The sequence below is a fragment of the Lissotriton helveticus genome, chromosome 3_1 (genome assembly GCF_964261635.1).
Source record: "Lissotriton helveticus chromosome 3_1, aLisHel1.1, whole genome shotgun sequence".
Lineage (NCBI taxonomy): Eukaryota > Metazoa > Chordata > Amphibia > Caudata > Salamandridae > Lissotriton > Lissotriton helveticus.
The window spans coordinates 1,937,082,950-1,937,227,128 of NC_136061.1; the positions used below are offsets into that span (position 1 = coordinate 1,937,082,950).

General features: G+C 46.6%; 1 protein-coding gene across 2 annotated transcripts; it reads right to left on the reverse strand.

The window, feature by feature from the left end:
• Nucleotides 1-16,016: 16,016 nt before the first annotated feature.
• Nucleotides 16,017-69,946, reverse strand: PAQR5 (progestin and adipoQ receptor family member 5). 2 transcript variants are annotated; one of them, XM_078683002.1, is made up of 9 exons: nt 69,836-69,946; nt 69,115-69,516; nt 64,666-64,793; nt 63,393-63,598; nt 58,065-58,191; nt 29,067-29,163; nt 27,366-27,510; nt 18,050-18,313; nt 16,017-17,363 (listed from the first exon to the last, which is right to left on the reverse strand). In XM_078683002.1, the coding sequence occupies exons 2-8, from the start codon at nt 69,163-69,165 to the stop codon at nt 18,072-18,074; spliced, it is 996 nt and encodes a 331-aa protein (XP_078539128.1). In that variant the 5' UTR covers nt 69,166-69,516; nt 69,836-69,946; the 3' UTR covers nt 16,017-17,363; nt 18,050-18,071. The 2 variants fall into 2 exon arrangements, with proteins under 2 accessions (XP_078539128.1, XP_078539127.1); XM_078683001.1 differs by lacking the exon at nt 69,836-69,946 and adding an exon at nt 41,978-42,022 and having other exon boundaries at nt 69,115-69,456.
• Between the last annotated feature and the right edge of the window lie 74,233 nt (nt 69,947-144,179).

Genomic DNA, 144,179 nt, shown 5'->3' on the forward strand with positions numbered 1-144,179 from the left:
CTGCATTTGATTTAGTTCCCCGCCCCAAGCTGTGGAAAGCTCTACAAGAACAGGGCATTCCAAATGAAATTCTGTCCTTGCTTATTAGAATGCATGAGAATAATTTTGAGCAAGTTCGCTGGAATCAGCAGGGCAGTGTTACTGATAAATTTCCCATTGCAAAGGGAGTACGCCAAGGATGCGTCCTAGCACCAACGCTCTTCTCGCTATACATCGACAGGGTGATCAGGTACTTCGACCAACAACCCACAGATGCCCCTAAGTTGGCAGAAAGACTGATTCCCCCTGTTGATGTTTGCGGACGACACCCTGTTGATATCTAAGACTCAACAGGGCCTACAGAGGGCTATTGGAGTTTTTGAATCGTTCTGTGCAGACCATGGTCTTGTTATCAATACTAGTAAAACTAAATTCATGGTCTTGCACAACCCGAAACATATTAGAGGGAAGGCTGTAATGGATGGAGTTCAACTTGAACAAACCCAGGTTTTTAAGTACCTTGGTATTACCTTGTCGTATAACTTAGATTGGAAACAACACACCAATGAGCTAGCCTCTAGGCATGCTCAACTGACAGGAGTTCTTACTAAGGAATTATTTTCCTCACACTCCAAACCCATAAGTCCGGTTTTAAAAATTTACAACGCAAAGGTAGGAGCGGCGGTTTTATACGGGGCAGAACTCTGGGGACCTAGTAACCTTACAAAGTTGACGGTAGCACAAAATAAATTCCTTCGCAACATTACTGGCCTACCAATGTCAACCCCTTTGCTACCCCTAAATTATGATCTGGGATTCCATAGTTTTGAGGATATGGCCAAGTACAGATCAGTTGCCTACTGGAGGAGGTTGTGGATAACCCCAGAACTCTCTCAGTATGCTCAAGGTTTCCTTGAGGTTAGAACTCAGGACACTAGACACAAAATAGCATGTATGAGAGAGGTAAAAACATTTATAGGGCTATGGGATTATCTCAATTGTGGGATGACCCTGTAAATAATGTTTTCCCACCCCAAAAAATATTTCGAGATTTGTATTGGAGCATGATTGAGTCTAAGAGCTTTGGAAAATGTATTGATCGATCCTTTGCCGGAGAATTCTTAGAACTCAAGCACGCACCGGCCCTTGAACCTTATTGGGATTGGATTACCATCCCAGGTGATAGGAGGAGATATCATCAACTGAGGGTGGGGACACTACCGCTAAATGCCCTAACTGAAAAGTGGTATAAGAACCAATCTCCACGGTGCCCCTTCTGTCCTGATCACAAGGAAAACATTGGACATGTGTTGTTTGCTTGTCCCGAATATAATGCTCCTAGGCGATCATGGCTAAAACCGATCTGTGCCCAGTTGGGCTTAAAATCTGCAAACGAGGCTGCTAGGATTCTAAGAACTGATACGTCCCAGCCTGTTGTTATAGCCATGTCGAAATTTCTCCACTGGATGTGGATAATTCGGGCACGCAAAATGAGCTTGGAGTAATCCAAAGGATAGTTATCAAACCCTGCCACTTAGATTTGCAGATTGCATTTAGCAAGTGACATGTTTTGAATACTGCATAAGTAACTGATATACTTTGTATTGATGACATTAGCTTTTATAATGTTGTATAACTGTTTTAATACTATATATTTAAAAGTATGTAAATATGTAAATAGGATGAGTTAGGATTTGTTTTATATTTGACTCATTGTGGATATTGCTTCTTGTGGGGCGTGGGGGGTAACAAAAACAACTTTTAATTGTAAAATGTCTTTTTATGATTGAAAAATTATCGAATAAAGACTAATTTGAATTGAATTGGAAGCCAGAACCATCTATGGAGAGGCGCTGCGAGACCTGCGCAAATATAACTTTAGGGCCTATGCAGCCTGGACACACAGAGAGGGCAATAGGGCAGGCGCGTTGTTGGCATGGCTTGGCGCTGGCCCGGGGTAAACTCCCAGAATCACTCCGAGAGTCTGTCATTGTAACATTCATCAAACCGCATCGAGACCACACCCTCCCGGCCTCATATAGGCCAATAACACTTCTTAATGCAGACTGTAAACTACTCGGGAAGGTCTTGTCAAACAGGTACGCCGAGGTCCTCCCGCCCCTAGTGCACTCAGTTCAAAATTGATTTGTCCCAGGACGGAACACTTCACAGAACATACGCCGTTTATTCCACATCCAAGACAGTGCGAGAAGAACGCAATTCCCTAATGCAGCCTGCCTGATCTTAGATCTCGAAAAGGCATTCAACACTTTACTCTGGCCATACTTATTCGCGATACTGCACTGGGCCCGAGTTGGGCCTGTTCTATTGAAATAAACCAAACACCTCTACCAGGGCCTCACATCTCGGGTACGGATAGGCAAATACATATCGACACCATTCCAGGTCAACAGGGGGACCAGACAAGGATGTCCCTTGTCCCCCCTCCTGTTCGCCCTAGCAGTCGAACCACTCACAATTAACCTACGTCAGGAGGGGCAGACCTGGGGCATACCAATAGCGGACGTCACACACTGCGTGTCACTATACGCAGAGGATCTCTTGATATACGTCAGAGACATCACTAGTGACTTATCTACGATTTGTTCGACACTACAGAATTTCGGGGAGGCTTCCGGTCTTAAAGTTAACTGGTCGAAATCCACAATCTTCCCTTTAAGCCCACACCTAGCGTCACACAACCTACTGATGGGTCCCCACACATTTACATGGTGTACAGCAGCACCCCGGTACCTAGGAGTGCAGCTCTTTCACACCCCCACGGACCTGTATGATGGGAACCAACGTAAGGTCTTAGCGGGACTACGAACATCAGTACGCTTCTGGAAAACATTGCCACTAGCCCCCATAGGTCGCATCGCGCTTGCTAAGATGATTATGGTCCCATGACTCCTATACCATTTTGCCAATCTCCCGGTGATGCCACCACGGTCCTTCTTTACAGAACTTAATACGCTCCTCACAACACTGATCTGGGGAGGAGGTAGACACAGGGTAGCCCTATCCACACTTTACCTTCCTACTACCCAAGAAGGACTCGGAGCCCCATCCTTTGAGGCATACTTTCTGGCGGCACAACTCCAGTGGCTGTCGTACTGGACAGCAGAACGCCATGTCGGGGAAACACTTACGGAACACGGCCGGATCTCCCTTCCGGCGATACACAGACTATTGCTCCCAGGCACAAAGCCCCTGCGCACATACCCCTTACAGGTGATGATAGCACGCAAGTGTATGCTCAGGATTCACCGCATGTCTACGGGGAAACCACCGTACTCCCCATTGCTCCCACTGATAGGCCTCCCCCGTAAGGAAGGCTATTATACCTCCCGCGCTCTCCAGGTATGGACGGACCATTCCTTCACAGACATGGCGTCCCACTTTGACGACGGCCAATTGCTGTCCTATGCCCAACTGACGGATCTCTATGATCTCCCACTTGGCCAATTCTTCCTGCACCGACAGCTCATAGACAGTTGCCGCCCGTTCTGGGACGTAAGGGAGGGTGAACCTCCGACACACCCGGTAATACACACTATCATACATATGGGAGTGGGCAGACACCTGGTCACGTGGCTATACTAGGCAATCCGAGAGCTTCTACTACGACCCTTGGACTCGTTGCGACAGGTATGGGAGGAAGAAGTCGGTCGGGTATTTAACAATAAGGAATGGGAAAAAGTATTGGAATATCCCAAAAAAGTCTCTAGAAATGCCCGCTTTTGTAACATCGAATTTAATATACTTCATAGGGCGTATCTCACCCCACAGCGACTTCACCTGTTCTATCCTGACACACATTTTGCCTGCCCCCGATGCTAGACCCCCGAAGCTGACTTCAAACACATGTTCTGGGATTGCCCAGTCATTGCATCATACTGGAACCAGGTGCACCGCATTCTCCTAGAGGTAACTGGGAATACAACACAGCCCACATGGGAAGCTAGCGTCCTGGGATTGTTCCGCAAACGGAAAAATGAGAAGGTGCTTTACCGATTCGCCTCCCTCGCCTTTCTTCTAGCAAAAAGGGGGATAGCCATGCATTGGCGAGCCCCTGAGGGACCCCCGGAGGCAGCATGGACAGGAGCAGTAAAGAAATGGGGAGCGGCCTAAGAGGGCGTATTAAGAGATGAGGAGGTGAAAGGCATACGCAAACACCCCATCTCTCTTGAATGGGCACAGCTACTACACCTCTTCACCCATACTACGACGCAACCATCTTCCTTGCCTACCTCTCAGTCACACATCACACCGCACTCCCCACCAGAGCAGACAGTGGAAGCCTCACAAAGGAATGCCGATCCCTAGACTGCAGAGTTGCTGGGTACTAGCCCCACCCCTCCCACAAGAGTCACGAATACCTCCGTCGACCGTGGCCACCTATTCCACACCAGCCTCTGTCCACGCCACCCGCCCTTTCTCCCACCAATGAGATATCCGCAGCATCGCCCCCCCCCCCAGTTCATTTCCCCCCCAACAGTTAATTGCTCCCCCTCAATATTCGGAAGTTCCGATTCCGATACGCAATTCATGAACATGCACACACCAGCTGCTTAGGCAGAGTCACTACAACCATACCTGTATATGACATAGGGTTACCGGACACTCCATGCAACACCGCCATGTGGTTCGTACCATACATAACGATGCATGGACAAAGGGACGAGGAATTGTTCCCCCCAAAGTGATAGTTACAGGTACACACAGGAAATATGCTCGAGTTGTTGACTTTAATGATCGACGTGATATGTTACTATTGTTCAATGTATAGCCACCAGCCATGCATTACTGTTTTGTTTTTCTCCCTACTTCACCATATATTGCAAAATGTATACACATGTCGAAATACTGGTTGTACTGCGATATGAACCTTCAATAAAAACATTTAAACAAAAAAAAATGTAGAAAAACTATGAATGTCAAAAATAAAAAAAATCAACATTTATTATTCTCTCCAGAATTTCCAAGGGCCGTTAAGGACTGTTCTCCGGCACCAACTACAACTGCACAATCCATGCAGTATGATGCCATCGGGGAAAACTGTGGAGCCAAATCTTGAAGTCGAGATTGGACTTTTAAATGTACTCTCTGCTTCAGTGTTGTTGTGCTTCTATTGAAGTCGAGGGCCCTTCAGCTTTGCATTGCCTTCTTGCTGCTCACTTGAACTCCTCTTATGAAATGTGCAAAAAAGATATAAGGGGGAAAAATACCATGTATGATTTTTGGCAGCATTGTGAATACCTGTAACACACTGCTCAACAGCACTTATAACACTACAGTCCATGTAGTGCGTGACCGTTCTTTACAACTCTGGAGTCATATCTGTTGCAGTAATCTGCACCTCAGAAGGAGGTTTCTGACCAGGAATTGTTGCTGCTACCACTGAAGTAGATGATCCTCCAGCTACACTCTGCTTTAGATAGTATAACATGGACATGGTCCCACATGAATATTTTTTGTTTGTCCTTCTAGAAAGGGTCTTCTCAGACATGGTGCATTGCAATAGTTTTGCAGCAGTTCTTGATTCCCCATAGGTTTGGGTAAGAATGGATAGTTTAAGGTGTGTTTGGAAGTTATGTTGTGTTTGTGTTTTTAGATTTTGAAAGTTGTTTTTTTAGGCTGCTGTTATTATAAATATGTATAAAGTTAAACCAATATGTTACTTAAAAGCTAGACTCAAACTTTATGTAAAATATGTCTAACTATTTCTTTTACACTTTTTTCTACATTTGTATTTGTCACTACTAATGTCATTGCGACCTCCGATGTTGCTGTGAAGAAAGAAAATGCATTTTTGAAGTAGATATTTCAACAAATGAATACAAAGGGGAAAGTTAAATTAGTATCCTACTAAAAAGCTACACTGAAACTTTATGTCAAATATGTCTATAAATGTGTTTCATACTTTGTCAAAAACACCCAGTATTTGCAGTCTGTCCTTGGCAATGGCTCTCGTAAAATCATACAGGCACTACCTGTGCAATCAACAAGGACGTCCATTCTGCATCACTCTGCACACATCCCTCCTGGTATTGTACTAATTGGGAGATGAAGTTCCCTTGGATATTGATGGTATTAGGGGGCCAAGTACCCCTCTAGTTACCTCCAGCAAGTTGTACACAGTCAGTTTGCTAATAGGTGTTCTGAGGCCACACTCCCTTTCTGCACCTCTCTGCATAAATGTCTCCTGGCACACTACTGGTTGGGGAATAAAATTGTATTGGATGCTAAGGTACCTTGGGAACCAAGAAACCCTCCTGGTACTTTCTATAAGCCCTACTCAGTGGGAATTCTGAGAGCTGGTTAGAGTCCATGCCCCCGTTCCACAGCACTCTGCAAAGACCATTGCTACTTAAAAAAACATCATAAATCACTGAAGAAAACAAACGTTACAGGTAAGTTATAATCATTAAAAAACCTTAGATATTCACTGAAAAAACCAAAGGTTACAGTGAGTTATAGTTAGGCTACATTTCACTCATACAAAACTAGAGAAATTCAGCAGTTATAGTTAGTTGGGCTAACTATAACTTAAGGCCCGCGATGCACTGCTTATGACCTCACATATACATCACTCATGACATAGTCAGTGACATCACTGATGACATCTCATATTACATCACTTATGACATCTACCACAGAATCTCGGACACCGCCTCTCACACCCCCATACAACCTTTCATACACCCACTGCAACTTCCACACTACCATTCTCGAAACCATTAACACACCCTTACCAGTGCTTACATACCTACTCACTGATCCATAAGTCTACACACACATCCACTCAATCACACATACAGCCACTTGTACACCAACCCACTCACTAAAACAGCCACTGATAAATCCACTCATACAGTCATACAGCCACTCACACACTGTCAGTCACTCTTAAAGCTAATGCCAAACCCACTCACTCACCTATAGAGTCAATCAGACAACCTTTACTCACTTATAAAGTTATACACACACCCACTCACTTATTCATACAGATAATAACATTAAATCACTCACCCATACATACCCTCACATATACACTCACTAACCCATACAGCCACTGTCACAATTCCTCCATCACACATACAGTCACTGATATATTCCAACAGTCACCTATACTGCCTTTCATATATCCACTTACTCACCCATATACAACTGACACATCCATTCAAACACTGACACAGCCATAGGCACACTTAGTCACTTATACAACTCTTCTCATACACGCACTAACCCATACACCCACTAACCGACACACTCACTCATCCATGCAGGCAGTCACACACCCTCATACCCACCCACACAGACACTCATACACCCATGCACCCATGCAGGTACAAAGACAACTGATCAATCACCCATCCACCCACACATGTACCAACCCATACAGCCACTTCATCACCAACTGGCATACTGATACAGACATTCAGACAACCTAGTCAGTGACCCATACATACATTGAGACACCTAATCACTAACTTATACAGTCAGTCACACACCCACTAAATCATCCATACATGTCCTCATACACCCACCGATTCATCAATACACCGTGGTGTGTATATATATTTAACACTCATAAACTTTTTAGAAACAGTCACCTGATCATGTCATCAGAGATGTTATCCATGATGTCATCAGTGATGTCATCAGTAATGTCAGTGACCAGGTCATGAGTGATTTAACATGTGAGGTCATAAGCAGTGCATTGCGAGAGTTATTGTTAGCTCAGATAACTATATCTGCTGAATTTCTCTGGTTTTGTACAAGTGAAATGTCAGCCTAACTATAATGTCCCTGTAACCTTTGTTTTTTTCAGTGAATATATATATACGTGAAACGCGTCTGTGTGAGCCCCTTCCGCAAAAAATAAAAACTAGCGTGATTGGCATAACTCCCTTTCGAGTGCTGTTTTGTCTTCTTCGTTATCTGAGGAGGAGTTGGAGCGTTATATATATATATATATCTATACATACATACATACATACATACATACAGCACCCACCTGTCCAGTACGGTTGCCCTCCACATGTTATGCCTTCTGAGGCACACATACATTCAACACACATATCCACTCGGCGCACACTGTTCAGTACTATATCCTTTCTGTATTATGCTACATGCAAACAAATCCAATGTTCGTACACACATTTCCATGTACACACAGCATAACACAACACTCCACAATAATGAATTGCACTTCTCACAATCACACACAACCCGGCACATACTTTCATTGCGCACACACTGCACAGTACTGCACAACATATCTCATGCAATGTCCTCTCTGGTCTACATAGACCCAGTGCATGCACTTACCATGCATGCAGCGCAGAACAATGCTCGTTCCGAGTGCTGTACCCTTCCCAGGCACACATACATCCAACGCAGTCACAACTCCTGCAATCTACATCTAACTGATGTAGGCCAAGGGTGAGTTAAGCACACAGCATCAGAACGTTCCAAAGGTGAGTGAGCCTATAGTCCTTAGTCCAGTGACACACTCTAAACAAGCATTTACAATGCAACGGTTTCGCCTTTGGAAAAGTTAGAGCTATTGGCATTGTAAATGACAAAATTTGTATTTATGTGTTGGTTTTGAAAACAGATAAATAAATGGCATTGTCATTTACATTGCCAATAGCTTAATCTCTGGCAAATGTGAGACCTATTGTACCCTATGGACGAGCTCAGCAGACAGCAATTACTAACACACACCCAGAGCCAGCCACACACACCCAGACACACACACACACAGAGCCAGCCACACACACCCAGACACACACACACACAGAGCCACACACACCCCCAGAGCCACACACACACACCCACACACCCAGAGCGCCACACACACACCCAGAGCGCCACACACACACCCAGAGCCACACACACACACACACACACACACACACACACACACACACACACACACACACACACACACACACACACACACACACACACACACACACACACACACCCCCCACCCCCCCCCCCCCCCCCCCCCAGGGCCACACACACCCCCAGGGCCACACACACACACAGAGCCACACACACACACACACACACACATCCACTCTCCCGTGCCTAACAAAACAAGCCCCCACCGCTTTGTGGCACTCTACACTCTCTCTTGTATCAACCGGTGGTGCACTTTGGCCATAGAGCCTACTGTTCGGTGAAACAAATAACTACCTTCTGTGGGCACAGGCCCAGTAACACATTGTCCACTGAGGCAAACACGTCTCTAACCCCTGTATGGTGGTGGTGGCACGTTTGTCACTGTCCTGTACCGATGACCATCCCTCACCCCATGAGACAGTGCCCACTGTCCTGGCGAGGGAGGGACTGCGAGAAGACTTCGCGGCGAGAGTGTGAATAACAATTCCTTACAAATGCACAAGGGGAAGACATGCGTCTGCTAGAACACATGTACTGCACTGCTGAAGTGTAACTTCCAGCCGTCGCTATTTCACTGACGAATGGCTTGTGATAGGAGGAAACATATGGGTACCAGATGCTACCACGATACCGTTACCAGGGCAAAGGTACCAACGCCCTGGTCCATCGTTCAGTAAAACTGCCCCTTGTGTCGTTTGTAATCAACATCTCTGATCACTGTTCCACATTCCTATAATGCTTAAGCAGCACCCCTTCATCGGCTGTCCGCTTTCTAAATATAAACCGCTGCTGATTAACATATCTTTAATTTGATTCCGATATCAACTCTACAGCCAGATTTATTTTCTTTTTATAGCCCAGCATACTTCTGCCACTGCCCCCATTGTTGATACATTCCTCGACAGTCGCCACACGTCAGGCGACTTGCCCCTAATTTTATAAACATGCCAAGCATCTCTATGCTGTATTGTTCCATTGACTTGTAGGTATTGCTATTCGCCTTCTTAGCATACACAGCTCTTATTTAAAAGCTAGTACCGCGAACATGAGAGCAAACTACCACTATATCTGGTGTGGGGTATGCTACCACCAGACACACCAGGTGCAAAAGCTAAAATACTCAAGCTATATGCCTTTTCAGCTCTTGAATCATTTTCACTTAGGTGCCCGTTTAGAGTGCAATTCCTCTAAGAGAGGTGCACTCCCCACCAGTCACGCACTCTCACCTGGTGCAGGGAGGTCAGCCCTTCCACATTGGCAGTGTTGATGTCCGCCCCACGAGCCTCCTCGGTATCCCCACTGGAACAGGCAGTTAGAAATATGGCGCCGTCCTCAAAACGCACCTGGGGCCGCCGCTCCCCGCTCTCCTCCGGGGCAGCCGACGCTGCCTCAGAGCCCCGCCAGCGCCGCAGCTGCTCGGCACGGCGTGCCCGTGCAGACTCGGCCCGCCGTACCCCCAGCTCCGGCTCCGACATCCTGGGAGCCGCGACTCACGAACCGTTCGACTGACACTCAGAGCTCCCCAGCCGCCATCTTACTGTTCCCGAAGCATCTCGGGAAGCCGACTGACGCCATCTTACTATTCCTGATGTACCTCGGAAATCTGAGACGGCTACTTTACTGTTGCCAATATCATCGGACTTCAACAAACACCATTGTACAGCTTACAGGGTACACCGGAAGACATAACAATATTGCTCCTATTTTGGAAAAAGTTTATTTTGTAATATATTTTCTATTGACGAATAGCATCCCGGCTTTCTAAAACGCATTGAAGCATAAGGATGAAAGTAGCATTTTTCCCAAATTGCTACTTCTACTTCTAATCCACATTTTAAAATGCCTAAAATAGGAACAGCGATGATCTGATGACACAGCTGTCAAAACGAGATGGGCATAATATGTTTCATAACTGGTCACCATTAAACTACTCGTCATCACATTAAAATCCATTGAACATATAATTACACATTGCAATATAAAACAAGCGAAAGCACAGCGTGCCCTGTAGGGATTCGGGGGCGTGTTTTTCGTGCTCTCCCCTTCCCATTGGCTGGAAGGTAAAATTCCAGCCAATGGGAAGAGGAGAGAGCGGGACTTTAAAAAAGACACGGAAATGCCCCCGAATCGCGTTGTGACGTGGAAAAGAGTAATTGACAACCATCTCTTCCAATGGCTAGCCTCCATTTATGGAGCTAGCCAATGGAAGAGAAGGCCGGACAAAGCCCCACACTGTAGGATCATAAGATTTCGCCTGCGCGAGCACTGCTGCGCAGTGCTACGGCCAGGCGAAACCTAAAAAGGACCTATCCACTCCTACTGTTCACTGCACGGCATGCCGCCACCAAGGCACACATGCTTCTTAACTCCAAGTGAAGGCCTGAATGTGTGAATATTATATATATTATTATTTTTCTTTCCTTTCATTTTAGAACTTGTCCACAGCTTTTTCTCTCTGTGCTTATTTGACCTAATGTCTACAATGCAAAGAAATATGGAGTGAGCTGTGGGTCAGCCGTTGCTAATGATTGGATGGCTTTATTATCTATCTCAGTTCAATGCTCACGATTCGATGGCTTCCCCTCATTCTTATTTCAGTGCAGACCCTGCTATAGCAGAGCATAGCTTATTTTCCATAATTTTGATTGAATGGCTTGTATCCTTTCACTATTGACATCAAGGAATTTGTATCTGTCTTTAACATTCTGTGGGAGTGCATGGCTTTCCTCGTCACACCCCAACTGCTCACCAGCCCTCCGCTCCTCAGCTTGTCCATTATTTCTCTTAGCAATTGCTTTTGCAAGGCCCGGCAGCTGGAAACTGCTATCGAGTTGCTAGCTTTCTTGCACGTCCTTTGCTCCCCTCCGCAGTAAAAAAAAAAAAAAAGTGTTTTCATTATTACTTTTATGGTCAAGCAGAAGCGGCACACTCCTGCAGGGCCACGCTTCTTTTGTAATTTACCATTCGAAAGTGACTGTCAGCCATATTGGAATGGTAAAATATACTTTTAAATAAAAATATCATTATGGCCTCTGGTGGATTTTTAGGCAAAACTCGTTCAAAGATGGTCAAGATGGTCAAGATGGTCACATATGGGTGCATATACGTGGTGCTACACCAGTAGGCTCCTCACCAAGGGAAGAAGCACTGGCAAAGCCAATAGCTCTTCACTCAAATTTTAACTGTGAGAACTTTTCGCTTTGCCTACTGTTCGTTTTAAATTATTTTGCAATTGTATTTTTATTTCCGTTTGAGCATGACATTTTAGTTCTGTTTATCAACTTTATTTTAGCCATGTTTGTAGAGCTTCACTGCTCTTTGCTTTGGGTGTACCTAATAAGTGGTTATCATGCAGCACATAATTAGGTTTGGTGACAATGTCTGTGAAACAGCAGAATTCTTCTATAAGCTCACTAGAAAGTTCAAATTATACATTTGGCACTACCTTTGTGAACTCAGTTAAATATATGCATCTTACCCAACCGCAACTTTACTCCTTGTATTCATGGTCTGACTTGCACTGGGGAGGGGAGCATTGGGATGTGAAAGCCCAAAGGGAGTGTAATAGTGAAAACAACTAATAACACATACAGGGGATATTTCGTAATAAAAGGTTTGCAAGAAAATAGGGTCTAGGTTTTGAGGAATTTCTCACACTAAGGTGTTCACTAGATGCGTGGAGATTTCTATTATTGACTAACATGTAATAAAAAGGTTGAAAAATAGTTCTACAATGACAATTAATATACATTGGGATGGATGCGTATTGGGGACTGCAGAGACTTCTGTTTGGCCAATTTGAGTACCTCTTTCATCGACCTGATCACAAATATTTTTTTTGTATGAACGAGGTGAGTATCTTAAGATGTATGCCACACATCTTAAAAATAGATTTAAAATGCATTATTTGACGGTCTTAAGAGGATCTCTGTCAATTGGTATCATTGCTTCATGTGTTTAACGCTCCACTTTATTGTATGGCCAGGCAGAAACACATTTTTAAACCACTGCACAAAATGTAAATATCCATTTTCTAAATACAGCGCTTACTCGTAGCACATTCTAAAGTGCACCCAAAATAGTAGATAAGACAACTGAGCATGATAAAGAGATTTAGCCAGGATCATACAATGAGGTCAAGGTGGGAGCCAGGATTGAATCCCAGAGCAGATCGCAGTCTTCAATTTAGTTATTAAACCTCAACCCCCTCAAATTGGAGGTTTGCTTTCTTCATGCCTCTGACTTGTAAATATGAAGCTGTGAGGTGCATTTCGTATCGCCGAAGTGCATTCCTAGCGCCAGGATAAGGGAATTATATGGCAGAAATTGGCTCGAATGAAGCCCACCTTTTGTAATGAGATCATCCATTGAGAGGAGAGTGCCGTTGTGATATATATCACCTGCAGAATAAAAAGACTTGCCTCACGCCAATGGCCCACCTTTGCAAAGGAAGTGATCCCTACCACGCCCCCCCCCCCCTCCAAAGGTGTAACCAACATTGCTCTCTGCGGATGACCGCACTTGTATCTAAAATTCCAGCAGTGCCCAGTCAACTTGATAGACCTCACGGTCAAGCTGGTGGCACTACACAGGCAATGCCTTCTTTAAAGGAATTCCATTCAATCAAATGAGAGGTGGCCGTGTTCGCATTCATGTTAGAATATTCTGTTATGTTCTTACTGAGGGAAGCACAAAAGATCGGATCCTTCAACACCGCCGGTTGCAACTGCCACGTTGGGATAGGTGGAGGACCATGGTCCTAGCATAAGCACAAGTGTTGGGGGTTATGATTTGAGTGGGTTCTGCCGAGGTAATCAATGCGTGTGACATGGGGATATAGATCGGGTGCTAACCAGGCGGTCTATACGAACATGGAGGTCATGCGTGTGTGAGTATAAGTACATGCACGTAAGGGGAATACGCAGGTGCCATATATCAAATAGATACCAGTGACTCATCCAGACAGGGTGTGTGTACGGTTGAGGTGGCGACGGTGTGAGGAAAAGGGGGAAGGAGTGATCTAAATCTATATTTAGGGCATTGTTAAAATCTCCTCCCAGCAACCAGGGAAGACCACTCCAGCATGACTGAACCCCAGACAGGGCATCCAGGAACACACTTTGCTAAGAGTTAGGAGCATATATGGCTGCAGGTAGTATAGGCGAGCCTCTGGTCAGCCCTCGATAAATATGTATCATTGTGTCTGCAACAAAAGAAACCCCGGCATTTTGCATTGTCCACTACCAGATTGCCAAGATTTGAAGCCTCCTTCAGGATGAGATCTCGATCCTTGTAGTGTTGTAGGTGAACCACAAGCGGATCGGGCATGGCTCCAGGGGGGGTTCCTCGCTGGAACTCGGTGCGCTCGTTCAATAGAAAAGATGGGCAAAAATGCAGTGGAAGGGACAATGCTGCGAAACCATGTCTCCAGGTAAGTTACTGCACCCTGACCTCCTATGTTCTCTGGTATGCCCACGAAGCGAAGATTATTTCTGTTGGAGCAGCCCTCAGCTCTCTCTTCCAGTAAGCGGAGCTAATCACACACTGAGTGCAACTGAGTCTGTGCATCTTTAGTTTGCTGTCAGGGGGTGGCCAGTGATTATTGCGCAGTGTGTACCCGCTCTGCTAGTTTACAGGGATCGTTGCGCAGTAAGGTGAAGCCTGTCATCACTGTGTCAATTTAATACTCCAGTTATACTCCGGATTCCTCTATGGGCGCCAGGACAATGTACAGAGGGGAGGACAATAAAGAACTGTTTGAGCAGTTTCACAAAACATATGCACACTCTTTAGGATTTATTTCAGCACCCCTGACGAAGAACTTTTCATGTTCGAAATGCATTGGGTCTTTTATTGCACTGGGTCAAAAGGACAGTTGGCATCACGTGTCTATGTCTAAGTTTGGATAAACAGCATATGGCATTTGAAAATGAGGAATAAAGCATTCCATTTCAACTCATCTGTCTCCGGAGTGATTGCACAAGAATGGAAAATATGGATAACTTTACACGTTTACTAAATGGGAATACAATTGGATTACTTTGGTTAAATGCTAATGATGGTCTAAATGTGAAGGACTGTTGTCCTATTCTTAGCAGTGCAGCAGTTGGTGTTGCTACGTTCGCACCTTTGAATTTTATCTTTTGAGACGCTGTGTTTGGGCGAACACAGCACTGTTATGCACGCACTCATCTGGCAGTCAAAGCTAAATTGAAGGACTTAAAAAGGGAAGGAGTGCATTCGCCATCACTTTCATGTTCTCAGGGAGAGGCATTTTCTGACCAAACAGCATCCTTCTAGTCAGCATACCCACCATCCCAGTGTGATGAAAAATACTCCTTCATTTTAGTCATTTTGTACCTATATTGTTCTCAGGTTTATTTTATTGGCAGGGTTTACCCAACACATCATTGCAGATCTTGCTATGTGGCTACAAAATGTGCAGATGGACACAAACAAAGCTGCATTTGTTTATATGGTAATATTACTAACGGGGGTGAAAACACATACCTCTAAAGGGGTCTAGGTGCAGTAATATCTGGTGTGAACTGATGAAGCAGGATTCTTCAGTTCAGTACTTTCAGCCACTTCTCTGCGGGTGCACTGTTTTTACAGTACATTACATTCAGCAACATGTGGTGTAAATGATCCACAATCATCCATGTGCACACAGTTCTGGGGTTAAAACACTAACAGACAGTCATCTCCCAGTCAGAGCCACCCTGGCAAGGATGAACAAGCTTTGATACTGCAGTTCCCAATGTACAGTCACCCAGCGGAAACAGTTCGGAAATATGGCGTTGACGCGCCTGTGCGGTATGGATGCCTTTTAATGGGGGAAGAGGACACATGTATCACATTTTCCTTTGGGATTCTGGGGTGTGGAAAGTCAACTGCAGTTTAGGGCAATGACTGTGGTTTAGTGGTACATGATCCAGTACACATATCCCAGATCCCAGCACCAAATACCACACGCCTGGTTGCAAATTGTTCGAGCAAGCCTCACCCTCTTACACCTCACCCTCCTACATTTAAAATGTTCTCTGCTGCTGTGATAGAAAACGCCTGGAAGTGCAACATGCCAGAACACCACCAAAGAGACAACTCTACACGCAAAATATATTAATCAATGTATTTTATCATGTTAACGGACATTTTATCAATAGCACGTGATTTATACGGACGGATTACCTGAGATCAATCAAATGTCTTCACTTTCCATGAAGACCATAAGTCTTATGTTCATCAACTTTGGAGAGAGCAGGTGTGCTGTGCACCCCCTCTCTCAAGGCACATGTGATTGCAAGTCTAAAAGTCTGTATAGGAAATCGGAAGATGTCTTAAGAAGACAGTGCACATGAAACACCTGCTGACCATCCATAAAGACAGAGAGGAGAGATGGCAGACAGCAAGGGGCATCGGATGGGAGGCAGCAGGGGGCATCGGTGTAGACTAGCAGCTGACGTTTGACTAATCTGCCTCTGCCTTGCATGCTTTTCTGGGGATCTGGTCTCTTGGTTAATCTCCTTATGGACCTGTCCATGGCCTTCAGCTGTCTACAAGGTGTTTAAAATGTAAGTGGTGAAGCAGAGGTAGGTTTGACATTGCAGCGGCATGAAGGTATGGATTTGGAAGGGAGGGGCTATCAACAGACAAGCAGGGAATCACACAAAAAGCTATTTTTGCATCCATGACAATCAAACCTGATGATCCCTGTGAGGAGGCCAAAGCAGCCCATTAGAATACATAAGTGCTGAAAGGGCTTTCACAGATAGGAAAGGGGTCCTCGGATTTTATAAAGTGACATTGCTGTTCATACGGCCTATAAAGTCGTTTTTGTTCATGGCTCATAAAATAATCTGAGATTTACATTATTTGGTCAATAAGAAGAACGCGTGGTTTTTGCTTCGTTGTCCATAAGGCACAAATAGCAGTTTACATTCTTTGGTGCAGGTGTGAGAATCTTTGGTTTCCATTCTTTGGTCAATAAGGAAATATCTTTAGTTTTTTCGTAAAACAGAATATGTGCTTTTCATTCTTTAAACCATAAGAAACAGTCTGTGGTTTTAGGGCTTTGTTCCATCGGTATTGTTCACAAGGCACAAACTGGACCAGTGTAGAGGAGGTACCGGCAGTGGTCTTCTTTACCTTTGAGAAGTTCAATCTTGGACACTGTTGCTGGCTGAAATGTCGCTTACAGCAGGCACAACACCTTCCCATCTCGAGATGGGCGCACAAACTTCCTCTTTAGGGTTGGCACACAAACTTGAACCCAAACTAGGAGCATTTCCTCCACAAAGATCCAAAAACAAAGCCAAGGTAGACTTCTCTGGGTGTAGTGCTGTTAGATGGACCTTGAGACGAGAACTTCAATGAGGAGTGCAACGAGGTCGTTGAGACTCAGACAAGAAACAATGATTCCAAGCTGGAAGGGCCACGCCACGGTCATAAGACTCCTTTCTGAGCTGCAACATCAAATAGAGATAGTGAGGAAACACGAACAGGGGAAGTGTGAGACATTTCAAATCCCGGTTATCCCACAGCCTCAAATTAGACGCATGGCTCTACATCTACCTTTACTCCTTCTTGTGTCCTCTCATGACCAGGGACCCCCTTGCTCTCCCTCATGTCACTCATCACTCTTCTTACAACTACATTAGGCCTTGTGTGCCCTGTGTACCGATCCTTACTTGTACACGAAGCTTCACACAGTGACCGTCGCCAAGCGGAAGGACTTGTGAATGAAGCCCCTTTACAGCTAGAGGCGCTAGTGCTTTCCCAACTGTGGAGGTTAGCACAGTTGAGGGCACACAATACATATCCAATAGTCCTTGAATTCCTGTACTATCCTCAGGTCGAGCACGTAAAATCTAAATGGGTGCCATGGTTGCCTACGAAGAAGGAAAGAAGCATGATGGTGTCCCCACCCCCAACTGACTTCTTTACACAGCCTCCTAAGTCATCTTACAGAAGTGCCTTTCTTGTCTAGGTCTCACCTTCTCCTGTAGAAGGCTGAACTACCTCATGCTTTAGACCTCATTCACATCTACACCAGATTTCACTTCTTGCTGGACTAGGCCTCCATTAGACTGCCTAAACGCACCATCCACCCGCCACCCCAGTATTGCTTGCCCCTTGTGTGTCACCATACCTGACGTCTGGAACCGTAGGAGCTAGGACTGCTTGCTCTTGCTGCAAGTTTTTGGTTTCCAGTGGAGGGCCAAAGAGAATGCAGTGATGAGGGCCAGGCTCACTACTATGGACATCCAGATGGCCCCCACGGTGTGGATGAAAGAAGGCAAGGGTGCTGCAGCAGTTAGCAGCGACTGTCGCTGGCTCATGTCGGTGATCAGTGCCTCCATCTGGAAGTGAGTGCCAATGATAGCACACACGTGGAAGAGCTGATGGCTGTGCCCTGCAATGAGAGAGCGAGAAGCAGGCTGTTTAACCAGGGGCATGTGTGAGAAAAGAGAGGGAGTGTCAAGGGAACATGGAGCATGTGATAAAACGAGTGAGATACAGACTAGGTGAGGTCATATGAAGAGAAGACTGCATAGGATTATCCATTTGAAGAAACTCTGCACAAGTCCGAGCAAACATCGATTGTGTATGAGATGAGTGGGCACGTGAAAAGGGCGATCAAGTTACTGGCAGAGTAATCATGTAGGTAAAGGGGGGGGATTGGGCTACCGGCCAAGTAACACGGCAGGTTTGTGAGTGGTCAAGCAGGGTCATGAGTGAGGAAGGAATACAATTGATAGTATATTGATGTATGAGCATTATAGCAAGTGAGAGACTATAAGTGAGCAAGACAACCGAGGGATGAAGGCATTTGTGACATATTTATTGTAAAGTGCTAGTTGAAGCAACATGTGGCCTCTAGGCAATTTGCTGACGGTAGAAAAGAAATTGCATGCCCATGGAATAGTCCTAGAATTGGCAGCAGCTGGCTCAAAGAGACATCATGAGAGACCAATGTCCCTTGGCTCTATACATCCCTATTGGGTAGGGTCAGATTATTGAAAAACAATGAATGTGGGACAACGGGGGTTATGGGCCAGTCTTGTTTTATAACACTAGCAGCCCGTTCCAACGTTGTCCGGGTATGAATTGCTGCTGGCCAGTAGTATATTGTTTTGTAGGATTTCGTTTTGATAGCATTTCTTATCTGTGACAGGCCTGTGAAACGCTCCAATTCACAGTGCACTGCTGATGCACTTAAGAGTGCGCGTTCAGTAGTGTGTGAACTCGAGTTTCCCTACTTTATTTTTCCTTGCAATATTATATAGCGCGAACTCGACAACATGGCATGAGCACAATTTGCATTACAGAAGAACGCATTCATTTGTGGTAGGCACGGGGAGACAAAGCGATTTGCCTGGAATCACAAGGTGTTGAGCTGATGCCACGATTCGAACGTAGCTCCCCAGCTCTAAAGTTCGCAATTCTAGAACTTGTGGCGGGAGGTGTGTCTAAAAGTGTATGTCGGTGCTGGCTATCAATGAGACAGACCTGTGGATTTTTCAAATGGGTGGTGAAAAAATCTGAGTATGTTGCTGGAGATGTGTGCCGCCGTGCCACCAATGTACTTACCGGGGGAGGGTAAACACCCATTATTCCGCAACTTTCTTTCCGCATACCATCACTCCGCATACTTTCATTACGAAAGTAACAGGACTCCGCAATGCCATTTTAACGCATGGCATTACATTTTATATGCTTTTACCACGCATACATTTAAAACGAAATTAGTTGTAAATGCATGAATGGTAAAAGCATGTTTTTTTTATGTTTGGATAAGGTAAGTATGGGTATAGGGGTATATGTTTTGGGGTACTGAGGTATATGTTTTGGGGTGTTTGTGTATTTTAAGGGTTCAGATATAGTTTTGGGTAATGGGGTACAGGGATAGTTTTAGGGTTTAGAGATAGGTATGGGTTTTGGGATACGTGTTTTTTTTGGGTTCAGGGCTAGGTTTGGGTTATAGGGGTATTTTTAGGATTATGGGGTAGGTTTGGGTTTTGGGGTACAGGGGTATTTTTAGGGTTCAGGGCTAGGTTTGGGTTTTGGGGTACAGGGGTATTTTAGGGTTCAGGGGTTGGTTTGGGATTTGGGGTACAGGATTATTTTTAAGGTTCAGGGCTAGGTTTGGGTTTTGGGGTACAGTGGTATTTTCAGGGTTCAGGGCTAGGTTTGGATTTTGGGGTACAGTGGTATTTTTAGGGTTCAGGGCTAGGTTTGGGTTTTGAGGTACAGGGGTATTTATAGGGTTTAGGGCTAGGTTTGGGTTTTGGGGTACAGGGGTATTTTTAGGGTTTAGAAATAGGTTTGGGTTTTGGGGTACAGGGTATATTTATAGGGTTAGGATGGGTTAGTGTTTAAGGGTGTTGGGGTATTTTAAGGAGTAAGGGTGGGTTATGATTATCGGGTGCAGGGGTATTTAAAGGGAGCAGGGTGAGATTAGCACACGATATGAGGAATGGCATGAAGAGCGGAACGTACCACACGCCCCCAGCGCTTGTCACGCCCCCCAGCACACGCCCACAGCACAACGCAGACACGCCCACAAGGGACTACTTTGCTGGCACGGTTCTTTTACCTTTTAAATGTATATGGTGGGCATCTGCATAGCCTATGTCCTTCAGCTGCAACTGCCCTTTCCAACGCTGTATTGGGTGTTGTGATTGGTGCTGTGGTTTCTGAGATTACCCGCCTCAAAGGTTTGGGCTCTCTCTTTATTATATTAGTACTAGCAGCCCGTCCCGACGTTGTCCGGGTATGAAATAGAATGTGTGTAATGTGTGTATTTGGCAAGGACAATTTATTTTAAAATCTCGCGGTAGACAACATTTTTTGTTTCATAAGAATAGGGACGGAGAAGGGCCAGCTGCAGCCTTGGTTGATGTTAGCAGGCGCGTGTAATGTCTTTGAATGAGAAAGTTATCAGCCGCGGGTAAATCCGTTTAATGAGAGAGTTCAGTGACAGCGAGTAGGAGAGGCTGCAGTAATTGTCCCCGCAGACACGCTCATTTGCGTGTTCCCCCGCTTGAGGCCCAGCTGCAGCCCTGGTTGATGTTATCAGGCGCGTGTAATTAGTGTACTGATCCGCCGCCTGAGCCCGGCTAGGGCCCTGGTTGATGGTAGCAGGCGCGTCTAATTTCATTGAATGAGAGAGTTCAGTAACAGCGCGCAGGAGAGGCTGCAGTAATGTTACTTACCAGGCCTCCAGCTGAACGTGTTTGTCATGCCCCCAGCACACAGCCACAGCAGACGATCTGCTGATTAATGTACGACCCACATGGCATAAAGGGCGGAACATAGCACACGCCCCCAGCGTTTCTCACGCCCCCAGCGTGCCCCTTGATGCGGCGCAATTGCGTTCACATGGCATGAAGGTCGGAAACACGCCCCCAGCATTTCTCACGCCCCCAGCGTGCCCCTTGATGCTGCGCAGCAACGTAATTGGAGCTTGTATGTACGACTCACATGGCATGAAGGGTGGATACACGCCTCCAGCGTTTGTCACGCCCCCAGCAACCGCCCAAGCCCACGATGTGATGGCCGTACCACACGCCCCCAGCGTTAGTCATGCCCCCAGCCCACGCCCACAGCACAACGCAGACACGCCCACAAGGGACTACTTTGCTGGCACGGTTCTTTTACCTTTTAAATGTATATGGTGTCCTACGGTACAATTGTATGTCTTGCACTGTATGATTGTGATAAACACCACTGTTTCTTGAAAAGTTACTAAAAACAATAAAAAAAAATGTATATGGTGGCCGTCTGCATAGCCTATGTCGTTCTGCTGGAACTGCCCTTTCCAACGCTGTACTGGGTGTTGTGATTGGTGCTGTGGTTACTGAGATTACCCACCTCAAAGGTTTGGGCTCTCTCTTTATAATATTAGTATGGATATGGATGGATTTGTATTGTTATTGGTCACTAGCGAAGCCCCACTTTCTTTTGGCTGCCTAGGTTAAAGGCAACTCTTTGTGTTGTGCAAGAGTACTAGAATGTAGGCCTTTGAGGTGGTCTATGTGGCCAGAACCTGGGTGTCATGTGTGAGGTTTGGATGTGTGCTCGAATTTTTTGTGGCAAACGTGTTGTGTTTAAGCATGTAATAAGGCATATAGATGTTGAATGGCTGGAGCTGTGTTTGCTCATATTTATCATACCATATCAGCTTTGGGGATGGCAATCGCCATGATGTATTCTAGGCTTTGGACCAGTGTTAATGCTAAATAGGGCCACCGAAAAGTCTGTTGAAGGCAATCTAATGTAACATTCAATTTGGTGAGGCTAGTCTGGGCTGTGGAAGAGTCTGGTGAAGCCAGTCGATGCCGAGGATCAGTGTGATGAAGCTACTCTATGAAGAGACTGGTAGTGGTGAAGCATCTCCAGGTTGTCTCTCGCCCTTTTCTTTTGTTTATTACTGTCACAAGGGTGCACTTGGGCTATTTTGTCACAGTGACACTGTAGGAAGTCTTAGCTAAGCTGCTTCTTTCTAGTTCTCCAAAACTTCATGTAAGTATTTGTATTACTGTACATGTTCTAAAAAGTGCACGCCTCCCTACTGTTTCATGTTTCAGGCCGTTGCTCTCTGGTAGTGGGTTTACCACAGCCCTGTCCTAGCCCTGCCAAACATATCGTGGGTTGTGTACGTGGGGCTCTTGGGACTTGTGTTTCACACCTACCTTGAGTAAGCTGTACTTGTACTGTCTGCGGGTTCAGCTCTGGGCAGACCCCATTCTGAAGAAAGTCACTATTGCCCTGTTCTAGAATAATAGTGGGTGTTTGCTAGACTGGTAGTAATGCAGTGTGTGTGACTCGACTAGAATAGAGATTTTGCAAGCAACCTGCCATCAGTGGTCGATGAGGTTCTGGATACGTGTGCTATTCTTTGAATAAGTGGAGTGTTTTATCTAGCTCATTTGGTGGCTCTAATTGTTGATCATGTTCTTTCGTGTTGGTCTTTCTGGCTTCAGTTGCTCCCAACTCTGGATACGGACATTCTTGTAGTTCTAATGTCTTTGTTACTGTGGACTCTCCGCCCTTGTTTCCAAGGTTACTGCAGTTTTTAGGATCAACCTCCTGATAATTGGCACGGTTGTGCCCAGCCACTTAAATCGAAGGTATCCATGTCCATAATTTTGACCAATCTCACGGCCCATGTATAAGGAACTTGTGTACCAGCCAGGCAGCAAGATTTCAGAGTCCAATCGGCAGGTCAACCGAATAGCTTTCTCACTTCTAACTTGCCGGTAAGTACCAGAAGGAGTCACTCTTCCATTGCCGTATGCGGAGGAGCGGCGGAAAGCAGAGTTGGCAGTGGTGTTTTTCCCTCTGTGGGCTACCACCTGTTCACAAATTCAAATAATAGTAATTTTAGCACCATGAGTATTCATTGTTCATACTTCCTTGTTTGCATTGCTGATTATGGATGGACAGTGGGATTGCATAGACTTAAAGTAGTTAAGTGTGGAAAGTAGTGTAGCTGGAGAGGCCTGGCAGGAGTGAAGTGGTATGGGTTTGGTTCCCTCTGTTGGGGTGTTCTGTGGCTGGGGCCACCTGAGTGGCTTTGTAAAGCGTTGTAGCCAAGCGCTGTCAATTATGTTCTGACTTGCTTTAATTGTTCCACCCATTTAACTCAGCAATGTGCAAGCCTGCTCGAAGTGCACGATCTTTCAACAAACGATGGATGACCGCAGAACACAGCTTTGCTTAAAGGAGGAGTAGCCAAAATGTACTCTCAAAATAGAAATGGTTGTTACAGCCTACTCCTTAGAGGCTGTCGCTATAGTTGTGGCAGCGGGTTATAGAGGAGGGTGTTGCCCTTTATACTTGTCCACCTGGTGTGAAGACATTCTGTCTATTCTCCCAATAATAAACAACTATTCACCCATAACCTGGAATCTATCCTTTCCTCATTGATGGGAAGTGTGTGCGTGTCCTAGTATGGTCTATGCTCGGCCTATCAATAGTTGGGGATTGCCTCTATGCCTCATAAGCAGTCAGCGTCTAACCAAAATGGAGCTTTCACTGCAGGCTTTGTCCACGTCGTAAATTGCTGTCCATCTGGAGCCAAATTACAATAACTGCCCCAGGGGGCGCAATGGGCATTTGCGCCATCTTTGTGTGCCGACTGGGGCACTTTGGTATTATAGAAGGGGGCGCAGACGCTTGAGCGTCCCCTTCTATAATACCAATAGCCCTGGCGCACTTAAAGCGCCAGCACTACCTTCAGAGGGTGGTCCCTCACTTGCATTGGGGCATGCCCTATGCAAATTAGGGAATTCCTTTGACTCTGCACCCGTGCCATATTACAGACGCGGTCGCAGAGTCAAAGCAGCCCTTAGGAGGCACACTGACAGTGTGCCATTTAAAAGGTGGCGCACTGTCAGTGCGCGTCCTGAGAGCAGCCCTCTACAGGGAGCAAAGCGGACCCATGGACCTTCCAGACATCCCCTTGCAGGCAGGGGCAGTCACTGACTGCACCCTGGGGGCATCGCGAGTTTGTGGCTGCCCTGGGTGCAGCGCATACATCATAATAGGGTGCATTGTGATTGTTTTACAGCCCATGTTCATTTCCGTGCCCACTGGCTGGTGGACAGGGGTCGGAATGCTCAGCCATTCTATTCAGTGCTTAATTTGTAATAGAATAAGTGCCGGTGCCCAAAGCTCTGCTCAGAAGCCCGCTGCCGGTGCTATTAAATGTCACACACCGAATACCAACGCGGTTTAACCTTGAATTCACCCCATGCATCTTTACCCACTGCAAGACACTCCCTGCCCCTTTATCTCACACTTACAGGCTCCTTCAGCCTTACAAGGGCCCTTGCACTTATTTATTTATTTATTTTTTACAAATTAAGCACTGCAACTTTGCAGTCTTCCGCCTTTTCGCTTTGTGAATTTTTTCCCGCTCTTGTTCTCTGGAAATGTTTGAAGAGGGAAAATAAGTGCTGGTGGCCCCCACCGGTAACCACCGCTCAAATTAAGCACTGATTCTGTTGGAGGAACAAATCTGCACTGAGTTCAATAGAAGTCCCCCTTTCCCTTTTGATCTGTTGCCGGCCATCACCAGACAACTGGGCTCTGTGACCTCACCAGTCTAGCTTGAATCAAGAAACTGTCCTTGACCAGTTTTGACTAGGATGGAATCAAGAAACTGTCCTTGACCAGTTTTGACTAGGATGGAATCAAGAAACTGTCCTTGACCAGTTTTGACTAGGATGGAATCAAGAAACTGTCCTTGACCAGTTTTGACTAGGATACCTTGCGACTCCCACCTTGAAAAATCCTCCCAAGACAAGGGCAAAGACTAAATACATTTACTCAAAACTAGAAAATCAATTTGAACTTTGAATAAAGCACACTGGCTTAAGGGAGTATGTATTCTTCTAGTGTATAGCGCACAACCACTATAAAACATTAGAACAGATAAGTGTTTGAGAGGGTTAAGTTCCTGGAAAGTATGAGTTACCTTTGACATTATAGCACTGTAATGTTAGTAAGTTGTGTGGCGAATGAGGCAAAGCACTGTCTAGTAATGTGTGTGACTGCTATGCCATTATACTTATGGCTCTGTACCCAGGGCCAGCTTTAGGGCGGAGCGACCGGCGCCGCCACACCAGGCTCTGACTTTGGTGGTGGGGGGGGGAGGGGGGAGGTGCTGTGTTTAACAATAACTTTTGGTTTAAAAGCACATGGATTTCCTTGTGTGTCCCAGTAGTTTTCAGGCAACAATAAAAGTGCCAAGATAACTCAGGTAATTAATGTTAAGCAGAGGTTGGCCCAGCACTCAAATAAGTGACATGTGAATGATAATTTATAATAAACCTTATTGACAATATAACGAAAATCGCAGTCTAACAAGGTCTTCCCAATCAAAGAAAAGTTCTGGCAGAATTTAATTGTAGATGCAAAAATTATTTTATTCTCTATTGAGATACAAATTCATAAAATTCATGATCGCAGACGCATTTCGTCCTTATGTGGACTTTTCAGGGCTTGCTGTCATAAAATTCTTGAGAGGCAATGTTTAAAATGCAATCAGGTCAAAGTAGCAGAGTAAGTCATTGTCATTCGGTTCAATCAATTGTGTAAACCATCTGATGTTCCAAAATTTAAAAGGACCTGATTGACACGTTCACGCACGCCCTGAAGAAGTCCGCACTTTTCTTTGATTGGGAAAACCTTGTTGGACTGCGCTTTTTGTTATATGTCAGTAAGGTTTATTATAGATTATCATTTACATGTCACTTATGTGCTGGGCCTACCTCTGCTTATCTTGTTCAAGTGACTTGTATGTCATTTATCTAGGGCACATGGAGGCCATGCCCTAGGCCCTATACACCAATCTCAAAATAAAAAACAGAGCCCAGATAAGGTACTTTGACTGGTGCAGGATATTTTGCCCTGTCCTCCCTTTGTGTGTTGAGATGGTAATTAATGTTGCTAATGGTGAGAGAATGGAATTTTGTCGAGTAGCAGTTTTGACTAATCATAAAGCAGCGTGAAGGGTTAATGTGCCTGCTGCAAACAAGGTGTCCTTTGCCGATCACTGAAAAGTGTGAGTGAACTATGAGTAGCACCAGGGCTTTAAGTGGGCCGGGTCTCACTGGGTCTGAGCACCTGCAGTTTTTTTAAGGAGGCCAAGAAATAGGTCTCTATCGAGCACTGTTTTGTGCCCAGGCGGTCCTTTTTTTCCTCAGACTGCAGTGACAGCAGGCACATCGATGTGCGCATGCTCACACTGCTCACTTCTCACTAGTGGGGAAGTTACGACATGACTTCATGCCAGGTGAGGGTTGTAGGGGAAGGGAAATCCTTTAAAGAGAGTGTTTTTCTCTCTTGATTTCCCTTCTCTTTTTGAAACGCAGGAGCAGCAACATCATCGTGGTGTCACCAGGGCTTTAAGTGGAAGCTTTTTCAATATTATATACACAAGCCATAGTTGCTGCTTATTTATCTTCTGCAACTAACAACCATTGACAAAGTCAATAGTCCTGACTTGTTGTAGGTATGATGTTACTTGTTGTATCATATGTCCGGATGCAATGATAGAAACAGCAAAATACAAGTAGGGCGGCACACTATGCTAAGCACAGATTTTTATCCTATGTGTTTATAAGCCACGCCCTTAATTACATAGGTCACACCCCTTTGAGAGACCCCCCCACCCCCAGTATTTTCATCCCACTTAAAGCCCTGAGTAGTGCTATACAAAAATAAAGTTTATGGTACAGAGAAGCTAGGAGAGATGAGAGACACTGCTGGAGGGTGGTAGTAAGGGAATCCATGGAGAAGGAAGTCATGGGGGGGGGGCGCCAAAATAGATTGTTACACCGGTCCTCACCAGAGCTAAAGCTGGCCCCATCTGTACCACTGTGCATATTGTATCCCTGCACCCAGATACCTTTGCTCTCCTACGTCCCCAAATGACTCTACCTATTTTCACTCACCGATGTAGTCAAAGCAGCCCGGTGCCAGCCGCTCAGGCAAGTGCGTGGCGAAAAGGAAGCCGGTGAGGAAAGCCAGGCCGATGTGCCAACGGTGGGTTGCGCATGCGTCATTGTCGGTGCAGCCTTCCCCGGTGCATAGGTAGAGCTGTGAATAGAACGGTTGACAGTAATGCCTGCTCTCTACCAGAAGAAATCAATACAGGAGAGGACGAATGCAATGACTACTGTCTTCAAAGGGAAACAACCTTTACAACGCAACTTTTACAAAGCACTACCATTACAACAAAACTTTTACAACGCAACATCCATTACATAGCATGCCATTACAACGCAACCATTACAACGCATGACACTACAACGCATACCATTACAACGTGTCATTACAACGCAGTAATTACAATGCATACCATTACAACGCATACCATTACCATCCAACACTTACCCTACTGTTGCACCCCCTGGAGTTAGAATAGTAATTATTACCCCTACACTATCCAACACTTACCCTACTGTTGCACCCCCTGGAGTTAGAATAGTAATTTTTACCCCTACACTATCCAACACTTACCCTACTGTTGCACCCCCTGGAGTTAGAATAGTAATTTTTACCCCTACACTATCCAATACTTATCATACATGCAATGTAATGTTATGCATTGCAATGGTATGCGTTGTACAGGTAGTATGCGTTGTAATGGAATGCGTTGTAAAGGTAGTTTTTAAAAATTCGATGTAATGGCATGCGTTGTAATGGAATACGTTGTAATGGATGTTGCGTTGTAAAAACTGCGTTGTAAAGGTGTGCGTTGTAAAAGTATGCGTTGTAACGTCATACAACCAGCATCACAGTATACCAATCATCTGGGCGGGACTAAGCAAGCGTTGTGTGGACAGACATCAGAAACCACAGAGCAAAGGTGCATAACTGAGTGCCAATTCATAAATTGACACATACTGGCTACTAAAGTGGGCACCACATATTAATGGACTGAGTGTAGATGTAAACATTACAAGTATAGCCATAAATGCAGCGTGATGAAGAAGTACAGGTGGTCCCATTCAGTAACCTGTTTAGGAGTATGGGAAGTAGGGTTGTGGAAGTACTTTTAGAATACTCTTACATGCCTTTCCAAGTCCAACTCCGAATTAGGAAAAGTGCAAGGAGAGCTCAGTTCGTACTAATTGCATATGAATATTACCATTTAAATGTTTTGTGGACTATTCACAAAAACATATTGGAAAATGTAATGTAGTACTTGTAGAGTTTTACTTTACAACTGCAAAATGCCTTTGTGTATTTTTGTTACGCGCTTTGGGGCCGATTCACAAACACACACAGCAAGTGCACACAATGACCAGAGGCAAACAAACGGATGAAACCGAGGGATTGCCAGACCGGTCGTAAGCTCTGACAGGCTTGTGGATTGAGCAAGAGTCGGCCAATATTATGTCCTCTTCACATAAACATTGAAACTTTTTTTAAAGTGGAGTTCTCATCACTTTATATATCAATGTAAGGGCTCGCAGAAAGGCAATAAAAAAAGGAGTCCCTTATCCCCTGATTTGGCTGTAAAAAACACTGTTATAATTGGTGGTCTTGCACTCGGTAAGTATCTGATGCGGGAAAATCAGCGATTCCCCGATGATTAAGTGTTCAGTGCCCCCCACTGGCTCAAATTAAGCACTGAATAGATCCCTTACCCGGTAGAAGAGGGGCACGGTGTCGAACAGGTATGGATATGCGAAGGCCAGCACCCGCATCACTTTCGAAAGCCGAGGCCGCTCAGTCTCGGGAAACCTGCAGAAACGAAACCAGAAACAATGCTAAGGAATTATAGTAAGAAAGTATACGAACTGTAAAAATTATTGCATGTAAAGAAAAGTTCATCTTTAAAAGAATCTCCACAATCCTAATATTTCCCATTATCAACAAGGTAACAAGCGCCCGTGGGACATGCTATCTGAGACATGATTTTGCTGTATGTCTGATGTAACATGCCCTGGAGAGACAGGCTGATTTATGGATGGCAGAAATGATTTATGACCTGTCCACTGTGATTTATGACTCGTCATATAATTATGATTTATGAGCCTGTCAGAATGATTTGTGACACTCAGTATGAATTATGCAACTGTAAAATGTTTTATTGACTTGTCATCTCGAATTAGGACTGACTAAAGTGTTGTACGAAGTCTATGATGTAACAGAGTCCATGCATTTAATAAAACCGCGGCCAAGTATTCCCACAGCAAAGAAAAACACATAGCTGATGTAAGTTTATTCATACAGGTATACGTGGGATTTGTATGAATTGGAATGGGCCAAGTGTGGGGGTTATAACATGCCCTTGAAGCTATGGGATATGTGCTATGTGATGTATATGTCTGGGACAAACTGACTGGGACCTGGATTTGCTAGACCTGTACAACAACACGCCTTGAAGGACAGGCTTGTTGAGAACTGGATTCCCATTTGTTTGGACGTCTACAAGGGACATGCTTGTAGGCCCTGATGGAGCAAGGTAGCAAGACAACATTGTGTGTACCCCTTGTAAAGTCAATGTTCCATAACGTTAATATTTACTAATGGTATGTTGCGTTAAAATTAAGTTGCATACATTTTTACACACGGGAATACTAATTTTGCCTGCATGATGCCATAAAATGAACTAATATGTGTTGTTATCGTGTTGTGAATTAATCCACAGCTTAGATACAAACGCAGCTTAAATGTGTTTATTGTACACGTTTTGTGCTAGAAAGTGGTTGGATATGTAAGTATAAAGTGCATTTATGTAGCTTATTTGCTAGGTAACAACTAATGGGGAAACGTTAGTATGGTGGGAGGTAAACAGAAGGGTTTTAGTTCCATATTTAACATGAATTTGTGTTTGTTTCTATGATAGTTCCAAAAGTGGCCTCTGAGGTCTGTCAGAAAATGGCTGCTCGGGTAAACTGTGAGCAAAAGCTGGACAGCGCAGGCGCACCTAAAGCCTGCAAGTCAGAGTGAACTGCCTGTGCTCGGGGAGGTTCAAGGTTACCATGCCCCGGAACTTAGGATGGGTGCCAAACATGGACGTTTGAATGTTCTGATCCTGGGAAAAAGTCCTGAAGTTGCAAGTGAAGGAAGTAACTAGGCCATGGACTGTCCTAAACAAAGCCCCTTTTTTTCTGCTGAATCATTGTAAAGATGATGTTGTAATGGTGAGAAGATGCTCACCCACCCCAAATTGTCCAATCAGTACCCGAATTGGTAATGATAGATACTTTTTAGATAGATTAAGTTAGGAAATTAGTGTATAAAAAAACCCTGTTTTTGTCTAAGAAGCGTCGCTTTTTCGATTTCCTCTCGAAGAGCTGCCGGACTGAAGATCGATTCCTGGATGTAAGAGAACTCTAATTTTCTCCTTGTTTGTTTTTCAGGATATTAGGATAAGATGAGGGTGTTAGTTAGGGATGTTAGGAGAGAATGAATTTGGAACTATCTTTTTTTTGCTAAACTTTTAAACTGTTTCTAAATAAAATGATTTTTCGAGCTCTAAATAAAATGATCATTTTGAATATAAAGTTAAGATTTTACTGAATAAAGAATTAATAAATGCCTAAATGCCAGACATACTAAAGTGTTGCTTTAAATAAAATTGGGAAATGGAATTTTAAAAGCTGGTCTTGTGATTTTCCTACGCCTAATTTTCTTTCTAGCAGATCCATTGCCACTATGGTGGTGCGTCTGAATAATTAAAATGTTTGAATAAAACCATGGTAAATTGTAATAAACTGTAGGTGTAAATAATAACTGATTAGATAGCTTTAGACACTCCACCAAATGTTACAGCATTTCTCCATTGCAATTCACCAAAAGCCAGGAGCCAAGTGTAAGTGAACAGAGTAAAAGTGCAGTGTTATGGGCCCCACTGATGAATGGTTGTGTGTTTAAAGGTTTCAGGGAAATAGTGCCTATTAGAAATGATTTTTGGAGTTCCGCTGTTGCAGCCCTGCGCACAGTGCTTCTGTATTCCTGGAAGAGATAGACCAGAATGCTGATTGTTTCCCTGTGTATGGCCTGTACGATGTAGGAACACTACTTCACTTAAGCTTCTACCACAATTTTAATCATCCCCTAGGTGCTCCCTTTAGTAAAAGTAATCAAGACAATTTGGTGATTTGTAACTCTTGGTGAAGAATTCCTTCCCCCTCCATTCAGAGCTCCCTACTCATATAGGAAGCCCGTCCACCATTAGAAAAATTTGTGGTGAATGAGGAGAACCCGAAGGTGAAGCATGACATCTGGATAGGTGTGTGAGGATTCTCTTTGAATTGTTTTTAAATTGTTTTGAATTGCCTTTTCCGAACACAGTACTGACCTCTTTCTGTGGATCTGCAATTTTGAAAAGTTCAAGGAGTTGTCTTCACAGCAAGAGTACGTTTTTTTTGTTATTGTATTTCCCTATATAGTCTTCATTGCCTTGAACCCATAGGATGGCTTGGCATCCAACAGAACACTTCATCGCAACAAACATAACAGAGATGCTGCCTGAGTGGCTATCATGGTGGCCTGACAGCACGCTATTTCCTATGGGACAAATTAGTAAAACAGAAAGCACAGGAGCCCAACACAGCTCAAATATTCCTTGGGTTTGATGTAATCATTCTAACAGCAGCACATTTCCACCAACAGCATTCGAGACCCCATTCATTCAATGGAACAATCTTTAGAATTCGCCATAGCCAATCAATCCAGCTAAGCCACCCCCGGATGCCTTGGCTACAGCATTACCAAATCTGATGAATGCAGTCACGTTGCAACGCGTGGGACAATGGACAACATATTCACCCAAACGGAAACTAAATGCTTTTAGCCAGATTCTAGCCTCTCTCATTCATATTCCTAAACAGCAGGTCTGGTAATGTTTAAAAAAGACTATTACACGCTATTACAAGAAAGTAGAGAACCACAAATAATCTACTCATAGGCCCGACTCAAATCCAAATCGAACTCCACCACCACCAACACCACCACCTTCTTTTCTGATGTCCTCTGGCCCCAAGGCTGATCTTACTTCTAGCCACAGTCCAAATCAACAACCACGTGAGGACTCTCTAATATAAGATTACCTCATTTATGAGCAACCTGTGGTTAAGAAAATCCCATGTTTGAGGGAGATTTTTCTTCCTATCCAGGGTCCAGAATTCTGCCTGGTAAAAGTAAGGATAATCAAAACCATCTCGAACTTCAAAGATTCCTTTCATGCACTGTTGGGCTGTATGGAACAATAGTATCCACAACCTCCCATTTATCTCTCCAAACACCATCCGCCTCTCATGCACGAATAAGCTTTGATACAAGTCTGCTGTAACACGACTGGAGTACATGTCGTAACTAGAGCTGGGCCTAATTTGCTATATGCGAAATTACAGCAAGATTATGCAAGATTGTGCAAGGGGGATAACTCAGCATTTTGCTCTATTGTTCTTAGCACAAAATGCACCCTTACATCCAAAATTCACCAGAGGATGCATTTTGTGCCAAGAAAATAGTGCTAAATACAACCTATACGAACAGATGCTGCCGGAAGCCACATGCGCTCACTATGTTTGATGTTTCTGTGCCCGAGTGATAGGAATTTTGTGCCAAAACACTGTTTATTATGCGAATGGGCATAGTTGAAATACTGTTTATTATGCGAATGGGCATAGTTGCATAATTTTTTTTAACTTTTTCTTCAGAAGAGTAACACGAAATTACTCAGATTACTTGGCCTAGCCTGAACCTCACAGTCAACATCAGGCTACACTATAAACTCACACTGTACCAACTATGCATAACAAACGGAGTAGTGCATAATCAGCCATTCAGAAGCACAATAGAGCCTTGTCTGAGGGATGCAATGTATTAAAAAGTTGAACTACAATAAATAAATCCTACATACACACCCCAGCAGATGTTCATGTGCACATTAACATGCCCACTGCCAAGCACTTGTAAATGGAGATGTACATATATACGTCAAGGTAAATAGAACCTGTTGATTCTTTTGACTGAACAGGTATCTTTTTGTTCATAAACTAAAATTTAAAAAAAAAATATGCAACTATGCCTAAAAGTGTGCGTTTACCATTTTAATCCTTGCCTCGTTTTGAAGTAGGACATCAGATTTATGTTGCACCAGAGGAACTTGAGATATAATAAAGTAACTGATCAAACAGTAAAGGTTCTTGTAGAAAAATGTACCGGTGACTCTCAAAGAGCATCACACAACTAGGACGAGAAGCTTTTGTGAAATTGGCATTGTGAAGCAACTGTGATATTGGGTACAAAAGCAGGACATCCTGTTCAAGGTAAAGCCAAAAGTATTTCTGGATGACCAAAGAGATACAGATTGCTCATGGATCACAGCACGTGAGCCAGAGTGCTTCATTAAAACTGAGGGCTAACATCAGTTTTTACCACGCATGCATTTACCACACATTTCACAATGCATTGACCTTTGCAGAGCCTTGTAGCAGATTGTGGTACTTTACCACACATTGGCCATGGTAATGAGAGAGAATATATATACGGACGGAAGGAGACTCTAGAGTTCACAACCGATGGGACATGGGAAAGTGCTGCACGCCGTCCTGCATGCTGGCAAATCCTGGAGATATCACCACCTGGGGATCCCGAATCAAACTGTTGCATTCTGGGTCCCGTAGTTGATGCACCGATTAGGCAAACTACATCAGGCGGAGCCCTTCGGGGGAGGAACAGCCACAGCCTATCCAACAGTAGCGGGACTTTCATAGGTGTGGACATTTCCCTGCTCGTTATTACACATGGCGTTGATGAAGGCAATGACGCCGAAATGCATTCGCCCTCTGTGGCAGTTTGTGATTAAAGAGACTCCTGTTTGTCCCAGATGTGGTCTCCGCCTTTTCTTTGGGAAGGATTCTGATATATAGATATATATATATACACATATACATATATATATATATATATATATATATATATATATAGTTATGTTAGAGTTTACATAGGAAGAGCATATTTTGTGTTGCTAATAACTTCGGTGCGGTTTGACGAATGTGCATGAAACTTTAATGAAGTTAATCCACCTCAGCTCCTTCCTGGAATGTTTTGGGGGGTGATCTGTCAAGCAGGAGCCAAGAAAAACGAGCTGCCCCAAAACGTTGATTTCCCATGTTAATTCCTATAGAAAAGTTTGCTCTCTGGTGCAGAAAAAAGAGCTGAACAGAATTACACCAAATGTAGCAGAAAGTTTGAACTTTATTCAGAAACATACTTTTTGTTATTTGGTGTAAATCCATTCAGCTGTTTTAGAAATATGCATTTACAGAGGTGCTCAGAGTGATCATGAAGGGGTTGAAAATGTAAGTAAATCAGGACGATTGGTCTAGTGGGTGTCCCATGGTACTGTAAATCCCAACAGTAGAGCCCCCTGATTAGGGGTGGGAGTTTTTGTATCCCCTCATCCTTTTTGGTACCAGAGAACCAGGACTGGTGCCATGGTATCAAGCAATCTGACTGGCTAGCAGCAACTCAAAGACAAGCATTGGCAAAGCCAATAGGTCTTGCCTTTTAGTCCTAATGACATTGCCTAGGGATTTTAGTGACGCTGTATAGCATAGTACTCTCAAACATTTCCTATGGGGTGAAACAGCATGGTCTGTGGTGTAGCTAAGAGATGTAGTGATGCCAGCGGGGGTGGAGGGCGGTCCGGGGGTATGAATGCACGGTGGGTATACTTATAACCACAGTGCATTCATCCCCTCCCCTCACCCCATGTACAGCAAAGCATTTATATGGTATGGAATACAAGTCGTGGAGTTATTTTGTGGGTTTCATTCTATACTGTGCTTTAAATTATGCCCCTCGTCTCTAGAAGAGGCACAGATTTGACAATACTGTGTAATGCTGTATTTTAGTCGCTATCCATCTACTGCACTCTCTGGTATGCATTCTTTGCTTGCTATTGCTATTTTTAGTGAGTCAAGTGTGATAAGTAAGTTACTTTATTATTGAATTAGAATTAAACTATATTTTAGGCCTCACAACCTCCTTATTCCTGTAGTCTCTTATCTGTAAACATTAGGAATAATTAGACCCGGCTCAATTATGGTAGCAAGTACTATAAAAACCTTTGATGAACCAACCCCCACCACCACTTTGTCGAGACTTGCATGGAAGTGTTGCTGTTAAAAGGAGCATATTGAGTGGTTCTTCTACTTGTTGTTTATAATATTTCTGAACACTTACTTTATTGCCTCGGATTATCACTGTGTATTTTTATATTTGTGTAAAAAGTCCTCTTAATGTGATCCTGCATTGTTTTCAGTGAGTCCTATTCCCTTCTATAATAATACTTTGTTGAGATGTGAATCACAGATGCTAATAAAATAATATGTATATGTGCTTCATTGGTAAAAACAAATCTTTATTCAGCCAGTGGCTGCTCCTCCGCTAAGACAGAGGAGCGTCGCCCCACTGCTCGTTGAGCAGTGGAAAATAAAAATAAAATGATAATAACAAGAAGTTATTATCATTTTCTTTTTCTTTACGACTTCAGCCTGGTCGGGTGGGGCGGGGCTGGCTCACAGCAGAGGGAGCATTAGTGGTTTGCACTCCATCCCTATGGGGCCATGATGCTTACATCAGCCCCCAAGGGTCGTCCAAACTGTCATGCGCACTAGGCATGTTCTCCATTGGGCTGTGTTGCACAGCCCCTTGGAGAACATGCCTAGCCTCCCCAAGCACCGACCGAGCGGCCAAACAGCCGCTCAGACCAATCACGACGCTGCTCCTGCAGCGTCATGATTGGCCGTGAGTGTCCGGAAGGCTGGGTGCTTCCGGTGCTTCTTCCAGCAGAGAAAAAACTTGTGGAGAGTCGAGAGAGAGGTGTGCGGAAGGCGGAAAAGAATCAATCAATCAATGCATTTATATAGCGCACTACTCACCCGGAGGGTCTCAAGGCGCTTGGGGAGGGGGGGGGGGGTCCGCTACTGCTCGAACAGCCAGATCTTGAGCTGTTTCCTGAAGGCGAGGTGGTCTTGGGTCAGGCGGAGGTGGGTCGGGAGGGAGTTCCAAGTCTTGGCGGCCAGGTAGGAGAAGGACCTTCCTCCTGTGGTGGCTCTTCGGATACAGGGGACGGCGGCGAGGGCGTGGCCGGTCGATCGAAGCTGGCGTGTGGGATTGTATAAGTTGAGGCGGCTGTTGAGGTATCCTGGGCCTTGGTTGTGTAAGGCTTTGTGTGCGTGGGTGAGGAGCCGAAGGTGATTCTCTTGTTGACCGGGAGCCAGTGCAGGTCTCTCAGGTGTCCGGAGATGTGGCTGTGTCGGGGGATGTCGAGGATGAGTCTTGCTGAGGCGTTCTGGATCCGCTGGAGTCTCTTCTGGAGTTTGGCAGTGGTTCCGGCGTAGAGGGAGTTGCCGTAGTCCAGTCGGCTGGTGACGAGGGCCTGGGTGACCGTCTTCCTGGTCTTGGTGGGGATCCACCGGAAGATCTTACGTAGCATGCGCAGGATGTTGAAGCACGACGAGGAGACGGCATTGACTTGTCTGGTCATGGAGAGGGAGGAGTCCAGGATGAAGCCCAGGTTGCGTGCGTGGCCTGTTGGTTTGGGTGCGCTGCCCAGGGCGGGGGGCCACCAGGAGTCGTCCCAGGCGGAGGGTGAGGAGCCCAGGATGAGGACTTCCTTCTTGTCTGAGTTCAGTTTCAGGCGGCTGTTCATCATCCACTCGGCTACGTCTTTCATCCCTTCGTGCAGGTTGGCTCTGGCGGTGTCGTTGGTGAGGGAGAGGATCAGCTGGGTGTCGTCGGTGTTGGAGATGATGTTGAAGTTGTGTTGGCGTGCGATGGCCGCGAGGGGGCTCATGTAGACATTGAAGAGTGTGGGGCTGAGCGAGGAGCCTTGAGGAACGCCGCAGATGACTTCGGTGGCTTCTGATCTGAACAGGGGAGGCGGACTCTCTGTGTCCTTCCGGCGAGGAAGGAGATGATCCATTCTAGTGCCTACTCCTGGATTCCGACGTTGCAGAGGCGCTGTACTAGGGTGCGTTGGCAGACAGTGTCAAAAGCCGCGGAGAGGTCCAGGAGGATGAGGGCCGCTGTTTCTCCGTTGTCGAGCAGGGCTCGGATGTCATCGGTGGCTGCGATGAGGGCGGTCTCGGTGCTGTGGTTGGCCCGGAAGCCAGACTGCGAGAGGTCAAGGGATCCGTTCGTCTCGAGGAAGGCGGCCAGCTGCTTGTTGACGGTCTTCTCGATTACTTTGGCCGGAAACGGGAGGAGCGAGATGGGGCGGTAGTTTTTGAGTTCGGTGGGGTCCGCTGAAGGTTTCTTCAATAGAGCGCTGAGTTCGGCGTGCTTCCAGCTCTCCGGGAAGGTCGCGGTGTCGAAGGAGGTGTTGATGATGTCCCGCAGATGGGGTGCGATGACAGAGTCGGCCTTGTTTAAGACGTGGTGAGGGCAGGGGTCGGTTGGCGATCCGGAGTGGATGGAGTTCATCGTGCGGATGGTGTCTTCGGTGCTGATCGGGGTCCAGGCGAGGAGGGTGGTGGTGGGGGCGTAGGTGCGGTCGTGGGGTGCGTCGGTTGTGAGCTGAAGCTGTTGTGTATGTCTGCGATCTTGTTGTGGAAGTAGGAGGCGAGGGAGTTGCAGAGGTCTTGTGATGGGGTGATGTCGTTGTTTCCGGCGTTGGGGTTGGAGAGCTCTTTAACGATGTTGAAGAGTTCCTTGCTGTTGTGTGCGTTGTTGTCCAGTCGCTCCTTGAATGCAGTTTTCTTGGTGGCGTGGATTAGTTGGTGGTGTTTTCGGGTGGCGAGCTTGAGGGTGGTCATGTTGTCTGGTGTTGGGTTTCTGCGCCAGGCTTTCTCGAGGGCTCGGCAGTTCTTCTTGGAGCTCTTGAGTTAGTCGGTGAACCATGGGGCTTTCTTGCTGCCGGGTCTGCGAGGCGGGGTCCTCAGAGGGGCGAGGTCATCTGCGCAGTTCCTGATCCACTTCGTGAGGTTGTTGGCGGCCTGGCTGGGGTTCGCTGCGATGGTGGGAGGGTTCTAGCTCAGGGAGGGGAGTTAATTCTTTTTCATGCATCCCGCCGCCCTACCACCTCCGTTCACAGGCAGCCACCACTGTTTTCAGCACTTTGAGTTAACACTTAATACTGAAGGAAAACTTGAGAAGTGGGCACCAGCTATTTAAGCAAATGGTATTTAAATTACACTATGCTGCTTCCTTTCAAATCTGCCTAGAAACAGGAATTACGTGAGAAGAGTAATTTAGCATTTAGCGCTATTTTCTTAGCACAAAATATGCCCCCTCGCACCTAAAATGGATGTGAGGATGCATTTTTGCTCTAAGAAATACTGCTAAAATGCAAAAGAACACTAATAGAGCGCACAAATAACTGCTCGTGCCCACTAAATAGGCAGTTGGGGTAGGATTTACCCAGTAGTGGCTGGCAGGCAATGATGATGGAGGGGGAAAGAGGTTGTTGGGAACATAAAAAATAAATAAATAACACTCATCTGTTCGGCCTTGCGGGGTCTCCTCCGCTTCTCGAGTCCTGGAACCAGGAAGAACACAGGCCACCCATAGCCAATAACAATGATTCAATGCAGCATTGTGAGCACCGTGGAGCAGCACTCAGTTAAGGACGGGGGGGCCAGGGCATGTTCCCCACCAGGCTGTGTAATGCAGTCTGGTGGGGAACATGCGAAGTGCGCATGACTGTTTGGCCAAATCAAGACTGACGGCTGAGCAGTCAGGGGCGTCCCAGCGCTGAGCTCCTGGAATTAGCTAGGGAACGGATGTGACCTAGGGGAAGAGCCAGGTTTTCAAGAGCTTACGGAATTGTAATAGGTTAGTTTCCCTGCGAATGTTGAGGGGGAGGGAGTTCCAGAGCTTGGAGGCATTGTAAGAAAAGAGGCGTCCTCTTGACCACGCCTTCTTGATTCTGGGGATGTTTGCCAGGAAGAGGTGGTCGGATCGTAGCTCTCTGTTGGCTTTCTATGGTTTGATCAGGGCTCTCAGGATTGGAGGGCCCTTATCCTGGAGAATTTTGTGTGTTATGCAGAGGGATTTGAAATTAATTCTCTCTTGGATTGGGAGCCAATGTAGGGAGCTTAGGGCAGGTTTGGCAGAGCATCGATTTTTTTGTGCCCGTTAGCAGCCTAGCTGCCGAGTTCTGGACGAGTTGGAGTTTGTTTATGACTGATTTCGGGGCGCCAAGATAGAGGGCGTTCCCGTAATCTAGTCTGAAGAGGATGAGACCCTGAATGATGAGTTTTCCTCCACCCTCACGTTAGAGACGCCCTTGGATTTACCTCATCTTATTCCAAACATTTAGCTCAATTGGTTAGCACGAAATGCACCCGGGTGTTCAAAATAGATGTGAGGATGTATTTTGTGCTAAGAAAATAGTGTTAGATGCAACAGAACAAACAGCAGCATGAGTATACGCTCACACTCACTAAATTTGCTCTTGCAGCAGGTTTTTTTCCCCTTGCCAATATGTGAGAGGGCGTAGTCGCTATTATCTGCAATTCTGCATCAAAGAGTAATGCAGAATTACTGAAATTACTCTGGGGTCATTGAAATTCCTCACAGGCTTATAAATGAAAGCGGCCATGTTTGAATTCAGATAACGGGCTAAAATGCACTGAAATTAACAACGTAAGCCCGGACTCTTCTCTGTCTTACTTACCAATTCAATGTGAGTTCCGCTCCTTACTGGCTTAATAAATGAATCAAAGGCAAGTGCTGAAATACGAAGAATACTCCCCACCCTAAACCCATCCACCCATCAGCAACTGTACAGAAGGTTTCACCCCATGCGCTTTATACCTCTGTAAGGAGCACAATATGGGATATCAATTTGCACCTTAGGAATAAGGCAACCTGTTTGGTGTGCATTTTTGCTTCTTTGAGATGCTTAGATAAATTGTTGGTTTTGGTGCTTTATGGAGCACTGACATGCTGCCTTAGGGCTACTTCCAAATGCTCTTAAAGCACACAGAGCATACAGAAATGCATTGGCAGAATCCAGGTACACAGCGGGCGAGTAAACATTGCGCATCACAGATTATTTAATTTAGAAGGTCTTGTACAATTGAAGAAGTTGTGTAAGATACCCAGGTGATGAGAATGAGGCTTGCTGTATTATGTGTTTTAAGTCAGGATGTCTAGGCGCTAGAGCCGGTCAGTCTGCAATTAAAGGAACAGCTGTGCTTGTAGTTATTTACAAGTAAAATCAAGAAGCAATAAAGCATCATGGCTCACCAGGAAAATGTTCCAAGTTCTTGCCACTGGGACACTAAACACTCTCTCAAACCTGAAAAAGTTTATATTTTGGGGCCACCATCTGCTCTTCATTCTTACAAGGAAGAACGGGAGAAAAATTAGATGATACACTTCTCTCTAGACATCTGGGTGCCAAAAAAAGGCTTTTACAGCTTAGTATGTTATGTTAAACCTAATGCTGATGAGCTCTGGAAACCTATGACTGAAGTGAGACGCAGCTTTCTCTTCAAGTGAAAACTAACGTTTTGCACCCTCTGGAATCTGCCTGCTTTGTCTATCTTTATGCCTAGGCTCCGCTTAATTCTCTCTCCCCTCTCCCTTTTACACTATCCCTCCACACGCCCTTAACCTAAGAATGTAACTTTTAACTGTTGTACCTTTCTGTAACAATGTGTAATTTGTAACCTATGTAACTCTCCTCATGTAAAGCGCTCTGATACCTCCGGGTCTAGCCAGCGCTATATAAAACTCAAGTAAATAAAAAAAAAATAATAATAAGTTCAAAGACAATCAGTTCCTTGCAATGCTATTGCTCTTGCACGTTATACATTCTACGGGTCAGACGGGTCTTGGGTGGCTTGTGTTCTAGTTGAGGATGGACTTGGCCTGGTATTCGAGCTGGACTGCTCCTATTGGTCGAGAATAATTTTGCTTGTGGCTGGGTCCGAACTGAGGTGGCATGGTGGGCAAAAGAACGATGGGTTGGAATGCTACCCCTTGCGATTGCCAGTGGTTACACTTATTGCAAGCATTCTTCCATAGAATTGCTCTGCAGCAGCACCAGCCGAGCACTATCCTGTAGTGCTAACCCCTACCTCAACTGTCAGAGGCAATGGTCTGAGATGTGACTGATTCGGCCCCACTCCTCCCAGCCTTTTAGGTACACAGGCCAGTCGTGAATCCCTGTATGGGAGAGGTCCACTTCACGCCAAGACGTGTACCTCAAGTGCATCTGCTTTAGTTAACACAACAATCTTTGTACCCACACAAAGATGATGCCACAACAATATGGTAAAGAAGGTATGTCAATCATATTTTATTACATATGAAAAATAATTTAACGATTGCAAGCTGTTCAAATGTCCAAAGCAAGATTTGTTCATGTCAACATCTTCAGATTTCACATTCTTGTATTTAACAGATTGAGCTAATTGTTATATAATAAATAGGATTTTAATTTAAATTTGAAAATTATGGATTCAATCATGTAAATAAATGAAGTGTTGGAATTTGTTTTTTCAATCCAAGAAAGTTATTTCTGAATTGAAAGAAAATTAATACAGCATAAGCAAACCTCCCTCACAAGACCCCCGTTTACCTGTCTATGGTGTCCTGATTATAGTGCAGGAACGGGAGGCCGAGCCTGTATGGGTCAGTGGAGTAGAGAAAAGTTAGTACAGGAGAGACCAGGGGAGTGGTTGCTTCATAGAGTTACATAAGAACAAGTTTGGGGGAGTCGAGCAATCATACACGTTGGACCAGAGGCCATGGAAAGAATCAAAACCACGATAGGCTGATGGGGGGGGACCAGTGTTTTTAGAAGGGCAAAAATAGTGGGGGTCTCTAAAGAAGGCGCAAGGTAAGATGCTAGGCCAAGGGCTCTTTATAAAAGGTATTGCTAATGTGTTATGCAGTGAAAGGCGTGGCCTATGCATGTCAACTTTACTAAGAGAATAATAAGCAGACAAGCAGATACAGATATGAAAATATAGATATACACAATGCACGACAACTGTCTCCCTCCACAACTCTAGGGTCAGACGATGAATCCTGTAGTGTCACTTTATACCGTCTAGATTTTAAGAATGAGAAGAAGCGAACATTTTGAAAGGCAAAACAGGGTAGTTTTCAGTCTTCCATTTCAGGCACTTAAGTTGATTCTATACAGGGGCAGATACCCAAGGGTGGATTGATACTTAAGTAAAAAGGCTAGTTTGTACCCAATGGCCTAGATTGAACATATATGTCAATAGAGAATGCGGTCCATTCAAGAAGGCATTTAAGAGTACATAAATAGTACTGTGTATGTACTCCTACATGTCTTTGTAAACTAGCCCCATATAATATAAAATGGAAACAAAATGGGAAAATGTTAGGAATATTCATGTACCATTAGTCTAAATGGAAAGTGCTTGGACCTCTCAGCACTTCTAACATGGACCTGGAAATGTTGTGGCTGATTGACAGAGGCATGTAACAGTACATAAAAGAACGCCTGTGGCACTACTTCCCTTACTCGTATCTGCTTTTGTAAATCGGTCCTTAGATGTCCAAGATAATGCCTTTTGCATATCAAAAAATTAATGTAGGCTAGCTGCAAAATACTTTTTTACAGTACTAATAGTCGAGTCAGCAAAGCGTCCTCCGTGAAGTTCCCACTCTGACTGAGGATGGAGTTAAAGGTTTGAATGAAATTGGAGAAAATATACATTAATCCATCACTTTGACGAATTTCAAAACATTAACATAGTCACTTTGACAAAAACAGACTGCCTAAATTTCATTTTAGAGAAAAGTTAAAACGAGGAGATACACTTTCCATGAAAGTATAATGCGTCTGTGAAAAGGTAAATGTTTATTTGAAAAGACAACATGACAAAGAGGCAAACATGGAAAAGGTGGTGGGTATACCAGATGGGGGAGGCGTGACTGGGAGAAAGTGGAATGGTAAGGGATTTGCACCCAATTCTTTTTTTTTTTAAGGGAGGTGGGGTTTGGGGGAAAAAAAACAGGAATCTCCTGGAAAGGCTCGATCCAGCACTACAATGGGTCCCATCACATTCTCACACACCCCAGCCAAAGATTCAGTATTATTCACATGTGCCATAGCTCGTGACATTCATCAAACATCATTCCTCATAGGTCTTCTTATCCACATATACCTTCTGGTACTCCTCCTCCACCACTTCCAAGTGATCTTCCAGATATCATGCCTGGAGCACCTGTTCCAGTGGACCAAGGAGAGCTCCCCGTGTATCACTGGTGAGACACAGATTCTGGTAATCGGAGACTCCAAGCCCAACTTCCTACCCTTTGCCTGGAGCTCTGGTCTTAAGACTCGACTCTGACTCCCTAAAAGGAGGGAACCTAGGGACGGTCTTTGATGTAGATTTCACCTTTGCTCCTCAACTCAACACAGTGGCACACAGTGTGAACTTGCAGATCTCTCTCCTCTACAAAGACCACATAGTCAAATTAACAAGAGCACTTATCCTGGCACACCACAGATACTGTAATAGCATCTACTCTAACCTGCCGGTTAACTCATCGCCATAACCCAAAGTCTTTAGAACCAAGCAGCCAGAACTTCTCAACCGGTGGAAGCATGATTACATCAAACCTACCTTGAAAGCACTCAATTGGCTCCCAGAAAATGGCAGCATTCAATTCAGCGACTGCCCATTGGGTCTATCCACGCTCATTCTGCCTGACCAAACTAGACCCTGGCTGTTTGGACTCCAACCTCCACTCATTGGCAGTCCATATTTTATTTTGTTAAGTGCTACGAAATAAACACAAGGAGAAGTGGAGCACTACATAAAATTCCCCCAAAAATAAATCAAAGAGGGCTGTTTGTCGAGTAACAGAATGAGCACAGGAGATCTTTTCAATATCAACACAAAATTAATAGTATTTTTAAGCATGTCAAAAAAGCTCTAAGCGTGCAAAAGGAGGACAAGTAGAAATAACTCGGGACAAGCAGTCGAAGACAGTTTATGTGTACAGGTGGACACAACATTCCACCATGGAGTACAGAAGGGAGGAAACCAAAAAGCGTTTTGTCTTGGGCTGCTTGGGAAGGAAACAGTTTATAAGAGGAAAGCAGTGAGATTGTTAAAGGTGAAGGCGGGAAACAGGTTGCAACTGAATCAGGGGTCTCCAACCTTTTCCGGAATAGAAACTGCTTTTGCTCACTGGAGATCATCACAAGCTACTAATATTATTAGTGGTGTAATAGTGACCGTAACTGACAAGGTTATATTAGTGGCCACCATATACAAGTCTATCATTAGTGATTTAATCTGATCAACAGGCACTATTGCCAGCATTAATATAGAAAATAGTTTGTCAATGTCAATTGCCTCTCCATGGGAATACATGCCAGCTATAGCTGCAGTGGCCCTGGCGCAAAGGTAATATTAATAGTAATAAGTCTCCCCTATACGCCATGACATAGCACTCAATTATCCAGCTTTATATATATTTTGGAAATTCAACCATTTTTCTCTAGACATCAGGTTATTACTTCTAAAAAGACACACATTTTCATCTCAAAAACGTGCTTTTCATTTTTGACATGCACATATTAATTCAATCAAGCATAAGCGTTTAATTTTGTAGACTGGGCTGCACACAGGAGAGATACTTTCAGGTAGCTGGGGAGCTCTCAGTAGCTCACGAGCTAATCGTTGGAGAAACCTGAACTGGATTAATGATTCCCCAAAGCTCAGTAGACCTGTACATGAGGTAAACTTCACGAAAAATATAATTTGGACTGGATCTGGCCATTCCTTGAATCTGCACGGCATCATGATATTTTGAGTGCCGATGGTGCATGAAACGTCTAAAGATGGAGTCTGCTGAACCATAGCAGACTCTGAAATAACCCAAAGAGGAAACTGTCATAGATCCTAGAGTGTTTGAGACCCACAAATGTAATGTTTTTTTTATGGTTACAATTTTCCTTGTCTTAAGAGGGGAGGGAGTTTGGTTTCCAGGTTATGTGTCTTGGACTGGAGTGTGATGGTGCTGAATGTGTGATGAGTGGGAGATGTCAGGGATGGAATGGAGAAGGTTGCATCAGAAGCTCTTATCCGGTCTTACAGTGGATGTGGCAGTAGAGATGAAGGTAGAAGAGAAAGAAAGAAGTGTGAGTGAAAGACCGACTTGGGCAAATAAACGTTCATACACGCCCTCTTACTGGATGTGTGGCTTAAACATTATGGGACTATGCCAGTAGGGCAACTGGTCAACTCTGCTGTGAACTTGGTGCTATATTATCTTATTAGTAATTGTAAGGCACACACCCACACATTGGAAAAACTTTTAGCACAGAGGACCCTCTGAATAGTGTGGTGTGATTGTCTTGGTGGTGGATCAAGGTTTGACTGAGGGAATCTGATATGTCATGGGTGAATGAAAATACTCGTTATGTGTGGTTGGGTCGCTTGGGGTGATATGAGGTCGTTGTTATGGGAATGTGTTGTGGGGGACGCTCTGGTTGTCTGCTGAGGTATCTGGGTAACTTGGGGTTTGGGAAGTGTGTGCCCAACTGATCCTTGGGTCTAGTGCACTGTATGAGATGGACAGAACACTTACCAGTGTTGAATAGGAATGTGCCCAGTGACACAAGATCATCTCAGTGATGTGATGCTTGGGCTAAACAGCTAAGTTAGGACTTGGCCCGATGCATGATAATGCAGATGCGTATTCCCCCTTCACACCTTGTGTCCAGTCATTGGGAATGAAACTGCACCAGTTCAATAATGTTTGTATTCCAGCAACTTGCTGATCTCTTCTACCACCGACTGTACATCTGTGGCCTCTCCCCTGCGACTCAGTGGTGCAAGTTTAACAGTGTCAATTTTAAGTGACATGCAGATGTTTTTAATCTTGTCTATGATTTTGAAATTTATAGGCGTTTCCCAATAGAACAATGAATGACTGCTCGGCTAGACGACTAATGGGTTGATCCTGAAGAGGCAGTCCTATTGCTTTACACTTCAGAATATCCATTTCAGCTAAACCAACTAAATCTAGAAGTAAAAGTTCATGCCATGAAAATAGGATGTTTCTAATACCAAAAACATGCTTGGCTGACGCATCAGCACCAACACTACTTGCAAATCAACAGCACAATTGATGCTCACACACACGCCACTGCATTTTAAGGAATTATGCTATGTTTTTCCCTTCTGTTACTTCAAAGGCTCTTCTTGCAATGTCATCTGCCTACCATATATTCAATGAAAATCCAACATAGGTCCTGGAAGGCCGCATTCATGCCAGATTTTCAGGACCTTCACATAAGTTAAATTTAAACACAAATATTTTAAAAAAAAATATTACCACTTGTTAACGTTTTTTGCCTCGATCTACTTCAGTACTAGATGCTGGAACTTGCACCCTGGTGTTGTACTTACTACAGCTAGAATGTCAAGTAGTAGTGCTAGTTTCTCAGCTATTCATTTAATCACGGAGATTGAGATGCCTCACTATATGATAGACAAGAGCGTGGAGTCTTAATTGGGCAACTCTCAATGAGCCACCAATTTGCTAATTTCAGTAATTAATATATCCATTGACTTCTCAGGTAGCAGATAGTTTGCGTCTGTCAGGCAAACGATATATATACATTCAACCCATCCTCTGAAGATGTAGGCTTTTAATTCTGAGAATGTGTCCAAATGACAAAATAATAACCCACTGAAATGTCTAGGGGTCTCAGTGTAACTGGGGATGGTGCCTGTTTTTCAGTAATTTGCATACTTTCTCATAGTCTCCCCATCTCCCAATGGGCTGCCTGTTACATGTATTCAAAGGCAGAGATCAGAGGTAGATAGATACACCTTTGCTTTCTAAACATGTTCTGGAGCATCAGCTTGGCCCTACCTATTCTTAACGACAAGAAAAGGCTGCAGACCTTCATCAATATAGTGTTTTTTCACTGGAGTGGGGTGGGGGAGGGTGTCTGGGGGGCTGGCGGGGCCAGTGCCCTACCTGTAAATGTCCTTTGTGCCCCCCTACTGGCGATAGCTACGGCAGCAAAAAAAGACACCCCATTCTTAGTCTGAGAACAGAGATGTCATTCCTGTTTACATCTCAGGTTGTACCTGCTCTTGCTTCTACTGGGAATAGTTACATTTTCCAAGATGGTACGTTTCTATAGCTTATTCATGCAAAGTATTACTCATGTATAGTGTGCGAATATGCCTCCTTTTCCCGCTTTCCCTCACCCCGCATGTTGTTACGAGGCGGTCGTTACAATGATCACGGTCGTTACAACGATCGCGTTGTAACAACGCAATACCATTACCTCGCAGGCCGTTACTACGACTTCCGGAGGGGGCGCTGGATATTGGAATAGTATAATTTACTATTCCAACTCCACGTTGTGACAACATGCGGGATGACGGATGCCGGGTGACTGATGTTTACCATAGTGTGCAGTATGAAAACAGTCATTTCTATGTAGCTGTGTGAGTAAGTGTTTATAAAGAGCCACAATTGAGGGCTGAAGAGTTCCCATCAGAGGGTCATATAGGAGTTCAGAATACATATTTGCAAGACCTGACAGCCTTGCAGTGGTCTCCCGTCGCCCCAACTTTTTGCATGCCTCTGCCACTTGTCTGGCTTCGTTCTTGCTGGTATGCGGACTCTGTGAACTTTAGCACTGCTAACCAGTGTTTGGACTCTCTCCCCTAAACATGGTAACATTGGTTCATCCCCAATTGGCATATTTCATTTACTTATACGTCCCTAGTAAAGTAGTACTCCCTATACTCCCTTGTGGAGAAAGTGTGGCTCACTGGTTAGAGGCGGCAGACCCGTAAGCAGAGAACGGCCCGGGACCAGGGTTCGATTCCCGACGCGGCAGGGTCAGCGGACTCCATAATTCTCGCCTCGGTGCCTACTCTAGTCAGAAACCACACTCGGCAACTCTGGGCATCAGCTTGCCTCATCTTCACAACGGCCCCCCCAGACCACCGGGGATGCTTGGTCGCACCTTAGAGATACCCATCAGGGACCATCTCTCAGGGTGAGCCAGGACGGGTTCCCCAGCGGTCGAAGCGTGGAGATACTCCTCCGGGAGTCGATTCCTAGCGCTATATAAAACCCACAATTATACCGAGGGCCTGTATAAAAAATGCTGCTAGTGGGCCCGTAGCACTGCTTGTGTCACCCACTTAAGTAGCCCTTGCACCATATGTGAGGCCTACCATTGCTGAGTCTGTGTGTGCATTTTTAAACTGCCATTTCGGCCTTGCAAAATAGACCTTTTGCCAGGCCCAACCCTTCCTTTTTCATACATATAAGTCACCCCTAAGGTAGGCCCTGGACAACCCCTATGGTAGGGTGCAATGTATTCCAAAGGCAGGACATGTACTTTTAAGTTTTACATGTCCTGGAAAAACTCCCAAAGTCGGTTTTCACTACTGCAAGGCCTCTCTCTCCCATAAGATAACATTAGTATTACCTCATTACATTTTATAAGTGTAATTTCCAACTGAAAAAAGATAAACACTCCAAGTGTGGTGTCTCTTGAATCCCAATTTAAAATCCTAACTTATGGTTAAGTTGATTTTTACATTACACTTCTGAAAATGCCACTTTTAGAACGTTGAAACCAACAAAGGCTTGGGTCTGGTTGCTACCTGGCCTAGACCACTCTAACTGGATAAACAACAGAATTGGCCAGGTACATACATTCAAAATATTCACATTAACACCACACCTGGCCAATAATCCTAAGTGGGCAACGTTTTTTTTCAAAAGTTTCTTTACTTATTTACATATTTATTCAATTCAAAAAATGTGCGAGAAAGAGACACTGTTGTCAAAAACAATAAACACCATCAACACATGTTACAAACAATAAACACGTGAATACATGAAATACATTCATATGACCATCCAATGCAAACGTAATGAAAAAACATTCATATAGACACCATATATAAACACAAGAGGGGGGGGGGGAACGATGCCTCCAACTATTACATTTGTGGGGCACCAGTCCTAGTATCATATATACAGAGAAGCGGCCAATTGATACTTTTCAGAGGCCTGCCTGTCAACTACACTGGAAAACAGTTCCTTTATCAGGGTCGCATTTGCAAGAAAAAATTTAGACTTTATTTCTGCAACACCCATTACAATTCTTATTCCTGCGTAGAGTCAACGCGTTTCAAACCCTTACAACATTCAGGGGTTCTCCTCAGTACAGGGACTGGAGGTGGCCTATAACAATAAAACATGTTGTAAGTGGGGATTGTGCTGTTCGCTCATATGTATACTCCGACTCCACCTTAACCCAAAGAAACCTGTAAATCTTTGTTTCTTCCTTTCTGTACTGATGTATCCTCTTCACAGAGGGGGCAGGTAACCCTATAACTGAATGTAGAGTAACAAGTCATCAGACTTTTGACTTTCATGACTTCGGATTTAAAACACTCCTTTAAATACTGGCATGTATGTACCTCTGGTTTTGGCTTTGAGGTGGGGGCCCTTCTCCCATTAGTGAATCGCATTAGTTTTGCGGACGATGGAGCTGCGCTGTAAAATGACAATGGACAAATGAATAGCGGTCATTGGCATGTGCACGCACCATGGGCATCAAATTCCAATGTACCTTTTGACTCCTCGTGTCGCCAAGTTCAAAGGGCAGAGTGCGGCATTTATAGCTCCAATTGCGGATGTACGGCGAATTTCATTAATTGTTCTGGAACTGTAAGAAAGTAGGACTGGATGTTACTCACGATTTTTCTTTTAAACAGTGCAGCCTGCAGCTCACTAGATTCAATGTACAGGGGGACTTACTGAGGGGCAACCGTGCTTACTTTCACTTCCGTATTCTCTTTCTGGCAGCAACGCACATCACGTGGTTCTACGTGTGCGTCAATGTCTGTGTTTTAAAGGGGCGATGATGAATTTGCCGGCACGGCGATATGGAGGATCTTGGTATTTGAAGTGCAGGTCTCTGGATGTCATTAAAGTGGGACCTAGCACTTGTCAGCAGTTCTTTTCAATCGCCTATACAATTCAATAATGGTGATCACAGCCACTGGTGTGGCAGATATTGTGCATTAGCGTCAACTGATTGGTAAAAACGATATGTCATACGTAGCCATAAGAGCACAGAGACTACAGAGTGCAAATGTGCTCAGGTGCAGGCATCCAATCATCACAAAGGTAGAGCCTGGCATTTCTCAGCAATTGTGTTCAGTCGCATCTTATTTGGTAGTGATACCAACCGCCACCACGGCAGCGATTGTGAGCAAGCGTCAACTGATACATATACAGGATGAATCCCACGTAGTCATAAGGAAACACGGAAATGGCACAGAGGCTGCAGAGTGCAAAATGCTAATGCACTGGCCTGCTATCGTAGACTGCTCAGTTCAGATAACTCGTTCAATCCAGTCATTGCTGTATTGAATTTCATGATCAAGAAAGCTTCTTTCTAGGCCAGCAATACATCGGGGTCTCCCCCTCCACCAATGGAAACTTTGATCGCCGCTAGAATAGTCCACGTAAAGTCATTTGGGCTGTGATTCATCTGTAGGAAGTGGGATACCAACGGAGCCGTTAGGACTTTATTCTTGAACGATGTTGAATGATACGTTGGTGCACTTCCTGCGTAGTTTTGCCAATATACATTTTCTGGCATGGACAGAAAATAGCAGATGGCATATTTGGACTTACAGTTGGTGAATTGGTCGTGTCGCCAGAACTTTTTACCATCTGAAAAGAGTGAACCCTCAATTGTGACGTTACATACTGAATAAGTTCCACATTTGTGGTGTCCTTTGACTGGACTGAGCCCGAACAAGGTGCTTTGGTTGTCTTTTTTCGGGACTGGTCGTGTAGAAGTAATCAATTGGCCTAGATTTCGGTTTTTCTTTAAGGCGAAAAGTGGTTGTCCTATACTCGGCAGAGCATCTTCCACCAGGTGCCAATGGTTCCGTATGATTTTGTGGACAGGATGTGTGTGGGGTCCAAAAGTTGAAACACACACCATTCGTTCTGTTTGGGGTTTGTGGTTCTTCTGTAATAGATGTTCCCTTGGGGTCCATCGTGCTCTTTTCCTAGAGTGCTTAACCAGCTTGCGTGGATATCCTCTATCCTGTAGTTTCTGTCCCAAAGCTTCACTGTGTGTCTCAATGTCTTCTAGCCTGGAGCAATTCCGTCTCACCCTTAGGAATTGTCCGTAGGGGAGATTGTTTTTTTAATTCCTTGGGTGGTAGCTCCGAAAGTGTAGTGCATTATTCTGGTCTGTCTTTTTGAGGTACAAAGAGGACATCAGGGGAGTCAAGCTATCCTGGCTGAAGACGGCTGATAGCCAGAAACCGGTCCTAGGATGCTTGATTCCGGTCCAGGAAAGAAATGGCTTGGCAGTTCGGGATGGACTGTTCTCATGAGGCACAGGGTCAAGGCTGATTTGCATATGGCCATGTCTGAACTGGGGTGGTGTGGAGTGCAAAAAAACGATGAATTTAGGCCCAGATCTCTGTACTGTGGGGAATGTATGACATTGTTCTGCATTCTGTCCATCAATTGTTGTTTTTGCATTTGTCACCCTGAGTGGGATGGGTATGCTCAGACGGGAGTCCCATGCTCTCCACACCACTGGAGTCAAGCTATCCTGGCTGAAGACGGCTGATAGCCAGAAACCGGTCCTAGGATGCTTGATTCTGGTCCATGAAAGACATGGCTTGGCAGTTCGGGCTGGACTGTTGCCATGTGGCACAGGGTCAGGGCTGATTTGCATATGGCCATGTCTGAACTGGGGTGGCGTGGAGTGCAAAAAAACGATGGATTTAGGCCCAGATCTCTGCACTGGGGTGAATGTATAACATTTTTCTGCATTCTGTCCATCAATTGTTGTTTTTGCATTACTTGAAAGGTAAAGCACGGGTGCCGCGATTGCTGCAAAATTAAAGAAATAGATTTTTTTTCGGTTGCTTTACTTTTGTAGCAACCTGGGCACCCGCGCTTTACCTTTAACATGGTTAAAGTAAAGCGCAGGTGCCGCCATTGTAGAAAAGTAAACAAATAGGACTAAAAAGAGTGGCGTGCATGCTTGTCTAGCATAGGGTTGGCACAGAAGAGATACTCTTCCATTACTCCACATCACTAAGGAGGCCTTTTCTTTTATAAACCATTGTTTTGAGGTGTGTTAGCCCAGCTGGATCAGTTGAAATGAACCAGGAATACAGGTCGCAGAATGCAATAGGTTAAAAACGCAGGATTCATCTCTGGCTCCCTGGCGACATGTACTCATCTCTTAACCTTAGCTCTCTTAACTGTAGCTCACTGAGATTACAAAAGCGTTTGCGCTCAGCAAACGTGTGAGCTGTTACTGGAACACACCGACGTCGGCCCTGCAGAGCCCTCCCTCCCCACCCCTCTCAAAGAGAAGCCCCAAGCACACAATACATGTGGTATCCTCCTTGGCTTTCCCTGGATAATGTTCAGCTCAGCCTGACACAGGGTCCTGAGCTCTAAGGCCGCTGTGTCGCCATTAAGGCTATACCAGATGTAAACACCCAGTGCAGTTTTGCGAGAAACCGCTGTGGTAAATTAAAAGTCCAGAGAGGGACCGGTACTTTCAGTTTCAATTTGAATATTACTTGATCATCCAGAAAGTTGATTTCCAACATCAAGAAAGCATTTCCTGTGCCATCGAGGCAGTACTGCTTAACGTCACTTCCTTTAAATACCAACATTATAAACTCTAACCAATTAATTAATTACCATTTTACATTCTGCCTCTTTTTTTTTTTTTTTTTTTAACTTCTCCTTTTCCCACAGAACACCTGGGCAGGAGAGAGAAATATAGGACCGTGACAAAGAGGACTGTGTGATAGCTGCCTAGTTTTCAGATTGAATTTTCTTGCTTGCACTGAGGAAGTGCGGCTCATCGGCACCAGACTGCCCTTGGATTTAAATTTACCTGCTTTTGTAGATCAGGGACTCCCATCACCAGCCTTATAAAACCGTAACCCTCACAACAGTTAACTTTTCCTAACCCCTTATTACCTATCCGGGCTGCAGACATTTATAGCAGCTGCACTGAAAAATAAGCATTTGCAATGCAATTGTTCTCGCATTTACAAGAGTTTGAGCTATTTGCATTGTAAATGACAATGCTTTTTATCAGTTTGGAAAACCTGCAGGCAGTGCGCAAACAAGCACTTTGTACTTATAGTCCTTGCTTAAGAGAAGCAGGACTGACAGTAACCGCGCTCGTTATACTGAAAGCCTTGCTTCTTGTCCTCAAGGGCTATAAGTACAAAGTGTTGGTTTACACATCCCTTGCAGGTTTTCAAAACACATAAATAAAAGGCAGTCATTTACAATGCCAATAGCTCAAACTCCTGCAAATGCGAGACATACTGCATTGCAAATGCTTGTTTCTATACTTAGTGATCAATGTCTGTAAAATACAGATATGATTTGTGGCTCTCTTTTAAGCAAATAACTGCTGGTTGAGGGGGAAATATAGTGTTCTCTAGTTCAGCCAGCAGAAACGTTTTCTTTTGCAACTGTTAAGACGTACCCATTTCTGTTTTTAGGTTCAGAACATCCCAATCTTTATGCATTATTGGGACCAGTCTTCCCTCTGATATGTGTCTGGGAAGTACAGATTTCACATGACAGGAGTAATTATTTTCCCAAACATTATCATTTATTACTTTTAAGAGGATTTAATTTCTTTGGTATATTTCCCTGATCATGTGCGAGACATTAATAAAGAATATTTTGGAAGTCTTCCCTCAGACCTCATAATAATCTTGAGATGCAAGTTTGGGTTTCTAATTTCTTTAAATGTCTCCTTCTCTACGGCGATCAATGTTTTCGGCTAGGATTTATTATTTTTATTTATTAGGAATATTTGTGTAGTGCAAACCTATTCACATGGGCAACGGAGTTCTTCATGTAACACGGAAAATAACATGGTGCGCTGTCCAAGGGATAGAGTAGGAACAACTATAACTAACAGCAAACAAAAGATACAGGAGAAATAGCAAGGTAGAGACTATCATATGTAATACTGCAGATAGGATTTGAAGAGCCATGCAGGTGTTTTCCCTTTCTGGTAGTTACATATCATGTACCGGAACACACTACAAATGCAGAAACCAACTGAGATTTTTTTTGTTCCCACTGTTTTTAGTTTGATGAATTTCAAAACTCTACTTTGATTTTAACTCTTCTCTTTTAATACATGTATCTACTTTAATGTGATGCTTTGTTCTTTGATGAGGAGGTATCTATAGAGATTAGTGGCTACAAAGATAAGCATCTGAAGTGCATCTGGTTGGTTTTATGCATGTTGCAGCTTGGCGAAAGGGCTCATTGAGGGAGGTAGTTGTCATGCTAGTTAGCTTCTCTGAGTCAAAAGTAGACATTTGCTCTCCTGATGGTTGTACATTTTCCTGGGTTGGCCGTTGTGGACGATCTGAGAGCAAACAGAGGGTGGGAATTGGTAGTGGTAGCCCATAAAAAAGGCCATCCTGTGAATGATGCCACAAGAGGCCTCAGAGCCCAAGCAGTCATCATAAAACAGAGCAACATTCTAGAAAGACTATTGTTGGTGATTGTTAGAGCTGCAGCACTGGGTAAAATGAGCTGGTTCTCTCAACGCTGAATGGCCGCTTTAATGTGTAAATTAAATCAATCATTGAAATAAAAGGGGAGCGAAAGGCAAAAGCAGGTCTGAAGTATACCCTACTACCTTGTATATCCAAATGCAAAATACTACAAACTAAAAGAAACTCACAAAATAAAGTAAACGTATGTTTGATTATTTTAAAAATCGTACATAAAATACACAAATCATTGTAATACAATTTACAGTAGTAAAATTAAAATCTCATTTGTTCATTAAAATGTTAAATTGCAAACAGTCTTTAGCGTAAGATTCATTACCCGGTTCATATTTGCTCGACAGCAAGGATGAAGGAGGCCATGGGCATTACCGTGATTGAGGATGTCCCTTGCTCCCTAGATCTAAATTCTGGTGAGAAAAATCAGTGTATTTATGGCCGATTCTTCTTTGGGGTGGTTAACAATGGTGGTTCTTATGGCCGGGCCCAATACGTCGTTTCGATTGGTATCACCTGCCACTGATGCCTTAGTAAGTGGTGTTACGCAAGGTGTTACTCACCACTAGGAGATTCTCCAGTGACATCATTATTTGTTCTTTGATTTTGTTTGGCAGCAGCATTCAGAAGGACCTCACTAGTATCAAATGATACAGGTCCCCTTGTGAGATCAGATATGAAGAAAGATTGATTACAAAGGTGGTGGCGAGGGGCCATGTCACGGTTGCTTGTAAAATTTGTTGAAGGTGGCCTCTGAGGAGCTATTGCTGTATCAGTTATTCAGTCACTAACTGTAGCTGAGTAAAGTGTGTCACCCTTTAATTGGAGAAAACAGCCCTTCCAGATGTCTACTGATTACAGAGGTGTAAGGTGCTGCATGTCATGCCTTCCAAATTGGGCGGTTGGGGTTCCTCGCGATTTAGCAGACAGGTTAGAACCAGAAGAAGGGGAATAATTTCAAGTGTTAAAACTACATAAGTTCTCAGGCAGGTTTTATTTTTAAACAATTGGGTATACCAGCTGTTTTTAAATAGTTGCTAGCTCACTATGGGTTTATCAAAGTACGACTGTTTGTTCCCTTTGAGCTTTTGCTTGCTTTTTTAGCTTTCTCTTTAGAAAAATTTGCTCTGGGGTTGTGGTGATTAGAGATAAAGTTGGCTATCGAAGATGAGACTGGATTTTTGTCAATGCCTTTAACAGAAAAAGTGACTGAAGATTCCAGATGGTCCTGAAGCAAATTATTTTTTGATGCTAAAGTTTGTACAATGTAATCACCAGGAGCCTATCCCTATGCGTGTTAAAGGTTTTCCAGTAACTTGGCTAAGGCCATTTTGTAAGAGTGCCCTTCAGGCCTGCCAGGCTTAACAAATTAGACTAAAAACAGAAGGTCACTTTAAGAGGGGCATGGGCCTGCGAGGATTGCAGTTGGAAGAAATATAGTACAACCAACAGGAGCATAGAAGATAATAAATGCACTAGAAACTTTAAATGACAAAAGCAAAGATTTCAAGAGACATATCTCCTTCCTAGAGACCTTGCCACTACTACCGTTGCCATGACAGTAGTTTTAGGCTGTAGATGTAGCCTATGTGAGAGCTCTAAATAGAAAGAGCCTTAACCTTTGGTATGTCCTTTAGGTTTCTCAGGTGTCCTTTTTGACCTCTACTTCCTGGAAACGAGCATAGTGCTTGATGTTATGTGCCAGATTTGGCAGAAAACTACTGGCTAAGAGAGCAAAGTCTGACAAGGCAGGGGCAAAACAGCAAGAACAGTCCAGTTAAAACCAGCAAAAGCCAGTTAAAACCAGACAAACTGCCTGTCTGGCTCCCACGCTCCTTAGGGTGCTGAAAGTGCTCTGTGGTACACTCTGCCCTCTCTGGCTGCCGACAAAAAAACAAAATCTAGCTTTGCCCCTATCTGTGCAGTCATCTCCATTCTAGATAATTGGAAAGAAGACAGTCGCAGGTAGCATTGTTGCAGTGTGGTCAGGGTCAACGTAAATGGTGTGCACAGGAGGCAGGTCAATTGCAATAGTGTTTTTTTTACTTTGGTCCACGAGTAAGCAGCACCTTTCGTAAGCGTGGTGAGAAATGCGGATATTTGCACCTCACTTGAAGTGTCAACATAGCGGTGTGCCTTCGACGAACTTCCTGGCTTGCAAGATTACAAAACCATCACAGCAATTCCTACTTTTTAGAAGCTCGTGTGTATGCTTCTGTGCTAATGGGAAAGGGGACATGCCCTGAATTACAGTATAATTCATCTATTTTTGGGGTGTTATTTTAGGAGTCTCAGCCACATGACAACCCTTTGGAGCATCAAGTGTTGTAAAGGCAATTGTCCATACTCTGCCCATAAAAGATCCTGCAGAAATGGGGTCTAAAATGGACACCAGCTCCTTCTAATAGTTTATATTGTTATAAAACTCCTCACTGATCTCCAATATACTTAAAAATGACTGGTACCAGATCCCAGTTAAGTACAACAAAACAAAATTAACCATTAATACATTGCAAAGTAAAAAGCGAAATGTCCATTAGCCCATACACAATAAGTGTTATCATCTAACTCTATAGTGTAGATTCCATCAAACTCAAAAGGATGAAGGCTGAGTGGGATTTCGAGGAGGCGGCGTTAGAGCACTGTGCCGGTTTAGAATCCTAAGATTATCCTACATGCCTTAACCAGGCTGGAGTGCTGGCCCGGAGTAAGTACAGTGTCAGGTTTAAATTTCTGAAAGATGATTAGTACAGACTTGAGCCTCTGCAAGGCCGGTTGGCTTTGAGAGATTCAGTTGCACACCCAGTTGCTGTGCCTCATGACACGAGATGATCGGGGCAATCAGTAACGCTGTGTTACATAGTTTGCAAAGCACAGAATTCACTAATCTCTTGGATCTTGGTACTCTAGGCTTTCTTGGGTATACTGAGGTCTGCAGCTGGAGCAGGAGGCGCTCTGTGGGAAGCTGGGCATTCAGCCTTCCTCTTTCCAGAGTTTCTGCGTTTGATGGGATTTTTAGGGCACGATTTTCCAGGTCATGGACCGTGAACCGATCTAGATGTTCTAAACTCTTACCTGGAATAGCAGGAAATTCCGGTGCACACAACACAGTTTGCCACAGCCAAGGGTACGTAGTACTGATGGTAGCTGCTGTTCAGCCATCGGTCTGGAAATACATAGGCAGAGTAGGCAATGGCTGAGCCTGTGGATGAAATAATGTCATGATGAAGCAGGCGAGTCCCAAAAATACATGCCCACCCACAAGCAGAAAAAAAATCCCCCCTTGCCCCCTACTCACACCACCCCCTAGAATCCATGTGTCTCCTGCTCACAATCCAGTTGCTCCCAGACAGACAGATTAACCGCTAGAAGATTCCAGTCAACTGCGCAAAATTAAATTGAAACCAGAAACATGCCAGCCACACAAGGGACATCAGTCCGCCTCCCCAAAACATCCTGAAGCATCTAGTCAGCTTCTGGGCTAAACTCTGTTGTATCTGTGCCTCCCTCCAATAGCATCTCCTGCCTTCAACATCTACCTCTTTCATCTCATCAGATGTCACCCCTGGTGAGGTTGGAATTACTTTAGACTCCCCAGCAGACCCATATGTTGAGGAGTATAGGCTTCCTCGCTAGTATGATATGCAACTACGAGGTTATTTAGATTATCCAGAATTTCCAGGCGCACTACCAAAGTATCCGTAGAGTCAATAAGAAATTTATATCAGAGTGGTGGTATAGGCAATGAGGCGAACGGTAAATCCTCACAACCGTTCAGAAATGGACCAAGGATTGGCCCATATGAAACATGCAAAAAACAACAATGCCCCTGCACTATACAAAAGAATATGTGATCAACCGGTTCTTAGTTTGGTGAGTGAAACAAACATTAGAGCACCATCAAAAGTCACAATTAGTAGACACTTTCAACATCAAGTGATCAAAGTTGGACAAAATAGAGGTGTCAATGCGTTCCGTTGTTGGTGTGATAATTCGGTTTATTGTTCCTACATAAGGGCCAACACGTGTTTCATCGCAGGGAAACAGACTGGACCGTCCATGGAAAACGGCGCCGGGAATCACAAGAGGGAGTGCTGCAAAGAGGAGGTGTACCCGCCTTGCCTCTTTTGATAGCAGTGTTGCGACTACTGTGCAAACTGCTTTCTTCTCTCCTCCCGGTATTAACTACACCTTATCTAAAACGAGACTCATCAGGTCTCATGAAGTTTCTGCAATACTTATAGTGCTGGAAAAAGTCAGGAAACGTGACTACATAACACGGCTAAACCGATGTGTTTATGCCCCTCACCCATGAGGCCCTGAAGATTCGCAGTCTGTTTCCCTGCGATGAAACACGTGTTGGCCCTTATGTAGGAACAATAAACCGAATTATCACACCAACAACGGAACGCATTGACACCTCTATTTTGTCCAACTTTGATCACTTGATGTTGAAAGTGTCTACTAATTGTGACTTTTGATGGTGCTCTAATGTTTGTTTCACTCACCAAACTAAGAACCGGTTGATCACATATTCTTTTGTATAGTGCAGGGGCATTGTTGTTTTTTTCCTCGCTAGTATGTTGCACGTGGGCTGTTCGAGCCTACGTTATGACAGCATCCAGAATCCCCAACGCAATGAGGTTGTTGCCAAGAAGACGAAACAGAGTTTAACACCCACTCACACAAACTCAATTTTGTCACTCCCCTTTGAGGTGCTGCATGGAAGGATAATCTTCCAGACCAGTCATTAAAGGTCATCTGACAGAACCTACATTGCTCTTTCCAAAATCTTGTGTGGCTAGATCGCCTGTGCCTGATCGCCTATTAAGAGATCAGTTCAGGGTCTCCTGCAAGTCAGTACCCCTCTTGCCATCCATGCATGCCTTGTCTGGTACTGTTGGTTGCATTTCGGGACACCACGGCAGCCTCAGACATGCCATCGGATTGCGGTCTGATGTCACAGGACAGTTATTTGTACACCTTTGACCACATTCCAAATTGTCACACAGTTATTTGTCCGGAGGTAAATCCCTTACTGTACCTCACTATTTTTACCATAGACGATATTATTGCGCAATCCCATGTTTCCTATTTTAGAATCAATGATAATGTGCATAATCGGAGATACCACCTAATGTTCACACTGTACCGCCTTGAAACCAGTTTTCCAAGCACACATTTTGCCAGATGTAACTTGGTGAATTTTAAAGGTGAAAACATAATGTGTATGCACAATTACCGCACCCTTAGTATTCACAAATCAGTTCAAACTTTAATTTACCGACCAGCTCTGAATGAGGCCCTAGATTTATTCCAGGGCACGTAGAAAACTCCCCATGTGTCTTGTCTGCACAATCTTATCAGCCACCTTGTTACTCCGTGTTATCCTCTCTGGGCCCTGCAAGATTCCCATCCCCTGGCTTGAAGCCACTACTCACAGGTTTCTCTCTGGCCTTGGTCCCCAGTATACTGGAAGTCCTAGGAATACTGTTAAGAATGGCTCTGATTTATGTGCTTGTTCTCTGTGCTGCCTCTATTGGGTGAATGTGTTGGCTTCTCACGGCTTCCATACCAACGCTATTGGCTTGGGTCTGCCTCATGGGTATTGTTATTAGGAAGATAATGATGTAATTCCACCAGACAAGGGCCCAGAAGGCGCTCAACTAAAAGCAGATTGAACAGTCCACCAAATCTTCAGTTATTAGTAGTGATATGCATCCATTAGTCCCAAGATTTACATGCTTTTTCCAGACTACGGGACTGAACAGGAGTTTGGATAAGACCGAAATCAGTGCAGCCCGATTTGAATTTTTCTTTCTCTGGTGCCACAATCTCTGCCATGCCGTTGAGAAGCAAACAGCTGATTAAGCCAGCTGCTTTTACCACTTCCCTGGTAAACCTTTACATGCCAACCCTTACGTTGACAGCAAAACCAACGTATCCTTGCCCACACAGTACATTTGCACTAGGTCTTTGGGGTGATAAACTGTGAGGATGCATACAATTAGGGGAGTAGTCACAGCTGCAGGAACCCTGGAGCAGGGGCAGCGTTCAAGATGTTGTGGTATTATTATGCCTGGGCAGGAGGAGGACATGGGGGGGGGGGGGGGTCAGCTGATGTTCCATCTGACCACCTTCACCTGCCTCTGCATCATTTAAAGAACAGGGGACAGGCTGAGTTCATAATGGCGAAGACACCAGCAGCAGCTTCACCTTGAGGAAAACCTTCTCCACGGACCAGATGCTACTGAAAATGGCACCCAAGAGGGATCTTCTTCAATGTCGCCCAAACTGATGTGGCATGGCGAACAAAAAAATGATGGCTTTTGATGCTACCCCGTCCGAGTGCCAGTGTTTAGTCAAATTGCAAGCATTCCTCCCATCATCTTTTGTGTGAGATCCGCAATGCTGCTATGCAATGGAAAGTCTGCCGTAATTTACCATTTTCTGCCCTAACGATACAGCAAAAGAATTATACATATCAGGATTTATAGATGGCGTACATTTTTTTTTTTTTACTTGGAGTTTAGACCCCAACAGCCTATAGGATTATCTGCCTTTACTACAAAAGCAGTACTGTGGACAGGCAGCCAACGTGTGAGACTCTTTATAATAAAGTTTTCTATTTCTTGAATATAGGCACTAGCTTTCTCCATGTGCATCTGCTTCATTTCAACTTGTCACACTGAATAACATGCTTTTCCTCAGCCAACTTCTCTTGCCCCACTCCTCTCTCTGTGTTATCTGTCAAGCTGCAGTGTCCGAGGACAAGTAGATCACAGCACTGGGGCCGGCTGACTAGCTAAAGCCTCAGGTGTACCAGGGGAGGGTCTCTTCCAGGAAGGTTTGCCCCCTTTCTTTACAGTCTGACACTCGAACTGGTACGTTAACACTGCCGATGCGAGATGCCTAGCTCTGCACCCCTCCTTCAGTGACTACCTTCACAACCTCATCAATTTCCACAATATTATCCATTTGTAATTCTCAAAGAAGAAACAGATTAACTTTCCTGAACTACATTAACGTTTTCCTCGGGTCTAAAAACTGGGATTCGCATTGCCGTGAATGAGACGTATTTTGTCCTAGGTTGACCTGTCTACTATTACTGTGAGTTTGTAGTGTCTGCCTGGATTCTCGAATAGTAGAGATGGATGCCAGTGACTGCTTGTCTCCCGAAGAGTGAACTCCCGCCTTTGATTGTCTCTGTTGTGGCTAGGTTGGGTTGGTTCCTCCCCTGTGGTTCAATGAGGTTTGTGGCACTCCTCAGATCATAGAAAAGCTTCCTTTGTTTCTGTTCTCCTGTGACGTTCGCAGACAGCATGCCTCAGGAAGAGGTTGGTATGAACTGTCTGGCTCTGAAACAGAATTAGCACCCGGCTTCATATGAAAAGGTTTCTGCAGTCTCAGGAGGGGGAAAAGTCTGCAACTCCAGCTTTCACCCTTAAATGCTTGTGCCGAGATTGTCAAAGGAAGCAAAGTTCCCATTTAGTGCTGAATCACAGTCCAGCTGCCCCAAAACAATATATACACAGCTCCTTGGCCCACTACAACAGAAAGCCTATGAGCTCAACCTTGACCAACGTGACCAATGCCCCTCAGGGTGCGGAATTGCATATACTGTCTCCCTAAATTGAGGTGTTAAACCCCCAGCCTGCATAATTTTAATTCCACCTCATGCCTCTTTAATCCACAACCCACACTTCCTGCTTCTTTATCTCACTCCTGTGGGTTATTTTTCAAGCCAGCTTTCTCTCTTGGTCACTTTTTTCCATCTTTCTCTTCCTCCTTCTTTCCCTCTTTTGTGTTTTTCTCTTACACAAAAAGGAGTGCCATGGGAACCACCGGCACAAATGAAGCATTGCAACCATGCATCATAGGGACACAGCGCCCAGGCCATCAACCATGTTCCATTCAGTCACGTACCACTTGATCACCATGCTCGAGCCTCAAAGATGCCATGATATATTGAAAACGGAGAACCCTGGTGCACACACTTAGCTTCTGTCTCCCTTCCCTATGTACAGCACATTAAACCCTAGACTGCGATATGCCTTAATAATGATGTCACACAAGGAGAGCATCGCTAGCTCATCCTCCATCTTCTGCAAGGTTTGTTTACTGCCAGTGCTTGCCTTGTTATAAGTTAAACAAATTACTGATTACAGACCACATGAGGAGTATCGACATACCTAGACTGTACAGGTGGCCAAAACCTAACCAGGCCTTACAAGTGCCCAACAATTTGCTAGGTGGGCTTGTCTAGACTGCAGAAGCAGCATTCTCTTACCACCCCTTGCTTAGCCGGCCCATCCCTTTCTTACCCAGATTTCCCAGGCCCTTACTTTCCACAGGCAGTATGTGCCCTTTCCTACTCAGACAGGATATATGGCTCAGACTTACCCAGGCTGTACAAACTCAATGCGCCATAGTCAAAGAAGAAACAGATATGCCGTGCCCGCACAGACATAACGCTGAAGGTGTGAGCACAGGTCGAGGCGAAGGGGTAGAGGCAGCAAGACACCATGTAGAGCACCAAGGGCCAGGCATAGCGGTCCGTCCAGACGTCCAGCGTGTAGAGCAAGGCCAACAACTTCCATAGGAAGTACCTAAGAGCAGATAAGGCTATGAAGTGCATATCTAAACACTACCATACAATATAATTCAAGCTGAGCCAAACCCAACAACTTCAACAGTGAGTACCCACAGGGCAGACAAAAAGACCTTAGAGCAAAGGAGTACTTGCTGAGCAGTCAAGGAAAGGCTGCCTTTACATGGGGGTGCAACAAACAGACAATTGGTCTCAGAGGGGATAGAGCATTTAGGGAGGAGGTCCTGAAGTGAATGGGGACCTGAGAGGATAAGAACATCTTTGGTTTAAGCCCAGGAATATCTGGGATCTCTAGGGATGGGTACTGAAATAGTAGGGCCTTTGACGATAGGCTTCTGAGCGAGTGGGCTCTGAAGGTATAGAACCATAATGAGGTGAAGACCATGAGAAGATGTGGACCTCTGGGATTGAGGTCACCAGGGGATAAACCCCACTGACAATGAAGGTCCGATATGAGGCATAGGGATGGGACCCCGAAATAATCCTGTGCTGTGGGACGAGGGCCTGAGGAGTTGGAGTCCCATCTTTTTCCTAGGGCTGTGTGATCCCTCCCTGCTTGTGATGTATGTTGAGTCAAAGCGCCAGGATACCCTCTGGGTGACAGCATGCGCTATATGAGTATGTTTCCAGGATACCCTCTGGGTGACAGCATGCGCTATATGAGTATGTTTTACATTACATTACATTAAGGGGGAAGAGCTCATGAGAGTACTCTTTGGATGAAGCTTTGGGATGACAGGGACATTTGGGAATAAAGTACTGAAATGTGAGAGGGCCCTTGGGATACCTAATTCTGGGGTTGTAGTCCAAAAATATGTCTGGCACCCTTGGAATGGAACCCGGAAATTATTGGACTATAGGAGGTGGTGGCAGAGGAGATAGTTCCATTAGGGGAATACCTATGAGATCAGAATAACAAATGACAGCTCTCTCGTGAAGGAGCCTTGGTATGCCGAGGCCTTGGAGGATGACTCAAAGATGCCTCACAGGTGCTGGCAATCTTGCAGAAACCTTCATTTCTGAGTCTGCAGGTAAACCTATGATCAGTTAAAGCAGATTCCTCACCAGGTGGGCAGAAAATGTGTCCAGATGTTCAAGGTTTCATTGGTCATGTGAAAGACACTGATGATGCAGTCAGTAGCAGAAGATCTAGGGTGACGGTAGCCGAAGAGGATGCTGTCCTCGTGGAATACCTGCAAGGAATAGAAGGCAGTGGTCAGTGGTGAGCCAAATGGGTTAGACAACTTCGCCCTGAACCTGATCAACCTAGCAGGTCTCCTGCATGTCCACCCCCCCAAAGCTCCAGTTTAACTGTTGATATTGGAAAGCTAGTGGGGCTACATGATGGATCCCCTGGTGGAGTAGCGAATTGTTCTGCCCAGGGAGGCTAACTGTGCTCTTGCAAGTTCAACAAAGCTAGGTGGGATTCAGGGCAGTTTCTTTCATCCCAGAAGAGGATTAATTAATTGTTTAACAGTGGAAGGGCTGTGCTACACTGCCATGTATAGTCTGTATATGTAATATCCGAGGCTATACCTTTGCTCAGTATTTATTCTAATAGGTTGAGTATCCAGCCATTGCAACACCTTATGTTGTACTTTCTATTCTTTAGACCAATAAAATGTGTTAAAAAAAAAAAAAAAAAAAAAAAGAGAGGCAGCTCCTCGGTTTGAGCAGAGGAGCATCGCCCTACTGGCCTGAGCTGAAAAATAAAATGGTAATAACGTTTATTACCATTTTATTTTTCAGCAACCGATCCGTCCTGACCCGAGTGACAGGACAGGGAAGGGACAGTGCTGCTGAGTGTCAGCAGGGAGCTGTGCGCTTGAAAATGCGCATGTCTCTTGGGCCGGCCTTCTTGTGATGGCCAGCCAGACATGCGGATTTTAAACTTCTCTAACCCAACTGTCCTAGACAGCTCGGTTTGAGAAAGATCAGGCCTCCAGTGCTCTAGAGAGCGCTGAGTGAGACCACTCCAACCAATCTTGGCGCTGATCTCATGCGGATGACAGCAGCATCAGGATTGGTTAAGGGATTTCCCTGGGTCCCACGGAAGAAAGACGACTGGAGGAGGAGGTCTTTGCATCGCGCCTCAAGGTAAATGTTTTATTTTTATGCATGCTCTCCCTCCGCCTCACCACCCTTGATGCAATCCAAAACTATGCAGCTTTAGACTGTGAGCTGCTCTCCATTGGTACTGTGTGTGACAACTCCCTGTAACAGTTTACACTGAACTCCAATTATCCAGCCAGCTATATCTGCCTGGCTGTGCCCACGAGAACCGGTAAGTGCCGGCTCCTCTGCTAATGGGGAGGAGAGTCGCCCCACTCCTCTTAGAGTAGTGAAAAGGGGAAAAATAAAATAAGGTTATCATTTTTTTTCCGCTACTACAGGGCTGGGTTAGGGCAGGTGGGGCAAAGGGCCCAGGGGGAGGAATGGTTTTCCTACACTTCAGTGCGCATGACTGCTTGGCCGGCTGTCTTGGCCTGACTAAACAACCATGCGCACTTTGCATATTCTCCACCAGGCTGTGCATAACAGCCTGGTGGAGAATATGCACAGGCTACCTGTCCCCATCTAAGCATTGCAGCTCAGGTCAGCCTCTGTGCCCGGGTGCTTCCTGCAGCTTCTTCTGGACTAAAGTATGGAAGAGAAGCGAAGCAGAGACAGAGGAGAAGTGGCGGAAAATGTAAGTATGTTTTTTTATTTTAGATTTTTCAACTCCCTCCTGTTACCCTATCAGCCACCACTGACACAGGATAAACATAGGAGGGGGCTCAGCCTATAATCAGACACACAGAAGGTGGCAGGAGGAATGCTTGCAATAAGTCTAACCACTGACAATCGCTTGGGCAGCTTTCCAGCACATTGGTATTTTGCCCATCATGTCACCTCAGATGAGATCCAGCCTTATGCTCATCAGTCTTGGTTCTGTTCCAATAGGAACAGTCATGCCTGAAGTGCCAGGCCAGGGGTTAGACTTATTGCAAGCATCCTCCCATCATCCTTTGTGTTTTAAATGTTACGCCCTAAGTGGACAACAGAATGTCCAAACGTGGGTCCCTTGCTCACTGTGCCACTGGGACCAAGCTACAGCCGGCTGAAGAGCCCCAGTCAGGGTGAGAGCGGTCTTGGGTTCCATGTATTCTTGTTCAGAGAGGATCTGCTTGACAGTTCGGGCTGCACTGTTGCTACTAAAGCAGGGTCCAGACTGATTTGCTTATCGTTCGGTTTAATCTGAAGTTGCATGGTGGGCAAAATAAGGATGGGTTGACATGCTACCCCAAGTGATTGCCAGTGGTTAGACTTATTGCAAGCATAGCCCCATCACCTTTTATGTGTTTTATGGGGTGTCCTAAAGCAGGGTTCTAAGTCGTTCGTGGAGGGCCGGATCCGTGTCAGATTTTAAGCATATCCCTTTTAGATAAATGTAGTTATCTTAAAAATCTGGGATGGATACGGCCCTCCAGGACCGACTTTTGAGAGCCCTGTGCCTTAGTCATCCTTTCTAGTGTCTTTGCCGTGAGACTCACTTTTGGGGACTTTAAATGTACTTTAGAAAACATGCTTTGGGTTTCTCTCCTGATCTGAATCCACGTCTGCTTGCTGTGCCCCAAGTTTCCTCCTTGTTTTGCTTGTAGGTTTCTTGGTGCCTGTCCAGCAGGAGGGAGGGTGGATAGCACGGGACGGTGTGCTGTTATTACTAGTTCTCCTGTTGTGGCTTAAGCAGCAGGGCGGAGGCCCTTGTCTCTGTTGTTATGGTTCTTCGGAGCTCTGCTGGCCTGGCCGCCTGTGGTGCGGCTAGGAGCTGGCTCCCGTTATACGCCTTACAGGGATGTGACGGTCTCCGGAGGGACTCACACTGGCACCTGAAGTCCCTCAAAACATACTACAGGGTGAAGCCCACCCCATGAAGGGCAGTCACAGACACTATCTGTGACAGAGTGTTATATGGAGCACCCGTCCACCCAAGGGGGCTTCCGTCACACCCGTCCACCCAAGGGGGCTTCCGTCATCAGCTGCTCCCCCCGGGCCCTCCTGCAGATTGCGGCCAGACCCCCACATCTCACACGGATCCATAGGCCGTGAGAGGGTTCTCCCGGCTCTTCAGAGAAGAGCAGCCAGGGCAGTAGTAGGTCCGCCCCGCAGCAAGACCGCGAGGGTACCGCACCGAGGTCCCTGCAGGCCCCGCAGCGGTGCTAGGGTAGATGCGCAGAGGTGCAGCCGAGTGCCACGGTATCGGTGGGGGCCAGCGGGCACTGCCTGTCACGACGGTCTGTATTCCGAGCCACAGTGGACAGTGAGGCGCAAAGTTTTTGCTGTGCAGTGCAGATCAAACGCACAAGGACGTGCACTGAATATCAATGTGTTCACTGGAGATCGCTGCGCACGCTGCAATGAGTAGAATGAGCAGCAGACACAGCGCAGAGAGAACTGGAGAGTGGAGAGTGCAGAGCGCAGCGACTGATGGAGTGAGAGTTTATTGGCATGATCCAGCCCAGGTGTCACTCTTCCGGAGGATGGCAGGGGTTTAAAAAGGTGTGTCTGATGATCAACTTCACTTGAACCCAGCAGGCAGGGGGCGAGGGACAGTGACCTGTGCCCACTGCATGGCCTGTGTCTTGTGTGCTGGGGGGAGCTGTCTGGGGCAGCAGGGCACTCGCAATAGTACACTTGCTGGAATCTTCCTGACTTCTTTCGCCAGGGGTGTAAATGAGAAAGGTGGTCGCTAGTGTCCCTTTTTATGCTACAATTGCGTTATAGATCCAATTAGTTATCTTAGCATGTCACTTCTAAGCTTCTATTACACTTGACCTATATCACCTCACTACAATACATTTTCTCACAGCAATATTATGGAACACATACTAGTAATGTTTTTATTTTAAACTCGCCGTTTTAATACTTTTATAAAATTGTATATAACTTTTTTGTGTGTACTTACTATATAATGGTGCGTTTCTTGCTTTTAATTTTAAAAACTTTTTTTGTAATTTAAGATGTTCGGTGCTCCCCTCCCCCCGAATCACAGCCTGGGCTGTGAGAGCCACACCAGGCAGGAGGAGACCACTGAACAGTTGAAGGGAGAAGAAGGGGCAGCGAGCGGGAGATTGGACATCTCTAGGGAACAGAAGAAAGTGCATCATTACAGCGAGGCAGGCCGCGCAGCTCAGAGGGACAGGCAGCAAGGGAGAGAGGGGCACAGGAGAAAGAGTAGTAAGGCCACGGCACTCTTAAGGGATCAGGGGAAGCCTGCAGCACGGCGGCCACCGAGCCCCACTTCGCGAGGTCACCACGATTGCAGCCCTTGGCTTCGAGTTCTAAGTCAGTGCTGTCCGGTGAGCCTCCATCGAGGCAACAAACACCCGCGTGACTGCAGCTCCAAGAACTCCGTGGGTGCCAAAAGAAAACAAACAAGGAGCTGAAAAGAGGTGTGCCCAGAGCATAGAGCCCAGTTACTCCACTAGACCCCATGAGGGGCGCAGCCTGGGCGCCGCTCAGTACCCCACTTACCTTGGGCACCTGCTGAATGCCGAGCAGCTTGGGCAACTTCCAGGTCAGCATGGCGAGGATGAGGCAGGTCCCTTTAGAATCTGCTTTTAAACTCCGGGCCTCCTCCGCGGGGCGCCTCGCCCCCTTCTTTCTCCGCGCCCTCCGAGGCTCCTCAGACCCACCCGGCAGCACAGCGGACTGCTGGAGTCCGTCCGTCCGGGCTGGCTGCAGCCCAAGAGCACACCGTGCTGGGTCGAGCCGGAGCGCCGCACATGCGTCGTCCCTATAGCAACCGCCTTAATCAAGGGAAGGGCCGCAGGTAACCGGTTCAGTCAACTCCGCCGACCAACTTTGGCAAAGTGTGCGCCCCAGGCGTGCAGGGGCCCATGTTCAACAGGTCCTTCCGTCGGGGCGGTCAGACTCCTGAGGAGAAGAAAAAAAGACACAGCCCGAGAGGAGGCACCGTTAAAGGTTGGTAGCAAGACACAAAGCTCACCACAAGAGAATACAATGTAGGAAGACATGAGAAGAGTAAAGACAACAGACTACGCGGGGCTCCGAAGGAATAACATTCATCATCACACCCACTGCCAGGTAAAACAAGCAGTGGCATAGCAAAGATACCCAGGGCCATAATCCAAAAAAGCAAAATCCTCCCCCATCCGGGGTGAGGCACTGAATTGCAGCCATAACCCTGGGCAAAACAAGACATGCCTGCGTCTTAACAATACTGAGAACGGACCACAAGCAAGAACTGGCCGCGTTCCTGATTTGGAGAAAATTCCCACGTGAGATGGAGTTCTCTAACGCAGAGGGAATTCCAGGGGTGCATCTGGCAACATCCATGCTAAAACCGAGTGCACGCGCAATCTCGCCCACTCATACATCCCACAAACACACGCCCACTCACCCACACAGCCACTCACCCAAACACATGCTCAGTTGCTCATACTTGCAGGGTCACTCAATCAAGTGTACGCGCTCAGGTGTAGTCTAGAGAGGTTTGGGACGCCAACATTCATGACAATAAAGCCTTAAGGTAGGTTGTTGAACCATGGACTACTTGTTACCGCCGTATTTCGCACACGTGCACGCGTCCCCATGGCTTGCCAATAAACATTTTTTTAGGCCGGTCACACCCGTGCGGCAGCATTCCTCGCTGTGCGTAATCGGTAGGGCTGCATTCCCCGGTGTTTCGATGAGAGCTCCCAGAGCCGCCACCCGACTCCTGGTCTGGGCCTACAAAGTTCAGACCGACATTAATGGCGCGAGAATCCTCTCCGTTTAAAGAGAGAAGCCTGGCGGGTCCTCTGTTTCTGCTAGGGTCTTCCTCTGAGCACACGAGTGCATTGTGGGGCTTGTAGGCTGAGCTTGCTTCAATTAAAACAAGTTGTCTAGCACATCCAATAATGATTTGTAAAAAGTCAACAACGAGGTACACAGTGTTCACTAGAGATGGAGAAATCTTGCAGCACACTTCTGGTGAAAGTTAGATCACGTCCTGGGCAGGCAGTGCTGCTTGATAAAAGGCAGGCAGTGATCCCCGTGTGCCGATGGTTGCACTTATTTTTGGGGGCGGTATTTACTTTTCATTATCAGACTTCGACCCCGAGAGAAAAAGGCAGAGAGAAGAGGAAAAAGAAGATAATAAAAGAGTGAAAAGGGAGAAAACTGAAAAAGAATCACCAAGGGTGATCGAGTCTAGGAGAGCAGTGTAGATGGGGGAAGAAAGAGGCATGAGGTGGAATCAAACGTTGTCAGCCTTGGTATTTGACAATCCCAGCATTCAGCAGCAATGATAGCAGGCTCTTACGAAACACTTCCAGCCCCTTAATTTTTTTTATTCACCCCTGCAGTTGGTATGTCTGGGGTGCAATCTGATCTAATTATTCTGTACAGTGCACAATTAATAGACTTCCCTGTTTCTGCCTATAAAAGGGCTTTACATGACTCTGCAATGAGTCACTGCAGTGCCAGATACTGAAGTCCAAGCAAAAATTGTTCAGTTTCTCAACCAGGACTGTAAACATTTAATGTAATCTATTTCAACAATGCAGGGCGTGTTTGCATTTCACTTGTTGTACCTTACTTTGCATTACCTAAGAGTATTTGGATTTTCCGGATGCTATGACTCTGTAGTTATATTTTCATGTAAGGTGTGACTCTTGTTTTGTGCATACTGTGAACTGAGTCCCCTCTACGTGTTTGTGTTAGTTCAGTTTGTTAGGGATGTTCATGACGGGCACAATTGAGAGCTCTGGCGTTGAGGCTGAAGACAGTGCGTGTTTCTCACAGTGCCTGCCAATGGCAATAAAGTGTTCAGACTAGGTCTTCTTGTTAGTGCGTGAAGGAGAAAAATACAGCAGTTGAAATATTGATAGCAGTAAAGGAAATTACGCACGAGTTAAATCTACACACAACAAGTTTACTCATACACTTTAAAGTAAATTCACTATTTTAGGCTTATCGCCATTTCATTTCATTTTGATAACTTTATTTCGGTCAAAGACCATAAAAGCACAGATAAAATATGTACATAGATAATAAAAATATAAATAGAGTTTTTAAGATAAGACATTATTAAATTGGAAGTGATCAAGAAATGGCCATCACAGTAAAAAAAGAATAAGAAAAAAGACAGTTAGTTAAGCAAAGAAGTCCTTCTTCGCCACATTCCATGTAAAAAGCGGGAAACCGAGAAGACAATGGCGGGAGAGGTGTCATAGGTTAGGATCCTGCAGGCCTGGGCACATTGGCTTAATCCCAAGTTATTACACAACGGTACCAACCAGCATCTACGTATACTGCTATACGCCGGGCAAAAGAACAGAATGTGAACAATGTCCTCTTTAGTACAATTGCATGCTGGGCAGGAACCATCCTCTTTCCCTGACCAAGAGAGAGTCAGTGCCCCGATGGGTAAGCAGCCGTGCCTTAATTGGGTGTATAGTTTCCTCGCTAGCGGTGGCTGTATTAGGTCTAAGAATTCTTCCCTCTGAGGCGCCAGCTTGACCTGTAAGAACTCTTTTGTAAGCCTTCCCATAACTGTCGCACTACACAGTAGACTTAGGTTAAAATGTCTCACAATGGCCACCAGTTCTTTCCTCTGGACCGCCGCACAGCTCACCTCAGGGGACTCCCACAATTGGGGGAGGCCAATTTGTTGAGCAAGAGTTTTGATGTGCTGTAACCACGGTATACGCTTGCCTTTCAGGGTAGCCCAGACCATTGAGAATTCGGCTCTGTAGTCCTCGAGCTCTGGGACAGACCAGAGCCTTCTCCAGTACAGAAGCGGACGTGCTGAGAGTAGTTCAGTGATGGGCTCGATTTCCATGTCCAATCGCAAGGGTATCAATGGAGTGCTCTGGGGGAGACCCACCAAGTTCCTCATAAAGGCCTGCTCCACTTTCAGTAGGCTATGTGTGTTCGTATGGCCCCAGAGCTCCGCTCCGTATGTTGCAGCAGGTCTTGCCTGGACCCCATAGATCTCAAGAGCAGGGGAAACTGGTCTGAAGATGGTTGACTTATGGAACTTGCAAATACCCCCAGTGATCTGCGAAAGTCTCAGGGTGGAACTAGCAACCTGGGGGCCCCAGGTGAAGTCTTCGTTTAGGGTGATGCCCAAATAAACAAAAGTTTTCACTCGTTCAAGCGGTGTCCCATTTAGAGTGGGGACTGGACGGGTGCGCCTCGGGGGTCCAAAGATCATAAACTTGGTCTTACCCAGGTTGATCTCTAGGCCACGCGAGGCGCAAAATGTCACAAACCCGTCCAGAACTCGCTGGATGCCCGTTGATGTTCGCGAAAGCAACAAAGTGTCGTCAGCGAACATCAGAGCGGGCACCCGGCCAGTGGACAACCGGGGGACATCACTATCCCTGACCTTGAGTAAATCCCCCACCAGGCCGTTAATGTACAGGCTGAAGAGCGTCGGGGCTAAGACGCAGCCCTGCCGTACACCTCTCCTGACTGGAAAGCGGGGGGATAAATCTCCGTTCCTGCCACACCTCACTTGGGCGTAATTCCCCACATGCAGGCGTGTCAAGACATCTAGGAGGTAGGGTGGGAGGCCGAGACATTTCAGAACCCTCCACAGACTCTCCCTGGGCACAAGGTCGAAAGCGGCCCGCAGGTCCACGAAGACGAGGTAGAGGCTGCCACCCTCCACCTGGACAGTCTTCCAAAAGAGGACCTGGAGCCTAAATATTTGGTCCAGGGTCGAGATTCCGGTTCTGAAGCCTGCCTGGAGGGTAGTTAAGATTTTAAGGTCCTCCATCCACCCTTGCAACCGATCTAGCAGGACTCGGCCCATTAGTTTCTGTGAGGTGTCCAAAAGGCTAATTGGCCTATAATTGGCTGGGGCTAGGGGGCAACCCTTTTTAAAAATGGGGACAATCGCCATTTACACGTGTACATTTCCTTCAAAGAGTAGGCTTACATGTCTCCAACCCTGAAACTAGGGGATGGAGCCTAGCTTACAAGTGTAAAGTTACTACTTGTAACATTTCAGACATAGGCGAAAATCTCTGCCACCAGTTCTCCCTATTTTAAAATATAGTGGTATAATGTATCTGTATAACGTGTCTGATTGCTACCAATGTTTTGATCTGCAAATTTCGAAATTTAATAAACTTGATTATCAAAAAAAATATAAAGTTTATTCATGTTTTAAAAAAATAGTAACAATATTTCAAGATAAGTATTAATGTAAAATAATTCAAAATATATATTTTAAATGTAGAACAAAATACAAAAAACATGCTACATTATTATTAACTTAATTTTGAATTAACTATTTAATTGCTTTGTACATATTAAAAACTAAATATTTTCCTGAAGCTATAAATTAAAAGATTCCCACCTAAAGTATATAATGTATATTTATTTATAAATTAAATGTAGTATATTTTTAAAAAGTTAAAATAAGTTAATTACATTTGATATTAGTTCATACAGGGCAATTATTTCATTTCCTTCTCTCCATTATTTTCTATGGGAAGGTGTTGGAGTAGCAGTGGTTGTCCATGTGTGGTGCTGGACTTACTCCTGGTAAGGAAATGCCTCTTTTGGCATGATCACCCCAAGTGTTTGGACTGATGCTGCTGTTTTTTTACTTCAAAAGTGCACTGAGTCCTGCCAATCAGGCCGCAGTACCAGTGCTCTGACCCTCAAAAAGTGCATGTCTAAATGGTTCACCCACAAATCTCATAAGTATAACTTACTGATAAGCCCCTGGTATATGGTACCGGGGTTCTCCAGGGCCTGTAAGTTAAAGTGCCTCTCATTGCCTGCAGTGCTTATTGTGCAATCACAAGTGAAACAAATTATAGGATGTCTCTCAGCACGCCATTGCTGGCTGGCCAGGCAGTTTTTCGACTGCTAACTCAACTCTGCCACTTAAAGTAATGGCAAAGCCCAAACCTTCCTTTTTAAAATTCATGTCACCCCTAAGGCAGGACCACTGGCCGTGTGCATTAAAGTAAAACGTTTACAGACATTTCTTAACTATACATGTCCTGGTAGGTAAAAACCCTGCGTTATAAGTTTTTCTGTAGAATGGCTAGTAGCCCATTGGCGAGTGCAGAGTTACACGCTGACAACTCAGCAGCACTAATGTCTGACTGTAGCTACTAAATTTGATAATTTTGGGTATCAATCCTGAGTTGATGGGCAAGTGGAATGTAATGAAACTTATGGCCGTATGGTAACTTTAGTAAGTATTCCATAAACAAACTGGTGCATGATGGGCGCCCCAGATTCCGAGATGCACAGCCTGTAATATTAGTTGAATTGAATATAAGTTTAAATTAAATCAAGTTATCTATCATAATCAAAGTTTATTCCAGTTTCATCAGTGGTTACATAGTTCATACAGAGGCAGCATGCTTCCAATTTTCATGTTCATAAGAAATACCCATCTAGGCTTTTTTCCAGCATGTCGGAATGCATGTTTTCATCCTGAGTAGCCGTAATAATGTACACCCAATGCATTTTGGTTTCATTATTTTGGGCAAAGAGCCCTTCATCGTGGGGTAATTTTGTGTGAAAATAAAGTTTGAGTCCACCATGGAAACCATTGAGTTAGCACTGTTCTCAGCAGCATAGCTGTCCAATGCACCAGCCATATAACAAACAAGATTGTCCTAAAACAAACTAGTCCTTAACTAAACCTGGTTAATTACTATAGACAACTTAGTTTAATTTCAACTTATATATAATTCAACTGATGTTGCAGGCTGTGCATCTCAGAATATGGGGCGCTCATCGCGCACCAGTTTGTTTATGCAATAGTCACACAAGCTTGGGACAGAGCATAAGCCGAGTTCAGCACTCCAAAAATGTGCCTGCGTGTATTCTCTAAGTGTTCAAACAAAATGGTGTAAATAAGGAGTGCATTCGACCACCTACTTAAATAACTTTAGTAAGTAGACACTTTGTTGCCCAAAGTTTGAATGCTACTATGGTTCAGGTTCTTAATTCAAAGAAAACATTTGTGACTTTAAATGATTCATTTCAATAATCCTATTCAAAGATCAAAAAAATAGTTCAGTACCCTTAACAAATTTATCAAAAGATATATATTTTCATTTGTAAGAAATATTTTGTACGAGTATACAATAATACAAAAGGTGCTCCTAGAGTTACACAAACATATGTCAATAACAAAGACAAACTTTAGTGTAAACATAAATAATAACAGTGGCAAAAAAGGAAAAAGTTATATACAATGACAGGTTTGATAATAAATATTCAGTGAAACATATATTGCTACTGAAACGACTCCCAGACCAGAGGAAATTAGTTTGTACCCCTTTTGTAAATTAAGACGTTGTAGTGTTATATCATAAATAGGTTGCAGGCAGTGGGTTGCATGTTTGATTATTCAGAGTTGACTTAAGACCTTTAAAAAAACTGATAGGACCCTGTACAGGTAGTGAGTTTATTACACTGTAAGGCAGAGGTCTTCAAACTTTTTGATGCCGAGACCCCCCCTGTAAACATTCTGTAGGCGTAAGGACCCCCTCCTGACAAATATTTCTTGAACCTGGTACTCCTCATCCTCGACAACCATACACGCCCCCAATTCCCACAGCAAATCATTTTTATGGTGAGGAAATAATATTAAACAGTGTTTAGCAAACCAAAAGTTTGTGGATGACTGTGGATTGGAATCAAAGGCTTATTACACAGTTCAAAAATAATTACCCAAAAATTCACAATGGTACTTTTTTACAAATAAAACATATTTTGTCGAAACATATTTGGATGATAACACCTTTCTGAACTAAAGTGATGAATGTGCTTGTTTTTCTCCAGGGAGACTGTCAATCTATGATTGCACCTTATAAATACCAGTTTAACACCCAAATATAGCAATAAGCAACAAAACGGTGACCAGCCCCCCTTTGCCAAGGACCCTTAGTGCGCAACAACACTTGTCGCTGATTTTTAGTAACTAGTGAACTGTTTGAGATAAAACAATTTTTTTGGGTTAAAATCAGCAGCTTATGTGAGAGATGATTGACTATGTGGCAAATCGTTAATTATGTGAATATCGCTGCGGTTGCACAATTACACAATCCATGTGCCCCTGGGTATAATGGCTGTAATGCATGGGCTGCAACTTTAGTGCAAGGCATCCGAGGAGAACCACACTATAATTCATGGGATGCTGGTGGCTTGGCTTTTACAGCTGCTTGGAAGTGGAGGTTGCTGAACATCATTCATCATCATTCAATCAATCAATCAATCATTTGTAAAGCGCACTACATACCTGCGAGGGTCTCAAGGCGCTGGGGGGGGGGCGCTACGGATTGAAAAGCCAGGTCTTGAGTATCCTCCTGAAGATCAGCAGGTCTCGGGTCGGTCGTAGGCTCAGTGGGAGGGTGTTCCATGTCTTGGCGGTAAGGTGGGAGAAGGATCTCCCGCCGGTGGTTGTTCTTCGAATGCGCATGACAGTGGCGAGTGAGAGGTCGGCGGAGCGTAGCTGGCGGTTGGGGATGTAGAAGGAGAGCCGTCTGTTGAGGTAGGCTGGGCCGGTCTTGTGGAGTGCTTTGTGTGCGTGGATGAGGAGCTTGAAGGATATCCTTTTGTTGATGGGGAGCCAGTGCAGGTTTCTCAAGTGGGGGTGATGTGGCCGTGTCGTGGTATGTCGAGGATCAGTCTTGCCGAGGCATTTTGGATGCGTTGTAGTCGTTTGATGAGCTTGGTCGGGGCTCCCGCGTAGAGGGCGTTTCCGTAGTCGAGTCTGCTGCTGACGAGGGCCTGGGTGACTGTCTTTCTTGTATCTGTCGGGATCCATCTGTAGATCTTGCGGAGCATACAGAGGGTGTTGAAGCAGGTGGAGGAGACAGCGTTGACTTGCTTGGTCATTGTAGGAGAGTAGGGTCTGCAATCCTATGATCACCCAGATTTTTGCTTTTTGCTGCACTGGTTTACGACTTTCCCTGGCTGTGGGCCTGCTAATCAGACCCACAGCCTAGCTGTTCTCTCTATCCAAATTGTACTCAGGTACTGAATTGGCACTGGGCCCTCTCCAAGTCCCTGTACCCAGGGCTGAGGTGTACCCAGAAGTCTCCCAGGGGCTGAAGCATGTATTATGCCACCCCTGGGCTGACTAACTAAACTGACACAACTGGCTGCACGACAGCTGGGGCAAGGTGGTGTACTCACCCTTTGCTTTAGATATAGTATACCTATATCTAACCCTAAAATGGACACACAGATCTCCTATCAGTCACTCCTATGGCAGGCCTTAACAATCCTGAAGGCAGAGTGCTTGGAATCGTGTGAGATGGTGCTCTGGCATGAGCTGAGCCTGTCTGCGGCTTTCGGGATCCATCCCTTAGCCGTTTCCATGATATCGCATACCATATACTCTTAAGTGCATTATAATCCTCGCGGTTATATGCCAACTCTGGTATCGCTTTATCAAAACATGTCGAGTAAGGTGTCATACGAATTGGAATACTAACCCCTCGCCAATTCTGGCGACGGGGTTAGCATTCCACCCTTCTAGAGGGACACGGCATGTATGTAACCCCTAACCCCGGTTAAAGTCAAACAGAGCCTCAGCTCCACAAAATGGATGCTGCCACCGAGACACAAGTCTGCCCTCCTGCTGCTGGGAGTCCTCCCAGAGCAGGAGATAAGGACAAAGGGTTTCCTGCCAGGGGCGGTGCCAGCACCGTCCCAGACAGGATTTTGTGTATCCTAGGTAGGCAGGGCTTCAGAGGAAGGTGACTGCAAGTGGCACCCCGGTGCTCACTATGCATAGGCCGGCTTGAACCAGTTCCAGGGACACTCCAGACCCTGAGCTGGGGAGAAGCCCGCCAAGGAAGTGGGTATAACCACCCCCCTCCTGGTCCCACCCATAGGGCAGGACTTAGTCGCGTGCCAGCCCCCTTTTCCCAGATAAAGGTAGGAGCAGGCCCCCTTCCAAATTAGATCATCTTTGGAATCAAGACACGACTTTCTACGAAAGGACTTCAAGATTTCCTTCTTCAAGATTCTCCCTTGTGGCTAAGGAGTAGTCACCCTGCATCCGCAGGCACCATCGCAAGAACACTGCGGTCTGCTGTAAGTCCTTCCTCCGGAATCCGACTGCCCAGCTCGACAAGACCCGGCTTCCCTGGCACCTCCGACCTCTACAGCCAAGCTGAGAACCGTGAGTGCGACGAGACCTCAAGGGACCGACTATTGCCAAGACTGCACGACTTCTGCACAGCAAGCCCGCCGAGTAATTTCCTGGCGAGTGCTTTGGGGTCCGAGAAGCCCCGACCCTGAGCAGCTCCAGCACCGAAGAGCAGCCCCCCAGCATCTCCACGATCGGCGTGGGGCCCTTCTGCTTTTTGCTGCTCACCGCGTTGTTTGGCTACTAGCCCGCTGGCTTGTGGCCTTCTGAACGACGCCCGACGACATCACTGCTGCTGGTCTGGTTGCTCCAGACTGGCTCTTGCTCCCTTCCAGAAGAGGAGCACCCCGGACCCTCCTGGTCCACTCAAGACGCCACTTTTTAGTCCACCGCGTGGGCTTGAATTAGCCAAGGCTTTGTTGCCCAATCCTGGGTTCTTCGACGCCGACAGCTTCATCCATCGTGGGACAGCTCGCCTCTCCATCCTGGTCGCCGACAACGCCTCCTGGTCCGTGAGATCTGCAGAGCCCGCGTCGCCCACTCACCTAGTCGAGGTGACTATCATCCGGTGCCCTCCTGGTGCCCACTGACTACTGGCTAGTAGTCACGAACTTGGTCCCCTCTGCTTTCAGGTGTCATCCATCTTCCAGATCCATACTTGGATCAACTCGAACTATCTTCACTGGTCGCCTGCCAGCATCTTTCTTCCAGGCTCCTGGTCCGGCAACGAGGATTCCCGACGTCTTTTGAGACCTATGCAGCTGCAGCCCCTGGGCTAGGTAACTTCGGCATTTCGGTGCCCCAGCATAGCCTCACTATCCAAGGGTCAGGATCCACTGTCGTTTTCTCCCTACCAGGTCGGGTTCGCCCGTGAACACTAACTTTAGCGTTACTAGCTTCCATAGACTTTGTCCCGCATCCCGCGTGAGAGTGCACACTCTGCACCCGAGTCCCCTAGGCCTCCTAGTAGTAATCTAACGATTCCATAGTCAAGTCCTAGCGATTCCAAAGCCTATTAGTACTGTACTTACCTGCTAGTAATTTCGCATTCCACTTTTAAAGTATATGGTTTTTCGTGCCCCTCGGGCATTTGTGTATACCGTGCTAACTTAAGTATTTTCGTAAGAGCTTTGTTGTGTGCCTAGCACCCTGTCCTCATAAAGAGTACAGGGTTGTTGTGATTCTAATAAATACACTGTTTATTTTCATAACACTTGTGTGGTGTCCTTTCACTGGGTGTTCAAGGGGTAATGTGATGGTAAAACAGCTGGCTTAACACGCCCTCTAGAGTCTTAGCCTTAGACTGCTCGTATCCATGCTACTAGGATAGCTGGTCTATAAGGTTGACTTACAACCAATCATCAATAAGGGTTGTTTGGACTGATATATAGTGATCACTAGAATAGTGAGCACTGCACATCAGGCCAACTTCTCACATTGGTGGCAGCGGTGGGATTTGAGCTTGCTGTTGTTTTACCACACATATCCTAAGAATATCTTGTGAAAGATCACATAAGTACTAAAGGTACATATAACTTAGCTTAGAATACTCTGAGTTCTACTGAACCAGCTGTTGTAGCTCCTAGGGCCTAGCACACCCTAAACTACAACTCTAGCAAGGGATCAGTAGGCAAACACATAGTGTAGGTAAGTGCACCACTTACACCTCACTAGAAAAGCATGTCTAACCATGGAGAGTCCACTGAGACTCCCCTGGTAAGTGTTGACCCTCCACAGGTCACTTCCAGATATGCAGCTCTCAGTTTCCAGGAGATGAGACAAGTCTGTACCTCCAGGAAACTGAAGCAGGGGTCTAACCCCACCATTCCCTTTCTGATAGGTCTCTTAGAGACATATGATGCCAGAAAGATTTCTCAGTTACATGAGAACATGCCAGCCTTAGAGGGAACCTCTGGGGATCCAGACCTCCCCAACACTGCTACTGCAGTTGAGGAGGAGGAGGATCAGGAGGAACTCTCTGGGGAGGAGGTAGACAAAGGTCTTGAGGTAGTCAGAAGGCTAACCAGGGCCAACTTAGACTTACTTGGGCTAGGATCTGGGGGCCCCCCAGTACTGACCCGAAGTGGGCCTAACCTTGGAGTTAGGAGAGATAGATCTCTTTCTAGGGACTCCAATAGATCTCTGCACTCTAATGCCTCTTCCCAGAGGAGGAGAAACTCTCCACAGAGGAGAGTGACTTCCCCTCAGAGAATAGAGCATGAAGCTAGAATGAGACAGGCTGCTCTGAGGATTGAAAGGGAAGAACTTGCCCTGGCCAAAGAAAAGCTTGCTTTTGCTAGAGAGCAGCAGATGAGTGGGCTAGCTCCCACTGGTGGCAGCAATCTCCCAAGAGATAGAGAGAAGGGTTTAGATACTAAACACCTGACTAAAATAGTGCCCCCCTTTAAGCAAGGGGATGATATCCAGAAATGGATGGCTGCTTTGGAGAGGGCCTGCACTGTGCAGTGCATTCCCCGAAGTCAGTGGGCAGCTATACTGTGGCTCTCCTTTGATGGTAAAGGTAGAGATAAGCTCCTCACTACAAGAGTGGAGGATGCTAATGATTACCAGGTCCTGAAAAATGCACTGATTGATGGGTTTGGTTTAACCACTGAGCAGTACAGGTTGATGTTCAGAGACACCCAGAAAACTCAGTCTCAGGACTGGTCTGACTTTGTGGATAGTGCCACTAAGGCTTTGGAGGGCTGGTTGCTGGGTAGCAAGGTTACAGATTACACAGGATTGTATAATCTTATGATGAGAGAACAAATTTTAAACAATTGTCAGAACCAGTTGTTGCACCAGCACCTTGTTGATTCAGATCTGACCTCTCCCCAAGAATTGGGAAAGAAGGCAGACAAATGGGTCAGGACAAGGATCAAGCAGAACCAGAACCAGGGTGGTCAGAAGAAAGCAGACCAGAAGGGTAATGCAAAGAGTGAAAAAAATGACCAGAAGTCTTCACCAGGTCCCCAACAAACCAAAGAGGGTGGGGGTCAGGCTTCCCAGAAGAAGAAGACTCAAGAAGGCCAGTCAAAAAGGTGGTGCCAGTACTGCAAAAGTAAATCTCACTGGTTTAGTGAGTGCACCAAAAGAGGAGGACAAACTCCTGCCACTACAGCCCCTAAGGCAACTGCACCCCCTAGTACAGTCAGTAGTGGTAGTGTACCTCCCAAGGCATTAGTTGGGTTAACCTTGGGTACTGAGGGGTCTGACAACTTAGTTGGCACACTCACTCAGGCTGTCCTTGTCTGTACAGGGGATATGGATATATCCCCTGAGATAAGTCCCAATACTTTGGGCAAATACAGGCAGACACCTATATAGGGACACTTGTGCCAGTGTCACCATGGTGACACCTAACTTTGTGGACCCTGGACAGATCATGCCAGGTACTGATTTCCTGGTGACCAATGCCAGCAATGTCACTACTAGTCATAGTGTGGCAATTGTGGCTTTCTCCTGGGGTGGAGTGAAGGGACAAAAGAAAGTTGTGGTTAGTTCAGACCTCCCAGTGGATTGTTTGTTGGGCAATGATTTGGAGTCATCACAATGGTCAGAAGTGGAGCAGAGGACTCACATGGAAATGTTAGGCTTGCCAGCACATGTGCTTGCTGTGACTAGGTCACAGGCCAGAAAATGCCCCACTGAACAGGTGCTGGATCCTGAAATTATGGACCAGACACCTTCCAAGAAGAAGAGCAGTAGGGTTAAGGCTTTGCCTTCCCCCTTGCCCCAGGTTGAGGATCAAGACTCTGAGGAGGCTGATCTGAGAGAACTGAGGGAAACTGAGCCTAAAGAGCTTGAACTTGATCAAGTTGAGTTTCTGGGCTCAGGGGGACCCTCCAGAGCAGACCTGGGGAAGGCACAGTTAGACTGCCCTTCCCTTGAACCCCTCAGACAGCAGGCTGCTGCTGAGGCTGCAGGGAATGCCACAGGTGCCCACAGGGTATACTGGGAAGATGGACTCCTGTACTCTGAGTCAAGAGACCCCAAGCCTGGTGCAACCAGGAGGCTGGTCATCCCCTTGTCTCTGAGAGGTTTCCTTCTCACCTTGGCCCATGAAATTCCCCTTGCAGGTCATTTAGGTCAGACAAAGACTTGGGACAGGCTTGTCTCACACTTTCACTGGCCCCATATGAATGAGAATACCAAGGAGTTTTGTCGCTCCTGTGTCACTTGCCAAGCCAGTGGTAAGTCAGGTGGCACAACAAAGGCCCCCCTCATACCACTACCTGTGGTGGGGGTTCCCTTTGAAAGAGTGGGGATTGACATTGTTGGTCCAATGGAACCCCAGACAGCATCAGGACACAAGTTTATACTGGTGGTGGTGGACCATGCCACCAGGTATCCTGAAGCTATACCACTTAGGACCACTACAGCACCTGTAGTGGCAAGGGCCCTAGTTGGAGTGTTCTCCAGAGTGGGTTTCCCTAAGGAGGTCGTTTCTGACAGAGGTACAAACTTCATGTCAGGATATCTGACTGCAATGTGGAAGGAGTGTGGTGTGAACTACAAGTTCACCACACCCTATCACCCACAATGCAATGGGCTTGTTGAGAGATTCAACAGGACCCTCAAAGGGATGATTCATGGGCTACCTGAAACTCTTAGGAGAAGATGGGATGTCCTGATCCCCTGCCTCTTGTTTGCTTACAGAGAGGTCCCACAGAAGGGGGTTGGCTACAGCCCTTTTGAGCTTCTGTATGGGCATCCTATGAGAGGACCCCTGTGTTTGGTGAAGGAAGGATGGGAGAGACCTCTCAAAAAGCCTGCAACCAACATAGTGGACTATGTACTTGGTCTCCGCTCCAGGATGGCTGAGTATATGGAAAAGGCATCTAAAAACCTGGAGGCCAGCCAAGAACTTCAAAAAGCTTGGCATGACCAAAAGGCTGTTCTGACTGTGTACCAGCCAGGACAGAAGGTGTGGGTGCTGGAGCCAGTGGCCCCAGCAGCTCTGAAAGACAAATGGTCTGGGCCCCACACCATCATTGAGCAAAAGGGAGAGGTTACCTACTTGGTGGACCTTGGAACTCCCAGGAGCCCTCTCAGAGTGCTCCATGTTAACAGGCTCAAGGCATATGTTGACAGGAAGGACATGAGCTTGCTCATGGCCACAGATGAGGGACAGGAGGAAGAGAGTGACCCTCTCCCAGACCTGCTCACTCAGAATCCTGATGATGGGTCAGTTGATGGTGTTGTCTTTTGTGGCAGCCTCACTGAACATCAGCAACAGGATTGCAGGCAAGTTCTGCAATCCTTCAGACATATGTTCTCTCTGACACCCAGCCAAACTGATTGGTGTACCCATGATGTTGACACTGGAGACAGTCTGCCTGTCAAGAGTAAAATCTACAGACAGCCTGATCATGTTAGAGACTGCATCAAAACTGAAGTGCAGAAAATGTTGGAGCTGGGAGTCATTGAGCCCTCAGATAGCCCTTGGGCTAGCCCAGTAGTTCTAGTGCCAAAGCCTCACACCCAGGGTGGTAAGAAAGAGATGAGGTTTTGCGTAGACTACAGAGGCCTCAATGCAGTCACTAAGACTGATGCCCACCCAATACCAAGAGCAGATGAACTTATAGATAAATTGGCTTCTGCCAACTTCTTAAGTACATTTGATTTGACAGCTGGGTATTGACAAATCAGGTTAGCTGAGGAGGCCAAACCCAAGACAGCATTTTCTACCCCTGGAGGGCATTATCAGTTTGTGGTAATGCCCTTTGGACTGAAAAATGCACCTGCCACCTTCCAAAGGTTGGTGAATCAAGTCCTCACTGGGCTGGATGACTTCTGTGCAGCATATCTAGACGATATTGCTGTCTTTAGCTCCACCTGGGAGGATCACCTGGTCCACCTGAGGAAAGTGTTAGAGGCTCTGCAAAAGGCAGGCCTCACTATCAAGGCCACAAAGTGCCAGATAGGGCAGACACAGGTTGTATACCTGGGCCACCTTGTAGGTGGAGGCCAGGTTCAGCCACTGGAGAGTAAGATACAGGCCATCAAGGACTGGACTCCTCCAATCACCCAGACTCAAGTTCGAGCTTTCTTGGGCCTGACTGGGTACTATAGGAAGTTTGTCAGAAATTATGGGTCCATAGTGACCCCTCTTAATGACCTGACAAGCAAAAAGATGCCAAAGAAAGTTCAGTGGACAGCAAGCTGTCAGAAAGCATTCAATGACCTAAAGCAGGCCATGTGCACAGCACCTATCCTAAAGAGTCCAGATTACTCCAAGCCATTCATTGTCCAAACAGATGCTTCTGAGTTGGGTGTGGGGGCTGTTCTGTCTCAACTGAATTTTGATGGTAATGATCAGCCTATTGCTTTCATTAGTAGAAGGTTGACACCCAGAGAGAAAAATTGGTCAGCTATTGAGAGGGAGGCCTTTGCTGTGGTTTGGGCCCTGAAGAAGCTGAGGGCCTACTTGTTTGGCACTCACTTCACCATTCAGACCGACCATAAGCCCCTCTTGTGGCTAAATCAGATGAAGGGTGAAAACCCCAAACTGCTTAGGTGGTCCATTTCCCTACAGGGGATGGATTTTACAGTGGAGCATAGACCTGGTACTGATCACAGCAATGCTGATGGGCTCTCCAGGTATTTCCACTTAGAGCAGGAAGACTCACCTGGTCAAGGTTAGTTTATTGTCCCAAAGTTTGGGGGGGGTCATGTAGGAGAGTAGGGTCTGCAATCCTATGATCACCCAGATTTTTGCTTTTTGCTGCACTGGTTTACGACTTTCCCTGGCTGTGGGCCTGCTAATCAGACCCACAGCCTAGCTGTTCTCTCTATCCAAATTGTACTCAGGTACTGAATTGGCACTGGGCCCTCTCCAAGTCCCTGTACCCAGGGCTGAGGTGTAGCCAGAAGTCTCCCAGGGGCTGAAGCATGTATTATGCCACCCCTGGGCTGACTAACTAAACTGACACAACTGGCTGCACGACAGCTGGGGCAAGGTGGTGTACTCACCCTTTGCTTTAGATATAGTATACCTATATCTAACCCTAAAATGGACACACAGATCTCCTATCAGTCACTCCTATGGCAGGCCTTAACAATCCTGAAGGCAGAGTGCTTGGAATCGTGTGAGATGGTGCTCTGGCATGAGCTGAGCCTGTCTGCGGCTTTCGGGATCCATCCCTTAGCCGTTTCCATGATATCGCATACCATATACTCTTAAGTGCATTATAATCCTCGCGCTTATATGCCAACTCTGGTATCGCTTTATCAAAACATGTCGAGTAAGGTGTCATACGAATTGGAATACTAACCCCTCGCCAATTCTGGCGACGGGGTTAGCATTCCACCCTTCTAGAGGGACACGGCATGTATGTAACCCCTAACCCCGGTTAAAGTCAAACAGAGCCTCAGCTCCACAAAATGGATGCTGCCACCGAGACACAAGTCTGCCCTCCTGCTGCTGGGAGTCCTCCCAGAGCAGGAGATAAGGACAAAGGGTTTCCTGCCAGGGGCGGTGCCAGCACCGTCCCAGACAGGATTTTGTGTATCCTAGGTAGGCAGGGCTTCAGAGGAAGGTGACTGCAAGTGGCACCCCGGTGCTCACTATGCATAGGCCGGCTTGAACCAGTTCCAGGGACACTCCAGACCCTGAGCTGGGGAGAAGCCCGCCAAGGAAGTGGGTGTAACCACCCCCCTCCTGGTCCCACCCATAGGGCAGGACTTAGTCGCGTGCCAGCCCCCTTTTCCCAGATAAAGGTAGGAGCAGGCCCCCTTCCAAATTAGATCATCTTTGGAATCAAGACACGACTTTCTACGAAAGGACTTCAAGATTTCCTTCTTCAAGATTCTCCCTTGTGGCTAAGGAGTAGTCACCCTGCATCCGCAGGCACCATCGCAAGAACACTGCGGTCTGCTGTAAGTCCTTCCTCCGGAATCCGACTGCCCAGCTCGACAAGACCCGGCTTCCCTGGCACCTCCGACCTCTACTCACCTCTACAGCCAAGCTGAGAACCGTGAGTGCGACGAGACCTCAAGGGACCGACTATTGCCAAGACTGCACGACTTCTGCACAGCAAGCCCGCCGAGTAATTTCCTGGCGAGTGCTTTGGGGTCCGAGAAGCCCCGACCCTGAGCAGCTCCAGCACCGAAGAGCAGCCCCCCAGCATCTCCACGATCGGCGTGGGGCCCTTCTGCTTTTTGCTGCTCACCGCGTTGTTTGGCTACTAGCCCGCTGGCTTGTTGCCTTCTGAACGACGCCCGACGACATCACTGCTGCTGGTCTGGTTGCTCCAGACTGGCTCTTGCTCCCTTCCAGAAGAGGAGCACCCCGGACCCTCCTGGTCCACTCAAGACGCCATTTTTGAGTCCACCGCGTGGGCTTGAATTAGCCAAGGCTTTGTTGCCCAATCCTGGGTTCTTCGACGCCGACAGCTTCATCCATCGTGGGACAGCTCGCCTCTCCATCCTGGTCGCCGACAACGCCTCCTGGTCCGTGAGATCTGCAGAGCCCGCGTCGCCCACTCACCTAGTCGAGGTGACTATCATCCGGTGCCCTCCTGGTGCCCACTGACTACTGGCTAGTAGTCACGAACTTGGTCCCCTCTGCTTTCAGGTGTCATCCATCTTCCAGATCCAGGCTTGGATCAACTCGAACTATCTTCACTGGTCGCCTGCCAGCATCTTTCTTCCAGGCTCCTGGTCCGGCAACGAGGATTCCCGACGTCTTTTGAGACCTATGCAGCTGCAGCCCCTGGGCTAGGTAACTTCGGCATTTCGGTGCCCCAGCATAGCCTCACTATCCAAGGGTCAGGATCCACTGTCGTTTTCTCCCTACCAGGTCGGGTTCGCCCGTGAACACTAACTTTAGCGTTACTAGCTTCCATAGACTTTGTCCCGCATCCCGCGTGAGAGTGCACACTCTGCACCCGAGTCCCCTAGGCCTCCTAGTAGTAATCTAACGATTCCATAGTCAAGTCCTAGCGATTCCAAAGCCTATTAGTACTGTACTTACCTGCTAGTAATTTCGCATTCCACTTTTAAAGTATATGGTTTTTCGTGCCCCTCGGGCATTTGTGTATACCGTGCTAACTTAAGTATTTTCGTAAGAGCTTTGTTGTGTGCCTAGCACCCTGTCCTCATAAAGAGTACAGGGTTGTTGTGATTCTAATAAATACACTGTTTATTTTCATAACACTTGTGTGGTGTCCTTTCACTGGGTGTTCAAGGGGTAATGTGATGGTAAAACAGCTGGCTTAACACGCCCTCTAGAGTCTTAGCCTTAGACTGCTCGTATCCATGCTACTAGGATAGCTGGTCTATAAGGTTGACTTACAACCAATCATCAATAAGGGTTGTTTGGACTGATATATAGTGATCACTAGAATAGTGAGCACTGCACATCAGGCCAACTTCTCACAGTCATTGAGAGCATTGAGTCGAGGATGATTCCCAGGTTGCGTGCCTGGTCGGTGGGTGTCGTGGCTGCCCCCAGTGCCGGCGGCCACCAGTAGTTGTCCCAGGCTGAAGGGTTGGAGCCGAGGATGAGGACCTCTGTCTTGTCGGAGTTCAGCTTCAGACGGCTGATCTTCATCCAGTCGGCGACGGCCTTCATTCCTTCGTGGAGGTTGGCTTTATTTATTTATTTATTTTATTTGCAATCTTATACCGCACTGGGAATCGACTCCCGAAGGAGTATCTCCGCGCCCTTGGCATCATTTTAAGCAAAGCAGGTTCTTTCATGTGTCCTATTTCCTAATATAGATAACCTAATATTGGAAGAGAAAAGTTTTTAGTTTCTTCCTAAACGGAAGGTGTTCCCTGCATTGTCTGATTTCTCTGGGGAGATTATTCCATAGCTTTGGCAGAGGTGGGGTCCTTGGTGAGGGAGAAGATCAGTTGAGTGTCATCGGCATAGGAGATTATGTTGAGGTTGTGCTGTTGGGCGACTTGTGCGAGCGGGGCCATGTAAATGTTGAACAGTGTCGGGCTGAGGGAGGATCCCTGGGGTACGCCGTAGATGATCTCGGAGGCTTTGGAACAGAATGGGGGGAGGCGGGCGCTCTGGGTGTCTGCCAGAGAGGAAGGAGGTGGTCCATTCCAGAGCCTTGTCTCGGATTCCTTCGGCGTGGAGGCCTGTGCGTAGAGTGCGGTGGCAGACAGTGTCGAAGGCGGCGGAGAGGTCTAGGAGGATGAGTGCTGCGGTCTCACTGTTGTCCAGCAGGGTCCTGATGTCGTCGGTGGCGGCGATTAGGGCAGTCTCGGTGCTGTGGTTGCTGCAGAAAACTGACTGGGAAAGGTCCAGGATTCTGTTTTCTTCGAGGTATCGAGTTAGGTGTCTGTTGACTATTTTCTCGATGACCTTGGCCGGGAAGGGGAGCAGAGAGATGGGCTGGAAGTTCTTGAGGTCTCTTGGGTCTGCCTTAGGTTTTTTGAGTAAGGCGTTGATCTCGGAGTGTTTCAAGCTCTCTAAGAAGGTTGCGTTCTCGAGGGAGAGATTGATGACGTTATGCACGTTGGGTGCGATGGAGCTGCTTGCTTTGTTGAAGACGTGGTGTGGAAATGGGTCTGACGGAGAGCCAGAGTGGATTGTGCTCATGGTCTTGATGGTGTCATTGCTCACGCTGGCCCACGCTAGCAGGGGGTCATGGTCGATGGTGTGCGGAGGGTCTGTTGTGTTGCTGTCTGTTGGGGCTGTCTGGGTGTTGAAGCTTTCGTGGATGTCTGCTATCTTGCGGTGGAAGAAGGTGGCGAGGGAGTCGCAAAGGTCTTGCGACGGTGGGATGTGGTTGGTGTTGGAGCTGGGGTGGGAGAGTTCTTTCACAATGTTGAAGAGCTCCTTGCTATTGTGTGCATTGTTGTCGAGGCGGTCTTTGAAGGAGGTCCTCTTGGCCACCCTGATGAGGTGGTGGTTGTTGCGAATGGCGTCCTTGTGTGGTGCGTGGCTGTCCGGAATTTGTTCACTGTGCCATTCCTTCTCTTTTTTTCAGCAGGCTTGCTTGGAGGCAAGGAGTTCTGGGGTGAACCAGCTAGCCCTCTTGCTGGTGTCTCTGTGGGGGGTTTATTTAGCGGGGCAAAGCTGTTGGCGCATTACTCAATCCAGCGCCTAAGGTTGTGGGCAGCGTCATCGTTGTTAGAGGGTTTGGTGGGTGGGCTGAGGGCGAGATTTGCATGTAGTTGGGCTCGGTGATTTTTCTCCAACAGCGGTGGGGGATCTGTTGGGTGTGGTGGTGTGTGGTGGGTTTCTGGAAGGCGAAGTGGATGCAGCGGTGGTCGGTCCAGAGGAGTTCGGTGGTGTGGCTGACGGAGACGTGCGGGCTTGAGGAGAAGACTGGGTAGAGCGGTTGGCCGGCGAAGTGGGTGGGCGTTGTGACGTGTTGCTTCAGTCCGAGATTGGCGAGGTTATCGATCAGGGTTGTGGAGTTGTTGTCATTGTTGTTCTCATGGTGAAAGTTCAGGTCTCCGAGGAGGATGCAGTCGGTGGCAGTCAGGGCGTGCGTGCTGATGAAGTCGGTGATGCAGTCGCTGAACTGGGGACAGGGTCCGGGGGGGGTCGGTAGACAAGGGTGCCTCTGAGGGTCATTGAAACATACCATTTACAGTCATTTATGATGAACTGTAGGGTCCAAGTAGGATGCTTTCTTTAATTTCGGGGGAGGAAGTGGTCCCTTAAGCTTCTTTAACACTGTTTTTCTAAAAAGGTTTTATTCTTAACATTATGAAAACAAACACTTCTATTTTAGCAAAAACTGACTCCTGGTTATATTAGTTTGCTGCTGTTGTTTATTTCCGTCATGTTTGGGGGGTGGCTTTAGGGCCTTGATAGTGTGAGCACTTGGGTGTATCAAAGGTTTAGCTAAAAACAAAACATTCTGTACGTTTTTCAGGTCCTTCATCATCAGGTAGCTACATATAAATGAAGGGTCAGCTTAAATAAAAAATAAATAAAAAAGTGCTACTCAGTGGTCAATGCAATATAGTACATTATTAAACCTCTAGTAGTTAATCCACCTTAATAAACGGTCTGTGTGTAACTAGAAAGCCACAAAATTAAATCTTGGTTGGTGCAGTGGAGAATGGTGATTTGGGTATTTGAAACTCTGCCTCCCTCCTCAGCAGGTTGCCAGCAGGACACGCTGTACCCTTGTGGTTTCAGACGTCCCATTAGCCCCATCAGCAGTGCAGTTTTGTGGTTTATGTCACTTGGGCTTTGGTTTTTAAAGTGCAGGAGGTTGTAAATTTGTAGGCAGCTCGGAGAAACCTAAGTTTATGGTGTGCATACGATGTTCATCTGTGCCAGTGCACTGTGTGTCGCTCACTGGTGTTGCAGGTGTTTACAAACCAGTATTTTGAAGGTTTGCTTGTTTTGTAAAAAAGTGTTCAATGATTCATTATTGTAATCTGCCTCATATTTTAGGCAGCAGGCCTCGTATTTATGACTTATACAGACTATAAATGCTGCCTTACCGAGAGCCCTTTTGTACCGCTTTGTTCGCCATAAGTTGGCAGGGTATGCTCAGACGTGAGTCCCTTGATTACTTTGCCACTGGATTCAAGCAAGCCGGGCTGAAGACGGCTGAAATGCCATAAACCGGTCCTCGGAAGCTTGTTTCTGGTCCAGTGAAGGCATGGCTTGGCAGTTCGGGCTGGACTGTTCCCATGAGGCACAGGATCAGACTGATTTGTATATGGCCATGTCTGAACTGGGGTGGCAGAGTGGGCTAAAGAACGGTGATGGATTAAACCCAGATCTGTTGACTGGGTGTGAGTGTTTGCTTGGTTCAGATGCTCCGTCCATCACCACCCCCTTTTGTACCGCTTTGTTCGCCATAAGTTGGCAGGGTATGCTCAGACGTGAGTCCCTTGCTCACTTTGCCACTGGATTCAAGCAAGCCGGGCTGATGACGGCTGAAATGCCAGAAACTGGTCCTTGGAAGCTTGGTTCCGGTCCAGGGAAGGCATGGCTTGGCAGTTCGGGCTGGACTGTTCCCATGAGGCACAGGGTAAGACTGATTTGCATGTGGCCATGTCTGAACTGGGGTGGCAGAGTGGGCTAAAGAACGCTGATGAATTAAACCCAGATCTGTTGACTGGGTGTGAGTGTTTGATTAGTTCAGATGCTCCGTCCATCACCACCCCCTTTTGTACCGCTTTGTTCGCCATAAGTTGGCAGGGTATGCTCAGACGTGAGTCCCTTGCTCACTTTGCCACTGTATTCAAGCAAGCAGGGCTGAAGACGGCTGAAATGCCAGAAACCGGTCCTCGGAAGCTTGTTTCCGGTCTAGGGAAGGCATGGGCTGGACTGTTCCCACGAGGCACAGGATCAGACTGATTTGCATATGGCCATGTCTGAACTGGGGTGGCAGAGTGGGCTAAAGAACGGTGATGGATTAAACCCAGATCTGTTGACTGGGTGTGAGTGTTTGATTGGTTCAGATGCTCCGTCCATCACCACCCCCTTTTGTACCGCTTTGTTCGCCATAAGTTGGTTGGGTATGCTCAGACGTGAGTCCCTTGCTCACTTTGCCACTGGATTCAAGCAAGCCGGGCTGAAGACGGCTGAAATGCCAGAAACCGGTCCTCGGAAGCTTGTTTCCGGTCCAGGGAAGGCATGGCTTGGCAGTTGGAGCTGGACTGTTCCCATGAGGCACAGGGTCAGACTGATTTGCATATGGCCATGTCTGAACTGGGGTGGCAGAGTGGGCTAAAGAACGGTGATGGATTAAACCCAGATCTGTTGACTGGGTGTGAGTGTTTGATTGGTTCAGATGCTCCGCCCATCACCACCCCCTTTTGTACCGCTTTGTTCGCCATAAGTTGGCAGGGAATACTCAGATGTGAGTCCCTTGCTCACTTTGCCACTGGATTCAAGCAAGCCGGGCTGAAGACGGCTGAAATGCCAGAAACCGGTTCTTAGAAGCTTGTTTCCGTCCAGGGAAGGAATGGCTTGGCAGTTCGGGCTGGACTGTTCCCATGAAGCAACAGGGTCAGACTGATTTGCATATGGCCATGTCTGAACTGGGGTGGCAGAGTGGGCTAAAGATCGGTGATGGATTAAACCCAGATCTGTTGACTGGGTGTGAGTGTTTGACTGGTTCAGATGGTCCGTCCATCACCACCCCCTTTTGTACCGCTTAGTTCGCCATAAGTTGGCAGGGTATGCTCAGACGTGAGTCCCTTGCTCACTTTGCCACTGGACTCAAGCAAGCCGGGCTGAAGACGGCAGAAATGCCAGAAACCGGTCCTCGGAAGCTTGTTTCTGGTCCAGGGAAGGCATGGCTTGGCAGTATGGACTGGACTGTTCCCATGAGGCACAGGGTCAGACTGATTTGCATATGGCCATGTCTGAACACCGTTCTTTAGAGTGGGCTAAAGAACGGTGATGGATTAAACCCAGATCTGTTGACTGGGTGTGAGTGTTTGATTGGTTCAGATGCTCCGTCCATCACCACCCCCTTTTGTACCGCTTTGTTCGGCATAAGTTGGCAGGGTATGCTCAGACGTGAGTCCCTTGCTCACTTTGCCACTGGATTCAAGCAAGCCGGGCTGAAGATGGCTGAAATGCCAGAAACGGGTCCTCAGAAGCTTGTTTCCGGTCCAGGGAAGGCATGGCTTGGCAGTTCGGGCTGGACTGTTCCCAAGAGGCACAGGGTCAGACTGATTTGCATATGGCCATGTCTGAACTGGGGTGGCAGAGTGGGCTAAAGAACGGTGATGGATTAAACCCAGATCTGTTGACTGGGTGTGAGTGTTTGATTGGTTCAGATGCTCTGTCCATCACCACCCCCTTTTTTACCGCTTTGTTCGCCATAAGTTGGCAGGGTATGCTCAGACGTGAGTCCCTTGCTCACTTTGCCACTGGATTCAAGCAAGCCGGGCTGAAGACGGCTGAAATGCCAGAAACCGGTCCTCGGAAGCTTGTTTCCGGTTCAGGGAAGGCATGGCTTGGCAGTTCGGGCTGGACTGTTCCCATGAGGCACAGGGTAAGACTGATTTGCATATGGCCATGTCTGAACTGGGGTGGCAGAGTGGGCTAAAGAACGGTGATGGATTAAACCCAGATCTGTTGACTGGGTGTGAGTGTTTGATTGGTTCAGTTGCTCCGTCCATCACCGCCCCCTTTTGTACTGCCTTTCCGAGAGCAGCACAAACAGCCTTGCTGCACAGATCTGCGGAGCCCTACGCAAAATTACATTTTCCCGTTTGAGTTCTCATTTTTCCCTAACAAGGGATTTTAAGGACACTATTGTTATATGGCCGCCTTTTGGGATAATCTGTTTATGCAAGCCGTAAGGCAGCTATTTTCAGTGGCCTTAGTCAAAGCCACTGGCATTATGCAGCAGGGGAGGCCCAAATGTACTCTTGTCTGTGTGGAGGCCTCTTGGTTTTATGCGAGCCGTACAGGTGAATAGAGCCCGACGGGTATGCATGGACCTATTTGAGCATTAGTTTTACACAATTCCTTTGCTGTGCTCAATGTATTAATTACACCACACAGTCAACAGTGCATGATCAATAACTACAGTGATCACGTGCTGCAATTTTCTGTGCAAATTTAGTTGGCTTGGCTTACCATCCTACCTTATTAGTTGGCTTTTACTTCTATGTGCGGGATCATTTATCTCCTGATCTAACGGATATAACGATATAAATCACAATTCGTTTTTTAATATGTTTTATTCTCATTTCTTGGACGCTCAGTTAACTATTGTTTTGTCCTGATAATGACCGGATATTTCTACAATGGTCGAAACGTCGTTGACACATATATGTGGCCGCAACTGAAGAAGGACGCATTGTTTTGCTTTGTGTTGTTTCAGTTTTGTCCTGAACTCCCCATGTCTATATAATTCCTTCCCCCAGCCACCTGTCATGTTACACACTGTATTGTTTATTCAATGTTGTTGTTTGTGTACTGTTATGAGCTTCATTGTCTTACATGTTTTAATACTTAAAGAATTTTGTGAATACATTTTTTTTTATTTTGTAATTATCTGTACATGGGTCAATGTTATTGCTTTCCCCCTTCCCTTTCTTCACCCCCCTTCTTTTTTCTAATTCCACCGATTGGTAAATGTTACTGTCACACTTTAGGTTCATTAAAATCAGGGCTGCCACTATCACCACTAACCTGGGCAGAGAGAACAGTAGCTACCCTCTAAAGGAGGGGTGTACTATGGGTGCTCCCTAACTTCAGGCCAGGCTCTATTGTCTCAGTCCTCAAAACAGGGGATCCATCAGTGAACAACGTTTTTGAACATTAAAAACCTAGAATCTGCAAACCTTAAAATAACATAGGGCAGGGTGAACAATTTCCAGAGCCATGCATCCCAAAACTGCCCTTTCCATACCAGGCCCTTCCCTAGAAGACCCATTTTTGAAACCGGAAGGGGGTTCAAAGGTTTGGGGTTCTTGGGCAACCTGAAGATGCAGTGTTAGTAGTGTCCGTATGTTGCACGAGCACTCCAAAGTCACTACTGTACTGGGATTCCATGTTCCAAAAACGAATGAATACACCACCACATTCTTGTTGCCTTAAACCAAAATGCATGGCAGACAGTTAATGGGATAAATGTTTCTTGGCGCTTGCTTAGAATAAGGAGAGGAGTTCAGTTGTACCTTTATAGCAAGATAAATGAATGGGAATGTAAGAGTTACTCAATAAGGCCTCATTGGTGACATTGAAGTCTGGGTGGTCCAAGTGGCATACATTTTCAAACCCCTCCTTTCACGTTACAGATTTAAAAGTATTGAGCAAAACCATCTTTGCCTTTCACTTGAATGAGGCATGTAATAGCCAGGCACTCTTTTGCATGAAACCACTCTTCTATATGACTGACTCATTACAGTAGTTGGGAAAATATTTTACAGTCGTCTTTGTTATTAGCCTGCAGTATGATTTGCAGAAGGGAAGTACCACCTGGTTTTACAAATCCTATTTCTCATTACACATTATAAATGCCTGGCCTTTGTCCTAACAGCTAGTGCAAACACAGCCTTATATGTCATACATGGCCGTGATTACAGTGGCGTAACGAATTGAGGGGGCCCCCCTGCCAGATACGTGGAGGGGCCCCCTCCGGACTCTATTATTAGCTCTCAGGCCGAAGTGCAGTGCTAAGGGGGCCCCCTTGAGATTGAGGGCCCCCCCCCCGCACTGCGGGGGATGCGTGGGCCTATGTTACGCCCCTGCGTGATTAGACACACAAGAATGCTTGTATGACACACTGTGCAGTTTCCAAGTGAAAAAGGAGCGACATAACACTTGTAGGCAAAATTATTCGAACACCCAAAGGTAGGGGCGGCTCTTCCATTTGAGTGGAAGAGCGTCGCCCCACAAGCCCTTAGGCCGAAAATTAAAATGGTAACAAAGTCTGTTTATTACTTTTTTTATTTTTTAGCAATCTGTCCCGAACTGTGTATCAGAACGGGGCAGAGCCATTGCTGCCAAGCGGCAGCAAGCAGCTGTGCGCTGAAGTTTGAAATGCGCATGTCTCTTTGTCAGGCTGTCCTGTGACGGCCAACTAGAATTGCATTTCAAGCCTCTCTAATCCAGCTGTCTTAGACAGTTGGGTTAGAGAAAGCGCAGGCCTCCAGTGCTCTTGAGAGCGCTGAGTGTGGTTACTCCCTCCGATCCTGGTGCTACTCTCATGCTGGTGAGAGCAACCTCCAGTGCTCTTGAGAGCGCTGAGTGTGGTTACTCCCTCCGATCCTGGTGCTACTCTCATGCTGGTGAGAGCAATGGGAGTATTGGACAGTGGAGCTGGCTGGGTCCCGCTTCGGATCCTGCCTCGATGAGAGAAGCTTGCAAAAAACACAGTTGATGGACTGAATGTAGAACAATGTCATACATTCATCCCAGTACAAGGATCTGGGCCTAAATCCATCGTTTTTTTGCACTCCACACCACCCTGGGTTAGACACTGGCTATATGCAAATCAGCTCTGACCCTGTGCCTCATGGGAACAGTCCAGTCCGAACTACCAAGCCATGTCTTTCCCAGACCGGAATCAAGCATCCAAGGACCGGTTTCTGGCTACCAGCCTTCATCAGCCTGGATAGCTTGACTCCAGTGGTGTGGAGAGCCTGGGACTCACGTCTGAGCATACCCAGCCCACTCGGGGTGAAAATTGCAAAAAACACAGTTGATGGACTGAATGTAGAACAATGTCATACATTCATCCCAGTACAAGGATCTGGGCCTAAATCTATCGTTTTTTTGCACTCCACACCACCCTGGGTTAGACACTGGCTATATGCAAATCAGCTCTGACCCTGTGCCTCATGGGAACAGTCCAGTCCGAACTACCAAGCCATGTCTTTCCCAGACTGGAATCAAGCATCCAAGGACCGGTTTCTGGCTACCAGCCTTCATCAGCCTGGATAGCTTGACTCCAGTGGTGTGGAGAGCCTGGGACTCACGTCTGAGCATACTCAGCCCACTCGGGGTGAAAATTGCAAAAAACACAGTTGATGGACTGAATGTAGAACAATGTCATACATTCATCCCAGTACAAGGATCTGGGCCTAAATCCATCGTTTTTTTGCACTCCACACCACCCTGGGTTAGACACTGGCTATATGCAAATCAGCTCTGACCCTGTGCCTCATGGGAACAGTCCAGTCCGAACTACCAAGCCATGTCTTTCCCAGACCGGAATCAAGCATCCAAGGACCGGTTTCTGGCTACCAGCCTTCATCAGCCTGGATAGCTTGACTCCAGTGGTGTGGAGAGCCTGGGGCTCACGTCTGAGCATACCCAGCCCACTCGGGGTGAAAATTGCAAAAAACACAGTTGATGGACTGAATGTAGAACAATGTCATACATTCATCCCAGTACAAGGATCTGGGCCTAAATCCATCGTTTTTTTGCACTCCACACAACCCTTGGTTAGACACTGGCTATATGCAAATCAGCTCTGACCCTGTGCCTCATGGGAACAGTCCAGTCCGAACTACCAAGCCATGTCTTTCCCAGACCGGAATCAAGCATCCAAGGACCGGTTTCTGGCTACCAGCCTTCATCAGCCTGGATAGCTTGACTCCAGTTGTGTGGAGAGCCTGGGACTCACGTCTGAGCATACCCAGCCCACTCGGGGTGAAAATTGCAAAAAACACAGTTGATCGACTGAATGTAGAACAATGTCATACATTCATCCCAGTACAAGGATCTGGGCCTAAATCCATCGTTTTTTTGCACAGGGTCAGACTGATTTGCATATAGCCATGTCTGAACTGGGGTGGCAGAGTGGGCTAAAGAACCGCTTTGGCCGCCATAAGTGTGGCAGGGTATGCTCAGACGTGAGTCCCTTGCTCACTTTGCCACTGGATTCAAGCAAGCCATGCTGAAGACGGCTGGAATGCCAGAAACCGGTCCTCGGAAGCTTGTTTCCGGTCCAGGGAAGGCATGGCTTGGCAGTTCGGGTTGGACTGTTCCCATGAGGCACAGGGTCAGACTGATTTGCATATAGCCATGTCTGAACTGGGGTGGCAGAGTGGGCTAAAGAACGGTGATGGATTAAACCCAGATCTGTTGACTGGGTGTGAGTGTTTGATTGGTTCAGATGCTCCGTCCATCACCACCCCCTTTTGTACCGCTTTGGCCGCCATAAGCGTGGCAGGGTATGCTCAGACGTGAGTCCCTTGCTCACTTTGCCACTGGATTCAAGCAAGCCAGGCTGAAGACGGCTGGAATGCCGGAAACCGGTCCTAGGAAGCTTGTTTCCGGTCCAGGGAAGGCATGGCTTGGCAGTTCGGGCTGGACTGTTCCCATGAGGCACAGGGTCAGACTGATTTGCATATAGCCATGTCTGAACTGGGGTGGCAGAGTGGGCTAAAGAACGGTGATGGATTAAACCCAGATCTGTTGACTGGGTGTTGGTGTTTGATTGGTTCAGATGCTCCGTCCATCACCACCCCCTTTTGTACCACTTTGGCCGCCATAAGTGTGGCAGGGTATGCTCAGACGTGAGTCCCTTGCTCACTTTGCCACTGGATTCAAGCAAGCCAGGCTGAAGACGGCTGGAATGCCAGAAACCGGTCCTCGGAAGCTTGTTTCCGGTCCAGGGAAGGCATGGCTTGGCAGTTCGGACTGGACTGTTCCCATGAGGCATAGGGTCAGACTGATTTGCATACAGCCATGTCTGAACTGGGGTGGCAGAGTGGGCTAAAGAACGGTGATGGATTAAACCCAGATCTGTTGACTGGGTGTGAGTGTTTGATTGGTTCAGATGCTCCGTCCATCACCACCCCCTTTTGTACCGCTTTGGCCGCCATAAGTGTGGCAGGGTATGCTCAGACATGAGTCCCTTGCTCACTTTGCCACTGGATTCAAGCAAGCCAGGCTGAAGACGGCTGGAATGCCAGAAACCGGTCCTCGGAAGCTTGTTTCCGGTCCAGGGAAGGCATGGCTTGGTAGTTCGGGCTGGACTGTTCCCATGAGGCACAGGGTCAGACTGATTTGCATATAGCCATGTCTGAACTGGGGTGGCAGAGTGGGCTAAAGAACGGTGATGGATAAAACCCAGATCTGTTGACTGGGTGTGAGTGTTTGATTGGTTCAGATGCTCCGTCCATCACCACCCCCTTTTGTACCGCTTTGGCCGCCATAAGTGTGGCAGGGTATGCTCAGACGTGGGTCCCTTGCTCACTTTGCCACTGGATTCAAGCAAGCCGGGCTGAGGACGGCTGGAATGCCAGAAACCGGTCCTCGGAAGCTTGTTTCCGGTCCAGGGAAGGCATGGCTTGGCAGTTCGGGTTGGACTGTTCCCATGAGGCACAGGGTCAGACTGATTTGCATATAGCCATGTCTGAACTGGGGTGGCAGAGTGGGCTCAAGAACGGTGATGGATTAAACCCAGATCTGCTGACTGGGTGTGAGTGTTTGATTGGTTCAGATGCTCCGTCCATCACCACCCCCTTTTGTACCGCTTTGGCCGCCATAAGTGTGGCAGGGTATGCTCAGACGTGAGTCCCTTGCTCACTTTGCCACTGGATTAAAGCAAGCCAGGCTGAAGACGGCTGGAATGCCAGAAACAGGTCCTAGGAAGCTTGTTTCCGGTCCAGGGAAGGCATGGCTTGGCAGTTCGGGCTGGACTGTTCGCATGAGGCACAGGTTCAGACTGATTTGCATATAGCCATGTCTGAACTGGGGTGGCAGAGTGGGCTAAAGAACGGTGATGGATTAAACCCAGATCTGTTGACTGGGTGTGAGTGTTTGATTGGTTCAGATGCTCCGTCCATCACCACCCCCTTTTGTACCGCTTTGGCCGCCATAAGTGTGGCAGGGTATGCTCAGACGTGAGTCCCTTGCTCACTTTGCCACTGGATTCAAGCAAGCCAGGCTGAAGACGGCTGGAATGCCAGAAACCGGTCCTCGGAAGCTTGTTTCTGGTCCAGGGAAGGCGTGGCTTGGCAGTTCGGGCCGGACTGTTCCCATGAGGCACAGGGTCAGACTGATTTGCATATAGCCATGTCTGAACTGGGGTGGCAGAGTGGGCTAAAGAACGGTGATGGATTAAACCCAGATCTGTTGACTGGGTGTGAGTGTTTGATTGGTTCAGATGCTCCGTCCATCACCACCCCCTTTTGTACCGTCGATGAGAGAAGGCCCGAGCAAAGAGGACGATGTCGCACAGCAAGCCAGGAAGGTAAGTCTACTGTATTTATTTATATTTGTGCCCCCCCACCACCCTCGGTACATGCTAGCCACCATTCCCCAAAGACCGTTTTACACACCTGCTCGCTGTACTCAAGATCCGGGACTTGTGCAGACTCCAGTTGATTTGTGCATCAATCCCAAGCAGGCCTGAACATGTGTTTCTGTGTGACACTTCTGTTCCCTGTCTCGACTTTGTTTGAGACTTCGAGTCTGATATACAGCTTGGCGGTTGAGTCACACCATCACAAATGTCACAGATAATCCGTCTGCCTTATTCCAAGTGCTTTAAATCCTAATGCACTTGTTATAAGGCAAACAGCATATCTGTGTTGTTTCTGACTCAGTACCCCCCCCCCCCCCCCCCCGCAAACTCCAAATCGGGTCCCTAATGTTGTTGGACCTTCTGGAATTGGTTTGAGGGCCACAGCACAAACAGCTGCCACGGGGCCAAAACTGTGCCAATTGGGGCCTTCCACCTCTGGTTCTGGGGCCCCCTTATTACTAGATCAGAATTAGAGACTCTGAACAAAATGGAACGCAATAACACTTAATAACTCCATGTCCCACCAGTACTTGATTTAAACAAAAGAAGCACATTATTCTACATCAGTTAAATGTCACACATATCAAAACATCAGTATGCATGGGAATTAATTTTGGTAACAAAAGTCCTTTACAGTGAGGCAGGATCAGCCAATGGGCTCTGCCACAGGGTAATTGACTCTGAGTGACCTCAACATGAACATGAGGCTGTGAGAATGGCTACCAAAGACCAGGAGACTTTTCCAATAACTAGAAATGGATACAAGTGTCAGTTCATGGAGAGAGAGGAATCAGACAGTGCAACAAAGCATTCCTAAAGCATTCCTAACTAAAACTGAAGGAGCAAGGAATCGAGGGGCTGACAAGGGGAACACAAAACAAACGTGCAGCTTGAAAGTCCAGATGGCAACTTAAGCGGCAGCAGAAAGTCACAACAAAGAGCACATTTACCAGGCAGATCGACTGACGCTGACCCACAACAGGAGCCAAAGAGACAGCAAACTCTAAGGTGTTTAAATACTAGACCACTAACCCATCGACCAAGCTGCACATTTCCTATTCTCCATAATCTCCAATCCAGTCCAAAATAGCTTTATTCGAGATATAATCATAACAACACAAAACAAACAACATTTAATTATACATACTTAAACATTTCTTGGCTGGATTATACATAGTCCAAATGATTAAAAGACTTAGTTTAAAATACTAGGATCTGAACAAATGGAAGAAGTACACATTTCATCTTACCTTTTTCCATGCAATAAAAAATTAATTATGACTAAGAATAAAAGCAATTTAATTTTGAATCAGTCACATTCTATGTTCAAACTAGGTAAACTAAAGATATTGCTCGACATAGAATTACCCAGATATTAAGTTCAGCCTTATTACCCACACTCACTCTAAGTATTTAGCTACCGCTATTGTAATGAATGGTGCATATAAGTCTTTCAGCTTCAGCACTCCTATTTGTGCCAAGTAGTTTGCACATAGGGTTCAGCCAAACTCTCCTACGGGTGGCATAGGCAGAGCAGACAAAGAGCATATGAGCGACTGTTTCATTGTAACTGCCACAGGCCGGGCAGATGTTATCCCTTAAAGAGGTCCACCTGGAGGTAAGAGATCTTAGGGGTAATGAACCTGCCCTAAGTTGGAAATACAGTTTCCTATCTCTTGGTTTAGTGATGGTATCCCAGTAGAATTCAAGTCTGGGGATGAATTTTGTTTCTAAGAAAATTCCCGCCATTGAAGATGAATCAGTATTACTCAAAACATTATGGGGAACCCATTCCCAGTACTTCTCTTTTAAGATCTTTTTAGAGGGGAAAGAGGCTTCAGTTGGATTCCCCCATTACATTTTCATACCCAAGCCTAGTAGGCTATTTCTAACACCCCATAACCAGCCAATTTTGTGAAAGCCATCAGATTTTATTACATCGAGAAAACCCGCGGCATATGATGAGAGTTCAGGTGTTGTCCACAACCGTGCCAGTATAAAATAGGGCGCAGTTTGGCAACATCTGTAATGGCATTTCTACCCAGATCATACCTTAGCGGCTTTAAGGGAGTGCTTTGGGGGAGATTAGTAATACTGCAGAGGAACTTATTTTTGGAAACACTTAGGCAAGCTACTTTCTCAAACCCCCAGAGTTCAGCACCATAAAGAGCGGAGCTGACAGCTTTTGATTCATAAACTTGGAGCACTGGTCTAATCGGTTTTGTTAATGACCTTTTATGCTCTATGCTTAAGGCTCCCGTGAGTTATCAATATTTTAGAGCAGCTATATCAATATGACAATCCCACTTTATGTCCTTCTCCAGGTGCATACCCAAATAAGTGAAAGCCCTGACCTGTTTGAGTGGTTGGTTATTCATTAAAAATGTTCCTTTAAAATTTCGGTGCGGATTGAAGGCCATAAATTTCCTTTTTGCCACATTAACTTCCAGGCCTCGAGCAGCACAAAAATGTTCTAAAATTACTAAAGCTCGCTGAAGGCCCCTAGGAGTCTTAGAGATAATTAACGTGTCATCCGCAAACATTAAAACCGTAATTTTTACACCAGCTAAGGTAGGGGCATCTGTGTTCACTGGCAGCAGACGGTCCACTATTCCAATAATATACAAAGAGAATAACATTGGTGCCATGGCACAACCTTACCGCAACCCTTGTTCAACCGGAAACTGGGTGGTGACCCTATCCTGCCCCCCCATCGAATTCTAGCATAGTTTGCCTCATGCAACCTCATTATCAAAGTTAAAATCTCATCAGAAAGATCTAGTTCACTCAACGTCACCCACAAACAGGAATGGGGGACAAGGTCAAAGGCTGCTCGTAGGTCAACAAAAGCAGCATAGAGGCTACCTTTGCCCAGAGTCACTGTTTTCCAATATAAAAGAATAAAACGGATGACTTCATCAATGGTACTAGTATATTTACGGAAACCTGCTTGAAAGGCGGACAGTATACTGCTCTCCTCAATCCAATCTAAGATTTTGTTCAGGATCATCCTCCCAACTACATTTTCTATCGTGTCTATCAAGCTTATAGGTCTCTTGTTCCCTGCCTTTGTTTTGTCTCCTTTTTAGGTTTTGCCTGGCGAAAAGATGCGCTCTGCGCATCTTTTTCGCGCAGGCGAAATCCTGATGAGATCTGTAGTGTGGCTTTGGGTCGGCCCTCGTCATTCATTGGCTGGCTCCATAAATGGAGCCTAGCCATTGGACGAGGGGCCTGTCCGTCAATGCCGGACCAGATTCGGGGGCGTTCCCGAGATTCTTTGGCTTTTGCCGACGTCATGCTACGTCAGCCGAAAGCCGATTCTCGGGAACGCCCCCGAATCTGGTAAGGCACTAGTGGCACCCCGAGCGCTCTGCCGCCTCCTACTACGGTGCAAACGCTGCCTCCCTGATTGCCGCCGCTGCCCGGGGCCGAGAATAACAGGAGGACCTCGCCGGGGCCGCGGAGAGCAAGAACGAAGGAGCTGCCCTCCCATTGGCTGAGGCGGTCGAGCCCCCTCAGTGCCGCCGCGCTAGGAGTGGTTCTCGAGCCGCCGCGTCATCGCTGGAGCCGTGCTGCGATTGGCCGCAGCTTCGTTTCGTCAGCCTACACACAACGGATGTTTTCCCTTCATAAATAGAACTCCGCCTCCGCCCGCCTCCGACCGTCCCGCCGCAGCGGGGCCCTGCAGCAGCCTCGGCCACCAGCACTACCATGGCGGGCGCTCTGCCAGGCTCCCGTGAGCTGCGGGAAACTTCGCCGCCCCCCCTGCCTGAGCTAGAGACGGGCCGCCGCGCTGCCGGCGGCGACCCGGAAGTGACTAGCCGGCCGGCCAATCCTAGCGCGGCCGGCCGGAAGTGCCGGAAGAAGGAAGACGGCAGCAGAAGAAGTATGGCGGCCCACGCGGGGCTCCCGTGGCCTGCCTGGAGGGAGCCCCGGGAGAAGCGGAGGACGTTGCCGGTCTCCCATGCTGAAGAGGGAGACCGGAGAAGTGCTCGCAGCCCACCGCCTATGTCCGCCCTTTGTATGGGGTCGTCACAGTCCTCTTTTTCACATCCCCCTCCTCTACACTCCCCCCTCTCGTTTCTCCTCTTTATTCTTTTCCTCTCCCCTCTTTGCTTCTGTTATTCTTGCCATTTCTTTCCTTCCGCCTTCACATCCTTTCATCTCCTTCACATCCTATTTTCTCTCCTCGTCCTTCTCCCCCTGTCTACCCCCCCCCCCCTGTCCAAACAGGTTCTGCCAGGCTGGCTGGAGCTGGCATGGGAGGGTAAGTGGCTTGTGACCCACCCTCTGCTTTTGTGCCCTTTAGCCCCGCCCCCGGTCTCAGCAGATATTGCCCGGCTCCGCGGCCTCCGTGGACTCCACTCTCTCACCCTCGCCATGAAGATGCTCGCCCTCCTGTGCCTCGTGGCGGTCGCTGGTCTGGCCTCGGCGGTGCCCATCTCATCGTGAGTACTTTTACAATCACTTGCTTCTGGGATGGAAAGGGTCAGGTAGCCCGCTCGCTACTGGTAGTAGTCATACAATTACAAAATTAAATCACTTTAGTGGTCGCATGGGTTAAACGTAGCAGGGTTTACTTTCCATAAATTATGCAGTAAAAGAGAACTGAACATTGTAACAGTGAAACAAAAAGCCTGAAATAATAATGAGAGAGAGAATGTCCTAGTGTGGGGGAGGAGACCAAAGTGCACAGAAGGGGTAGCAAGTGACAGCGGTCAGCTAGCGGTGCATTTATATATAATGTGTGGATTATAATGGATGGGAGTGGTATAAACATGAGGAGTGAGAGAACTAATTGTACTTTCAAGGAGGTCTGGTGTCATCCTTGAAACTGTCTGTGAAGGAGTAAAGTAAGTCTTCCCATTGAATATGGAAGAGGGCGTTTCCATAAACCTCTAGAAGCCTCATGCCTCAGAGGAGTAGATTCTGCTGTAGTCCACCATATACATTTGCATTGCCAATGGGGTACAGGTGATATGGACGGGGATTTCCAGTTCATAGTGATAGAACGCCGAGCTAACAGGAAGGCAAGGTCGAGAAATGTGTTTGCTGCTTTGGCAATTTGGAGCATTTAAAGTCCATCTATGCAACTTTCCAGGTTGTAGCGGCCTTGACGACCAGTAAAGGTTAATACATTGCAGATGTCATTCCACTAGGGGGTAACATGCGAGCATCCCCAGAGCATGTGTTTCAGGTCTGCTCTAGTCTAGTGGAAGCTCAGCGAGGCAATTCGAACTAGTATTTATATATATATATTGTTCAATTGGTCTCGAGTCAGGCGCGATGTAAAATGTTATGTTGTATTGTTGGAAATTTGGCATTTCTCAAAATTTTGTGGGGGGTGACCCAGTATTTTGTCCCACCTTTGTTTTGTAAATGCACAGCATATATCTGCATACCATTTGAGCTGCATGGATGCCAATGGGTCTTCTTCAGTCCAAACTGGAATGGACCTAACGAGGATATTGGTTTGCGTCCTGAGCTTATGGTAAATAATGTTTGAATCAATGAGTGACAGGAAGGCTCTGTGGGTGTAATGGCCCAGGTGGAGGCGAGTGTCAAAGTAAGGCACTTGTGAAGTAGGACTTGTCCTGGTGGAGGGTCACATTTCTCTGAAAAGGTCACAAATGGGCTGGGAGTCCCATCTTGAAAAACCAAGCAGGTGACCCATGACTGGTCCTATGCCTCAGCTGCTGCAACAGACATGTCCTTACAGAAGGATCGGATACTCAACAACAGTATCATATGAGCATATGGGACTCTTTGAGGATGGGAATTCAGCGCACTGCGGCAGCTGGTGTGAGCTATGCCTACAAGTCTATTAGCTGGGTTAGGTAAACTAATGCCTGGGATGATTAGTTCACGTATTTTATTTTTAATCTCATGTGTGTCTGGTACAGACCAACTAACCAACAGGCAGGCCATTGATGTTGTGCTGCCAGATAATGGTCGAAATCCAGGGACAGTAGACAACATGTTCAGTAGGGAGTTCTAATTTTGCTAAGGAGATCCGATGTCTACCATTAGTCCATATAATGTTCCCAATTATGCTACCTTATGTGCAGAAAAGACACTGCAGGAGATAAACAGGTAATTTAGAGAACAAGTAAGTAAGTCTGAGTAGCATTAACATCTTAGCAAGGGCTGGTCTGCCTGGCACCGACAGGTGGCGCATCCTCCAAAATCAGATCTGAGACCCGAGTGAGGATACTGTTGCTCATCAAATGTCCATTGATAAAATCTTTATGTTGACCCCTAGATAGTGGAAAGTGCTGGGTAACCGTTTGATGCATTGACCGTCTATGTCAACGGCTTGCGTGGGACAATCTGGGTTTAGGGGAAAGAGGCAAGACGTGGTCCAGTTAACTCCAAGCCCTGAGGCTATATTAAATGATCTCAGTTGCTGTGTCATATTGTGACGGATATCTCTGCTGTACATCAGAACATCATCAGCATAGTGGGATACATTATGTGTCTCTCTATCATGCGTAATGCCCAGTCTTCTCTCAACTGATGCAGATGTATTTATAAAGGTTCCATTGCGAAAGCAAATAGGAGGGGAAGGGGGAGAGGGCAGGGGAGAGGGCAGTCTTGTCGGGTGCCTCTCCTAACAAGGATAGGATCAGAGATAAGATGACTTATTTTGGGGGGCTCTGTGTGGGGGGGCTTTGTGTGTGTTTGTGTGTGTCATTTGCGAGAGATAAAGCTAGTGGCATTGTAAATGACAATGCCATGTATTTATGTTAAAAAAAAACATAAATAAAAATAATGTCAAGAGCAATGCCAATAGCTCTAACTTTAACAAAGGCAAAACCATTGCATTGTAAATGCTTGTTTTGTATACTGGAATTATTTTGGCCCCTTTCCAGGAATCCGGTACTGGGGCACCCTGGGCCGTTGCATTTGCCATCTGCAAGATGTATCTACCCCATCTTGCTTTATCGTAGAGGAACACATCCGAGGGGACACCATCGGGTCCCGGCGCTCTACCTCCAGCCACTGCACTAAAAGCTAATAAAACATCATTGTTATTAAAAGCCTCATCTAAGTAAAAAACATAACTAAGATCTTCCATTTGATTCTCTAAAGGGCTACACGGATATTCTGGTCTGAAATACTTAACCCATTCTTCTTGCGAAACATGATTTTGTGGCTGATCTAGTTGGCCCCCTCTGCCCCATTTTATAATACTCCAGAACAATTTACTGCTGTTCTGCGAGCTGGCTTCTTTGAGATCCTGCCATCTGAGCTCATCCCATAGGTGCTTGGCTTCATGGATACCTTTTTTGTATTCGTATCTGGCTGAACGGACATTGTCCAATTTCCCATCCCTGATGGCATTACCAAGGGCAATTCTAGCTCGCCTACATTCTTTATTATACCACCGTAAGTGTTTAGAGTCAGCTAGTTTCTTGGCTCTAATGGGCTTAATTAAATGGGTTCTCGTGCGCATAAAGAAACTATCGTGTATCTGTGTTACACGCCCCAAGTCCCCTCCAGAAACCAGGATTTGCTCAATCTCTAACACAGTGCTATCAACGTCATCGATGATATTTGCCAGAACCTCAGGGTTTTTTATTACATGTGACCAATTAAGCCCGGGGCGTGAAATTCAACCTCTCCCACATGTGGTTGCTCTGTCACCCACCAACCATGAGTGACACACAAGGGGTTGTGGTCACTTTCCAGGCGATCCTTAACCATTCATATCATTAATTGTGTGCCAGATTTTCATACTACAGAGGATATAATCAATCCTACTTTTACTGTACCCATTGTTAAACGTTTTGGGCCCAGACCTATCCTGCGGTGTCCTACCATTGAGGGCCCTAAATCCCCTTTCATAACAGATGGTGTTAATCTGAATGACAACTTCTGTCTATTTTTTTACGGGATCGAATTCCAATTTTGGTACTCCCCATTAGGCATCCTCATCATCAGTAAGGTGCCAATCGGGAGTAGCAAGTGGTTCATAGGTTGAATTTAGGTCACCCATGACAATCACACTATTGTCCATTGAGTAGAGCTCAAGGAGGCTGTCCAAAGCCATAATCTCCAGTATCTCTGTGTCGTAATCCCTGACTCTTTATATCCCTCACAATCTTGACATTCAGTGTCAAGCCCTCATGCCTTTTCCTGAAGGTGGCCCACCCAGATACAGTGTGATAACCCTATTTCCTGTTTCCCCACAGCTTACCACCCCCTGATCTAGCAGCTCCTAAGAGGTTTGTATGCATGTTTTAGTTTTATTTAAGCAGGTCCCAGAAATATGGTACATATGAGAGTATATGGGTGCTTTGAAATATTCCTGCTTCCCTAGCTCTTTGTGATTCATGACTCCCAGCCCATCAGCTTCTTTTTATGACCTGTTCTCTGTAATTAAGATGCTGGCATTGTAGTCTTCCCATTCTGATTGTGCGCATCATGCACACACAAAAGTTTAACATGAAAGATCTTCAGGGGGGCTGGCTAATGCCACTATTCCATATCCATTCCTATGGCAACTTCAACGAACAGGCACCAGACACCAAAACCACACCTACCTCCAGCCATGCCAGCCAGCATACCATCTCTGCCTGGAGCCCAGTCACCACCGAAGACACCGCCACGACCACGAAAAGCATTCACTTAGGAGCTCCCACGGACCCCTGCCTACCACACATCTTCTACAGAGCCTCCGCTGCCATTGCACCTGAGCTACAATGCACCATCAACGCCAACTTTGAATCCGGAACATTCCCGGATGACAGGAAACGTGCAGAAGTCAAGCCCCTCCACAAGAAGCCCTCTGCAGACCAGACGGACCTAAAAAATTACAGACCCATCTCTCTCCTCCCCTTAGCGGCTAAGGTCACAGAGAAGATCATCAACATCCAGCTAACAAACCTCATCGAAGCCAACTCCATCCTCGACTCTTCCCAATCCAGATTCCGCAGCAACCACAGCACCGAGACCGTACTCCTCGCCGTCACAGATGACATCCGCACTCTACTCGACCAGGGCCACACCGCAGCCCTCATCCTACTAGACTTCGTCTCCCACCACACTGTCACCAACAGACTCCACGACACAGCCATGCAGGGAACCGCCCTCGACTGGATCCGCTCTTTCCTCACCGGTCGAACCCAAAGAATCACACTCCGGCCTTTCCTCTCCGAACCCACAGAGATCAACTGCGGAGTACCCCAAGAATCATCGCTCAGCCCCACGCTCTTCAACATCTACATGGCCCCGCTCACCTCCATCGTCAGACAGCATGGACTCAGTATAGTATTCTATGCCGATGACACCCAGCTCATCCTCTCCCTCACGAAGGAACCCAACACCACGAGACAGCCCTCCTTGGTGCCACCGATGACATCCGCACTCTCCTCGAACAGGGCCACACAACGGCTCTCATCCTACTAGACCTCTCTGCAGCCTTCGACACCGTTTCCCACCACACTCTCACTGCCAGACACCATGACGCCGGCATACAGGGAACCGCCCTCGACTGGATCCGCTCTTTCCTCATCGGCCGAACCCAAAGAATCAGACACCCGTCTTTCCTCTCCGAACCCCCAGAGATCAACTGCAGAGTGCCCCAAGGATCGTCGCTCAGCCCCATGCTCTTCAACATCTACATGGCCCCCTTCACCACCATCGTCAGACAGCATGGACTCAGCATAGTATCCTTCTCTGATGACACCCAGCTCATCCTCTCGAAAGAACCTGACACCACCAGACTCCGCTTCCAGGAAGGAATGAAAGACATCTCATCCTGGATGGGCAGCAGCTATCTGAAGCTCAACTTAGAGAAGACAGAAGTCTTCGCCTCGTTCCCACCGCCTCAGTATGGGCCAACACCTGGTGGCCTACCACCCTCGGTAACCCCCCCACTCCCGCAGACACGCCCAGAACCTCAGCATCATACTCAACCCCTCGCTAACCATGACTTGAGAGATCAATGCCGTCTCCTTCACGTGCTTCAACACCCTCCACATCCTTCGCAAGACCTTCAAGTGTATCCATCCCAAATCCAGAAAGACCGTCACTTACGCACTCGTTACATGCAGACTGGACTACGGCACGCCCTATACACTGGAATCAACAAATCCCTGCTCTGTGAACTCCAGACCATCGAGAATACCGCTGCCAGACTCGCCCTCTGCATCCCACGACATGAATACATCACCCAGCACCTAGGAGGCCTCCACTGGCTCCCCGTCGAGAAGACAACAGCCGCGGCCCATGGACGGAGTTCCGTGGGGCAGAGAGGTGGGGCAGGGGAGGGGCAGGTTGGGGGGTACTAAACACCGGAACATGAATAATTGGAGGTAAGTAAACAATTTAATAAATGAAACAAAATTCGTAGCGTGCCCTGCATTGCAAAATGCGATGCAGCGCGCGCTACAAAATTCATTTTATTAACCTCCAATTATCCATGTTCCGGTGTTTAGTACCCCCACCCTGCCCCTCCCCTGCCTGCCTCTCTGCCCCTCGGAACTCCCTCCACGGGCTGCGGCTGGAAGAGAATACCTTCAAGCTACTCACTCACGCCTACAAATCCCTCCACAACACCGGAGCACAATACCTCAATGAAAGAGACTTCTATCACATACCCAAGAGAGACCACCACTCGGCCGACCTCGCCCTCGCCAACACCCTGCACGTCTGCAGAGCCAGAGTGGGTGGAAGAGCCTACTCCTACATCGTGTCAAAGACCTGGAACGAGCTCAGGCTCAACATCAGACGTTCCACCACTCTGCACATCTTCAGGAAGAGCCTCAAGACCTGGCTGTTTGGCTGATTCGGAGCTGCACCCCCCACCCCCACACCTGACCCCTCCCCCCCAGCACCTTTGACCCAGTACAGTTACAGCATGCATATCTGTCATTCCAATGTAAGTCCTATTTTGGGCATGAGGACATAGAACTCCATGGTAATCTATATACCTTGAGGCTTCTGTATACCATAGCATATCTGTCAATAGATTATACAGTTTCACAGACGGCACATACACTTAAGTCTTGTGAGTTATCAGGTGTGTCCCAATCGTACGATCACTGATATTTTTATTTAAAAAACTCAAGATTACCCATAGGAATTCTGCGAAAAATTAGAGCAAGCAACAACCTGTATATCAGACCATGAAGTTATAGCTCTGAAATACATGCCGAATATATTTCAAGATGCTTCCCGAATAAAGACAAGCTGGCAAAGCTTCTCAGAGAAAAAGAGTTCTGGAGAGAAGCAAGGTAGAAAGGGCTCTCTCCGAAGTCTGACTTTCCAGATATTTAAAAAAAGACATTTTCCAGCCTATCAGCCAGCCTTGCCCATACATAACTTTAAAGCCACTGGTATGACTGCTGTTGCATGAATTTGCTCTAATAAAATACAGACTTTCATGTCCCAAGCTCCTGACTTATATAAGAGGTCTTGGTGTGTGTGTCACACATTTTAGCAGCCCCAGGAGGTTTCCAAAGGAAACAGAGCTTTGAATCAAATATCTAAAGACCAAACGGCACTTTGGTACTCACTGGAGATTCAGGCCCTAGCAGTGTTGACAGCATATGGACTTTCAAGAAGGTCGTATACTGATGCCCGAACAACAGCAGATACATCTGTACGTTGTGCGCCTCTGCTTATGACTCTAACCCTCGCATCTCTCAGAGGCTGAAATGTGTACCAGTTCTTGTTGATGTACTGATCTAAAACACTTCTCCAACTACTCTCTGGGGCTTTGCTTAGACATTCCCACAGAGGCCACAGTTTCTTCTGAGGGATAAATATACTGTGAAGACAGTTTTAGATTAATTTTATGTCATGTACTCCATTCTTTGAGTGCCAAAACAATTATCAATTAAAACGAAACTCCCATTCTCAGTTACTCCATGTTTGCCTGTCTTTCTCTCCTATGAAGAATCTAAAAGGCATCTTACGAAGCACATTATTAATGCTCTCAGAAACGTATTCACTGAAAATGCAAATGCAGCCATTAATAAATCAACAATTGGCAGGTGGCTCAGGCATATTAATTAATCCCAGAATTCATAACTGTCTAGTAGTCTGATTCATGAGTATCTGCACAGTCAAATAAACATCCAATAATTAATAACGAGTAAGAGGCTGATAATTGGTTCTTGAATGCTTGTAGAATTGAATAAACATTCTATGCGACAGTATAGCGGTATACTTTAGTGATAAAATGAATTTAATTTATAACCAATTTCCTCAAACTCCAGGCCACATGGAGCATTCTAACGATAGTCCGTCCACTTCAAGAGGGTTTAAGGAAGGCCCAGAATATATTAGTACCATTCAGGTCTCTCAGGTGAACGCCATCCTTAAAAGTGCGAAATCTGGGTCACCTCTTGATGTGATGCCAGCATACTTATTTGCTCTTCTCGTACCTCTCCTGGCCCCCGCTATCTCAGCCATTTTGAACACTTCCTTGCACAAAGGAGTCATGCCTCTGGTCTGGAAGGCTGCTCAAGTGTTACCAATCAAAAAGAAAGCTCAGTTGCCTGCTGAAGTGCTTTCTAATTACCGTCCCATTTCACTTTTGCCTCTACTGAGTAAAATGGCTGAGGGGTATGTCAACACTCAGCTAATGGCTTATCTTGACTCGCAAGGCAGGTTAGGCCTGTCCCAGTCTGGGTTTAAACCCAATCATTCTACAGAGACTACTCTTATTGGGGGTCACAGATCACATAAAAATGGCCTTGGATAATAATAAAGCTGTGCTGCTGATTTTGTTGGATCTAACAGCAGCCTTCGATACAGTCTCTCATGAGAAATTGATTTTTCAAATAAGAGAGGCCAGTCTGCAGGGAAATGCTCTTGATAGGCTTGTTAACGTCTTAGATCAGCGGTCGCAGACCATCAATCTGGGTCCCTTTCGATCCCAAACCTTGAAGCTGGACAAGGGGGTGTCACAGGGCTCTTCTCTGTGGCCCACTTTGTTCAATATTTATGTGCCCCCCCTAGCCAAGATCATCCGTGAGTATGGTTTTACTCCATTCTCCTACGCGGATGATACGCAATTACTCTTGTCCTTTGATAAAGACACACAGTTAATTGAGCAGCATTTTGCAAAGGGCATGTTAGCCATATCAGCTTGGATGACGAAACATTGTCTCCAGCTGAATGTGGCCAAGACAGAGATCCTGCTGTTTGGCCCTGCCCTTGCGTCTTGGTCTCCGAAGTGGTGGCCTGAAGTGCTAGGCCATGCCCCGACTCCTACTTCTGTGGCGAAAAATCTAAAGGTCTTAATGAAGGATTAGATCAAGACCACTGCAGGGACCTGCTACCATACTTTGAGCCTTCTGCGTAGAGTGTTTCCATGGTTGCCTCTCTGTACGCAGAACTCTGATTCAGGCTCTGATCATTGGCTGCCTGGATTATTGCAATGCTCTACTCGCCTCGGCAAATGAATCGCTACTTAGTAGACTGCAGATCGTGCAGAATGTTGCTGCACACCTGGCTCTTAAAAAGACTCCACACACCTCCCCTGGACCTTTGTTAAAACAACTCCACTGGCTCCCTATCCGCCAGAGAATTAAATTCAAGCTCTGTTGTCTTTCACATAAAGCTCTTTACGGCACACGCCTGAGTTACCTGGTGGACAAGTTTAAAGTCTATTGTCCGAATCGTAGACTCAGATCAGAAGGCAAAGGGTTGCTGGTGGTCATCCGCTTCAGGCAAATACGAACAGGAGGCAAAACGGTGGCCTACCTTGCCCCGAAATACTGGAACTCTCTGCCGGAAGATTTGAGTAAATGCTCCTGTGTTTTTTCACTTTAGGAAACTCCTGAAGACTGCATTATTCCGGGATTGATCTGTGGGTGTCTTAAACCTTCTCTATGATAGCACGGAGATACCCCTCCGGGGGTGATTTCTGCACTTTACTAATCTCTTACATACATACATACAAACATACGTATCATTTATATATATTGTCTTCGATATATTGGGAACGATCCTGCTGAGTCCTGGATACATTTGCAAGCAATCCTGGAATAGTGAGGCGAAACAACTTTGCTAAACTCTGAGAACTGGTTCAGGTGGTTTAAGTGCAACCAGGTGTTACTGGTTTCACCTGAGTCAATTGGAGTCTTTCACCTCTGGCGTCCTTGGGCTGCCTCGCTGATGGACCTAAACCTGAGCACCAAGTGAAACCCTGCACTTGACCTTGAAGACCGAGAAGCAGAGCGGTCCAAAGCATCCTCAAGGAAGAGGTATGGTCTAGAAACTCAGAACTCAGCAACATAAAGAATACAATTCCAATATCCTATTAGTCCAGTGAATGTTTTTACTTTAAAACGAAAAATACTATATTTTACCCACAGCCCAAAACTCCACATGAAAATAGAGAAATATTAAGCAATGTAGAAACATTATTGGCTTCGACAGGGGCTCTTGACAATCAATCAACCTCTGCCTTAAGGGAACGGACAAGGGTTTTCATATTAAACAGTACTTGTCTACAGACTTTATCAATAGTTTCACTATGCCACTAGACCTAACTGGAAACCTATTAAGGTATTTGTTAAAGCCGGAAGTCAGCTAGACCCATTTTGAGACTGCTCTCCTTTAATCGAAACAATGTTTCTGTTTTCCTCTTTGGCTACTGGTGATCTTCAGCATCCTTTAACCCATCGGGGCAGCCTTCACCCGCAGTCCCTGCCTTACACAGTGTGCACAGTGAAGTCAGAACATCAGTGAGAATGTGAGCAGGTGGCCAGAGCTGAGGTCAGGGAGGCATCCTGCAGGTAATGCACTTAGAAACTGAATTGCACGTTTAACTCCCCCTCCCCTGCATGACAAGCTTCGCAGCGCTCTCTAGAAGACTGTGTGTCACTTCCTCTGGCTCAGACAACCCTGCCCAAACAGAGAAGCGAGCACCTCAGCACGATGATCCCTAAGGTCGGGGGGTGGGGCAGGGGGTGGGAGGAGGGGGGCAGGGGGTAGGAAAATTGGGGGCGAGAGGTACACCCAGATGTGGGGGCGGGAGGGGAGGGGGGGGGGGGAGCTAAAGATCTGTCAAGTGCCCATGCACTAGAATCACTGGGCCTGCTGATAGTTCATAAATGGACAATCATTTTTGAAATGTAATACAAATGGAACTACTGAAGGAGTCGCGTTTTCCAAATCCACCACCCATTATAACGAATATATGTATTAAATCACTGGTCAGACATAAGAGTTTTCAGTCTGTCACACCTTTGTTGTCCTTTACTCGAAACCTACCGAATGTGACCAACTTTTTCTGTGCGGGGCTACCCACAATGTCGCATGGATCACAGCGAGGTCGTGAAGGGTTCCACTGAAGTGGGCATTAAATGCAAACTTATCTGGACTGCTGGGCGATTTTTAAGAAGTTTGTGGGGTTTACTCAGGTTGGCCTCACCTGTCAAACATCACCACCACTTCCAGGCCAGGAAGGAACACAGTGCAAGCTCTAGGTCAGGGGTCTCAAACCTTTTCTGTAGTGAGAGCTAATTCTGCTCAAGGAAAGTCCTGTTGAGCTACTAGCATATTTTATCACTGTCAAATGCTGATGATATATATTAACATTATGCTATGACCACCCTAAGCACAATTATCAGTAGTAACCACCAAAAAATTCCAGGTGAAGTTATCAGCAAAATGCTATGAAAATGTTTATCAAAATAAGTGCTTGTAATCAAGTAAAATTCAAATCATCACATGCAGTGTGCCACAAACGATATTACCACAGCAGTAAGTCTCCACAACTCAGATTTAAAGTCGATAAACAAGTTTCATGTGGCAGACCCATAGGCCAATGCTGCACCTTCCACATGCTATCAACATACTCAGCAAGACCTTCAAATGCACCCACCCCCAAAGATCAAGGAAGACCGTCACCCATGCACTCATCACCAGCAGGCTGGACTACGGAAACACCCTCTATACGAGAATCAACAAATCTCTACTCCACAAAGTTCAGACTGTCCAGAACGCCGCAGCCAGACTCATCCTCAACATCCCACGACAAGACCACGTTACCCAGCATAAACGAGCACTATGAAAAAAGAGTGACCTTCAAGCTGCTCACACACACATATAAAGCCCTCCACAACACCGGACTCCAATACCTCAATCTCCTTCTACACCCCGAAAAAAAAACTCCACTCCGCTGACCAGGCTTTGGCCGAAATCCTCTGCATCCACAGAACCAGATAGGAGGCACACCCTTCTCCTACATCGTGGCCAAGACCTAGAATTGTCATGTCCTGCCGAATGCGCCTGCCTAAACTACATGGACCAGAAGGCCGAGCGCGTGGGAGGAGCCCGCAAAGCCACTTAGGGAGGAAACGCCTGCACGCACGCTGTACGTGATTCCCATTTCGAACCAGTGCCTGGATTTCCTGTTTTCTCGATTCTGCTGTCCTTGGAGTACATTCTCGGACAAGAGTATTAGGAGAGGCGTTCGGCGGCTGCCGTACGCAATTAACTGCTGACTTTGTCCTTTGTTAACTGCCGCGACGATATTGCCATCTCCGCTCGCGTTCTCGGCTGAGACGCGGAGCGTGTTGGTATTTCCACAAACATTTGCCTGAATGCTATTGCGGCTGCTGGTGTACAGGAAGGCCGTTATTCTGCCGTTGCCCAGAGTCCAGGAGGCAACGGACATTCCTTTCCTGCTCGCGTTCTCGGCTGAGACGCGAGGCAGGATTTCTGTTTACGAGTGCATTGATAAGGGATCAGTGTTCGGTCTCCCATTACCGGACCTCATCCGTCAGCGGCTGCTACAGATTATCAAATGCCAATTGCGGTGGGCGTGAGTACTATATGTCTCCTTAAGGAGTTATTGCTGGATATGCTCCTTGTATATTTAACTTTCAAGTGACTTTGCTTGCAGGACCTGTTACTTCTTGCTTGTGGGGGTTAACAAGCAGGAATCTGTGTGAGTTCCAACTATTTGGGAATTCCTTTGATTTGGCTTTTGTTATCACTGGAACTACTTTGGATTTGGTTGAACTTCAGTCCTGGAATCCTGTTCATACAAGACTTACCTTCAATCTGCATTCTTTGTCCTTTTTCTAAAGCCTTTATTTGGAAGGAGATCTTTTGTTATTGGAATTCTATGGGGAGGCTGGAAGGTATGAGTGAGTGTTTTGGCTATTGAAATTGAATCCAGGGTGGTAGTCTGATGGAGTAATAACACATTCTTCTGTGTTGTAGGAAAACCAGGTGTATATACAGAGAGAAGACTCTACTAGCTGTGGAACTCGCTTCCGCTGGCACTACGCAGCACCTCCAATCTGCTTCAGTTCAGGAAGAGCCTGAAGACTTGGCTTTTTAATCTTTAGGCTTTTTCTGGTGGGTTTTTCTTTTTTTTTCTTTGTATCTGTTGTTTCTTGTTGTGTTATTCTACACCGAGCTGCCTGTGGAAAGCGCCGGGACACTCTTTTCGAGTAGCCGTGCGCTATACAAACTCAATATAACATAACATAACATAACATAACATAACATAACTATTCTTTTGAGGGAAAGAGAACCGATTAAGTAAGCTATTCTTGGTGGTCGTTCCTTCTAGTGAGATTCAATGAGGGTAGTTAGTATGTGATGTACTTACCTTTGTGTTTTTTCTTTCTTCTCGTTTCAGCTTCCCTTTCCCGTTCCAGACCCTTCCCTACCTTTTCCCTCGCCTGATCCTCTCTATGCTCTGTGTATGTTATATCATTCAGAGTGTAGGGAGATCTGGAGGTGGACCCCTTTTAGCAACGACTCTGATCCTGAGGAGGCGCAGCCCGTGACAGGAATGAACTCCCCCTCAGCATCAGATGAAGCCCCACACTGAAAGCATTCAGGAAGAGACATAATACCTGGCTTTTCGAATTACCAAAGCTGCACAAATCCGCCCCACACACTCCCCCAGCGCCTGGAGACCCTCACAGGTGAGTAGTGCTCTCTATACATCCCTGATTGATTGATTGATAGGCCACCGCAGTGTGTGCTTGAGTGTTATCAACAGGCCCTGCCATTGGTTTGGCTGTCTGTAACTCTTAAGGGTAGTGAAATGAGCAGTGCTGCCTTCTTTAATATACACAGAATCTCTGAGATTGGCTTGGTTTGGCTTCACCTTAGAGAGCTACTTTGAGGGTGCTAGTGAGCTAACAGTAGCTCCTGAGCTACTGGTTGGAGACCCCTCCTCTAGGTCTTGCGGGGGGCTACAAGAGGCACACACTGAGACAGGGACAGAGGGGACTCACCACAGAGTTCCTTTGCAGAGTTCCCCTCTGCTTGGCCACATTTCGTTCATGTTTGTTCGTATCCCTCCTGCACCGCTGTGGCTGCCTCCTCTCGCTGATAACTGTAGAAGGCAGGCACTTCTCTGGGAGGTGCATATCAGCAGCCCCCTTGCTTCAGGTGGTAGCTTCCTTCTCCTGAAAGCCAGCAGCCTTCCTTACTGCGTTTTATTTCCCCGGTTTGGGACAAAACCTGAAAAAGGAAGCCAGCAAGTATGGATTCTCACTCTTTCACACAACTGTCTTCTCATTAATAAGGGTAACTTATAACACTGGGCATGAGAATCCCTGACGCCCAGAGTTGAGCAACTGCATATTATTAAATCTCCATTTCACCAATCAGTTCTTTGCAATGCTCACATTGTGGGGGGCTCATCCAATCAGATTTTGCAGAAGTGTATGTGTTTTCTAGGAGCCCCTCTCTGAACTGGTTTCAGACAGTGTCAGACTGTTGAAGCACCAATCCTCAGAGCCATGATACGTCACACAGAGAAAAGGTTGAGACAAGTTCCAGTTCTTCCCTCATGTCAAACAAAGGACCCTGGGCAGCCTCATCTAAGCCCTCTGTTTTGCATAGCCATGCACCCAAACGAATTCTAGTCAGTAAAGCACATACAAACACTCACTCCACCTCATAGATACAAAGGCGAACACACACTTTCAACCCATGTGCAAGAAGGGTGGAGTGAAGGATCCTGTTGAAGGAAACTAGCAGGACTGTTAACAGGAGAGTCCAGAAGGAATCTCTCCACTGGAGGCCACAGGCAAGCAGGGCCTGTCATTTCTGTTAGAAATTCCTGCTACCACCACTACCAGTTTCTCTCAACCCAGTCACAGGACAGTGGCTACTCCTCAAATGAGGGGTGTACTTTTGGTGACCCGCGGGTTTCAGAGATTTGCTCTTCTAGGGTATCCACCCTTTACCACAGAAGGTCCTCAGTGAATACCCATGATTGCTGAGTTCAATGATGCAAAAATCAAACCCTGCAGAGACAAACCATGACTTTGCTGGGAGTTGAACACCGGGCAGAAGCGTGCAGTGTTTAGTAAACACTAGCCACATTAATTTTGTGCAGTTATACACCTGAAGATGGCAGCTTACATGGACTTCATGACAAGAGCCGTGCTGGAAGAGCAGTGTTGCCATAGGACGTAAGTGCCCTTAGCACAAAAGTGCCATTGAAAACAATGTAGTTAGTACTGGAGAAAAACATTGCAGATTATCATTAAAAAAGCATTAACGTGGATTGGTGAGACTAAGCAGCCCACCTTGACCCTGAACTCAAATATAAGATGAAGCATGGAGATGCCAGGGCAGAGAAACCATGCCGGTTTAGCTCTCACCCTAGCCAAATCCACTCAACCCCCACCTGCTAACTGAAACACATCCCCCAAACAGAAGCCATGGCTTTATAGAGGCAGGACATGTGGGGAAACTCAGAATTGCATAGAGTGAAAGGAAATAGAAGAGAAGAAAAGGGCTTATAGGGAGTAGAAGACAGGACCATAGAAGAATATGCAGGCAGACCTGCTTGCAATTAAAAAAAAGAGGGAACCGTAGAACAGAAAATTCTAATTCTGGAGACATATAATTGTTACTGTGGGCTTAAAATAAATATCTTAGAAGATATGTTAGATCTCATTCCTGTAGTAGCTATTCATTTCCTAGTCTTTTCCATTTCTCAGGCTAAAATGCTGTAAGAGCTACTGGCGAACTACATAGTCAGGGTGCATGCATTGGAAGAGCTGACATCTTATAATCTGGTATACGCTGCGCTAAAGCTACCTCATGAAGAAGGAACCCGCTTTTCTTAGCCATTTCCACCTCAGTGAGAATAAGAAAATATTAGAGCTTGATGCCAGAGCAGAGACTGTATTAAAATTTGAAAGGTGAATTTGTTTGGTGGTTTGTTACAACCCCTCCTTAATAACTCTAGAATGTAAAGGAGATCCAGAAAATAATCAATGAACTTGGAGACCTGGATGTATACTGCAAGTAAAAACAGGATTGGAATGCGTTAATGTACCTGAGGCACAGCCATTGGCTAGTCCCTGACAAGTTCACAGTGTTATTTTCCAACAGTATTCTGTATTCCCCTGTTGCAGCAGTCGCATCTGCGTCCCCGTTCTCAGCTCCCATGGCAGGTGCAATCTTGGCCTTCGGTTGTGCAGAAAGTGAACTGCCATAGGTCCAGATTCCAGAGGTTAGAGGCAGTAGATACACTCACAGGGCACACAAGCTGGCCTGCACAGCTGGGATAAAGAAAGACAGCAGGATATGGAGTCTCCATTTTAAGGGGCAGGATTACAGGAAAGGGCCTATAGGGGGACCAGTGAAGACGCAGGAAGAGACCTGAGGATAGGCGGAAACAGGATATCCAATCAGGGTTCTCATTAGAGCTGGATGGGCAGGGTGCTTAATAAACCGACAGTATATAAAGCAGCTTTGTAGAGAAGCAGTTGGGAAATGCTGAATTTATGACTGTGTGCAGCTCCTAATCTCTCTACTCCACTTATCAGGCCAGTAGGCCGAAGAATTGAAGCCTTCATGGCACTTCTTCTTGAAAATCAATCCTCAGGGTTGGGAGTCAGGAATGCTGGCGTTATGAGTGCTGTGCTGACACCTATCCTCGCTTCCCCTTAGAAGGAGAGCCTTTAAAGAGACCAGTATTTGCCCCTAGAATCTTCAGATCCATGCAACTGTGTTGACTTTCTGAATGGAGGAGTATGGCTTTAAGAAACAGGCTTGTCTGCTTCTGGTGGTTACACATAAGGGTCCAGAGACAGTCCAAAGGTGAAGCAGCTCTATGTTCCAGGCTCTTCCGTAAGGCTTTTAGAGAGCAACTGACACAGGAGAATGGAGCCAAGAAACAGCAGGTAGTCATCACCACCAGAGAAACTTCTTGTTATATGCTGGTCATCCAATTCCAATTACTAGACACATCAGTATCCAAGGATCCAGGAGATACATGAGACTAATTACATTCAATTTTATTTGCCCAGTATGGGAGTAGAGATTTATAGATGCTGCTGCCCTGCTTAATTTTCCAAATGTCTAGTAGGTTGAGAGAACAGACTAAGGTCTGGCCGACATCATTGTCAGCGGGTGGGGTTAGCTTTGAGAGGGTAGGAATGGACAGTTTTGAACATCTGAACCTTTTGAAAGCCTCTTTGACTAACTACATGCAGTAGTTGGTATTGTGGAATGCCACACAGCACCCAAGACTGTGCCATTGTGGTAGCTCGAGCTCTGGAGACATTTCTTTACACAGATGGATTCCTCGTGAAGGTGCATTCCTAAAGGGGAACTAACATCATGGCAACATGCTTGAAAGTCATATGGGAAGCAATGCAGAGATGCGCAACAGGACTCCATTAAGTACCACTTATATACCACTAAGACAAACAAGACGTGGTAGGTGCAGTGGAAGAGCGTTGAAATAGGACATGGAATATCTCCTTACCATGATCACTATTTGCCTATACTGAGATGCCAAAGATAGGAGTGGGGTTCAGATCATTTGAACTCCTTTTTGGCCACTGAAGAATGTTCCCTCAATGTATTTAGCAGTGGATGGAAGTAAATCCTTGATCTTCAATACAAGATGTGATGAGCCTCATTAAAAACGTGGCACATTTTAAAGCAAAGAGCATTTCTAGGGCTTGCTAACAGTTTATCAAGGAGTGAAATGTCCGATTGATGAGAACGACTGGATCCCAGGAAGGTCAATAAGTCTGATACCGGAGCCAACCACGAATAATGTTTTTGCACATGTGGGCAAGCTCTTTGCTGTCTTGAAATAGATTTGCAATATTTAGTAAATAATTGACACTGGAGCCTCCTCTCTTTCCCTCTGGAACCCTATTGTGTTTTACATGCAACCCTTCTCAAGCCGTACCACCATCCTGTGCAAATGGGGGTGCACCCTGTTAATACAGATGAGTAATAGGATGAGAGAGATTCCTCTGCAATCTGCCTTAAGGATGAGAGAAAATTGACGCAGTGTAGACAGTATAACTCTCCCCCAATCATGCAAATGGACAAAAGGGAGAGCATGCATCTGTGCTGAGATAGTTCTGTCAGCGGTTCTTTGTGACTCCTCAGTTGACACCACCATGCATCTAGGCGCTGACACAAGGGATAACGTCCCAATCAAATCCAAGATTTTCAGCATGTTGGACAACGTTCAGGACTGTAACAACATAAATGTGAAAAAGATGCTTGACCTAAATGTGTTTTAACACTCTCAGCTCCCACGGATGTGTCCAGTCAAGGGAAAGAAACTGATGTGTACCCCCTCCCAGGAACAAATTACACTGTTGCCATTTTGTGGCTGCTGAGTTCATGGCTTAATTCATGGGTTCCACCAGATCGCTAAAGCTGATGAAGCATTGGGGTGAAAAAATGAACCAGACATCTTTCCGCAGTTGGTGAACCAGGTTCTTGTTGGTGTAGACAGTTTCTATGTCCACAAACAAGATTATTTGTTGGTATTTAGTTGACCGTAAGGCGTTTCTTTTCTCAAATCGCGTCATATGCGTCTTTAAAATGTACGCCGTCACTTATTTTTTCTTCAACTATGCGTTCCTCCAAGGACAATCCCTTGATTGCTCTATTTTTAGCACGTTTGCTCAATCAGCGGTAAAAAATAGACATATCATTAGAGCGCTTCTAAAAGTTGAAAAAAGACACCTACTTGCCAATCACAGAATCTGGGTGGTTTTTTGACTGTATGGTGGATGTAATTCACCAGAATAATAAATTCATGAAACAAGACAGGGAGCAGGATGATGAATTCTTATTTAAAAACTGAGTTACCATCCACACCTTAAAGGGTGTGGGGATTAGAGATTTTAAAAGCAAATCTCAAATTGACAAAATCCTATACTCTCATCTTGGTATTTATTTATCGCCCTCCCAACAAGCACTCCCAGTTATTGAAATGGCTGGATGCCACCTTCATCACTTTTGCAAAGCGGTTCAAAGAAATGTTAGTTTTAGGTAATTTTAGGTGATTTTAATTCACATCTGAACAATCCCGTCCCCAATTTAAAGACTTATGCTTTTGCATGAGTTGCATGGACCTCGTCCAATGGGTCAAGACGCCTACACGTGAAGTAGAAACTACGACTAGCCTCATTTTTTTCGGGGTGCAACAGTTTCCATGAATGTATATATATCCCTGACTTGGTTCGACCACTGTCCTATTTTCTTTGCATTCTACACCTCTTTGCCATCCAAGGCAGCGTACAAAGGAACACATATGCATGGTGCAAACAATGGCTACATCCGTGGACCAATGAACTGATTCCTTTTCTTATGTTCTGGCTTCATAGAGCAGCTGTCGCCAGTCAAACATGGGACCATACAAAAGTATAATCATATTATCGGGCATCTACAAGAAGATACTATTCGAAAATAAACTGATACTGCGCCCCCCCCCCCACCCACCTTCACATCGTTTCAACTCCTTAAGGAAGAGGAGGTAATTTAACTAATTTAAAAAAAAGTATGCCAGCAGCATCCCCTTTAGCTATCCATCGTAGGAAGTTTCTAAAGCTAATGGCAGGGACCATCGTTCCCAACATCCGCAGTATTATAAATGTTTCACAGGATATAGGCATCGTGACGGATGAGATTAAACAAGATATATCTAAAGTTATTTCAAATAAGTCTTCATTAGGACCCAAAGACCCAGCAAGTTATAGGCCCATTTGTATGCTTCCTTACATCTGAAAACTTACTGAAAGCACAGTACCGCATAACTGCAGAATGTCATAGAAAACAGTTTCTTGATAGACCCCTTGCAATCAGGATTGAGACCGGGACTGGCTATTGTCCATCCTGGAGGATATTTGATTCAAGGTAGACAGCAGGGGTTTTGAGGCCCTGATCCTTTTAGAGTTATCGGCAGTCTTTGGTGCTACCCTATCGAACCGCAGAGTACTCACCTCAGAATAGCCTCCCCCCGTACAGACTGAATTCCAAATTCTCATAGCAGCTCTCCCACGCATTGCTAGATGGCATCATTTGTTACCTTTTCAATTTCTGCACCATGCAGAGTATGAATAGTTGTAGGTAATAGTGTGCGTAGTCCTAATGTGGAACAATTTTAGACGTTAAAAAGAGACCACTTCACAGAACAGGTAGGTGTGGGGGCCAGCCAGGAATCTGCTGTTAGATACAGTGTCCACCAGAAGGAGTGTTACCAACGTAACTTGTTCTTCTGAGGGATACTTCTAACTGCAGATTCCTCACCTTAGAATAGATACCAAAGCACTACATCCCTAGGTGAAGGGTCTGTGGAGTGGACTTAGACCAAAATGTCCTATAGGACCAAATAAGTGGAATGTTGTGAGAAGTTGGCCTGATGTGCAGTGTTCACTATTCTAGTGATCACTATATATCAGTCCAAACAACCCTTATTGATGATTGGTTGTAAGTCAACCTTATAGACCAGCTATCCTAGTAGCATGGATACGAGCAGTCTAAGGCTAAGACTCTAGAGGGCGTGTTAAGCCAGCTGTTTTACCATCACATTACCCCTTGAACACCCAGTGAAAGGACACCACACAAGTGTTATGAAAATAAACAATGTATTTATTAGAATCACAACAACCCTGTACTCTTTATGAGGACAGGGTGCTAGGCACACAACAAAACTCTTACGAAAATACTTAAGTTAGCACGTTATACACAAATGCCCGAGGGGCACGAAAAACCATATAATCTAAAAGTGGAATGCGAAATTACTAGCAGGTAAGTACAGTACTAATAGGCTTTGGAATCGCTAGGACTTGACTATAGAATCGTTAGATTACTTCTAGGAGGCCTAGGGGACTCGGGTGCAGAGTGTGCACTCTCACGCGGGATGCGGGACAAAGTCTATGGAAGCTAGTAAAGGCAAAGTTAGTGTTCACGGGCGAACCCGACCTGGTAGGAAGAAAACGACAGTGGATCCTGACCCTAGGATAGTGAGGCTATGCTGGGACACCGAAGTGCCGAAGTTACCTAGCCCAGGGGCTGCAGCTGCATAGGTCTGAAAAGACGTCGGGAATCTCGTTGCCGGACCAGGAGCCTGGAAGAAGGAAGTTGCTGGCAGGCGACCAGTGAAGGAAAGTTCGATGGATCCAAGCCTGGATCAAGGAAGAAGGAAACCTGAAAGCAGAGGGGACCAAGTTCTTGAATCACTAGCCAGTGATTAAGTGGGCACCAGGATGGCACCGGGCGAAGTCACCGCAGTCAGGTGAGTGGGCGCTGCTGGGCTCTGCAGTCTCTCGGACCAGGAGGCGTTGTCGGCGACCCGGATGGAGGTGCGAGCTGTCCCACGAAGGTTCTTGCTGTCGACGTTGCTGGACCCAGGATTGGGCAACAAGTCTTGGCAAATGCAAGGCCCACGCGGTGGACCTAAAATGGCGTCTTAGCCGGACCAGGAGGGTCCAGGGTACTTCTCCGATGGAGGGAAGCAAGGGCCAGTCTGGAGCAACCAGACCAGCAGCAGTGTTGTCGTCGGGCGTCGTTCAGAAGGCCACAAGCCAGCGGGCTAGTAGCCAAACAACGCGGTGAGCAGCAAAAAGCAGAAGGGCCCCACGCAGATCGTGGAGATGCTGGGAGGCTGCACTTCGGTGCTGGAGCTGCTCAGGGTCGGGGCTTCTCGGACCCCAAAGCACTCACCAGGAAATTACTTGGCGGGCTTGCTGTGCAGAAGTCGTGCAGTCTTGAAGATGGCCGGTCCCTCGAGGTCTTGTCACACCCACGAATCTCAGCGTGACTGATGATGCAGGTAGAGGTCAGAGGTGCCAGGGAAGCCGGTTCTCGTCGAGCTGGGCAGTCTTGATCCGGAGGAGAGACTTGCAGCAGACCGCAGTGTTCTTAAGATGGTGCCTGCGGATGCAGGGTGACTACTCCTTAGTCACAAGGGAGAAATCTTAGGAAGAAGTCTTGAGTTCCTTTCGTGGAAAGTAGTTTCAGGATTCAAAGATGATCTGATTTGGAAGGGGGCCAGTTCCTACCTTTATCCTGTAAAAAGGGGCTGGCACGCGACAAGTCCTGCCCTAGGGGTGGGACTAGGAGGGGGGTGGTTACACCCACTTCCTTGGCGGGCTTTTCCCCAGCACAGGGTCTGGAGTGACCCTGGAACTGGTTCCAGCCAGCCTATGCACAGTGAGCACCGGGGTGCCACGTGCAGTCACCTTCCTCTAAAGCCCTGCCTACCTACAATACACAAAACCCTGTCTGGGACGGTGCTGGCACCGCCCCTGGCAGGAAACCCTTTGTCCTTATCTCCTGCTCTGGGAGGACTCCCAGCAGCAGGAGGGCAGACTTGTGTCTCGGTGGCAGCATCCATTTTGTGGAGCTGAGGCTCTGTTTGACTTTAACCGGGGTTAGGGGTTACATACATGTCGTGTCCCTCTAGAAGGGTGGAATGCTAACTCCGTCGCCAGAATTGGCGAGGGGTTAGTATTCCAATTCGTATGACACCTTACTCGACATGTTTTGATAAAGCGATACCAGAGTTGGCATATAACCGCGAGGATTATAATGCACTTAAGAGTATACGGTATGCGATATCATGGAAACGGCTAAGGGATGGATCCCGAAAGCCGCAGACAGGCTCAGCTCATGCCAGAGCACCATCTCACACGATTCCAAGCACTCTGCCTTCAGGATTGTTAAGGCCTGCCATAGGAGTGACTGATAGGAGATCTGTGTGTCCATTTTAGGGTTAGATATAGGTATACTATATCTAAAGCAAAGGGTGAGTACACCACCTTGCCCCAGCTGTCGTGCAGCCAGTTGTGTCAGTTTAGTTAGTCAGCCCAGGGGTGGCATAATACATGCTTCAGCCCCTGGGAGACTTCTGGGTACACCTCAGCCCTGGGTACAGGGACTTGGAGAGGGCCCAGTGCCAATTCAGTACCTGAGTACAATTTGGATAGAGAGAACAGCTAGGCTGTGGGTCTGATTAGCAGGCCCACAGCCAGGGAAAGTCGTAAACCAGTGCAGCAAAAAGCAAAAATCTGGGTGATCATAGGATTGCAGACCCTACTCTCCTACAAATGTCCTTTCCGTTGGACCTGGCTGTCAAGGCAGTAGTGCTTCATGAACGTATGCACAGTGTGGCAGAAGTCAAAGACAAGCACTCTGTGTGCTATTACAATTTTAGCAGTCAAATCTGCTTGAGGCTGTTTCTTGGTCAGCGTGTAGCAGATCTTAATGCAGAGGACTATCCACCTCAACAAGGTCCTCTTCTGCACAGCCCATTCCCCCTCTTTGCTCCAGAGATCCCCACAAATAGTTGATTGCCCACCTGACAATACTTGGTATGATGCATGTAAAAGCATAAATCCCTTTTGTGGTCCAGCTGATGGAGCCTCTCTTCCTCTTTCGAAGGGGGATGTGGAGCAAAGCACACAGACTGAGTGATGGATTACCCAACAAGAAAGATAGTTTTTAAGATCAGGAGATGCAGTGAGCAACTATGAACTGGCTTACAGGGTGTATACATGAGAAACAACAAGACCAAGTTAAGGCCGCACTGTGGCGTCACAAATTTTTGGAATGGAACATATGTATGAATCCTTTATTAAATCTCATCACATTAAGTGATTTAAACAGGGAAGGTTGGCCGGCAGAAAGGTCAAAAGGACCAACAAATAACCTTCAACAGTGCCCCATGCAACACCTTGTTGGGCCAAAGATAAACATACAAAAGGACGTCTGAGAATGATGCTTGCAAGTGGTCAGCTCGCAAACGTTACATCAGGTCACAAAGTTAACCAGGTTTCTCAGCATAGATTAATTTTGTAAAAGGGCACCTGGTGGCAAGGAAAACATCCATCACTTCAGGTAACAGATCAAAAGCAGACAGTTGCCACCACTCAATCTCCATGCTTGTAGGAGTGGATTGCACAGATTCAGGTGGAGGACTCTGCCCAAATGCTGAGACGAGGAGGTCCTCACAAAGTGTTAGCCTGACCAGAGGACAGATACCCATGTCCAGAAAATCTTGCTACCACACTCTCCTAGGCCAGTCCGGAGCCACAAGGATGACTTGGGCCTGATCTTTTTCAGAACTCGATGCAAGAGAGGCAGAGCTATCAGGTGTCCCGCTCTCCATTCCAGTCTGAATGCATCTACTAACAAGGTTCTTGCAGAAGCTTCAAGAGGCAAAACATTCAACAATGCATGTTCTCAATGGTGGTGAAAAGATCTATCCAGGGTTCTCCCCATTATTCAAAGATTGTTTGCACCCCCTCTGGGTGTAGACGCCACTTGTGATCTGCCAGACGTCATTTGCGCAGTTTATCTACTCGTGCATTCAGTGACTATGCTAAGTGGTATGCAATCAGTAAAGTGCCCTTTTGCTCCAACAATCTCCAGAGGCACAGAACCTCCTGACACAGGACCGCACTCTGCCCTGCTTGTTGCAGTACTACATAGTGGTGGTGTTGTCCATGAGAACCTGCACCAGACTCCTCTTGATGGATGGCAGGAAGGCCAGAGTCCAATAATCTCCACCTCCGCTAGACTAATGGGGACGCATCCGTCACCACTCTCAGCTCTGTGTAGGGAAGGGAGAGGGACCTGCCACTGGACCAGTAGCGTTTAAGCAGCCACCACTGCAAATCTTGAGCAGTCTTCTCTGAGACCTGGAGGACATTGACTAGCTTTCCTTGATGCTGGCCCACTGAAACTTAAAAATCAAAATGCAAAGCATGCATGTACCACCTGGAGTAACTGGTGGGGAATATACAGGAGGTTAAGAGGCCAATACACCTCAGAGGTGTTCTCACTGTAAACCAGGATTAAGCCTAATGCATTGAAATCCTTGCCCAAATGTCCTGGACTTGTTGCAGCAGAGTAAAGACCTTGACCCTCACTATGCCCAGATTAGCCCCAATAAAAGGAAGTCTCTGCAAAGGAGTAAGATAGGGATTTGGCTCAATGACCCTGAACCCCAAAAATGACAAGAGGTGATCCACGAATTACTATGGCAAGCCCGCCTTCAACAGTCAGTTGTCGAGGTATGGGAATTCTTGTATTCCTGACCTCCAAAGATGAGAAGCGACGACCACCATCACTTTTGTGAATACATGAGGGGCACTGGTGAGGCTGTAAGGGACCACAGTAAACTAAAAATTTTCCTGGTCAACCTTGAACTTCAAATAATGTCTGGGGGATTGCAGGATGGGTAAATGAAAATGTGTGTCCTTCAGGACCAAGGACACTATCCAGTCACCCAGGTTCAGAGAAGACAATACCTGGGCCAGAATGGGCATTTGGAATTTCTCTTCCTGCAGGAAGGCATTCAGAAGTTAAAGATCCCTAATAGGCCCGAGTCCCCCATTCTTACAACCGACTCCTCTTTCAGAGTGCTCACTCTCTCGATAGTATAAATGGAGAGCATCAACAGCACCTCCCGTAACAGAATAGTCAGATACTTGTCTGAAATTTGCTCTAGCGTGGGAGGAATCGTGGGTGGGGCAGGAAGAAAAGATAGGACATAGCCATGTTGAACGATCCGTAAGACCCATCTGTCGGATGTGACTGATCACCAGCCCAGGATTAAATGCTGAACCATTCTCCTCACTAGGTGTACATGTGCCACTATGGGAAAACTGAAGTGTTTTGTTAGCCGTTCTTGCGGGGCAGGAAACGGAGGACTGATGCCCCCTGCTGGCCCGCATACTGCCTGCCAGCCCCACTTCGACTGCCTCATAAAGACTGGGGTATCTACTGCACAGGTTGAGAAGGCTACCTCTGTGTATACACCAGCTCTCTGGAATAACTGCTAAACTTTCTAAAGTGATGCAGAAACTCTTTGAGAGAGGTCAACAGTCCCAAGAAGTGCACCATAGCTCTGCTATCCTTAAGTTGCTCCAATACTGAGGCTGCCTTCTCACCAAAAACGCAGGACCCATGAAAAAGCATATCCATAAAGGAGTCCTGTACATGGCAGTGAATCATGTAGAATTCATTCACACATGTTGATGAAGGACACTACTAACACTGATTGCCCTTCATAGGCAATCCGTAGTATCCAGTACTAAGTGGATAACATATTTGGTTTGGCCGTCTTCTGTCTATTGTGGATTGTCTGGGCCACACAGGCCCTAAGTTCTTCGGGAACTGCCAGTAGATCTCGCTGCCCATGTCCGAAAGGGCATGTGTTTAACAGCCCAGCAAACAAAACAACATTTAGAGAGCACAGTGCTAGACTGGCTGAAGAAAGAATGCGCTTGCCAAAACCATATATCTTCTTGAATTCCCTATCTGGAGGAAAGGTTGTAAATGAATTAGGGTTCACCTTTCTGGTCACGGCATTTACAATAGGACTATCCAGAGTGGTGCCTAGTGAGAAAATTCAAGTCACCAGGCACTGGTCTGTGACATCCGGCCACCTTCCTAGTCACAGGTGAACTAAGCTTCGACAAAGTGGCCATCAAAGTATCCATGAGGCCATCGTTAAAAGAAAGCAAGAAGTCACTGGCTCAGGCTGCAAATTCTCAATATGAACAATTGTTTGGATATCAACACTGAGACTATAAATGAATAAACTAAATAAAATTTGCAGAGCACACAAATATCTTCAGGCTTCAAGGTGCTAAGAGATCCATAGCAACTCTTCTGAATACCCAGAGAGCACATACATCAGAAAGAACTAAGAACAAACTTATTGAGAGACGAGCCATGTTTTCAGACTCTTTCTGAGAGATAGATGGTTACCTAGGTCTAAAGTATGGGAAGGAAGAGAATCCCAGAGTCAGACAGTGGCACGAAAACAGGAACTGCCTCCCCATTTTCCTCTGTCGAATCTAGGTACTATCGGCACTTTACTTTGGGCCGAGCGCACTGGTCTAACAGGGTGATACCACTGAAACTTAGACCTACAAAAATGAGGTCCCTGACTTTGTAAGGCACAGTGTGCAATACAAAGAGCTTTGAACAAAATTCTTTGTCTTATTGGGAGCCATTGCAATTTTTTCAGCTCCTCCGATACCAATCTATATTTAAGGATGTCAAGAATGAGATGAGTGGCAGCAATCTGTACTGATTTTTAGTTAAGGACCCTTGATAAATGCTGAGATATACCGCACTGCAGTAGTTCAGCCTAGAAGAGAACAATGCTACAATGACAGTTGTCCATGCTGCTTCTGGAATGAAGAAAACATTTTCTGTAGGGAACAAATGATGTTGAAGTAAGAGGAACCTGTACGATTGACCTGAGTATCGATGGCAAGATGCTCATCAAACATCATCCCCAAGTTTTTATCTAACTTCACTGGAAAGGAGGAAAACCTAACGCAGAGTGACACCAGTTGTTGGGGCAAATCGAGTGATGGGACCCAAGATGAGACCCACTGTTTTGTCTGCCTAAGTTTTCCTTCATCCAATTGCTGATGGCCAGCATATTTTATTCATTTTATTTATTTATTTAGTGTTTTATAGAGCACGAACCAGACCTGTGAGGGTATCAGAGTGTTTTACAGTAGTATCGGGTGGGATAACATTACAAAAAAATAAATGGCATTGTCATTTACATTGCCAATAGCTTAATCGTTAAATAAATGGCATTGTCATTTACAATGCCAATAGCTTAATCGCTCGCAAATGCATGACCTATTGCATTTACACCCACAAAGAGCCACACACACAAAGCCACCCACACACACATACAGAGCCACCCACGCAGAGCCACCCACATAGTCATTCACATAGAGCCACCTACACTGAGCCACCCTCACACAGACAGAGCCACCCACACATAGCCACCTACAAAAAAAGCTATCCACACAGAGCCACACACACACACAGAGAGCCACACACACACACACAAAGCCACACACACACACAGAGCCACACACACACGCACAGACAAAGTGCAATAAGGGGCACGACAATAGTTGGAGTCTAACATAATGGGCAGAAGTTGGGGTCTGTACGTTGCCATTAAGCTGGTCTAATTAAATCACCAATCTACTTTTTGGGGTGACCACAGCGCTTTATGAATATATTTGCATTTCGATCCATTCCAGCGTGTGCACACCATCGGAGCACCGATAGGATTGTTGCATCGAGAATTGCCATAGTATCAAGAGAGCTGCACTACGAACCACAGAGCAAGCTAAATGCATTACAGAGGATGCACAGGATTTACAAAAGGGATTACAGCAAAACACACAACCAAATCCAAAACAGTACCACTGCAGTATTCAACCTGCAAAAGCCTATATCCAACAAACCAGAGAGTTAATGCCGGATGCCATCTGACAAATGCTGTGAAACAGTTTATGGTAAAGAGCCTTTGCTTGTAAAAGAGAGAGGTCGACTCAAATAAAGATCAAAGCACCACTAGCAAATAACAGTAACACAAACTACTGAAGAGCTAATCGCACATAATGCAAGTGACACATCAACCACGAAATAATAACAAAAAAATTGGGGGGGAAGGAGGTGATCATTCAAAAAGAGGTCAATTCTACAGAGATGTAGTATTTTATTCCATTTTGCACAAAGTTATGCCAAAACCCCTATGAATAATCAATGATCATGCAAGAGGAAGAACCACAGAGGTAGATCACTGCATATATAAGGACGTGGACCTCTGGAACGCACACCTGAAATCAAAACCACACAAGATATTCGGAAAACTGAACATTTCAATCTTCCCCTTCAGCTGATCTCAACACAAAACGAAGGTCACAACTGAAGATGAGACAGCGCTGGAACAGGGGCAGTGGGTTAGGCTGGGGGCCGCAGGTGAAGAGGGAGAAAGACACCCGTAAGCAGATGAAGCTGCATCCCTTTGTTCTCACCCTGCTTCCCTCACTCCACAAAATGTGTAAGATCTTCCTCAATTCTTTTAAATCTTTGTGTACCTTGGGGTTCCGTCCCAATTGTGGAGCTTAGAAGCAGAGTAAATGACAGATGTACCACTGCCTATTTGAGAAGGGATTTCGCCTACTACGGGAAGGCCACCTAAGGTTTGACACTACTGGAGGTGAAGGGCAGAAGTGCACCACCTACACCTGAAGATGTACTGCCCGCCTTCCTTACTCGGAGGTAGAGGGGTCAGTACTTCAGTGGCATGGAAAAGTATTTCTGCCTACATAGATGTATATTACCACTAGTAAGGAAGACTTACTCACTGTAGTAACTCCTGTGCTCCTGGCACAAAGGATATCTTTGCATTTTTAAAAATCTAAACTCTCACGACAGTCCGCCTTCTCAGTGCTGTGGCTGCTGCAATGCCAGGGGAGGCCTGCGCCGCGTGTAACTTCCATTTTCCGCTTGTTAAATGTCAGCGTGCGGTTAGACTCCATTAATATTTCAGCAGCTTTGGGTAAAGTAAACGCGCTGATGAAATGGTGTGTATTCTGCCTACCTGTGCACACGAGCGAGGAAGGGAGGGTCTGGCATGTGCCTGGCTGGTCCTCATGCTGCTCACCACCACCAGTGACCTTTCAGCGGCACATGGCTTCCGTGCAGTGCCCCCCAGATGCGAGCATCTCTGCCCCAGATGCACGGGTTTTTGAGTCTCAGCAGCTTGTTGAGGAATGCCCCCGTCTCCCGCAGACAGAGCTGCCCACGTCTGCAAGTAGCTAACGGAAAGTTACCGGGTGCCTCCATGTCACAAAGGACGCACTGCTACAGTCCTGGGATTTAGTTTAACGCCCTACTGCATTGTAGGAGTGGTAGTCCGGTTTCACTTTAGATAATCCGGGTGAATAAACACGCTTGAAAACGACTCGTCTGTAAAAGAGAAGTCCTTGACACTTAGCCCATCAGATCAGTAGGGCTGGACAACACATGGACAATGTTGTTTCCAATGCAAAAATACAATTCCCCAACCCCCTTTTGCTGTAAGTAGCCCTTGTTCCGCCTCCTCCATCTACAAACACATGACTTATTGAGAGTGACCCGAGGAAGGCTTTCCTGTCTCTATGACGACGAAGCGTCGTATTACTTCCGCAGCAGCTGCAATGGCGCCCGCAGCTTAAAGGGGAAAGGTAACAAACAGCCCAGCTGTTGTGAACGAAGGGAAGGAGTTTTCGCTACAATTCGGATGTCACTCAGCGATCATTCCCCAGTCCCCACAACCAGGCGGGGCTCCGCTTTCTTCTCAACAGCCAAGGAAAGCATACGGCGGGGGAAGGGGGGCCAGGGGGAAGGGGGAGGCGAGAGCGGGACGGAGGAGGGCTGCGGGCAGAGGGAAGGGGGGAGGCGAGCGGAGCCGAGCAGCTCCAGAAAAAGCAGAAGTACGGCGGGGGAAGACTGGGGACAACAACACGAGGACAAAGAGCAGAAGTTACCTGCTGATGGTTACATGCAGCACAGGAACACACCAGAAACATGCTTTTGTTCTGGGACACAGGATCCAACACCACCACGTTTCTCCGAGGTGAGGCAGAAATGCCTCAGAGAAACCAGCGTCTTTTTCAGATTCGGGGGCGTGTTTTCGTTCTCTCCTCTTCCCATTGGCTGGAATGTAAAATTCCAGCCAATGGGAAGAGGAGAGAAAGTAAATTGAAAGAAAGTAAAAAAACACGCCCCCGAATCGCAAAAAGACGGGGCTTGATCGGAGTGACGCCCCTCTCCTCCAATGGCTGGCCAGCATTTACTAGGCCAGCCAATGGAGAAGAGGGGCGGGTTCCAAGCCCCCTCTAAGAAACAACAAATCTTCTGGCTCCGCCCACACTTCTTACAGCAGTGCCACGGAGTCCTCGACCTAAAAAGGGGGAGGGGAGTAGAAAGGATAGGGAGCACATAGTAGGATACAGTACATGGCAAGAGAAACAATAAAAATATCCGACTGCCTATTGGGATAGGAACAGAATGATACAATAAGCAAGAAAAGCATTCTCAACGGCCTGGAAGATTGTTCGGCAGAGCAGGGTGGTAACAAAAGGAGAGGGGGCCAGGGCTAGAGCCGTAACGATGGGTAAAGTCAGGTTATGGAGGAGAGTGTAACGTGAGCATTAGGAGAGGAATTTGTTCAGTAGGAAAGTTTTGGTCTCCTTTTTGAAGTGAGCTAGAGACTGTATTTTCCTGATGGCGGGTGGGAGTGAGTTCCATATTCTTGGTGCGGCTCCGGATAAAGACCGTTTGTACACTCTTTTTTTCTTGAAGCTGGCAGGTTGGCGCAAAAGGTCTCTGGCGGACCGGGAGTTTCTGAAAGTTCTTAAAGTTCTGAACCACTGAAACGATATCACCTGTCATCATTATAATGATCGGGGGATCATCTGCAAAGGATAATAAACTAAAACCAAAAAACTGACTAAGCTTGACCAGGGATGAAATGTACAGGTGAAATAAGGTGGGACTGAGAGAGGACTCTGTGGAACCGCACAGGGCAAAGAGTAGGATTGGGAAGTGAAATGCCCACATCTAGCAGTCTGAGTTCTTTCACATAGAAAGGAACTAAGTAAACTAAGGGCTTTGCCCCTAATCCCAAACTGAGTGAGGAGAGATTTCAGAGAGGCTGCAGTCAGAGTGAACATAATAAGTACTGCAGCCTCCCCTGCATGTACAATTGTTCTGATATTGTCATCCCCTGCCACAAGTACAGTGCACACGTGCAGTACTATGCCCACTTCAAAAGATAGTTTGAGAAGGATTCAGGAGATCAGGGTGATCAATCACAGCCATCAATTCCTGATTCATGTGTGTAATCCAAGGACTTTAGCGCTGAAAGGCAAGAGAGATATAGGGAGTAACTGCAATTCTAGCACCTCAGCTACCCTCTGGACCTCAACTGCAAGGGAGGCATTTTCCTCCATTGGTGGCTGAAGTGGGGAGTCAATCTCTGTCTCAGATGAGGTGTCAAGCCCACTGGCCTTTAGTAAATCAATGTATAGGGCATCATCAGTAAAGTGACGCAGGTGCAAGCCATCCCCATCCCCATCAACAACATTTTGGGGTGCTCCTTGCTCTGGTCAATGATCAGAAACAGAACCAAAGAAATACTGGAGCTCTGCTGGTGGGTGTAATGTGGCAGAGACATTGGGTTAAAACCAGTTGCACATTTGTTATTTAATAGTGGAACATCGGTTGGGCTTCGGCCAATAATGGTCTGGGGTCCGACATTAGCATCACCACTAGATCATCCTCCAGCAACACAGGCTTCAGCACTGGTGTTGTGGTAGCGGGGACCAGTGTGGATCTCTGGGCCAGAGCAGAAGTCTGTACGGGCTTAGTAACTGGGGAACAGAGGATGAGGGAATGGACCTGCAGGTAGTAGCCCAGCTAGAGGCCCCAGTAGTTCCTTGAGGACTGAAAGTTGGCCAGAGAGAGACAGAAGCACACCGAAAATTTGTAGTATGACCTGCTTTAAGGTCTCGATCTGCTGTGGAGTTGAAGACAGCCTGAGAAATTCTGGGTAGATCGGGATCAGCCATATCAAGGTATTCCTGTGCCATAACGATTACTGCCAAAACTCTGTTGGCAACAATGTGATCATAGTTGGGCATCCCAGACATCCTGAAGCAGTCAAAGTATGTGTAGTGGGTAAAGAATATACACTCTTGCTCCAGGTTACAAGCCCCAGTCGCTCCACTTGTTTCTTGGCTTGCCCTGGTCGGCTCTCCTTATCGTAAGAGTGTCCGGTTGGATGATAATGTGGTTGTGTGAGGCGATTTGGTGAATGAGGGACTGATAAACCCCTATGGAATGTGCCTGCCACCCTCTTCTGAGCCAAAAGGTCCTATAATACCTTCTTCCAAATCTTGTGCGATAAAAAAAAGATGTGAATCCGTCTGACTGGCGGGTACGTTATCAAATTCCTGCTCATTCAAGAGGAGGAGTACCCCTGCCCCTGAAGGCCTTGTAGTATGTTTATCTAGGGACCTGTATCGATACTCCTATTCCTGACCCTTGTCCGGTTATAAATCACTAATATCCATACAACGGCACAGAAACCTGTTTCATAAATTAGTCATAGCGCATGCTGTCACATTAAGCAAGCACTATTCCTCCAGCCCCCTAGAAAGCACACCGAGTTCTTAAACAAATCCAAGCCTCAGCAAACCTGGGAAATCCCCGCCTGCTATGTTTTGATTTAGTCCGAGAACTCCTGTAAAGCACTGCAAGAACGATCAGTTGTTAGTGACATCTCTATTGACGTCTTATGTCCATCCTTACGTCAAACCCAGCACCTCTCAGGTATAAATATACCAACGCTGCCCTAAGTAAACACACGGTGGTGATGAACCTGGAGCAGTGACTACTTGCCGGAGAGCCCAGCTGATGCGAGAGCCCACGGATGCTGCCCCTCCCCTTTTGACGCGCTGAGGAAAACGCTGCCTTTCCTCTTGCCGAGGAATCCAGCCTCCAGCGTTTCCAGCTTGCCCTCGCGGGTAACTGGGATACCGAGTCCTGAGAAAGAGATACCAGCCCTCCTGCCTTCTAAATCCCAGGTACTGAACTGACTAACCCCTTACAGAGAATTCTTGAGTCAGATTCTTGGCAAAACAAACTTAACTTAACTGCTACTTACTTACTCCCTCCCATGTATTAGGCTTAGGTCAGGTACACTGGGGTAGGCGTAGTTAGAAGCACCAGTTGAGTATGATTAGTCAATGTATATATGTATGTATATCTTTTATCCATTTTAAAGTATCATATGGCTAAGAAACCATATCAATGCTTTTACAGTATTATTTTATAATCCTGCTTTTACTGTATGCACTTTACTTAACTATAAGTATTGCAATTGTAGCGATTCATTTCTCTTTTTTTTTTTTTTTTTAAACAGTTTTTATTGCAGAGTTCAATGCAAGGCATACAACATATTTGCAAGAAATTTTTGTAGAACCTTAGATTCTTTCGCTACTTCCAGTCATTGCGTACACAGCCTTATAACCCGCATCCCAGAGGCTGGGCGGCGATTTAGCATTAAAAATACTCTCTTAATCTCTTGGCGCATTCGTTCTTAGCGGTCCACCGCTCTCTGCTTTTAACTTTTCCAAACCTTCTCCTCCCCATCGCCCAGTATTGGGTTGTGAAGCCCTCTGTTATAACTGGGTCAGTATACTTTTCTCTCCCCCCTCCCCCCTCTGGTGTCTGTGCCTGTGCCTGGTGTTCGTATACTCAGTTGTGTCGGTAGTCTCAGGAGTTTGTAGTCAATTATTGTGTGTGTGTGTCCGGTGTTGGTGCTGGGACTAGAACCGCCTCCCCCAGGGCCCCCGGGGCTGCAGCTTCCTCCTCCTCCTCATTCTCCACTGTACAGTCCCTAAGAGCCTGGACTAGGATCTCCCATGCCAGTGCTGCCTCCTGAGCCTTCTCATTCGCCTTACGCCTGGCCAGCTGGTACCTAATTGTGCTCTCTGCTGCGGCCCATTTCAGAAATTCGTTCAGCCATTTTCGGTGTGTCGGCGCTGCCTTCGATTTCCAACCCTTGGTGAGCTCCCTCTTTGCAATAAGTAGGCCCATGTCGATAAACTTACTTGACAGTTTGGTTTTTCGTGTATGTGGAAACCAGTGTAATAGTGCAACCGCGCTGTCATATTGCAAGTCTCTATCTGTTACCTCGTTCAGGGTGTCCCCCACTTCTCTCCAGTATTCTTGCAACTGTGGACAGCCTCTTAGCATGTGCAATAAGTCAGCACCTAGTAGCGCACATCTGGGGCACGCTGCGTCCTCTGCGCCAAAGTATTGTGCTATTTTATTCGGGGTGAGGTAGGCCCTATGAAGAATGTAAAGGTGTATCAGTTGGAAGCGGGCGTTTCTGGTGCTTTTCTTGGCCCTCTGAACCAATTGGGACCATGTTGTATCTGGGATTTCTTTCTGTAGGTCAGTCTCCCATTGTGTTTTGAGGCGCGTTAGAGGCAGCATATTCTCCGTGTGCATTCTGGAGTAAAGACACGTAACCGCCTTGAACGTCCCTGCCGCCGTCATCGTGTATTGGCACGCCGGTGATGTTTTGGGTTCCACTAGTCCCTCCCCCCAGTGTGCCTGAATAGTCCTCACTACAGCCGCGTGTAGCAAATAGTCTCCTCTCGGGAGATCGTATTGCTCCTGCAGATTCTGGTATGGTGTCAGCACCCCGTCGGTATAAAGGTCACCTACCATCTGTAGACCAGCCTCCTCCCAAATTTGGAGGTTTGACCAGTCTCCCCCATGTGGGAGCGCTGTTATCATACCTATTGGGATTTCAGGTGCATATGGGTGTCCAGGACCGGCTCGTTTTTGCATGCGGTTCCAACATAGCCTCAGCGTCCTTTCTTCTTGGGTCAGCCCTCTGAGCATCAGTTAATGCTGCAGAGCTATATACGCCAACACATGGCGGGGGGTGCCAGCATCTACCTCTTGTTCTGGACCCCGATATACTCTTGCCACCTCCTGCGTGAAGAACTGCAGTTGTGCTGCCAGGTAATAGAGCTCGAAGTCAGGGACCGCCAATCCCCCCTCGTTCTTCGGGCGAGTCAGAGTTGCCAATGCTATTCTCCGCCTGCCTGTGCCCCACAGGAAGGACACTATGCTAGACTTGAGGCGTTTGAACAATTCTCCCGGTATCCATATAGGGAGGGTCCTAAAAAAGTACAACAATCGTGGTAGGGCGATCATTTTGAGTAGGGATACTCGGCCCGTCATGGATAGTGGTAGGGTAGCCCAGAAGGTCATGTTGCCCTGCAACGCTCGGATACATCGACCAATATTACCATCCAATAGGTTTTCGGGCTCGTGGTAGATATAAACCCCGAGATAGTGCAGACAGTCAGGTTCCCAGCGTAGGTTGAGGTTGGTCGATGGGCACTTCTCCACCATCCGGAGTGGAAAGAGTCAAGTTTTCGCCCAGTTCACGTTCAAGCCTGAGACTCCCCCGAATCTCGCCAGTAGGTCCTCCGCACCCTTCACTGCCTCTTCGGCATTATCTAAGAATAACAGAAGATCGTCTGCGTACAACGATATATAGTGGTGGATTCCTCCGACCTCCAATCCGCAGTAATAATCACCTCTTCTAGCCAGTGTCGCTAACGGCTCCATCGCAAGAGCAAATAATAGGGGAGAGAGTGCACATCCTTGCCTCGTTCCCCAGTTCACCTCATATCGATCTGATATTAAAGCCCCCACTCTCACCCTAGCGCCCGCCGATGCATAGAGCACCTTAGTCCATTGTATATAACCCTCGCCCAGACCAAAACACTGCATCACCTCATATAGGTAGTCCCACTCCAGGCTATCGAAAGCCTTTTCTATGTCGACCGACAGCACCATAGGGGCTCTCGCGGTCGGTGGAGGGTCCGCGATTAGCCTAGTCAGTCTACGAATGTTGTGGGACGTGTTCCTAGTGGGAATAAAGCCCGATTGGTCTCTATGGATCAGACCCTGCATATGGGCTACTAGTCGTGTGGCTAGGATTGTGCTTAAGATTTTATAGTCTGTCGTTAGCATTGATAACGGGCGATACGAAGCCGGATCCGAGCTATCTCTACGCGGTTTTAGCAGGGGAATCATGATCGCCTCGCGCATCGAGTGGGGCAACTCGCCCTTCTCCTTGGCTTCATTATATATTATTCGTAGCCGTGGGGCTAGCAAATCCACATATTTCCCGTAAAACTCGATAGGCAGCCCGTCCATTCCTGGTGTTTTATTACTCGCCATTCTCTTTATGGCCCCTCTGATTTCCGTGAGGTCGATCGGGCCCCCGATGGCTTTAGTGTGTTCCTTTTCTAGTTGAGGCAGCTGGATCTCCATTAACAAGGCTGCTATCGCCTCGGTTCGAATCTCCAAGCTTTTCCCATATAGCCTGCCGTAATATTCTCTAAAGCACCTCATTATGTCCAGTTGGGTGTTGTACACCTCCCCGCCCACTCCTTTCAGGGACAGTATCGGGGTATTGCCCCTATTGGGGTTGGCCAGCCATGCTAGGAGTGCTCCTGTCTTATCCCCCTCAGCCAGAGCTTTAGTCAAATAAGTTTTGCAATCAAAGCTGCGTAGGCGCTCTACCTCAACTGCCACCGCCTCTCGCGCTGCACATACCCTATCTTGGAGTTCGGGGTGGTTCGGTCGCGACTTCTCTGCATCCCTCAATGTCCGTTCAGCCTTGTCTGAGTCGTCCACTAGTGTCCGTCATGCACCCGCAAATTTCCCTATACAGTGTACCACTACCTTGAATGCATCCCATTCAGCGGCTCTGGAGGAGGTAGTCTCCTCATTCTCTGCAAAGTATTGTCAGATTCTGACTTTTAAGGCTGCGCTGAACGGTGGGTCATATAGCGTGTCTGGCCGGAGCCGCCACGTCGGGATCGGCGTAATCCCGTTCATCCAAGCTAGTGTGAGGAGTAAAGGGTTGTGATCTGATAACGTGCGTGCTAGATATTCTGTCCGGGCAACCATCGGCAATACTGGCTGGGAGCATAGGAATGCATCTATACGGACGTGGAGGTCGTGCATGTTGGAGTAGAAGGAATAGTCCCTCTCTGCAGGGTGTTGCACTCGCCAAACATCAGTCAGGTCCCACTTCTCCTGCCAGTTTGATCTGTGTTTCGCCAATCTGTGTACTGGGGAAGCGTGCAGTGGTGGGTGTGATCTATCTATGGTGGTGTCCTCAATAGAGTTGAAGTCCCCCCCCATCAGTACCGGCCCAGTGAAATAGGTAGCTAATAGCCTGGACAGTTTAGTGAAGTATGATGCTTGTTCAGCGTTCGGTGCATAAATGCCGCAGAGTGCTATATCGCGGCCCCTGAGCAAGCCTTTGACTGCCACAAACCGCCCCTCGGGGTCAACAGTGTACCTAGTGACCTGGAAGGGGACCCCGGCCCGAATCCAAATTAGTACTCCCCTGGCAAATGCTGAATACGTGGTGTAGAACAGGTGACCCCTCCACCTCCTTTGCAGTGCAGCTCCCTCTTTTTTTGTTAAATGAGTCTCCTGCAGAAAGGCAATGTGAACCCCTCTACGGACAAGGTAAGAATGAATTTTGTGCCTCTTTGTCATTGAATTCAGACCCCGCACATTCCAGGACACACATTTTAACGACCCCACACTATCCATTATCCCTGTGTGTTCGGTCTAGAGTCATTTCCAACAGCGGCCAGACGTCAGGCATGACACCATTCCCACCCGTCCCCAATACCCTCGCCCCCATCTCCCTCTGTGCTCCGTTCCCTCCCAGCCCAGCCCCTCTCCCCTCTTCCCAGTCCCTGCCCTGAGCAACCCCAACTTCTCTAGGCTCCCCCCCCCCTAGAACAGGACCTAACTCCAAAAGAGTTACCCCCATCCAAACAAGTGAGCAACGTGCTCTCAAAACTTCCTACTCCGCAGTCTGTACTGCGGCGGCCTTACGGGCCTCTGGGCGCGTGTACTAGCTTCTGCTACGTTAATTCGCCTCCCTATTCCCCCGCCCCTCAATATACATCCAGACTCACGTTAGTCCAGTCTCACGGCTGCCTGCTCAAGTGGTTGCACATTCCATACCAGCCAGACTGTTGCAGCCAGTCCCCCCACGTCCCCGTTTCAGCTGCCAAAGATCTCTTCCGCAGTTTGTGGCGTTACCGCCGGACCCCTTGTGCTGTCCACTTCTGATAGTTCAGTTTCCGAGCCCGTTCTCACTTCCTCCGAGATCGGTTCTCTCTCCAGCGGCGTCGATACCACGCCCGAGACCTCTTTCACCGCTTGCAGTGCCGCTTTCCGTTCCTCTTCAGTTTGTGATTCTGTCGGTTTTTTCCGATGTTGTCCACGTTTCCGGAGCCGCTTGGATCATCGCACCGAGCTTTGCTGGAACTCCTCCTCAGCTCTGAAGCGGGCCCCATCCGTTCCAGCCTTGTAAGTGTCCCACCAGGACCATGCCTCCGCCGATGATGTAAAGAACAAAGCTTTCCCATCTATTGAAATTCGGAGCCTTGCTGGGAATAAAAGCGAGTACTGCAGTCCCTCCGTGCGCAGTTCTTTTTTAATGGATAGGAACGAGGCTCGCAGTTTTTGAGTTTCGAAGGTGTAATCCGGGAACAGCGTGACTTTACTGTTATCTACCTGGAATGGTCCCGCTTCCCTCGCTCGCTGCAGAAGCCAGTCTCTGTCTCTGTAGTGGAGCAATTTGATCACCCCCGGTCGTGGGGGTAGACCCGGTTTCGGGGGCCTGGCTGGTACCCGGTGTGCTCGCTCTAATGTGAAGAAGGGGGACAGGCCCTCGGGGGCCACCACTGTTCGCAGCCAATTGTCTAAGTAACCCATCATGTCCGTCCCTTCTTTTTTCTCCGGAAGGCCCACTAAGCGTACATTGTTCCGACGGCTGCGATTTTCAGCGTCCTCTGCTCTTCTCTCTAGTGCTTGGATGCGGTCCAGGGCATCCGTGAGCCTTCCCTCCAATGCTTTTTGGCCCGGCACAATGTCTTTTAGAGTGATCTCCGCTTCTTTGACCCTATCGGCTAGTTTCCCATGGTCGGCCCTCAGGAGCCCCAGGCCCGCCGATACCTGAGCAATGTCCTGATGTAGAGCGTCCTTCGTGGCTGCAATAGCTTCGAGGATTCTGTCCTGCATCAGTTGCAACTCTGATTGGGGTTGTTGTGCGTCTTCTGAAGTCT

Coding starts and splice junctions, on each gene's coding strand:
- PAQR5 (XM_078683001.1), bottom strand. CDS start 69,165: ATGCTGACCTGGAAGTTGCCCAAGCTGCTCGGCATTCAGCAGGTGCCC. Junction 64,794..69,114: donor GCATTCAGCAGGTGCCCAAG/GTAAGTGGGGTA, acceptor TATTCCTTGCAG/GTATTCCACGAGGACAGCAT. Junction 27,511..29,066: donor CCGTGCCCCTCTTCTACCGG/GTAAGGGATCTA, acceptor TTCTATTCACAG/CTCTACCTATGCACCGGGGA.